The 144179-nt window shown below is 41.0% G+C and overlaps 3 protein-coding genes across 15 annotated transcripts in view; 2 read left to right on the forward strand and 1 right to left on the reverse strand.

Annotated features, from left to right (window-relative positions):
- The first annotated feature begins 9965 nt into the window (after positions 1-9965).
- Positions 9966-67874, forward strand: BVES (blood vessel epicardial substance). Of its 4 annotated transcripts, none has more exons than XM_061460178.1 (8): positions 9966-10060; positions 42137-42370; positions 44545-44669; positions 54373-54560; positions 55492-55600; positions 57511-57678; positions 59952-60093; positions 67562-67874. In XM_061460178.1, exons 2-8 carry the CDS (start codon positions 42148-42150, stop codon positions 67684-67686), a joined length of 1080 nt encoding a protein of 359 aa, XP_061316162.1. In that variant the 5' UTR covers positions 9966-10060; positions 42137-42147; the 3' UTR covers positions 67687-67874. The 4 variants fall into 4 exon arrangements, with proteins under 4 accessions (XP_061316162.1, XP_061316164.1, XP_061316165.1 ...); XM_061460180.1 differs by lacking the exon at positions 67562-67874 and adding an exon at positions 65209-65279; XM_061460181.1 differs by lacking the exon at positions 67562-67874 and adding an exon at positions 63471-63657.
- On the forward strand, positions 10010-24528 carry POPDC3 (popeye domain containing 3). The gene is made up of 5 exons (XM_061460182.1): positions 10010-10060; positions 19340-20084; positions 21993-22101; positions 23020-23814; positions 24402-24528. Exons 2-4 carry the CDS (start codon positions 19594-19596, stop codon positions 23338-23340), a joined length of 921 nt encoding a protein of 306 aa, XP_061316166.1. The 5' UTR covers positions 10010-10060; positions 19340-19593; the 3' UTR covers positions 23341-23814; positions 24402-24528.
- Positions 67875-88699: 20825 nt separating the features above from the next.
- LIN28B (lin-28 homolog B) overlaps positions 88700-144179 on the reverse strand; it is a 100180-nt gene continuing 44700 nt past the window's right edge. For 9 of the 10 annotated variants that reach the window (XM_061460189.1, XM_061460187.1, XM_061460188.1 and 6 more), the window contains 2 exons: positions 131624-131808; positions 88700-93789 (listed from right to left, as the gene is read on the reverse strand). In XM_061460189.1, coding sequence (XP_061316173.1) covers positions 93420-93789; positions 131624-131808 — 555 coding nt within the window. In that variant the 3' untranslated portion in view covers positions 88700-93419. The remainder of the gene's footprint in view (positions 93790-131623; positions 131809-144179) is intronic. The other variant, XM_061460185.1, reaches the window with a different exon arrangement.

Raw genomic sequence — 144179 nt, forward strand, 5'->3', positions numbered from 1 at the left:
CATTGGGAAGTATTTTGGAGCTCTGCAGACATAACACTCTTTTTTTCTTCTTCTTCTTTTTTTTTTTTCTCCTGTTTTCTTTTTTATACTTTGTATTTTTTTTTCTTTGTTGTTCCTTTACTCCACAGACCCTAAGGTAAAAGGTATCATGGTATACAGTGTTTGCAATGTTTTTCTCCATTTACTACTTTGTCTCCAGTGCAAATAATAGCCAAAAAGAAAACATTAACCCCCTGGGTCTCACTTTGCTTCTCAAAAACCTTTGGTCATGATTTCTTGTGCATCTATGTGCCTCCACAACTGAGCTAGCACAGCCAGATCTGAGTTAGCTTCGCACAAACTAGATACATCCACTTTACAGCTGCTGCATAGAAATATCCTAGCACGGTAAATTAGCTCACTCAGAGGGCTGCAATTTGAAATTTAGCTTGGGTAGCTGTCTGATATATATCTGTCTACACATGTTTACTTCAGAATGTATCTACTCCTTGGCACAGAAGCAGAAAAAAACTAGCACAAAGTATTTTTTAGTTTACTTTCTTTTGATTTGCATATGCAGCCAATCACTGGAGTATCTGAGCATGTCATCCATGTTCAGATACTCTATAATTTTCTGTGCATGTAATAAATGCAAAAGCAGTGCCAATTTTAGTAGCATTTATTCATTATCTGTGTGCAGTGATACTCAGTCTATTGGCATTATGGCAGGCAATCTACACGGATAAGCAGAATGACCTTCCCAAATTTCCAGTCTTTAAGAACACAATTCAACTGTCATCTTCATAAATACATCTGAACAGCTTTATTTTTCAGAGCAATCCCATTGAGGCTACATTTTACCCTATGTGACTGCAATTAGCTCTGTGTTAGTCTTTTAGCTGAATGTGTTTAGCCAAAACATACACTGCAAATTGTTAAGATAATGCCAGTAAAGACTAAAGAAACAAATATTGTCAGTTGCTATAAATAAGTGCAAGCAAACATGCCTGACGAGAGATTCTGAAAAGAGTAATTGAGATACTCTTTTAAAATCATTAAGTAACTATGAGAGTTAACTCAATTGAAAGATAATACCCTTATTAAGAGAAAACAAGAAAAAGGAGTAGTTGAAGTGAATGACACTTTCCATAAAGAATAACCTAGGTCTGAAGTCCCTAAATTGAATTTCAATTGCTATCAGTTTTCTTATCTGAGCTTGCATGTGTGTGCCCAGTATGAGTACAGGTATTCTGAACTCCATCCTCCTTAATTTATTGATTTTCCCTCCCACAAGGCTGGCTTGGCAATATATTTGTACTGCTAATATACAGCAAAAGTGCTTCACGTACATGCAGTTCAGTGAGAACAGCATCATGTTCCTCTTTGGGGAAAGGAAGCCCCCAGGCCCTGTCATACCTGTACTTACTAATCTTTCATATTCTATTGCATTTCCACTTTCTGGCTGATTTCCATGGCACAGAAATACACTTTCATAGTCACAACAGAGCTCATTAAGCCAGTAACGCCTCTTTGCTGGCTGTTTCCCTCCATCAGTCTGGTCCTGCATATACGCACAGCCTGTAAAAGCATCTGGTGGTGAGGAGGAGGGAGTGACCTGCGGGGCTGGTTCAAAAGCCATGGTCCCATGGAAACCCCAGATGAGGGTTTTGGAGGAAAAGACAGCTGTCCTGATGCCACACCACACAGACAATGCACTAGCTCTTCATTGCTTCTATCTTTTTTTCATCTGTACCTGAATGAACAAGAAAATCATGTGTCAGAAAGCTGGTCATGACTGCTAGGTCAGGGTAATGAGCCTGGCTAACCAGAGCCTTCTTGGCAGTAGCAGGGGGAAATGGATTTCGCCAGAAGTGGCCAAATAGTTCTCGCAAGGACTGCTCTGCCCAAGCAGACCAGGTTGCTAGTGCTAAGTCAAGGCCAGGCAGGGAGGAGATGGCCACGTCCCTGCAGCCAGCACCTCTGCCCTCCCTTGCATCGGCTCAGGGAGAGCAGCCATACCCAACTATGCACAAACAGGCTGAGTTCAGCAGCTTGCGACAAGAATGAGGGTCACAGTCTCTCCAGCAGCCTTTACTTGGGTTTTCCTTCCCTCCTTGCCACGCAGCCCATGGGACCTTCACACTGCAGGAATTGGAGGCACTCATCGTCCTGGCCTGCATCTGCCTGCCACCCATGGCAAGTGTCTGCCTGCATTGTTCCAGCCACCCGGGTTATGGGAACTCACAGCTGGATGTGATAAAATCAGTGCAACAGCCAGGGGATGGGGTTTACCCCATGGGAGGATTTTCAACAGTAGGACCTACCCCAAATATTTCCTTATCCAGAGCTACACCTAGAGTCTCCTAAACTCAAGAACAGCCTCCTTCTCCATAATGGATTTGGAGCGGGCACATCGAGAAGGCCAATGACTAAATTCAGAGACCTGCATGTCCAAGAACTAAAAGGCAGATTTAAACCAAGAAAGAGGCATATTAAGAGGTGAACGAAGTTGTGTCCTCTTTGATTTTTTTTTTCTTTTCAAATGTCATTTTTCCCGCATGCAAATGTTGCACTTTGAAGAAAAAGAACACTATCAAATGTAGTCAGCTCAAGTTCAGGCACTCTGCCTTTTCTTTGTCATCCAAAACATTTACAAAATATTCACATTTAAAAGGCCTTTGCTTTATTCTTCTGTAAGTTACTGATTTTGTTTTGCCCCAGCCTACTTACAAGATCACTCTGAGTACTTTATCAAACTTTCACTTTAATCAAATATTTTTAATACAGACAGTACATAAAAGATGAATCCTTAATACCCAGATTTCTTCAGAAAGGATTAATTGTATTTTGGTCTCTCATTTACTTTCACCAATTCTAGCTAAATTATACAGCCTTGAAGGCATTGCGTCTGACAATTGGTGTAGCACACTCCTACTTACTTCTACTTCTCATTTCTCGACACTGTAAATTGGTCATTTCACATTATGCATGATACACCACACTAAACTAATTCTCCAGTGCTTCTTTCTTTCCATGTAAATGCACAAGCTGACTTGCTAGATTAAAGTAATCTGTTTACTGACACCTAAGTAGTTGTGTATATGAACCAACATCATTAATGATCTTTGCTGACATGAAGTCCACCAACTGCAAGGACAGTTGGCAGTCAAGGTTTTCTGTGTGTCTTGCGCTAGGAAGCAAAAAACAAATACCTAAGCTGAGGATTTACTCATTTAAATTCAGTGCAAAAGTATTTTTCTCTGCCTGTGACCACTTTCATTAAATCAATCCTAATCTTTCAACAATGATGTGAATGCCATTATGCAAATAAGGAACTGCTTTTCAGACTTGTGGAAATGATAACACCTATACAAAGATTCTGACGCTCTTTAATAGTGGCAGTGGCTGAACTTCATAAATGCCGATTTGTAAGTATTGCATTTGGTGATGATGATTTTTGGCCACTTTTAAAGCTGTTTCTTGAGGCTGAGAACAAATGAAATGTTTCATATTCTGGAATAATACACCTCCGTGCTCAGAATGTTGTAAAAAGGCTCCCATCTGATGACGTCTGTAGCTGGCACTTATCACAGTGCTCCTGATAATATTAATGACTGTGCAGTGATAAGCTGAAACTGGATGAATAGATTCTCTTCCATCTCATTCTGCTTAAGGTGACATGAACTTTCATTTATGTCACAGCCACTTGCAGCTGTTCAGATACACTCTAAAGATGCTATCAATCGACAGCTGAATGAATGACCATAAGAATGAGTCTGTTGTCTTACTGTCTTTAGATTTCTTTAATAAAAGCATTTGTATTCCAGTAAGGAGGCAAGAATATATTTAATCATTGACACAACTGAGTAGGCACATTGTCTAAGTGATTCTTTAGGAAGCAATTTCTGGAATATTTATTTTGATGATATACATTTTATAATTCATTACCAACATAATAAAGTGAACACTCAAAAGAATCCATTTCCTATTTTTATACCTTTGAATTAAATATAACTGCATCCTTGCTATCTATGGCTCTTTGCAAAGCTTTGTGTCTGAAGCAAAATGCAAGAACTGCGATTATGACGGATATAGTTTAGTAATACCAGGAACCTGTATTTCCAGGGATTAAGTCCTTTTTGTATTGATGGCCACAATTCAAACCACAAATATGGTATGCATGGTGAAATTCAGCCCCCCAGTTCAGTATCACTGATAACAACCTAAGCAGGTAAGTCTAGAAATAAACAAGTGCAACCATGTACAAGAACAGGTATTTACAATGAAGTCTTCCATACTCCAGGTGCACTTCAGTGTGTGCAGAATACGGGCAGAAGGTGGGAAAAAGTAATGAAGAATTCCAGGTCGCCATGCCACTCTCCTGTACCTACATGGTGCTAGGGCTATACCGCAGCAGCCTGGTATGCTACAGGATTTTTCTCTCTTTGAATACTTAAAGGAAAAGGTTGGTGTGAAGAGGAGGCTTTTTTGACATATATTTGAGTAGATTTTCTTAAACTCCGTAAGCCTTCATGGAAAGTGTGCCAAGGGCTTAACTTGGTTCTGCTCACTGCTAGGACTCAATGACATACGTTACCCATAGTTTCCACCTGCAATTAATCTAACACTTTTCTTGCCGATGCATCTTCCTAACAGAGAGAAAAAGAGCTATAGTGGATGAAACAAGAGCTAGATACCTTTGCATGTGTGTCAACTGAAATTGGTGCAACTCTGAGCCAGGCCAAACTTGTTTTTAACAAGAAGATGGGCTCCCCCAGCCAAACAAACCTCTTGCTTTGGCCTGCACATCTGGTCATCTGGATCTTTCTAAGCAAAGATAATAATTTATTTAGAAGATCTTTATCTATTCTTAATGACAGTGCTTGTGAAAATAGCTTGATATGCAAGGACTGAGACAGAAGGCTTCTGGGAAGAGATGAAGGGGGAGCCAGAAGAAGGTAAAAAAAGCAAAATGAGCAGTAAGAGTATGGGGTTAAAAATAAGAAGTAAAAATCTAAGAGCTACTGGAAACATTATGCAATTTACTGAGATACTGGACATGAAAGATTAGTCTGGGAATTACAGGTTTCCTTCCTTTTTCCAACAATATCTAGTAGGAGGTTGATGACAGCTCAGAATTTCAGCAAGAGAGAATATCAGATAGTATAACAGAAACCATGCCTGAAGAGTCTTTAAACAGTCGTGCTGGAAAGCATTTGCTTTGTTCACCTGACGGTAACATAACCTTTTCACAGTTGATATCTTCCACAGTTACATAATGCTTTGAAGAGATTTTAGATTTACAGTTTGCATTGTTAACTGTATTCTCACTCCCGAGCAGACACTTTACTCAAGGGATGGACTGAAGTACAGCTCTGTAGTGATGCAAAGGTCAGCCCAGTGAAGCACCTTGTCTCATCAGAGCCACATGGGCTGTGTGGGCAGTCAACCTTTTACCTAACAGTCTTGTGGTTAAAGCTCCCATGCAAGTAGCTAAAGGTCTAGAACAATTCAAGTCCACATCTCTTTTTTGACATTCTGTTTGCTTGTATGGCGATACAACATTTACCATGCTGGTTTTGCCAGCTTCTGAACACCTGGACATACTCCGCATTCCTGGGGTGTATCTGAGTGAGGCAGAGATGCTATGGGGCACTGGTTTTGGCACAAAGTCCAGCTTTAGTGCTAGTTTCCAGGTTTGTTTCTGTACTTGCCATTAAACTGTATTTAGCTGCAAAGTGAAAACAGTCTCGAGAAAGTGCAGGTCTTTCCCACACTGAGCGTCCTGCGCACTAGGCTTTCAACACACATGGTCCTTGCACCTGTCTTTTTGGCCCATAGGAATTTTGGACCTTTCTCTGGCTCCTCCATCTGACAGCAGCTAAACTTTGTGCAGGACTCAAACCTTTGAGAATGAGAGAAGCAGGCACTTAGCATGCCCTTGGCTCTGTCATGGTCTAGCACAGCAACTGAGCTGTGGCAAGTGCAACCCTGGCTCATGCAGAAACTACAGAGGGGGGGCCCTCTACAAACCTAAAGCACTTACTGTGTGAATTTAAGCATCTCTAGAAGCAGCAGCCACAGACTGGGGCTTATATATTTTTCTTACAGCTAAATCCTATGTTGGCTATTTCTTCCATCTCTTCTAGATGCTGGCATCTGAAGTGAGCTCAGGTCAGGAAGAGCCAATTTCCAGAATAATCCTCCTCCGTGATCAGCTGCGACAGGGTGTGAAGTCATTTGGTCAGAGAATTATACCCCCCACACCCTTGCTTATGGAAACCTGGGTGGAGAAGCAGCTAGGGCTTAACTTAACCTTAACTGCAGCTGAGGATGCTTAATTCCAAGTCTATTATCTGAAAGCCTTTAAAAGTGAAAAGATAAAAACTTAAATGTACTATTTAGCATTTTATTATACTGATTAAAAAGAAAAAAAAAAGCCTTTTGCTTAAATTAAAACTATTTTATCTGTACCTGACAGGGAATGCTGTTAATTGAATGACATTTTAAGAAAGGTTTCCAATTTGAATTTTGCTCAGTTCTGCAGGCTGGGTATGATCTGAATTACAGGATTATATTGTGTTATGACATGACTTGATTGATATCTCAATTTTAAAAACTACCTTACTACACAAATGCAATCGTGATTCTTCTTACTTCAATTATACCCACAAATAAAGGGAGGAGGGTTTTCTGTAGCAGAACTCAGCTATGCCAAAGTCTGCTAAAACCTTTTCAAAGTACATAAAGAGTTTACTTCTCATTCCAAAATGACTAAGAACTCTTAAGAGTCACAAGACACTCTTACAACTACCTGGGAAGTACAATATTACATCCACAGAGGAAAAGCACATCACTTCTTAGAGAGGTAATTCATCATGTCACCTGCTACCATATCCCCCTGCTTCATAACTTATTTTTATTGACCAAGGACAATGCAGGGAAAGGAAAAATGCAGTGGGAATTTACTGAAGTCTCCCCCTTAAACATACTCATTTATAACTTCTCCTAAAGTACATCATGATACAAGAAACACCATTGCTTCACTTCAGAGAAAATGGAGAAGGCAACCATCTGCTGTAAGTCCCTTCCCATGCAGTTACTGAGGAAATAGATGGAGCTGTTTTTTAGACAGTGAAATCATACACTGAGGTTTTTTCTTCCTCTGTCTGGGGAAAATCACCTGCAAACCCAAGTGAAGGTCTGCTGCCAGCACCCTGGGGTTACTTTCAGGCGCCTGATTGGGTAACCCTGCTTTGACTGCAGCAACACTACAAGCAGTGTCTGGAGTCAGGGCTGTCAAGAAGCCAACAGCAAGGCAATCTGAGAGTTTTATGGAGCTATCAGACTTCTCGTAGGATGGATCTTGCCCAGAGATAGGTGCATCTAAGGTACTCCAATAAATATAACGGCAGGTATGAGAAGAGAGCTGTTTACAACCAGCCAGAAACTCACACTGTCCAGTTTCACGTCTCAGCAGTGGCACTGCCCCAAAGACACTGGCTCAGGCGTTCAGGTTCCTGCCCAGCCCAACTGGAACTAATTTTGCACTTTCTGCTGTCTCTCCCAAGCTGGCTCCATGCAGAGCACTTGCCACAGATGAGCCTCTTCCTCAACCCAGGGCCACAAAGCCTCCTACAGCTTTTCAGTCTGATACTGGATTTATGAGTCTCGCCACAGGCTCTCTGGCAAGCCTACCTTTAAGCATGACCTTTCTATCTCGCCATGCTGCTGCAAAGAATAATATTGGTTTTAATTTTGGTTTACATTTATTATTTATTTGACCTTTTAAAAATAGATATTTTAAAAATAGACATTTTACCACAAGCAGTTTTAAATACATGAGGGAGTAGCCTGACTGCTCAAGTGGGTGGGTCAAAGCACGCTGGGCAGTGCTACCCCCTCCACAGGGTGTGGTGGCTTTGTCATTTCTTTATTGCCTCCTCTGGATCTCTTATCCAAGCCTGTTTTTCAAGGCTAGATTGAGAAGGTCATTTGTAGCCTTAGTCCTAGCATGCTAGAGGATATTTGATGTAGAATTGATTGAATTGTAATAAAAATTATTATGGTAAAACTGTTCCCTGGTGATCTATGTGTCTGTGGAGAATTATGATGACCATTGGTTCCAACTAAGCACAACTCAAAAAGTGTCTTACAGATGTGCCATCAAAAGTTTATTGCTTCTTTTACAATGATTAAGAGGAACATGTTTTAATTTCTGTAATAATGGCTTATTAGAATACTGTAATCTCAGTAGATAAGTAGGTCAAATAAAAAATGTTAGGATCCTTGTTTATTATGCATTTTCCCATCCCATCACTATCATCCCAATGAAGAGTAAATATAGTGGGTAAATTTATGCCTAATGCAACTGGGCATAAATCTGAGTAAGTGCTTTCAACTCCACCCAAGTACAAAGAATAAAAATGAGAAAAAAAAAAGTAAATCAGCACTGCCTCAGGTTTGCCAGTATAGAAATCCCTCAAGCCATACTGCTAAAATTAAAGAAGTCATGAAATATCATGCGCAAAGCATGTCTGAAAGGTAAATATTTGGCGCCACACAGAAAAACCCTTTAAATGTTTAATTAACTACAAGAACCTTAACACATACTTGATCAGATTTATAAAAAGACTTTTTTTTTTCTCTCAATAATAATGATAATAATAAAGTACTGCAATCAGATAATGATATTTTGGATAGATGTAACCCCGGGTAGCGCCGGGTTAAACTTCTCTGGCTCTTTGTTTTCTCAAGTTTTAGGAGAATTGGTTGCTTCAAAAAATTTATGCATCTTCTTCCCTGGTAAATATGGAGTTTAAAATCTTTGAGAATTGAAAAACTTCTTGAGGAAGCAAGTTCATAACGGTGTTAAGGAAAGCCTTGATCCTTCTGTCCAGAGCACGACAGGTTGCTCTGTCCTGTTGTTTCCGGAGAAATGCACATCAGCCTGTCGCCCTGCATTGCCTTGCTGTGCGATGAGCCTGTCCTTCAGCCTACCATGGGACCTCAGAGTCGGCCACCAGCAAGCACACCAGGTCCTCCCCACTTGCTATTTAAACGAGATTACTGTTCATGCTCCAGTTATTGCGAAACAGCTTCTGTCGTAACAGGAGCTGCGCATTTAATATGCCGTGATTTTTTGTGTATTAGCAACTTGTAAGTCTGTCTCCCTCAGTCAATAACTTTGCTCGGAGACACAAGGCAATCATCAAAACAAATGCGCGGCTCATACGCTGAAAGCCTTATGTGCTGACACAGTACCAGCACTTCTACCTGTATTCTTGGCGAGGCATATGCTTGTACCCAAACGAAATAACTGAATTCCGTGTATCAATAGATGCATCAGTCGTGTAATGAGGGCAACCCTGCAGGCACGTATCTCTCTGCTGAAGAACGTGCTGATGAGGCGTGGGGTGAAAGACCAGAAAACTGTACGTTTATTTATTCCAAACCACTGGTTCCACCCACCGTAACCCGAGGCAGCGGTACCAAACGAGACGCCACTCCCGGCGTGTCCCAAGAGCGGCGGGGTTTGCGCGCGAGTCCCAGCCAAACACCCGGGCTGCACCCACAGACGGGTCTTCGGTGCCCAAGTTCAGCGGCGGCACCGGCGCGGACTCGGCCCTCCCGGAGGGGTCGCAGTAGCCACCGGCGCCGCCTCCTTCTTCCCCCGCCTGCCCCCAACTTCCCCCGTCCCCGACGCGTTCGGCGCTCACCGGCAGCGCGGCGTGGCGGGGAAGCGGGGAGCGCGGCCGCGGCAGGAGGAGGGGCGCGAGGGACTGACGGCAGCCCCCGCCGTCTCAGCTGCCCCAGCCTGGGCACGGCTCTGTTCACCTCGGCGGGGGTTGCCCCGCAGCCCCCGGGGGCCGGCGGGAGGCGCCTGCGCGCTGCGGCCGCTCGGTACCGGCCCCGGAGCTGGCGCCGCCCGCAGCCTCCCGCCGGGTTCTGCCTATTTTAGTCACAGCGGCGGGTCGGTGGCCGCGGCGGGACGCGGTGCCGGGAGCGGCGAGGAGAGGAGTGGCTGTCCCAGCCCGTCCCGTCCGGGCGGCCGCGAAACTTTTCCGAGGGCGCGGGGCAGGTAAGGGGCGCGGGCAGGACTGGGGCCGTGCCGAGCCGAGCCGGGCCAGGGCGGGCTGAAGCCCCGGCGCTGCCCCCGCCTCTTTCCCCCTCGCGGGCGCTGTCCAGTCAGGCAGCGCTCGGAGCACTCTCCAGCTCCTCTCTGCCCGGGCGTAAGGGGGAGCCGGGGCCGCCTCCCACCCCGCTGCGCCTCGGGGACACCCGCTTCGGGCTTGGGCGGCGGCGGGGACAGACCTTCTGGGGGGATGTGGCTCCGGGGGTTGTGTGGGTGGGGGCAACGCCGGGCGAGCCGGAGCGCAGTCCACAGCGGAGGAGCGCGCCGCTCTTCGCTGCGCCCCGCCGGTGCGGTCCGGTCTGGCGGGGGTGACCGGAGAGCATGAGTCCAGCCTTGGCTGGAAATTGGAGAGCGTCACCGTGTCCCCGTTATGAAGAAACGGGGCTCGCTGCCCTCCTCTTCCCCTCCCGAGGGGTCTGTGTGAAGTGAGACTGCATTACGTGTCTCGGGTTTAGGGTCCGTTCCTTAGGGGAGCGCTGCTTCTGCTGCCTCCTCGGGGGTAGCCGCTGCGGCTTTAGGGAGTACCGCTGCTTGCACCAAACCAACTCGGGATCTGGGGATTACTCGCACTCACTAGGGGTTTGTTTCATGGGCTGCCGTTACTTGATTCTTCTCTCACCTCATCAGCAACTGGTAAGAGCAGATGAACCCTGAAATTGAGATCTGTTTTTCTATTTGTAGTTGTTTTTTTCTAAAGGCAGAACAAATGATATTTGACAGAACAAAACACATATTTTCCCCAAATGATATTTTTTCCCCAACATTTTTTTCCAAAATATTCTATTTTACTGTATTTTTTTCAACTGTGCTGTAAAGCTTTGTGTGCGTTCAGACTGTCAGTCGCTTTATGGTCAAACATTTTATATACCTAATCTCTTGTAATACTGAATCATGGACCACCCAGTAGTGTTATAAAGATGTCATTGATGAAATCTGGCTTCCAGAACTAGAGCGTCATGCCACTCTGTTTATTAACGGGAATATGATTGTATACATGCAAGTGAAAATGTCTTCACTGACCACAGCAAACCAAGAAATGGTTTCCACATCTGTGGAACTGTTGCTGTTCAGGCTTTCCACAAAGTTCTCTCTGGTGCCAAATAATAAAGTAGCTTAAAATGTCAAGTTTTAAAGAAGCGCCTTGCCTGCAAAATAACAAGTACACTGCAAGTCCTGTAGTGAGAATAGGTATTGAAACAGAAGGAAACGTGATACAGGTAATTATGAAGGCAAAGTTTGTGGCAGGAGAAGCTTTTATGATGGAAGTTGAGAACAAAAAGTTTATTAAGGATTCAGAAAAGGGTTGTTAGCTAAAGATACGTTTAATCTTTTTATTCAGTTGGCAGGCTCTTCAAAGATGAGATTTTATTTTATCATATTGGTGTATTCCACTACCTTGAGCAAAAGAGCTCTGGTCAGTGTCTCCAGGGGATGGTGCAGTACACGTAACTGGCCATGCCCCTGTTGCCCAAATAAAAGTCAGATATGACTTTTCAGTGAACAAGCCTTGGTTTGTGATTATACTAGGTGACAAAACTAAGAGTGTTCTGGTTCTCATAGAAAACTAATGAAAGTGATGCTAAACCAGCACCACATGCATGCTTCTGCCTGGTTCTGCTTTGTATGTAAAGCCGTATGACACTCATTCCAGTAAAGCAGAGAATATAAATGTACTTCTAACCCCAAGCCTTCACTAAAGATAAACAATTTCAGAAGCTCAATTAGGGCATCCTCACTACCTTTTAGTGTGTTTCATTCTGGTTTAGGGCTTATGGGGTACATAAGTGTGGCACTGCTTGGCTCACCCTGCTGTTCATCTGTTCGAACACGCGGCTCACGACGCTGCTTCTCTGTAATCCAGTTGTATGAGCGGGAGTAGTACAATGAACCAAGCCTTTGTGTTTATTTCGTTTTTGGGAAATGAAGTTCACGTCAGGTGGTTGACTTTGTTTCCCATCCAAAGGTACTGCTCCACTGTACAAAATAATTTAAGCTGAGTTCTACAGAGTTCAGCTGTAGTTCATTAACACAGTTTTAAAGCACTTGTGTAATGTGTTGTAGCTGCTTTCTCTATTAGCAAATTAAAAGCTGAACTGTAGAAAAGCTTGAACTTGTGCTTCACTTTGCAGTTTCTATTATAAAATACAACGAAACAGACCCCCTGAATTATTATTTGGCCAGTGCTGTTCAGTATATGAGCCTTGCTCAATTTTACCCAAGTGCTAGCAATCCAGAGTTCATTTTAAAAATGTCTGTCATTCCATATTCATGTTTCCTAGGACCAAAAGACCTTTAAAAAAAAAAAAAAAAAAGTAGGGAGAGGCTTATTCTTACTTTGGCAGGAATACCACATGTACTTATGGGTCATCAGTTCTAATTCAAATAGGAAGAAAATCTGTATTTTTTTTTTCACATTGGATGCTGTCTAGATGGTAAAATAGATAGCATCTTCAATATTGGCTTTGCAACCACGGCGGATTGCACTGTATATTTTTCAGTGATAAATGAGGAATCGTTCAAGTACTGTAAGCTGTGTAGAGTAAGCTGGTCTTTAAATATTTAAAGACTAAATAATAGCAGCTTCACCATATGCGGTGCTTCTAATGAACTTTAAACTGTTCTGTATTGCTGTGGGTTTTCTTTCCCTTTTGATGGCATCCCCCTCCCTCCTCCCCAACTTTTTTTCAATTGAAAAAGATTAGTAGGAATTTGAGCAAATTGCAAGTAGAATCAGGCCTCCCCAGCTGCAGCCATGCAAACTCAATGACTTGAAACTCCCATGAAAAGGCACACATTAAAGCTTTTTGCTCTGCAGAAAGTGGTTCTGGCCCAGCCTGGTAAGGAGGATAGCCAGTCTCTAGCCCCTGCTGTTGGTGGGTCATTTGCATGGACCATTGACCTCAATGTAGAGACGGTGTTGGGGTGTCTCCAGGGTTAGGCAGCAGCTGACTGAAGGGGGTTCTTGGTTGAACAACTTGAGTGTGTGAGCCTAAATTTTGCCTGGCCAGAGCAGAGTTTTGCCCCTGAAAAGTCCTGCTTGGCTGGTGGTTGTTTCTCAGGGATGCCCGGAAGGTGGTGAAGCACCACTGTTGGTTGAATGTGCTCTGGCTGCTTATTTTATAGCACTGAGCATTCCCAGAAGGGTCGCTCTCTGAGAAGGCATCACTTCACATGGATGCTAGGGGGGCAGGGGATCTGATTTGGCAGTTGCAGTCTGTGCAGCCCAGGGGGTACTGGAAGGACTGGGAAGGCTGCGGTTTGACTGCTTTTCCTAAGGCCTGAGATGCTTTGCCTTTCAACTGACAATCTGTACTCAGAGCAGTGATCCAGGCGGTGACATAGCAATGAGACATCAGTGAGACACACCGTGCTTTCCTCTGCCCAAGGGAGTCCAAATCCATCTTCCTTCCTCCCATGAGGGTGTCCAGAGTGATTCTTTTTGACTTCTGTGGGTGGGTCACTTGCTGCCCTTTTAGTTGAAACTGTGATGTTGCGCAGAAACAAGACAGAGAGGGAGAACTGCGCCATGGTTGCTCTGCGCTCTGTGATGGGGACAGTCATCCAGGGAGTGGGATTCTGAGGCTTGGCTGCTGGAGTGACATACACGTTTCATGTTAAAGCAATCATTGATAAAACATCCCTTTCTTTGAAAAGCATTGGCAGAAATGGATGCTGGCTCCACACAGATGAAGGTTCCTTCTGGAAGGGCTATATGAGGAATAATTTCAGAGATATACCTGTCTTCAGTGTTTTCTGTTGTCTGAAGTAGCTGATTAGTTGGTATCTGAGGTAGGCTTCTAGATATCATTGGGAAGACCAGCTATGTAACTTTCTAGGTATGTACACACTTTTCAGATTAAGGAAATTAATACAGAAGTCCAGAAGACATCATTGTGGTCATCTAATCTGACTTTCTGTAGAACAAAAACAGAACTGTAGTAAATCAATCAATATTTTTAATAATAGCATACCTAGATTTGATTTAGGTACCAGACTTCTTTAATTCCCAGGAAAGGGACTCTTTAAAGCCATCCCATTAATAAACTATCTTTGCTATATAAGTTTGTGTGTCCTTGTAATCTAAATATATCTAGTTTTATAGTAACTGATTATTTTGATACCTTTGTCTTTTGGATTGGATAGTCCTCTTCCTCATCTTCCTTAAATCTTCTTTAATAGATATTATGGACTGTGATGAAGCTACTGTAGCCTTCTCCATATTGTGCAGGCTGCATTTTCTCAGGAAAACAGTGTATTTTCCAGTATTATAATTAGTGCTTTCTCTAGAATATAGTCTCAAGAAGTTCAAGGTAAGCTAGCTTTTGTTGTCAGTTACTGTCCTAATTGCTGCATGCAGGTTTTAAGCCTGGAGTGGGCCCAAGGACTGTTTATCAGTGAAAATATATTGTTTATCTGTCCATACTTGCCTATATGCACATAGACATGACTCTCTGTAGGTGCATAGCTCTTCTGTGCATTGAGTTGGACGCTTCATTGCAACTAAGAGTTTGGTTATCTCTGTCCCTTTGTGTATCTAGCCCCAGGTGAACAATGCAGAAGGAAAGTAGCTTCAGGAAAGCGTGCTACATAAACAATCGCTGAGAGCAATAGTTGTCAGCAGAGGGCCAGAGGGAGGATTTCAGAGAGGTAGGGCAACCAAAGGGTGTATGTTAATCACTGTATGCATTTACATTGCATGTTAGACGAGGTACTTGCTAAAATTAAGGAGCAGCTTCTTTTTATACATTGAAATGATGGCCAGAGCAGATGTAACTTGCCAGCCTTGGTAGGGTGTTCAGAGCTTGTTCCTCTGGAAGCGGGGAGTGTCGATGCTGGGAGGGCCCCCCTTGGCTGGAGGGACCAGCTGGTTCCAAGCAGAGTTGCTGAAGCAGCTTTACTGACCGCTAAGCCAGTCTGTGGGCACAAGCTCATGTATAGACATCTACACATCTACAGTGGCTAAAACCAATGAGACAAATCCTGCTAAGTCCAGCAGAATCTCATTTTGTATATGAAATGTACACATATGCTGTAAAGGAAAATCCTTTTTTGCTTCCAAACCTGTAGCAAAACCTTCATCTGGGCTGGTTACAGGATCAGCTATATTTACAGCTCTATGGCCTCTCAACATGTACAGTGTGAAGGTGCTGAGGGCTTTCAGCTGAATAGCTGGGATAAGACTGAAGAATGGAGTATTTGAACTCTGAATAGCTTAACTTTTGACTTAAATTAAACATAACAAAGAAGAACTGCTGGTGGCCTCAGGGCTTTTAGCGTTTATTTTTTTTGCAGAAATTTACTGTGATCCAGACACAGTAACCTAACACTCAAAGATTCTCTGAGTTGAATTTGAGTAATCCATGACAAAATTGGGCTGAAGTACCCAGTTCTCAAGCAAATTAAAAATGTACGTAAGTGGTAATTATTTACGGGAATACTGCAGCGTATGGAGAAAATGCCCATTTGGGAGCAGGAGGTTGTGCTATGCATTTAAATGACAATATAAATTCATTGTTTTGACTGTTTTAGTATACTCCTTATATGAAGTTTTAAGTTGATGGCAGGTATTTATTTTGGAGAGTATAAGTTAAATAATCCATTTACTGTTTTGAAACCCCAGCTTGCCTTAAAGAAATCCATTTCTTTAAAACAAACAGCAGCATTGCTGAAAGGACCAAGCTGTCATCAGAAAGGGTTAAAATCAACAAGTTTGCTGGAGCTTCAAAGCCGTAAATGGAGTAATATTGCTTACATCTTACAGCTGGGCTGACTTTTTCCAGCACTTGATCTGCTTCTGCTGGAGAGGGTAGGGTATGTGGTGGGGAAAACACTCAGAAGCATCTCAGTAATTCAGCCTGTGTTGGCAGGGCAGGTCTCCTTCCTGAGCTGGGAGATCTCTGGAAGCCTACAAATGTCAATGTGTTATTCTTAATACGTCACAGAGCAGAGGCTGTGCTTCTGCATGCTCCTCCTGCTTCTCCATAGGCAGGGAGCAGAGTAAAACTTACTCAGCATTTGCGTGGGGAAGATAGCTTTTCAGCTTATAATCGAAGATAACTGCTTTAAATCTGGTTTTCTGCTGAAGCTTGCCTCGTCACCACCATCAGACGAACCTGTAGCAGTAACTGTTCACCACAGCCAGGACAACTGAAGCAGGACATCAAACAAGGCCACATTAGTTGGCACATTCCCTGTTCTGGTAGCTAAGGACACTGAAGCATCTCAGTGAGAGAATGGTGCCCTTTTGGGTGCTTACAGACTTGGTAATTCCATGCTACTGTAGGCATTTTGTAGGCTGGTCCTCAGTGTAGGACAGCTCACAGCTGGAACCACACCTATTTGTTTTTTTGGTTTGGGGATTCTTCTCCCTTTACCTCTGCTTTCAGTAGATGAATGGTTTAATTAGAGTTGGCTGAGACTGTTCTGAATCCCTTAAGAGTTTAAATTTTGGACTTGTAGGAACTGTAAGGAAAAACATGAAAGACCTTATGTAGCACTAAATGCCAACAGAATTGGAAATGTTACTATACTTAGGCCTATACATACTATGGTCTTTGCTCTAATACTTCATTAAAAAAAACCAAACTATTAACAGTTTCTAGCTCCCAAATCATAGAATAATTTACTGATTTAAAAGAGGTGAATTATCTCTTTCTGCCTGTAATTCACTGGCAGCAAGCATGCCCGCTCTTCCCTGTAGCCCTGAGAAACCAGCTCCATTTAGGAGCAGGCTTCATCATTATTTCCAGAGGGTTGTTTTTTTTCTGCCTGCACACCTTATGTAGCTCAGGAGAGTGTCTTGTTGGAGAGGCTGTATTCTGTGCTGGCACCAGCCTCCCTCCTTTGCCCTTCCATTTGCTCGGATGGAGGGAGGCCATCTCCAGCCTGGGTGATGCTGTAGCACAAGTAGAAGTTCTCCATGTGCAGATATAAGGAATTTTGCATACAATGGCTTTGGAAGGCAGGTTCCATTCCAAAATAAACAGTTACAAATACAGGACAGTTTTTCCAAGCCTTTGGTTTTATGTACTATGGCTCTCTATCTGTGTCCTAGTCATATGCTGTTCTTTTCAAATTATTTTGACCCATTTTGTCATGAATAGATGTTTTACTGCAGTGCTGTGAGCTGTAGTGTGGGCAGACTGCGAATGCTACGAGCAAATTGGAAATTGAACATATATTCCGTGAAATTATTGTAGCATTGTATCACGTTATTGCAGTGTGTCACTTTGCATGACAGAAAGACATTGGTAATGGAAAGCAGGTTACAGTACAGAGTCATAGTTTTGTTTGTGGCATGCATACAGCTTGCCATGTAACTTCTCAGTTGTGGTTCCATTCAAAACATTGAATTTTTTGTAGGAATTAAGGTCTTCATGAGAACTGTTCAGAGAAAAACCTTGGCAATAGAGTAGAAGTATTAACAGTAGTACAAACTTAGTCTTACCAATGATTCTATTTAAAATAACAATCCAGCAAAAGACCTATGCCACTGATGTTTGACTGTGCAGTGGAAACACTGACTGGATTCAGAGCACGGGGTCTGGGAACTGTGTGTTTGTTTTATTGTTTTCTAGTTCAGAAATCTTAGCCCTTGACCACGAAAGTACCACCTAAAATTCCTCACGCTTTTACCATTCCAAGGTTACTTCTTTGTAGCTGGTTCAGTTCTCATCTCCTGTTCTCCTAGGGCTAAATCCTGCATCTGGGGGGAAATCCTGTACCAGAGAAGAGTATTTGGGTAAAGAAACAAACAAAAAAGCTTATAATTACAAAATACTTCATCCTTGTAATGCCTGCTCTTCCGGTGCAGTAAGATGTCAAGTCTCATTTTGAAGAGGTTCTGTGCTCTTCAGATGTGATGTTTTTGTGGGTTGGTGACTTCCTTGTCACCACTCCCAGAGAGGAAGAGCTCTCTTCCTAACTTTACTTCTGAACTTTGCTACTCATTTGTTTAGGATTTTATGTCTCTATTTAGCATTAGTGGGTTTGAATCATGGAGTTAATGTTGGGGCTTGAGTAAACTTAAAAGAAGTAAAGCTGTAGCATCTAGGAAATGTGATGTGACTTTGCACTATTAATTTCTTAGACCTGCCTCTGTAAAAAAGCCACCACTGAAAGCCTTGCTGAATGTGCACCAGGATTTTAAAGTATTGACTGCTGTGGCTTTTGTTGAAAAAAAAAAAAAAAAAAAAATCAGCCTTTGATACTCTGGACAATCTAATAATTTAGATGGCAAGATATTTCTTAGCTTCTCTGATATTTTACCAGGAAAAGGGACGGGCAGTTAAAGACTTTGATGGGTTTCAACAGTGATTACACCACTGACAAATTCTGGCTTTGCAATTTCGACCATGTCTAATCTCACATTGAAGCATGCATTTTTACTTTAAAAGACTGAGAAAGCGGGTTTTGATTTTTTTTTTTTTTTATGTATTTGTTTTGGGTTTTTTTTTCATGTTTTTTGGTTGTGAATTTTACTTTTTATTTAATTCTTAGAAGCATGTTACATGGAAACAAATAGGATGTTTAACTTTACAGTATTGGAACAATAAAATTATGTGGTCCATGGCATGAAGTTATGTGAGGTAGAATATTACAAAATGGCTTTGTAAATATCCTTTGAGGAGTATTTTGCAGGACTACTTACTTCATGTTCTAACAAAATAGACATACATGGCAGCTTTTTGCCTGCCATCCTTGGAATAGAAAAGACCATCCCCAATGATACTTGGGTTTCCCTTAATGTGGTGTTTGGTGATGCAGTTTTCTGTCTTCAGGGACAGAGAACAGCCTTGCTCAACTCATTAATGAGAGTGGTTTGACCAAAATCCAGAGTGAGATGGAGGAGGTGGACAAGGAACAGGAGAGTTCACTGTCACTTCATGTTCAAGAGCTTAAATGATACTCCCAGGCAGCAGGTTCAGGACAAACAAATGCAACTACCTTTTCAGCAGTTAGGCAGTGGAAAGGTTTGTCACAGGATGTTGTGGATATGATGTACAGCTTTTCAGTGGTGGTGCTACTATTGCTACAGGGTTCATGGATGCAGAAACATGATCTTCAATTGAAAGAACATTAAGGTTTGATCCTAGAATCACAGGGCCACAAAGGGGAATTGGAAGATTGTAACACAGTCTGTAGTTTTAAGCAATAAAAGCTTTGATAGAGTTTAATTGATGAAAATCATTTTATAAGTAATTCCTCTTTTCTTCACTTATCCAGATCAGATGACACTACGGGTGACATGGCTAAAGTCAAAACAGTGCATGAACTGATGAGAAACAACATTGCCTTCTGAGGACATTAGCTTCCTTGTTGCCAGAAATCCTAAGCGCAACTTTACTACCAAAAGAGCCCCTGATGTTTTGTGATCATTGAGCAGAGTTTGCAAGAATGGAAAAGCAAAGGACCCCACTAGCTGCGTCTCATAAATAAAAATTTCCAGGATTCAACTGAATTGAAAAAATATTTCAGCCATGGGAGAAAATGCAACTTTTTGGGAAAGTTTGATATATGCACATCCTACATGTACCACCTGGAAGCGAGAGGCAGAGGGATCTATCTACCACCTAGCCAGTATTCTCTTTGTTGTGGGCTTCATGGGTGGAAGTGGATTCTTTGGGCTTCTCTATGTCTTCAGCTTACTTGGATTAGGCTTTCTCTGCTCTTCTATTTGGGCTTGGCTGGATGTCTGTGCTGCTGATATATTCTCCTGGAATTTTATACTGTTTGCTATATGCTTCGTCCAGTTCATTTTTGTTACCTACCAAGTTCGGAGTGTTTCCTTTGACAGAGAATTCCAGGAACTCTATAGCTCTCTCTTCCAGCCTCTGGGAATTTCCTTGACTGTCTACAGGAAGATCGTCTTGTGCTGTGAGGCAGAAGTGATTACCCTGGAGAAGGAACACTGTTACGCCATGCAGGGCAAAACACCTATTGATAAACTGTCCTTGCTTGTGTCAGGCAGGTTTGTATTGGTTTGTTTGGACTTCCTGCAAACATCTTTATTTTTCCCTAATTCTTAAAAATGAAAGAAAAAAAAAATGAGCCTGGTTTCTGTATTGTTTGTTCTTTTTCCAGTACAATAGAATAAATATTAATGTAAGTAATATAAATATTAATATGCTAAATACACTCATCTATTACAGTTCTAGAGTAAAACCACTAAGCGCAAAATCTGTAATAGCATAAAGTAAAGGATTTAAAGTCTTTTTTTTTTCCAGACCACTGTATCACAGTAATTTTAACAGGTTAGGCAGATAAAGGGAACAAATAGGTGCTTCAGTCTCTGGGCTATGGTTTGCTATCTGTCTACTGCGTAGCTAGTGAACACAGCATCTTTCTGAAACTGGAGTAAAAGGTAGTTATGAAACCAATATACTGAGGTAAACTCTATTTGATAGAGATCTTGACTTCGATAAAGATTGTATTTGATTGCTTTATGGGTAGTGGGAGGAGTAAGGGAGAGCAGAAAGTCTAAAAGCACCTTTCCATTACAAAGGAACATAGTTGAGCCCTATCAAGATTTGTAGAACTGAGTCTACAGTTACTGTATACTGTGACCCTTAGACCTTGAGGCAATAAATACACCTGCTTTTGCTCCCTGCATACTGGAGACCCTTCTGGCAACCTTGCTGATGCTTTCCCTTCCCTTGCTTATGCTTTCCTGAAGGGCAGTGCTAGCTTTCATACTGTATACAAAATGGTATACCAAGTGTTTACAGTACTGGACCACTACAAGGGCAGGTGGGATACCTGGAGATGATGGCCATGGTTTGTCTTTGATGGGTGTCCTGAGTTTAGCAGTAGCTGCTAAACCCAGGACAATGGGACATTTTGTGCATGCATTTTAACAGCCTGCTGCATGGACAGATGGATTTTGTAGGCAGATTAAAACTCATCTGATTTAGGACTACATGCAATGAACAATGTGGACTTTAGGTAGCTGTCCTTGGTGATAACCTGTTCCAGAGCATTCTTGGGAGCTGGCTGGAAAGTACCATGTGGACATTGCTTTTAGTCATAGTCATACTGAAGGAGAGGTGTCCATCCTTCTGCAAGCCCAACCAGTTAGTAATCATGCAGGGAGTTTCTGCTACCCTCCTTTGTGCAGTATAGGGCTGCTGCTTCTGATATTGTAACAAGCATTAACTTCTGTGATGACCAGATGTGAAACCAGTATGCCTAGAGCTTGCTTTTTTGTCTTTTAGCTTATGAGGTTTAACATATTTTTCCTGCTTGTGTGCCTTCAAACTTAAGTATGATTTTAAAAGTAGAAAGTAAATTCTGCTTTGGCATCTGCAGAAGACCACAGCATTCTCACAGAGATCCTGTACATCCATGCTGTTCTCCTGACTCCAGAGACAGTCCTGCAGTCATGTAATTCCTGTAAAACATTGAGAGCACCATACTTAACACTATAGGGAACTCGTGCTTCCCACTCTCTGCTTTTGCCACTTTGTTCCCTCTAAAACACATATTTACCAAACCTAGAAGCATATCCCATGGCTTGCACGTAAAGGAGGTGCATGGTGTTGTGTACATTGGTCTTTCACCTCTCCAGTGCACGCTGGCCTTTTCCTGACAAAGCTTTCACATCACTGCACAGACCTGCCCTAGAGGGAATAATGATATGACTTGAATAAGGCCTGGAAAGATTTCCATCTCAGTTGCACGATTGTCTTATATTCTCTTTCAACTGGCCTGATCAAGTTGGATTCAGAAATATAATTAGGATACTGTTGTCCAGTGATTGCTTTTTCATGCACTCAAAGCTATATTTAAACTCCTCACATAGTAGAAATAACACACTCTTGTTGCAGTCATTGCTGCTGTACAGGTAGTACTAACAAATTAACACATCTTATCTTGGTAGGATCAGAGTGACAGTTGATGGGGAGTTTCTGCATTATATTTTTCCTCTTCAATTTCTGGATTCTCCTGAATGGGATTCCCTGAGGCCCACAGAAGAGGGAATTTTCCAGGTAAAAGTGGAGGGTTTGTTGGGTTTCTTTAATACTACAGAAAACTGTTCAAGTACTAATTGGTTTAGAAATAAGTTCACTTAGCTGGGGGCTTCATTTGTGAAATTATACAAACAAGTGGCATTACATTAATTTGGGGAGGGAGATCCTCGCTTTACCTGCTGGAGTGGTTGCGCTGCTTGCTTCTTCTTTCTGTTTGCATCTTTTGTTACAAAAAATTGTCTTTTCCTTAAAGCTAATATGGGAGGTAGACGCTGTTTGAATTCTTTGGCTGTGCTAAAATCCAGCCCTGGGAAAACAGGTTTGCAGGAGGTGGGTGCAAGTTAGTGCTGAAAAGGCTTCCCTGTGAAAGGTGAACCCAAGAGTGCGGGCTGGGAGAGACATGGCTGTGATACAGCTTGGCATGGGGTACAGCCTGGGACTCAGTGTCCATCCAGGCTGCCTCTCTGATCCATGAGCCTTCCCAGTGCTGCCACTTGACTGACACATGAGCTCCTGCCTGTGTGGGATCTGATGTCTCATGTCATGAAGGCAAATGGCATTTATTGAGAGCTTTCTTTAGACCTGCCTTTGCAGCTGGGGCTGTCAAGAGCAAAGCAGGGAATGCTGGGCCAAGGTTGGGGTATCCTGGCTGGGGCTGCCATTCAGTGTGGGCATAGGCATACTGTCACTGAGACTGACAAGGCACAATCGTTTTATACATTCCCAATGACCCTTCTCACTTGTCCTTTGCATACAGTAGACCTTACAGAGCTCTCTGGCTGGATTAAATGGCTTTAATTACAGTAGGCACAAAAACACGAAGTGTATGCAGTGTACAGACACAGCCTGCTGAGAGAAGGGTGCTGTCTGAGCAGGGGCAGCAGTGGCAATGTCACTGCCTTCCCTCTTAGCTAATTTTAATTTCCTTTCCTATAGGTAACTCTTACAGCAGAGACAGATTGTCGGTACGTGGCCTGGAGGAGAAAGAAGCTGTATCTGCTGTTTGCTAAACACCGTTTCATCTCCCGCCTGTTCTCAATTTTAATTGGGAGAGACATTGCTGAAAAACTCTATGCCTTGAATGACAGAGTGCACATGGGGAAAGGCTTTAGGTACGACATTCGGTTACCGAACTTCTACCACGTTGCACTGCCAGAGACCCCTACTCTGCACCCCTCCTACCACCTACAGAGAAGGTCCCCCCAGCGCAAGCCCGTGGGGGTTACAAACTGCAGCCCCTTCAGCCCACAGTCCTAGGAAGGAAAACTCTGCGGCAGCCGTTCTCCAGAGCAAAGAAGGGAAATGTGAAGTGTGAAGCGGAAGGGCGGAAAGAAGAAGCAGAATAAGACCCAGTCATGCCAAATTTGACTGACAAGTGCCATTTACTTTCATTGGAGTAGCTTGAATTCTTCCTCTCTCTAGAGCCAGTGGGTTGGCTTCTGTGTTTTGACCGTTTGTGCAATGTGTTTAGTTTCTGTTGACTCTTTTGTTGATGTTCATCTCCCTACTTTTAGAGGAAAACAAATCATAACAGGCTTAAGTTTTACTGTAACTGCGGTGGCCTCTGTGTTGTGGTTTGTTTTTTTTCTTAAAAAAAAAACCAAACCCATGGAATGTGTTATTACACTTTCGCAAAATCATTTGCCATAATGAAGTGTAGCCAGTCAATGAAAACAAGTAAGTTGTCTTCAAACTATAGCGACTTGCTTGTAGCATTCATATATATGCCATGTGAACATTTTGTGGTTTAAACCCAGTCAGGCAACTTGTTCACTCATTCTCAGTGAGTGGTGCCGGGCTGACAACAATCGAGGGGCCCCCCCCCCCACCGGGGCTCTCCCCTTCCCCACTCCGGGAGGGAGGAGGATCGAAAGAGTGCAACTCCTACGGGTTGAGACAAGAACAGTCCAGCAACCAATGTACAACACAAATCACCACCGCTACCACCAGTGACAACAATGATAAGAGAAAATAAGAAGGGAAGAGAATACAATACCACCGGCCAAGAAACAAGTCCCACCCAGAAGCCCGTGTCCTTCCGGGTAACTCCCAGTTACCCCCCACCCCGAGCATGACGTGCTGTGGTATGGAATACCTCCCTGGCTAGCCTGGGTCAGGCGCCCCGTCCCTGCTTCCTCCCAGCTTCCCCTCCTCCCTTGCAGAGCATGAGCCTCACAAAGTCCTTGGTCAGGGTAAACATCACTTAGCAACAACCGAAAACATCGGCTTCACCAACACCGTTCCCAGGCTGGAAGTCAAAACGCAGCACTGCACCAGCTACCACGAAGGAGAAACATGACTGCTACTGCTGAACCCAGGACAACATTGTCTCAATTAACATGAAGAATATTGCCAAAAAAGATCTAAGAAACCCATTGTGTTTGTTTCCTTTCTTTAAAGAAAGAAAAGATTTTGAAATGCACAGCACGATTCTTAAAACAACAATCCAGTAGAAAAAAAGAGCAAAAAGCCCCCCAACAAATTTTGTCTCATGAACAATTGGTTTCTCCCTAGCTGTCCTAAAGATGTAATGTGTGAAAACAAAGATGTAATTGCTGGCATTACAAAAGTAAAGCAGTTGTGTCTGCTGCAAATATAGTTTACTGAAATGATTGTGTAATGTTTCTGATAGAATGTGATGCTATAGGACCCAGGCTTCCATAGTGTCAATGCCATTCGTGACATATACAATAAATACTGCTAATCAATGAACTGCCAAACCATTGGAGTTTGTTTTACAATATTCTTTATAGCTAGGTTTGTCAGAAACAGCTACAGCAATAAATACAATTTTTAACCGAAACGTTCTCACTTAGCTTCCAGAATCACTTTTCTGTGCCTGTAAAATTCCTGATTTAACAATTTTTTATTCTCCCCCTAATTCTGTGGTGGTTTAATGGCATAAGTGAGCACCAGCTCATGCTTTTGACCCTTGAGGTCACTGTGCCTTTGGGGAGAGTGTCTGAATGTCTTTGCTAACTTACCTTCCTCCTGCTGTGCCTGGTGCCTGCCAGTAATCAAAAAATAAGAAGCATTATTATTTTATGAGCCTGTATTGCTGCTTGATACATCTGGAGGTAGATGACATTTTTAATATTTTAAAACTGCTGGACTGTGATAGGGCAACCATTGTGTGTGTATGTGTGGGTATATGGATGAGTTTAGATCTTGGAGATTGTTGATGGAGGACTTAAAATAATGATGCAACCTCGTGCTTGAAAGATAATCATGCAGTATGTATAAGAAAGCTATTAGATGTGATATGAAACACCACCTGTTTGAAGGACCTTCAGTGTGGAGCAGATAACATTGTACAATTTTTGCTTTAATTTTATGTCCCTTTCTCAGAGAGGAAAATCTGTCAAACATAAATACTATAGCATGCAATGTGATAATCCCCAAATCCTTCTAACAGCCCTTCCACGTGATGTTTTCCGTATGTATTACTTAATGTTTGAAGCCCCTCACTCGCAAAGTTACTTGGTCAAAAAGGAATTGAAAAACTGCAGAGTTCATTGACTGCTATTAAAGACTGACCCAGAAAATACTATGGTACACTGCAAGAGGCTGGCAGTGCGTAGTAAACATGTGCTTCCTTCCTACACTTTTGACAGTTAAGGGGCAAGACAGCAGAGTACCCGACCCCTTGGTATGCCTCAAACAGGTATTCTCATGTAACTTCAGTGCTGTGGTTAGTATCATGTCTTACATGTCAGCAGTACTCAGTGCTGAGGTGGGTATGAAGTGTGTCATCTCTAGTGGATGCTGGCCCTTACGTTGCATCTTGGATCCCCACTCTGCTTCACCTGGTTGAGCTGTTCTGAAAACCATATGCCTGGTTTTTAATAGGTGATTTAAAAAACAGGCCCCATCTCTCATTCTGATAACAAGAATTTAAAAATCTCTCATCCTATAACTTGCTGGACCTATATGAAGAGTATACTTAATGTTTTATGTGTTAGCAATCTCCAAACATAAGAAGATTATAGCCTAGAAACATAAAAGAGATGTTATTCTAGATTTAGGTGAAATATAAATCATTGATTAATGTTCTCCTTGGGTTTCTTGAATTTATGGGCTTGACCCATGTATTAAAAAACCCTGCCTAACTTAAATAGGGTCAGCACTTAATAAACTAGTACGATCATCTTCACCTTCAAAATAAGACCAAGGAGTCTTGCCTACCCAATTTTTGTATCAAGCTTATTTATTCTATTTCAACTATAGCATACTGCTTAGAAAGATACCTGCTCTGGAGTGATGGGTGCTTCATTACATACTTTGGTAATCTTTTCCTTGTTTGTGACTGGTGTGTGGCTTGGTTTCCTCCTGGTTTCCAGACCTAGTTCCCTGGGATGGTTTTCTCTGATGAAGTCAGTTACCATCAGAAATCTCTACTAGGACGTGTCTGAGTCAGTATCTGCGCATACTCTTGTTTAGCTTTTGCTACTGTGGCTTTTGGGCTTTTAGTCACTTTTAAAAACTTGTCTCCAGCTTTCCAGCCTCTGTTTGAGTCATGACTGGCAGAACATTTCAGCTGTAGAATTCAGGGCATAGATATCTACAGTTGTATAAGTACATACAATAGGACTGGAAGCAAGATGGCAAGCCCTTTCCACCTCTGCTTTTTCTAATCTTCACAGCACTTCTGAAACGTACTGTAAAATGCGCTCTGGTATGTGACACATACACCAGTGTTTTGGGAGAGCTGTATAATATATACCTAAGTAAAGGTACAGTCAGACTGATGTCAGTGAACTAATACAAGCTTTTGTGATATATGCACCCAGTCATTAGAGAGTTGAGGTTGTTCAGTTTGGAAAGGAGAAGGCTCTGGGAAGACCTTATTGTGGCCTTTCAGTACTTAAAGGGCGCTTATAAGAAAGATGGGGACAAACTTTTTAGCAGGGTCTGTTGTGATAGGACGAGGGGTAATGGTTTTAAAATAAGGGAGATTCAGGCTAGATACAAGGAAGAAATTTTTTGCTATGAGGGTGGTGAAACACTGGAACAGGCTGCCCAGGGAGGTGGTAGATGCCCTATCCCTGGAGACATTAAAAGCAACCAGGTCTAGTTGAAGATATGCCTGCTTGTTACAGGGGGGTTGGACTGAATGACCCTTAAAGGTCCCTTCCAACCCAGACCATTTTATGATTCTGTGATTATTTATAGGTTAGTAAACGTTTGGAGCTAGATGAAGCCCTGATTTGAGCATCATGCAATTTATGGCTATGTTTTTACTTAGGAATAACTATCAGTGAGGTGGTCGGGCTCCTTCATAATCAGTTTAAGTGAATGGATACTTGAGTCCATGCTGGTTTGTGAATTGAGAACACTATTAATGAATCATTTTCTTGATCTGCAGTAATTGCCCTTTAGTCACATGTTACATTTCTGGAAGTTTCATAATCTCCTTTGAGGTTATGTCTACATTTGTATTCCATTATAAGATAATAGTGGCAGAATCTGGTTCATGTGATGATTTGCCCATTCGTCAGCATCAGTCGATCTTCCAGAGTTTTTGTAATTGTGAACATCATGCTGGAATTGCCCTTACAGCCTGCAAAGGTGTTCAAATTTACCATACAAGCTAAAAAAAAATCATGGCCTAGGACAGTCCAAAGAGAAAAAAGAAAAGAAAAAGGAGAACACTCAACTTCTTTCAGGTTTTATCGAGGAGAGGTTTGTTTTAAATTGGGCTTGTGGTAAATTAATTCATTGGGTGCAGCAATGTATTGTGAGAGCTTCAAAGCAGGTCTTGCCTAATTAGGGGCATGGCACTGACCCGTAATTCTTTCATTAGGTAGTATTTTCTTAGCTAGTAATAGAAACATAGAATAGTTAGGATTGGAAAGAACCTTAAGATCATCTAGTTCCAACCAGCCTGCCATGGGCAGGGACACCTCACACTAAACCATGCCACCCAAGGCTCTGTCCAGCCTGGCCTTGAACACAGCCAGGGATGGAGCATTCACAACTTCCTCGGGCAACCCATTCCAGTGCCTCCACCACCCTTACAGTAAAGAACTTCTTCCTTATATCCAATCATAGTGTAAGTACAGGTAACATATTCTAAGCAATGTTTTTGATGTCATACAAATCCACTCAAAGCTACAGAATAACCCAGAGAGAATGTATCCCAATGTACAGTAGAGATGCAAGGCAAATTTTAAGTGCTTAATGAAAAACATTATTTTATTCAGTTGCCTATAATAACAGAGGCTGGACTTGGTGATTTTGCCATCCTGGTCCTAAATTTTCAAGAAACCAGCAAATGTGACAGTGATCAAAGGAAACTTGGTACTGGAAAGAATGATAGCAAACTATACATAAAGATATATGACCTCTACTAGAATAAAGCTGGGAAAGCCGAATACATGCTTGGATGAAATTTTGTAGTTTTGCCACACCACAACAAAGGCATATGCTTGCAGTAATTAAAAACATGTTGATGCTACATTTCCAGAAAAAAAAGGTGCTCTGTAGTTTTCAATTATTATAAATGATAAATATAAGATATATTTGGGCTCCATGTACATGAAAAATTAAAATACAATATTGTACAGCTCTTATAAACAGGTCTTGCACAGCATGTGTCAAAAATAAAAACAAATCCGTAGCTATTCAGCTAGAAGAAAACTAGTTATATAGAAAAGGGGAAAAAATCTGCTGAGTTCAGATATTAACATATTAAATATTTTTTTTTCTATTAGTGTAATTATTGAATGCATACTCTTCTGCCTCAAAGTGTTACTGTATAACTGATATTTTTTTATGGTACAAAAAATAAATACCTTATTAAGGTGATTTGTTAATCCCTCTTGAAAATGCTTACTTTGATTACATTAATATGCATAAAAACGTATTAAGTTCAGGGCTCCCAAGGGAAAGCACACTTTTTTTTCCTGTCTAATCCATGTAAATTTTCATTTCTTGTAGATTTTTGTGTCCTTTCAGTTTCTGCTTGCTCTAATTTTACTTCTGTGTAAGTCAAAAGAGTTAGTTCAGTTTACCATGTGAATCAAGGCACCTCATCCTGATGAATCAAACCGTGTAGGTGGAGCTTCATCAGTAGGACCGTATAGCAGAAAGGCAGCACAAGCATGTCATCTGCAAGCCCTAGCATCTGGGGTTGCATCAGATCAAACCATGGCTGGCAAAGCCCTTCTTAGAGGGTAGCTATGCAGCTGGTTCTGCCAACAGAGGGTTTGGACCCAAATATTCTGCCAGCCAAAAATGTTGTTAAACATTGTCATGAACCAGGAAAAAGATGGGACATTTCCAAAAGCCTGTGGGAGCAGAAGAATTTTATAGCAGTTTTTCTTTTCCTGTGGATTCCGAGGCAATTTTATTCAGTTGTCAGTTCCACCACAGCTTCTCATTTAAGGGATGTGTGGTGTATTGTGTGGACAGGACTATTTCCCTACCCCAGTGAGGCTTTGAAGATAAACGGTAATAAGCAATTAAGGACTCAGACACTAAAGTCATAGAAATAAACAACTGCAATAAAATAATGGTGGTAAATAACTAAGAATAGCAGTAAATCCTAGAGTTTTCATTGTATGCAGTAGTAAATCTCCTCCCAAACTTGTCTAAACCCTGGAGGATATAATAATTTTCTGGGAGTAAGATACATTAGGCTGAGAAAAACACTGAAGACATAAATCCTATTTCATGGATAAATGCTGTAACTATGTCATTATCTAGAAGTGGGCAGCACCATCACATTCTATAACAGCTGCATGTCATTGTCATAAGCAAACATTAAAGCATCTCAGATCTGTGAAAGGAGGCAAGCAGGTCCCTGTCCCCAGGCAGGGATTCTGGCTGGATGACCCCAAGCAGCTAGCAGCCTGCTGGAGCTGGAGCTCAGTGGGGGTGAGGCACACATCTCTGTTCAGTGTTTCTCATGTGTAGGTTTTACAGACTCCTAGACACGGGACAGTCTAAATACCCAGTGTTGGGTATCTAGATTGGATTTCCAGGGGCCAGGTGAAGCTCATGGTTACAAGGGTGGGATACCGACAGGTAAACTGAAACACATTAGATATGACCCTTTATCTTCCCATGTGCATTCTCTTACACTGGTGTAAACAAAAAGCAACATATTCTGTAACAAAAGTGAGGCAAGCCAGTTCATGTCTGCCAGATTACACAAGGATGCGTATCAGCAGCTCCTATAAACCAGCCATTGTGCTGTGCTTTGTTCATCTAATTCCTCTGCATTAACAATCTTTAAAACTACTGAATCCAATTGTAACTGCTATTCTATTTTATTAAGCTTTAGCTTAGATAAAATATTTTGAATACTTATTTTGAATATGAAGCAAAAATATCATCTTTTCATTTACAGAAAGTTCAAGTCCTCTCAGATGATATTTTAAAGCAGATCTCCCTAGAAAGGTGAATGGGAGTACTTAAAAACCAGTCATACAGCCAGCACTATGCTCTGTTTTTTCCTAAGTCTACATTTGCTTATTCAGTTGTGCCTTTTCAAAAACAGTGACCTTTCAGTACGTATGTTCATTATTTAAAGAATTAATGAGTAAGTATTAGTAGGAAAAAACACAGTAAGTACTAATATTATGAAATCGGATGTGGAGCATAAACATTTTTATATTGGTTTTAATTTTACATATTATTAGTTCTTTTTTCTTTTTCTTTACCAAAGTCATTGTCATTTTAGTTCTGAAACTGCTTTATATAGTGGCATATGTACTTACATGCAAAAGCAATAATGACACATATCTGTATGTTTACTGTGGTATGTATCTGTGTTTTTAATGCTATATAATAGAGTTTCATTTCTTGCTTTTTTCTTTACAGAACAAAGAAGTACAATAAACATTACTCAGAAGACTGGTCTTTTTTATTCATGGAAATTAGAAGAAAATACATGGGGTTCAATTCTGTGCTTGCCTTTACTCTCAAAGATCAGGGTAGCGAGAAGCCATAGTGGTCTACTATAACCTGGCACACATTTTGATAGTAATTTACAATACACAGAGCTGAAGCCCAGTATCTGGATGTACAAGTCAGCATAGATGAGGTGCACAGTAAATGCAGACCAGATGCTCCTTAGTGATTGTTTGATGCTGACTCTTCCAAAACGGAAGAGGAAGCAGCTAATTCAGAAACTGGGTATTTATTATCTCCTTGAGTTTTATGCTCAAAACAAGGGAGTATTTCCAAGCCTCTTATTTAGGACTGCTAATCTGATCAAGTGCATAAAATGTTGTGCTTGCTACTTGGGCTACGTCAACCTATTTCTGTGTATTTGAACCAAACTTATACAATCCTGATTTGCTTTTTGCTCTTGAGCTTTTGTTCCTAGCATTTACTTTGGCTTACGTTATTCTCCAGTAGGCTCCTTCGTGGGTTTATGCATTTTTTTCCCTGCTCTTGCTGTCTGCTGCCTGTATCTTTTTGTAGAGAAAAAAAAAACAACTTTAAAAAAGCTATGTCATGCCCATTCACAGTTCTTCTGAGCTCATCAATTTATCTTTTCTTCCCACTCAGTGTGGAATGTTTTCACTCTCAAATCCTATGTGCTTTCCCTGTCACTTGTTTTAAATAACCTCTTAGACTTATCTTCTGCCTCCCTCACTTCTTCTTTGCCTTCCTTCCTCAAGTCTTTAAGTTAGATTTCTTCCTTTCCTTTCCTTTCCTTTCCTTTCCTTTCCTTTCCTTTCCTTTCCTTTCCTTTCCTTTCCTTTCCTTTCCTTTCCTTTCCTTTCCTTTTCTTTCCTTTCCTTTCCTTTCCTTTCCTTTCCTTTCCTTTCCTTTCCTTTCCTTTCCTTTCCTTCCCTTTCCCTTTCCCTTTCCCTTTCCTGTCTGTTCTTCTGGGTATGTTAAACAGTTGTTATTTAATTCCCTTTTTAATCTTTAAATAAAATTCTAAAGCCTTATCAATTATTAGAAAAAAATCCTATAAAATTGTAGATTTTAATGATGCTAATGAGGAATTTAAGCCTAGCTTTTGCTTCTCAAAGCCAGCCACTGGTGAATATTAAAATGCACAGCTAAAAAGGACTAATATTGCAACAAAACAGTAATTGCCATTGTACCAACACCCAAAGGTACTCATACATTTGTACTCTGAAAATGTTTGCAATTCCTTTGGATAACACAGTCACACAGGCTCACGTAAATTCATAAAGATCCCTGTAGAGAGAATGCTGTGAGCTGCAGCTGAGATGGATTTATTTTGGGATTAGCACAGACATCTTTGCATGATAATTTTGAACTTTCTTAGTTCATGGAAGGTGTCCAAAAAGGAAAGAGAAAAATCACAGCCAGTTCAACCAGCGCTGCCAAATCCTGTGTAGTGGGGCCCCCCAAGAAATGGGCTGTCACCCAACAAGGGGACAAATGCAATGCAAAAGCACTGCTATATTACTTGTTTTCCAGTTATGTGTGAAGTAGGAGCTGCCTTATGTTAACCAAGAGCAATGTCTGGACAGCAGCTTGAGTGCTGGACAAGCGATGTGGTCAAAACCCCTATCCGGCATTCCTGATTTTCCAGAAAGAAGCAGACTCATTGGGATCAGCCTCCCTGTTATTCCCTGCTGCTGTTAGCAAGCTGCCCCGAAGGGCAGTGATGGGTACACCATCACCTCACTTTCAGAAATCCAGCCGGTTTTGTAGCAGCCCTCCTTTCTTTGGGGGGAGAACCATGTGATTTAGGTAGAGCTTCAGCAAGTCTCAGAAATATCACTTGCGAGCAGCTCATAGCCTCGCACATACTCATAGAAATTGCTCACCGAGCAATTTCAAGTAATGAACATACAAATCAAATTGTCAGCAGGAGACTGCTCACGCATAATTTTGGAACAGGAATAATTGCTAAGTGTGATTGAATAAATTGTTTACTGTGCACAGTTTAGATAACTTTAATACGAAACCGTTTTACTCTGACCTTATACCTCAGGATCATGTACCCTTTGGATAAACATCTATGACAAACAGTGCATCTGTTAAAACTTGGGTACTTTGACAAATCATTTTAGAAGAAAGTCATCTCCTGGCTCTAAGTTTGCAGCCATCAGTTACTATGTTATCAGTCAGACACTTGGAAGACCTGTGATACGATGTTCCGTATCTCGATTCAAAAAGATAGCCCTCCTTATATAAACATCATTGCAGATGTGATGGGAAGAATTGCCTGCCTAAATATCAGAAAGTGTCTATTGGAGGGTCTGGGGTAAAAATGCACCAGAATGCGCACACTCCTCTTAAGTAAGCCTCCAGCACATTAAATAGTTGAGAGAGTACTTATCATTCACAATCTCTTCCATGCAAACACCCTTCTAATAAAACTATACTCTTGAGGATGCTCTAAGGCATATAAAAATCAGGCAAATAAAATATTTTTTCTATGGAAAAGATGGGTAATTTTTCAGTTATATGGCACATAATTCCAGCACCCGGGATGGGATTTGTTTTACTGAAATGTGGTACTTCTGAACTATGCGAACATATTTCATCCCGCTCCAGACAGTTGTCAAACACACAGAGGATTAATTACTTTCTAAAAGAGCCCCTTCGCATTGTCTATAGAGGGAGGTTAAAAGGTTAGTTTAGGGTAGACATCTTTTAGACTGTAGATGCTGAGTATGCTTCCTAAAACTATAAATGGAAACATGCCATAGATCTCACCATTGTCTGAAAATAGCCCTGTCAGCCTGGTGCATCTGGGATCCCAAATACAAAACATTTGTTCTCTTTAGTGAAAACTTTGCCTAAAAAAGGCTGCAGAATAGGGCGTTCGTTTGGAAGAGGCAGAGTGCTTGCAATTTTATGGAAAGTTACTCTATTGTCTGCTTAATAAAGTCTTTTGATGCCCGGCTGGCCTGAACTGAGAAGCAGGAGAGGAAGCCTCCGGGCTCAGTTGTACTTCTGAACTCCTGCCCGAACTCTGCTGAGTGACATCTCCCCGCATCCTCAACAGGCCTTTTTTCCCCTGCAGTATAGAATAGGCAGGCACTGGGAGGTTAGGGTATACGGTCAATGATCACAAAGCAGGTTGCTGGAAATAAGGAACAAGACTAAGTGATTTGCAACATCCATGTGACATTTTCTACTGTGGACCACTTCTGTGGAAAATAGCTAAATAACTGGAGAAAGTACTTAAGCTATCAAGACTTTAATAGCAGAACAGAGAAACATGACAGAGAGAAAGTATGCATCAATGAACAGCTGTAACACCATTAGACCTGTCTCTGCTAACAAAATGCATCAATTCAACACAAATCTCTAAAAATTGATCTATTTGAATCCAACTCCTCATGAATGTATACCCAAACAGTTTTTATTTCTTGCCTCTGTCAAATTAATTTATATTAGCTGATTTGAATGAACTTGTACTTTATTGACACAGACAGGAGGTTAAACCAACTATTTAAGTCTTTACAGTGGCTTAACAGTAGGACATTAAACTGATTGAATTACACCAGCCCACTCTCCTGAAGTACATGAGACCTTGGTTTAAGAGAATAAACACTACTTAATATGTTCTACTTAGAGAAGGTTTAAGTTATCTATGTATCTATAGATAATGTTATCTATGTAATGCAATATTATCTATATAACTAAAGGCTATGTAAAATTACGGCAACTGATATCTGCATAGGACTGTGCTATTATCTGTATAAAATTGAGGATAGTCATTATATTAGAGAAAGGAAGGTTTTCCTTCTACACGTGGGTGCACCCCACAGCACAAGTCTAGAGCCCATTAGAGCCATGTCTACACTCTTCATCTGACTGTGGTCCTCCTAGGGGCAAGGAGATAAAGCAGCTCTCAAATCCTCCCTCATTTATTTCTTTCTGCTGACAGCTGTCCTAGGTACCACCATCTATGTTACCCACGTGTCCTTGGATCTTACCACTCTGCCATGCAGGAGAAATGAGATGTAGTCACAAATACATTGAAATCTAAAGATCCCAAGAGACTAGCTTCTATTAGGATGAAGTTCTACACCTTCACATGGTTTCACATATTATTAGTTCTTTGCCAAGCTTTCCTAAGGGTTTTCTGCATTAGGCTAAGCAGTCACTGTGTTACCACCAATGCTCCCCACAAAAAAACAGAGAGGACCTGGAGGAAAATGAAAGAAATACAAAGACTACAAAAGACAGAACTAATCCAGCAAACTGTGCTTCTCTAATGCACAACATTCAGTAACGTGCTAGAAAATGCTTACATGTCAGTCTAGATTTGGATAAGAGCTCTCTGACAGGCTGCTCTGTGCTGCTTTTGGAAGCTACTTGGCTTTGCTCCGTCAAGCATAGCTGAATATTATCAACCTCAAACATGTGCTAGATGCTATCTCTCATGACTGTTCCTGTGGCCATGCTATACTGACTAGCTTTTCCTACCCCCTTTTCAGCTCACTTACTCTATATCTCGGGAAAGTGACTACATCAATAAGAATGACTGGCCATTCAGAGGAAACACAATCCGAAACCATGACCTCCATAATAAATTCATATTATATGTTAGACAATCAGGGAGAGGAATTCATAAAATCCCTGTTCACACAGCACATATCACTGGAAAGGTACAGATCTCTTCTCCAAGATGTAAAGCTAAGAACAACCGTAACAAAACCGGAGCCTCATAGGACACATGTTGGTGTGTACAAGCATAAAGAGTTACTTCAAAAATTGGTCAGGATTCTGTATTCTTATTCAAGTATAATGCTGACCATGTGCACGTTACTGCTGAAAAAAAAACCCGGCATTTTGCAGCTAGTTCATCAGAATGTACAGAAAGACTTTCTGCCTTTGCAGTGCTTATTTATCACTGGCAGCCAGGTTTTGGGATGGGCTGGGATGCCTATGGGCTGTGTCTGGAAATCCTTTCATTGCTGGGGGCTACACATCAACATCCTGGAGACGATGATGGGCTTGGTGGCTACTTGGGCATGTCACCGCCTGTACCGCGAGGCTGGCAGTAGGAAGCAGGCTAGGCAGGACAGTGGCCGAGCAGTGTGCCAGCATGCAGGGACACAAATGGCCTGCTTTGGAAGCGCATCATTTCTGGGAGCTGCCAAACTGCCATACGAACAAACTTGGTGACATTTCCTAAACATCATGCTTGTGACAAAGCAACTATAGCAGGTGCCAAGTAGAGAAGAACAGTTTTCTAAAGGCCATTGTTGCTCCTTGACTCACCATATAGGGGAAATACTGCTTGCTGCTTGTGTAGGGGAGAATTTAGCCCTTCTAATTTTAACCCCCTAAAGGCAAACTGCCAGAGCTCTGGGTGCACTCTGCGGTGAGTGTCTGCAGCTCCGGGGGTGATTCACCCCACGGGGTTTAGATGCTGGGCACTACTCAGCACCCACATCCTTCAAACCGGGAGGCGCCGTTCGGAGCCTCTGCTTCCAGTCCAGCCGGGCCTGCCCCAGAACCCCCGGCACCGCGCGCCCCCTGGCGGCCGCCCCCTGGCCCTGCGCCCGCAGTCCCCCGGGGCCGGCTGGAGGCGCCTGCGCGCTGCGGCCGCTCGGTGCCAGCCCCGGAGCTGGCGCCGCCCGCAGCCTCCCGCCGGGTTCTGCCTATTTTAGTCACAGCGGCGGGTCGGTGGCCGCGGCGGGACGCGGTGCCGGGAGCGGCGAGGAGAGGAGAGGAGTGGCTGTCCCAGCCCGTCCCGTCCGGGCGGCCGCGAAACTTTTCCGAGGGCGCGGGGCAGGTAAGGGGCGCTCCTGCCGTCGGCACCGGTGGGGCACCGCGCTGGAGAGCGGCTTACGGGGGGATGAGTGGCCGCGTTGTCGGGTCCGCTCACGGCGGCCGAGGGTAGCGTGCGCCAGCCCGGGTTTCTGCCTTCCGCTTTCGGGGCTCGGAAGGTCTCTCTGCCGAGGGGGCTCGTGCCCCCCGCCCGCCCCGGTCATAGCCTCGACAGGGGGCCCGGGAACGGGAGCTGCGCTGGTGCCCTTCCTGCGGGAAGGTGGCCCTTTGCGGGCTAAAGGGAAAGCTCGCTTGGTAATAATAACAACAATAATTATTATTAGCTATAATAATGTTCTAACAATATAATTATTAATTATGATAGTAATATTATTGTATAAACGGTGGGTTTGGTGGTTGCAAGTTGTGGGCTAAAATGACGCCTCAGAGGTGTGGGGAGAAAATGGGTCTGGGGGTGCCAGCCGTGGCTGCGCCGCTCCCCAAACTTCCGTGAACCCTGTAATCAAAAGGGAGTGTGAACTGAAGTGCAGGGAGCAAACTTCCCCACAGTATGGCTACGCAGCTGCTGTGGGGAGTGTACATATGAGTATTTCTCATGGTATGGTTGTTTCTGTTGACTGTTCATAATGAAAATGTTGTTAAATTTTCTCTAGAATAAAGTAGATCAAGACTAACAAATTTCTGCAGAGCGTGACTCATTTAATGGACATTATTTTGCTCTAAAGAGCGTATTGGAAAACATTTTTTCCTGCGCCGCTTTCCCGTTCACTCCTATTTCATTGTAGAAAGGAAATTGGTAACTTAAACTGTAATTAACTTTATTATGCTGGCAGTAATAGTTTGTCTTCGGCTCACAAAAGCAAAGAAATTACTGATTGTCCAAATTCTCTATGCAGCTTTTGTGCTACCAGACCATAGAAGAATAGTTCAAGCCCTGCAGGTATGATCTAAAGCAAGCAATTGTCGAGCTTGATTTCTACTTTTTTTTTTTTTTTTTCTCTTAGGACTCACAGAATCCATCTACATAAATAATGGTCGGTAGAGTTGCAATGACTAAAGTTATACAAACATTCTCAAGCAAAGCTTTAAGAGGCTCACTTGAGTGATGTTGAACAGTAAAGCTACCGCTGGGATACAAATAATCTCACTAAAATGGATGGCGACGTGAGCAGCACACTGGGCCCCTATGTTGGCTTGGTTGACCTGTTCTCTTAGAACCATCTGCTCTAAACTTCTCTGCAGTGTGTCTTCTGTGAATGCTGTGTGGGTATCCATGAACCCCCGTTAATTTTAAAGGTGTCTTAATGTCTGAAGATTTAGGGACTAAATCTTTTGGAAATGGCTTTCAGAAGTTTGGCCTCTTCTATAAAGATGTCCTGGGCATATTAAAAAACTTAAGTTTGCTTTATTTACATTCCAAGAATTTGTGTTTTCAGACCTAAACCCACAATATATTATCTTAACTCTCTATCAGGTTCATGCACCAAAAAAAAGGAAATTAATAGGCTTTGTTCTTAACTGTACCTATTTCCCAGAAATTTACTATTAAAGTAGCAGTGAGTGGGGTGTTTGATGGTTGTTGGGGTTTTTTTTGTTTGGTTTTGTTTTGTTTTCCTGTTTGACCAACAAAGTGGCTTGATTTTTCAGTCAGCTGAGTTTTCAAACTCCTACTTTGGTACATCTAAATCCATATGATAAAAAAAAGTATATTAAAATATATTTTCTTTAATTATTTGTCTTATGCTTCACAAAACTTTCATTTCAGTTGACACTGTTTTCCCAATTTTTCCAAAATTATTTGACTGTTGGATGTATTTTTAACTCCCGATATTAATACGTGTCTTAATTTATTGAAGACTTAAGCATAAGACCGCAAAGTCCTGCGCTGTATTATTCCTTAGTAGATATAATCGTAAATTAAAGTTTTAAAGGCTTGTACTTAAAAACTTTGGCTCTGTGAGGTAGCGGGGGTAGGAAATGACAATTGCTTTTTCATTTGTGGAACAGCAGAAATTTTTTTCTAATTCTTCAGTATTATTTGACAGCAGTAGGTGTTGGAAGTAAAGTAATAATCTGAAAATTACAGAGCTGTTACTTTGAGTCTTTGAGTATTTGTCTTTCTGGTGTTACCTGTGGGCAAACACTTCAGGTTACAGCTTGTAACCCTGCATGCCTGCCTTTTTTTGTTGATTCTCAAGCAGCCTCCCTAGTTGAAATTCAGAGCCAGGGTCTCAGGTGTCCTTGTGTCATTTTGCAGATAGTGTCAATCTGTTTCTGCCAGCTTTAAAATACCATCATAACAGAGAATTTCTGCAGCTTTCTGTTGTTTTCCAGTACATTAGTGCTGCTGTAATGTTTGTGTGTGAGTAGTAAGTTAAACTCAAATGTATTAATAAAAGGACTTCAAGGTATTAAAAGACAAAGTTTGTAAAAATGGAGGTGGGTAGATTTAGGTCGATTTAGGTTCCTGGATTCTAATTTAGGCAACACAATGGGCGGTCCAGGCTTTCAGAAGCATTGAACATCCTGTTGGTACAGCGGTGGATGCTTTAAATGACTTGGTCAGCACTTGTTGGAGAAACATCTTCCCATTATGCCAGTTTATAGCTGGTGGTTTGAGGCATCTATATCCGTGGCTAATGAGGGGAGTGGTGTTTTGGTGGGGTGTGAGAAGAATGCGACTGTCATGTGCTGTGCTGTTAATTTGGCTTGTTGGATTCCAGTCTTAAATTTGTGATGATTTACAAGTTGTAAAGCATAAGGTAGCCTCTAACCTCCCAGCAATGCAGTGCAAAATTTTGTTATTAAAAAATCAAGCATCTGAAAGCTTTGTCAATTTGCATTCAGATGCAGCTGAATTTACTTCTTGGAGCCCATCTTGATCTCAAGATGAGCTGATGGACTTACAGCTGGTTCTGTAGCTGTATGTGAGTTTGGTTGTCTTTACTCATTCTGTTGACAGGTTAAGTGGTGCTTTTATTGGCAGTGAAAGACTGAATGTAGGTAGAAACTCTGCTGATAACTTTTTGTAAAAGGTCTGGAGATCCTGCTGTTCCAGTGTAGGGAGTATGTATTGTTTGAAAACCACAGGAGCACAATGGTGAGATGTGTGTAAGGTGAGTGCAAACACAGTTCCCCAGTTATCAATTACCTTCTGTTTATGAGCACATTAAAATGCCAGTCCTGCAGCCTCATACAGGCTCCCACTTTGGCTATGGGTGCAAGCAGCCTTGTCAGGTCAGTGAAACTGCTCTCATGCCTCGACTTCTAAATTCAAGCCAAAGAGCTGAAAGAAAATAGGAACATGTTTGGATGGTGCCTGTGTGGTACCTGGACTGTGAATTTGTTTGGTCACCATAATTATTGGTAACAATTTCATGTATAATTTGCTTATGCCAAAACCCCCACATTTTAATTAACCTTTGTGAATAACTAATGTAGGAATGAAAAGAGGAAAGTGAATTTTTTGTTTTTTTTTAAAAAAAAACCAAAGGATTATGTATTTTGGTAAGAATTAGGTGGTGGTTTGGTTTTGGTGTTTTTTTTTTTTAGTTTGAAAAAAAAATTTATCCAGATATGGATAGCACTGTTTCCATGTTGGTGTTTGATCCTGCAAGATGCCTCTACATGTTCTGTAGCATGCCTTAGCTATTACAGGTTCTGGGCATCAAAGAGGAACTAATAGAGGGCTGAGGTTTTCTTTCTGATTTCTTTCTTCTCAGTACTTTAAACAGGGGTTTGAAAGACTAATGAATTTTAGAATTTCAGTCCAGCTTACTTATGTCTTGCACAGAAATGAGGGGAGAGGGAAAGTGATAAAAAGAATGGATGAAGCAATCAAAATTACAGCCCAAGAAGCACTCGAGTAGTAGAGAGTATTCCAATCTGCAGGAGATACTGAGTGTATTAACCATGACTCAAAATCATCTGTTGAGCAGATGAATTACATGACAGCAAGCACACACAGCAGGGACATGCACTGTCCCTACAGAATTTACTTGAACACAAATCCCACTATGTTGCATGTTGCAGAGCCTGTTTGCTCAGTGACACATGCATGTATTTAATTAATGACACTCAAGCCAAACTCCATGTAATTTCTGTTGCTGTGGCAGTGGGAGACCATACATGCCTTGCTGGAGGTGGGGTTCTCCTCTGTATCTGACAAACAGTCTAAACATTCATGTTCCTCTGGCTGGGAACTGCTCTGGGTTGAGAACACCTTCTAGAGTGCTTGTAACACTGGCTGCAGTTCCCTAAACAGACTAGCTCTTAAGATTTTAAAGTTAGTGCCTTGAAATCTTCCAGTTTCTCTTTGTAGTGTCTTTTTAATAGGAATTTTGTACTTTGTATTAGGAAAATATTTGCCCACAGATATCTTTTTTCCTTTCAATTGGTGTGAAATGAAAATATGCTGCTTTCATTATTACAAGAACAAAAAAAAAAAAACAAACCTGTGATTTTTAGATTAGAAGTCAACTTTTTTAACTGGTCTTGTTTTCTCCGGGAGTTCCACAGGTCTTGCAAACTCACTCATACTAGGTAGACCAGTGATTTTCCTGAAAGAGTAGCAACCCTGTCATAACTTAGCATCCTGGGCACCTCCTTTTCTGATTTAGTAGCATCTGATCAACTAGGAGGAGAAATGATAATTTTTATTTACTGTTCTTATAAGTGGCTTGGGAATTATTGTTTTTTGCCCACTCTGTTAATGTGCGCAAGATGATATGTGGCTTAGGAGATCTCCAAATGATCCTGCAAGAAAGGCAAAAGGTGAGACTTTGTTTTTCATTTCTGTATGGTTTGTTGCCTTTTTTCAGTCAACCAAACAGCACGTGTTTCTCCTTTAAGACCTTCCTTTCCTTATTTAGAAGAATGACTTTGTATGCCATAAAGGAGACTTGCACTACATAAACTTTTTTCTTTTTTTATGTCAATTCTCATCTAGATTGTTAAGTTCTGTTAAACATTTACTTTGCCTGGGATGGTGGACCTATTCAGTAAATGGTAGATCAGAATATGATTTTTTATTTGCGTAGGGCTAGGAAGAATACATAGTATGTTTTGCTGAGCAGTGACAGTCGTAGGAGGTAGTGTTCAGACAGCACTGTTTGTGTGCATACAGTCCAAATTTTGAAGTGTACCATTCTTCAAGCATAGCACTTAAGTGAAAGAGATAGTAAAGCATTACTGAACTATGGATCTAACTTACCCTTTTAAAGCACTTGTAAAATTTCTTCCATGAATGATAATGCAAAATATACCCTGGGAAGAAAGAAAATAGCCCTAAAATCCAGGTGTATGTCTGGTATATTTCAGTTTAATGGACAGTGATTTTATTTTCTGTTTTGTCTCATTGCAGGAGTCTCAAAGATGAATACTACAGTAATGAGCCCACTCACTATTACTCCGCTAGGCTTTATTCCAGACTTAAAAAACGCCACCCTTGTGCCTTTTAATGAGACTGCATGTGAAAATTGGAAGGAGATTCATCATCTTGTTTTCCACGTGGCAAATACCTGTTTTGCAGTTGGACTGATTATTCCAACTACTCTGAATTTTCACATGATTTTTCTGCGAGGCCTGCTGACCATAGGTAGGAGAATTATTCTGGAGAGATTTGTGACCTTACTGTGACAGAAATAGCAATTCATGACCAGCTGGTCCCTTCAGGTTATGGTGAAATTTCAGCCTGTCTTTGTGTTCATTGTACTCTGCTGATGGTGGTTTTGGTGTAAGTGGGGGCCTTTTCTGACCCTGGCATACCTTTTCTAGAATGGCTGTGTGTGCCCAGGTTCTTAAAATTTCCCAGAAATGTAACTTGCAGTTTCAAACCTATGAAGATGCCAGCTTGAAACAAGTGGGCCCTGTTCACGTCAGAGGTGACTGGCTGATTAAAATTCATTAAATTCCACATATTAGTTAAGTTTATGTATCCTTAAGACCTTAGTTTTAGGTTTCAAGTAAGTACTGGGAGTGTGTATTTGCTGGTGTACTGGCTTACTATGACTGCAGTAGGCGAGGCTTTCCTTAGAAAGCTTGATATCAGCCCATCTGTTCTTTGAATGCGGGTTCAAATATGTGGCCCTTGTGGGTCACCAGGGTTATTTTCATTGTCAGTTTAGAAGTGCAGATATTTGATACAGAATGCAATGTATGTTACTCTGAAGTCAGTCATATTTATTCCACCACTGTAGGCATCTTGTGACACCAAAATTTTACTTCAGAAGAACAACTAAATTTGGCATGCTTGAGACTGAGCAAGAGTGGTTTCATTTGTAACACTCTTGCAGTCCCACAGCTATTTCAAAGCTCCCGTACTTTGGGACAAGGCCTTTATGATCAAAGGAAGAGTAGTAAATCAGTACAGTGTTTTAAGAAAGATAAACCCGAATGTATCACAACACAGGGCATGCCTAAGTATTTTTAAGCGAGAATGCTCATTTGTTTAATAGGCTGTACTGATGACCAAAGGTCTGAGCATTTTCTATCTTTGTAGTTCTTGTTTTAAAAGCAAAAGGAGCTGTGCGCTCACTGGCCTGCCACTTTGATCTGTGGGTCTTGTATTTTGAGCAGATACGGAGTCAGAGTTTTGCAAGCTGAGGTGGCAGCTAGAAGCAAATTTACTCTGGGCAGCATAAGTAATGAAGCCCGGTTGTTAGCAATCTGTTCCCTTTGCTTTGGCCTTGCCGCACCTCTGTGCTGCTCCACAATATTGTTCTTCTTCAATACTTCTTGACCTCATATCCTCCCATCCCTTGTAGTCTAATTAACCAGTTGATCAAGAGTCACCATATTTGATTTTTCTGATCCATAGGTAAGTGCTGCCTGGCCAGGTAGCAACTGAGACAGAATAGATAATATCGAGTCCATGAATTCAGTGTCATCTTCAGGGAAGAAGGGGGAAGGGACACTGATTTGGCACCTTTTCCTTATTGTCTTTGCATGAAACTTAAGAGTAAATATATCTGTGACCTCTACAGCCATCTCTATTGGGTAGTAAGCTCACATTTATCTGTGAGAGACTCGCTGATGCATAATCTATCATTTGATTAAGTATTGTCTTTGTAGGCTAAAAAGAGAATCCTTAATCATCCAGTATGCCTTACCTTCTAAAGCAATTGTCATTATTCAAAGTAAAGCAACCAAAAATAGAGTAAGCATTTGAAATTTTCTCTTTGATGTCTTACAAGAGAGCTCAGTTTCCTGCTGTGACCTTGTCAAAATACAGTAATGATACTTCCTTTAAATTTTAAAGGATATCTCTAGGTGGTTTTTGTGCAACTGCTGCTCAATAGTTCGATATGAATATTGCTGATGGGAACAGCAAGCGTTCATTTCTAGGCTCTTGTTTGTCTAATTAATGCAATACTGGTAATAAAGTTTTATGATCTGCTTAATTATTATTTTTTGTACTTGAGACACAATTTTTCCCCATCCCATTTCTGCTTCATTTTAGTAACAGACCACTGTGGGTTGTGTCTTTATGCTTTCCCCAGTCCTGATCTGAATTATTGTTGCTTCAGTGTTGCAGTCCCATGCAATAGGACTGCAGTCTGCTGTCAACCTGCTCGCAGTGCCTGTTTGTACCATTGCAGTGATTAGCTCTGCTACCATTGCACGCTTTGATCCACAGATCCTAGCTGTGGTAAAGCTTATAGAATATATTGCTTTTCAGCATAATTACACACAGTGGACACATTCTTGATGGCTTTGTACAAATGTGTTTATTGTTCAGTGAAATTTAACTTTTTTTTTTACTTTTTACAGGATGTGCATTGTTCATCATTTGGGCAACACTCTATCGTTGTGCCTTGGACATAATGATCTGGAATTCTGTGTTTTTGATCGTCAACCTTTTACATTTCATATACCTAGTGTATAAAAGAAGACCGGTATGTATAACAGCTAAATTGCACAAGCAGTCTAGTAAGATGCAAGGAAAAGAAAGTTTTGTCCATGTTTGCTGTGCAAACCTATGAACTACACAGCAGTTCTTGAATTAGACAGGAGTTCTTTTGGACAAAGTTATCTACTTCAGAAAGGATCCAGACTATAAGTACGATCTGAGGCAGTACATCATTATTTTTCTGAAATCCATATTTTTGAAAAATAATTTGACTTTAGAAGTTACTGTTGGCTGTTTTTGGCCGTTGTGTTGGTGGTAAGGAAGGTGTTATACTCTTACGTTGCAGAAAGAGCAGACATAGCAGGTTTGGGGTTGGTATGTGGGTTTTTTTTTTTGTCATTTTCCTCACCCTCCCAACCACAAGAGTACATGCATACAGGTCTGCTGAAATAAAATCCTACTAAGATATTTAAAATTGATCATTCCAGAACAGTAGGTTTCTTAAATCAGGAGTTTGGGATGGATCAAATTTTCCTGCCTCACTTTTAAGTCTTAGAAATCCTTTGTGGTGGGAAGGGAGACCAGCAAATGACAAGTGTCCTAATAGACAGTTATTTCAACAGAGAAACAAATGCTGATGTCCATTTATAAATGACCTTCACACTCTTTGCTTTCCTTTGACAAGTGGTTTAGCCCATATATTTTGTACTGGCACATTCCTTTCAAATGCAGATGAAGGGTAAGCAAGATACAACTACCCTTTTTGAACACCTGTGAGGCACAGAAATAAGCAACAAAATAGAGCAAGTTGTGGGAAGAGCAGTATTAACTAAGATGATACTACTTTTTATTCCATTTAGTGCATTTGTTGTGTTTTAAGGGTCAGATGGTCATGTCTGAGGATTCTGCAACTCCTGTTGCTGCTTTCAGAAGGATGCATTGGGATAACTTTGTCAAATGCGCTGTAAGAATATGTGTGAAATGTATACCAAAGCCACAGGATTCTTTGCCCTTTGACTAAATGTATATGCGATAGAAAATAAATTGGTTAGTTTTATTATTTATTTTATTATTTTATTATTTATTTTATTTATATGCCAGAAGTATATTGTGATTCTGCAGAATGATTAGCAACCTAGCCTTCTGTTGGTATATGCACATAAGAATTAGATAATCTTAATGTAGTAGTTGCTATTGTGTGCCAATCAAATATTAATGAAACACTAAGTGTTTGAAAGGTTAATACTACATTTTGTAGCTTCCAAAATCTAAGGCAGATGGATTTATAATGTGAAGATTACAGGAATATATATGGGGTTACATTATCAGCAGAATAATTACATTATCTTTGCCTCTGCCCAAAATCAAGCACATTCTGCGAGTGCGTAAGAGCTGGTACAAGAAAACAACAAAAACCTCCAAAACCTAGCTGTAAATAAGCTCTTCACCAAGATAACACAGCCTGTGTAAGAGGACGGCTAGGCAATTAGCAACCTTCTCATTTCCTGGCAAGGCAGCATAAAGCTTGACTTCTGTCTTGGCTAGGAAATAGCTTAAAACTAGCTAGACTGATCTACTACCACACATTTATAGATGTATAGTAAATATTTCTAGTAATTGCTCTCGACGAGTAATCTTCCCAGTTAAAGGGTACATTCCTCTTCAGTTTGTATTGCAAATGCTCTTATTAAAGCTTATTAAATCTATTTATGTCATCATGAAGACACAGCAGCATGGTGAAATTGTGCTGTATTTCTACTAGTTAGCAGTGTCCGTGCTGTCCAGTGCACCACACAAAATAACAGTTGTGATAATGTAAAGCCAGTGAAGCCAGACTCTACTCATGTTTGTGTCTACAGGTAGATATCCTATGCAGGTACTATGATTTCTAACATGGGATGAGCTCATGCTGTGTTCTTTTCCCTCACTGAAGCATCCAAGTTAGCGTGTTCTGCCTTCCCTCAATCTGCCCGCCAATTTAGCTTTTTAATATTATCTTGAGGCTTGTCAGATGGGACAGGAACTGGCTAACAAAGTAAAACCTTACTGCAAAAGGCAGGAGCAACAGCTGATATAAACTCATTTTCCTAGAAAACCAAGCCTTAAGACTTAATTGTATTTTTAAAAATTAGTTGTGGAATGTGTCCTTCGAATATGGGTAATGGTCCTTGGGTTCATATCCATCCAACTCTTTCCAAAAATCTGAACAGAAGGTTATTAGAGAATGAAGGAGTATCTTGGGAAGAGGACACAATGTTTGCAGTTGTATATTAAAAACTATGTTAGCATTATGATGTAGACTTTATTCTGTTAAAGTGCCAGCTATTTTCAGTAAATCCTGTATTAAATTTGTTAGCAGAATTATTTATAGGAGTTAGGATAAGTGGTAGAAGTGGGTGAAGTACTCTATAGGTGGGAGGTTAAAAAGGAGGAATTGTATGAGGTCATGAAACTTCACTGATAAATCGTCAGTTGCCAAAGTTCGTAGAAAATTACCTGTAGAGAGGGAGGATAGGATGATCTGCCTTTAACTTTGCTCTCCATTTCCATTTCTGTAGCCCTTTCCCACTGGCTGTGTAACCATAGCAGAATTGTGGTGTGCAGCACTGTGCACTGTACACATGTAGTGTGAAACAACAGATTGGTTTATTATACAGAATAAATTGGAATTATAGATGGAGAATGGTAGAGTAGGGAAGTAGACTTTGGTGGACATAGAATCATAGAATTGGTTTGGGTTGGAAGGGACTGTAAAGATCATCCAGTTCCAACCCCCTGCCATGAGCAGGGACATCTTCCACTAGACCAGGCTGCTCCAATCGCCCTCCAGCCTGGCCTTGAACATGGCCAGGGATGGGGCAGGCACAGCTTCTCTGGGCAATCTTTTTCAGTGTCTCACCACCCTCACAGTGAAGGATTTTTTCCTAATGTCTAACCTAAATCTATGCTCTTTTTAAAAATGGAGGTTCTATTGCGCCTTTTCAGTCAGTGGGAACTTCACTGGACTGCCGTGACTTCTCGGATATGATGGATAATGGCTTGGCAACTTCATCCACATGATCATTTTTTTCAAATGCTATGTAAGTTAAGGATTTCAAGTTAAGCAGAGCCAGAGCAAGTTGTCAAAGGAAGAAGAATGTGAAGGAAATGAAAAAAGATGATAGAAAGGCTGAAGTCTTTACCAGTATGGCCAAAAACAACTGCAGAACGAACCCCAGGAGGCAAGAGCAGCGTATAAAAAGAGGCTAAAGGTTAAATTGCATCTGTCTGCAACAATTTGATAAATTGAGTACATCTACTTGAGTACATGTGTTAACAAAGGAAGGGTTCTACCTACAGTGGTGTTCCTCCAGTATGGAGCGCAGATTCACTCAAAGGTTACCATCTGCGGGGCTACATGACCTATACAACTTAAGGCTTAGCCAAGAATTAGTTCTAATAGACTAGCCACCTAGTGGTGTTTCTCTGTATATTAAGACCTATAATAATTTCAGTAACTTTATTTCCATTAAGTTTAAGAAATTACAGTATTTATGAACATTACATGAAAAATACTATACTATTTTAATTGGTGTAATATGTAATATTTGATGCAATTACCATTAAAGTGGGTTATCTTTTTGGTTCTTTTTAATACCCCCAAAGCAAACCTTAACACTAGTGCCTCTTAGGTTTAGTTCTCAGCTCACTGTCCAACAATGAGATGATAAAAAAAGATTTTTATTATTTTTTTTTTTCCACAAAGACCTGAAAAGAAACGTAGTGTATGATAAATGGTGGGGATTTTATGTTTTTTTTCCTTTATAACTTTTATTTAAGGCACATAATTTGGGCAGAACTATATTTAAAAGAGTTTCCTGTATGTATACGTTGACTCTGCACATCCCACTATGATCAAAATACGGTATTCCACCAATTTCATTAACAGCAAAATTGGCATGGTTGAATTTTAAGTTTCCTCTTTCCTGTTTGGCCGGGAAAAACCTCTCTGGCACATAGGTCATAGCCATTTAAACCTGACCTTTATAGATGAGCACACTGCTCTTACGAAATACCTTTCTGTGGTGGTAAAGCTTTCAGCATCGACACAGTGGAGATCAATGACCCCAGCTTCGTAGTCCAGTTCTTGAATGGAATGAGTGAGTTTGCAGAAACAGTCTTCCATGTGAAAACTTCCCAGGTGCTCCTTCTGGTGAGACTGGAGTTTCTACTAGAAGGAACCAACCTTAAACCAAATGTCAGTTCTGTTGACTGTAAAAATTAAATGACTAAGCCTTGACAATCTCAATAGTTTTGGATAGAGAACAAAGTAAAATCATTAAACCACCACCACAGTTACCTGTACTGAATCTCTTTTTCTTCATCTTCTGCAATGTTGAGCTGCTTCCTAAAGACAGAAATGTGCAGGAAATAGAAACAGTAAAATGTAGGAGGATTATCAAATAGCTTTAACTGGGAAGTTCTCTACAAAGGCATTGGTTGTTTTCTGAGGTAGTCTCGGTCATATTCCGATACTTGTCCTGAAACACTACATTGTTAAGAACAAGAGTGCTCCCAGAAATGAAAGGCCTCTAAGAAGAAGCATATAATACTCAAGTATAACAATTAAGAGTACTTTCAAAGAGTACAAATAACTATTTGTGGTCTCTGGTTCTGTGACAGTAGCTTTACATCACGAAATAGGAATTGGAATCATCTTGTTTCGCTTCATCCATCTCCATCCAGAGTGATTCAACCCACCCACTCAATATCTGTTTAAGATGTGACAGTGCCATCCTTCTTCAGTGGCTAGAAAACAAGCCTACACAAACACTGTAAATTATTAACCCAGTGCTGCAGTCATAGGTGAGATGCACTTCATTGCTGCTGTCTAGCAGTATCAGGAAAAAAAAATCAAATTGGTTCATACCAATTTAAACTGGAAAACAATGGAGAACTGGAGTCTGGCTATCAAAAGTTTTGTATTCCTACCGTTGCAGGTGTGGTCTGGGAACTGTGGGTACTCAGCTTCTCTGAAAGCTGAGTTCTATATAGCTAGTAAATTATGTGGATTTAAATAGTAGCTGAAATTATACAGAAACAGGATAATATCCAAAACAATATACGAATTTCTTTGTTTCAGACTATGATGAACAAGCTTACTTCAAGTGATGCCATGTCTTTTTGATGCCTAGTAGTAATGCATTTCAGCTGTCTTACATATTCTGTTTATTATGAACTTGAAGGCTGTTTTTAAGTGCTTTTCCTATAGAAAGCCAGAGAAGGGGGAAAAAGATCTCAAGAACTCATTTTGAATGAGATTTTCTGTCTGCAACTATTGTATTGCCTATCTCAAAATGAGCTTTATTTAGCCATCCTCACAAATTACACTTTTAAGGAAAGAAAGCAATGAAGAATAATCACAGGTTAGTCATATTTCAGAATGAATAATTGATATGTTCATGTTTTAATTATTTATTTTATTAAATGGAGCATGCAGAATAGCAGTGAGTTTCTTTCCCAGCCAGAAGATAATTTCTGTGGTCTTGACTCCTTAGAGCAGATTTGGCTTTTTTAGTCTGAGTGGAAGCTGCGAGAGCCTAATCAGTGTCTCTACAGAGCTCTGACTCGAAACTCTGGCAGCATCACAGAATATTTCAACCACTGGTGAACAAAATATTACACCTACCTATATGGCTCATTTGGTATATGACCCACAGGCATGACTGGAGGAGCAGTCACCTGCACTTGCAAGGAGTGAATAGCCTGTTATGAGGGAGACCCACTAAAGTGTATCTGTGGTGTCCAACCTGATCACACTTTATGAAAGTGGTTATGCCTGCTTTCTCTTTTAACTATTACACATTAGAGGAGGATCATGAAACCTGAATTACTCACTAAAGGGATTGCATTAATGCTCCAGCGCCAAATCCTGCCCTCATGTCTCTATGCATTGTTTTGGATTCAGGAGTCTTGAGAACTATTTAAATACTCATCTGAGAAAGGAATTCATCTTTCTTTGAGTTACAGTGGTCATTTATAGAAAGAGGTGCAAATTAAATTGGTATGGCTGTGAAAAATGAGGAAGAAGAACCTGCTGGCAAAAGATGTCTTTGAGTTCACAGGTATATGAATTGTGTTTTGAAATCAAACACTTTAGGGCAATCCCCAACACAATACAATTTCTCTCATCAGTTTAAATTTAGTCCTTGTTCTGTCCATGTAGATGTCCTCCGAGGTGTTAAAAGAAGGTGGCAAAAGGAACATATAGTGTAAGATTGAATTGGTAATTAATTCAGTGGAAAACCAGTGTAACTTCAGGTCAGGTGACACACTGGGCATATCTAAATCCATGCGCCCTGAAGGCAGGTACCTGCAAATCCTGATGTCACTGTGAGGCCATTCCTGACAATCCTTGAACAATGGAAGTGACCAGGAGTGGAGGAAAGCCAGTGCTACTTCCTCCTTAAAGGAGGGCAAGAAGGAAGACCCAGGGACTTGCCAAGCCACCTCAATCCATCAGAAGGTAATGAAATCACTAATCCTGGAAACCATTTCATTGCACATGAAGGACAAGAAGGTGATCAGGAGCAGTCAGTATGGATTCACCAATGAGAAGTCACGTTTAACCAACTTGTTGACATTCTACAATTAAATGACTTTCAGGACAGATGACAGGAGAATGGTGAATATTGTCTACCTGAATTTCAATAAAGCCTTCAACACTATCTCCCATAAAGTCCTCTCAGAGAAGCTGTGGAAGTATGGGCTGGATGTGGACACAGAAACCTGATTGAATGGCTGGGCTGAGCATGGTAACCAGTGGTATGAAGTCTAGTTGTAGGTGTGTACTGTGAATCCTGGTATGTGGTGCGTACGCTAGGAGTGTAGCTTAGGGGTCAAGGCCAGGTCTGGTCCTGTTTGACATCTTCACTAATGATCTGCCAGATGCGTACCCTAATGACACAAAACTGGGAGGAGTGGCTGATAGACTAGAAGGTTGGGAAGCCATACAAAGGGACCTTAGCAGACTGGAGAAATGGGCCAGCAAGAACCTCATGAAGTTCAACAAGAAGTGCACAATCCTGCACTAATGGAGGAACAACCCCATGCACCAGTACATGCCAGGGACTGACCAGCTGGAAAACAGATTTGCAGAAAAGGACCTGCCAGTCCTGGTGAGCAAGTTGAACCTGAGCTAGCACTGTGTCTTTGCAACAAAGGAGGCAATAGTATCTTGGGCTGCATTAGGAAGACCATTGCCAGCAAGTCAAGGGAGGTGATCCTACCCCTTTGCTTAGCACTGGTGAGATATCTGGACTGCTGTGTCCAGGTCTGGGCTTTTCCAGTAGAAAAGAGACCTGGACATAGCTAGAGATAGTCCAGCAAAGGGCCATGAAGATAATTAAAGGATTGAAGCATCTTTCTTGTGAGGAGAGCAGGACTGTTCAGCCTGGAGAAGAGATGGCTTGGGGCATCTTATAATGTGTATAAATACCTGAAGGGGGGGTCTAAAGAGGACAGAGCCAGGCTCTTGTCAGTGGTGCCCAGTGACAGGACCAGGGGCAAGGGACACGAACTGAGACACAGGAGGGTCTGTCTGGACATGAGGAAACACTTTTTGCACTTTTTGTTTTGCTGTGGGGATGACTGAGCACTGGCACAGGTTGCCCAGAGATGTTGTGGAGTCTCCATCCTTGAGAATATTCAGAAGCCATCTTGACATGGACCTGGGCAACATTGCTCTAGGTGACCTTGCCTGAAGAGGGGTATGGATAAGTTACCTCCAGAGGTCCCTTTCAACCTCAGTCATGCTGGGATTCTGTAGCTTTATTGTTAACCTTGTCTGAATGTTTATATTCTAGCCCTCTTCAGTCCTGATACCATTTCTGGGGCAGAGGTGAATTTATAGGAGTATGGAGACATGTTACAAAATGATGGTAGAGTAATTAAATAGAGTCATTTAAATGATTTGAGCAGGCAGCAATTCATATCTTATTGATGCTTGTTGAAACATAAAAAAAATCAACACTTTAATACAGTTGTGGGCGGTAAAGGTACACAGATACTGTACACAAAGTTAACAGTAAGTTTGGATATGTGTATAGAAAAGAAAGTTTTCAGGAGCTCTCTCACAAGAATTTTACATGTTAAGCCCTTGAAAACAGGTATGTGTGTGTGTTCCACATAGGGGTTGCATAAAAATCACAGTGGTTCATAAACTTGCTTCCAGCTTTCATAACTTGAGGCTGTCTGGGTAAAAAGTGAAGTCTGCAGGTTTGGCATATCCTTTTGTTCAGCTTTTGTGGAAATTTAAAGGCTGAGAAGTCACAAAATAACAGCAAGGTCACAGAAGCAGCCTCCTCTCTCATGTTTAGAAATTTAATAATGAACTGTATACCATTTCTGTGGGATTAGCCCACCATCTCTGCCCACAGGATTGTCACTTCCAGAGTGATTCCCATGGTGGTCAGTGGCCCACATGTGGGATGGACCACATCCAGTGATTGAGACTGTCTATGAATTACTCCAGATGTGATTCCACACATCCAGAAAGTTTCTGCCTCAGCTCAGTTCTGTATCTAAATAAACTTGAAATGTAAGAAGGAAACCTCAAAAAACTTTCCACTGTGCTTGTTGTACTGTTTTGCACACACATGTAATTCTACTGAGCACAGCTAGGGCAGGATTTTTGATGTGGAATACATGTATACCTTAGGGGTGAAAGACAAGTATTTTCACCCTATAATGCTCTCCTAAGGAGGGAGAAGTAGGTACCTGACAGATTGAAGCTTACATGGGCCTCAGACAGCCTGTGGCTTCCCATGATCATTCAAGATTTGCCACCTCCTCCAGACACAAGGTAAGTGGAAGTGACAGCTGGGTTCCTGTGCTGCCTCCTTCTCTGCTCCCCTGGTTTTAATATTAAAATACAAAACAATTGAGGAAATGGTATAAAATTGGAATAGTCTCATTTGTTGAAGTGGTGACTCTTTTTTCTTTCCTGCCTTTTTTCTTGGTTGCTTTTCCTTCTGTTCTGTGTATATTTTATCTTTTCATTGTCCGATGCTTATTGTTCCCATTTGTTTTCCTCCCAGCAAATATGCAGACTTTGTTCAGGCTGCCTCTGCTTTCAGGGAGGCTAGGACACTGTCTCATTCCCTGCTGCTTTCATTCAGGAAAGACTTACAGGCTTGGGATTTCAGCCAACATCCTTTCCCTCATTGCCTCTGCCTGAGTTTGGGTGGGCTCCTAGATGTGGGATGTTCAGCTGGCAATGTTTTTTTGTCTCACTCACCACATGTGGTTTCAGTATGATGGGTTTGGTTTTTAGGACTTGCTTTTCTACTGCAAGTAAGCCAAGAAGCTCAGGGATGAAAGGGACTCCAGGAGAGCCTGAGAAAAATAGCGAGAATGAGGTGTGCATGTGATGTGAAAAATGCAGGTAACCTGCTTATATTTTCCCCATGTAATTCTGAGCAAAGTCCTATTTGCTGTTAACATCAACAGAAGTCTCAGAAGACCTCTTATGTCACTTGGATGGAACAGGATTTTAAAGCACCAGTGTGCCAGCTTGGCTAGCTTTAGATAAGGTTTTGGTCACTCTGTCATAGGCAGTGTTTGTGGATAGATGTCACACGTTTACCACTTCCCTTGTCTGAACACAACAAAGATGTTCCTCACACATAGCAACTAAAGCATGCATCCAGTCTTACCCTTTTTAACTAATGCATCTGTGTTTTTTGATGTCTTTTAATTTTACATTCTAGATCAAGATAGAGAAGGAGCTTAGCAGCCTTTACAAGAGAATGTTTGAACCTCTCCATGTGCCTCCAGAGCTCTTCCAAAGACTAACTGGACAATTCTGCAACATTCAGACTTTAAAGACAGGTCAAGCCTATGCTGCAGAAGATAAAACATCAGTTGATGATAGGCTAAGCATCCTGCTGAAGGGGAAGTAGGTTCTATAAAGCTTGGGTACAGTCTTATGCTTTGTGTTGAATAGATTAGAAAGTTATTGGGGGATTTGTTAGCTTTTTTAGTGTTACTGGTTTTAGTGCATGATGGTCTGTAGCCAAATAGTCTATAGGTATAGACTATTTTGTGACACTGTTTTCAAATTACAATGCTGTCTCTTACTGGCAGCTTATTATGTCTCAATTTGTATATGCAGCTGCATGGATTTTTAGTAGGAATTATATTTGTATAATACCAAAGGCAGTGTATTCCAGGACAAGCAAGAGATCTGTTTGAGTCTTAGATATCTAATTCATCTTCTCAGTGAATTTGAGGAAAGGAAAAAAATATCCTTCCAGTAGACTTTAAAACAACAGGCCTATTGGGATTGATTCATTGCACATGTATATACAAGCAGAGAGCGGCAGGTGCGCTGCCTAGAGGCTAACAGGACCCAGGTGAGAAAGAATAAAATAAATGCCCATGGCCAGGCAGTGATCTTGGAGTTCTTGCTAAGTTCTGGCCAATATTTTAATCAGTTTCTGTTGACAGCAGCTTCATATGTCAGGCTTCATAGTTTTTCTTTTGAAGTGATCTGCTGCTCATTACTGTAAAGCTAGTTATCTAAAGGAAGCCTGATTCTGGTCTGGCTTGATAGCAAAACCCTGCAGGTGTCTTTCATTTTGAATATCAGTGTTTTGAGGATACACACCACGTTCAGCAACTTGAACTGGCTGGCAGTTGGTTATGCTTGGAATTAGTGGAGATTTAGGTAGAAAACAGGGTAGCTCTGGGGCTGATATTCCAGAAGATGAACATATTTTTGCTTGTTACCTACTGTTTTACCATCGTCAATAATCATATCCAAATTTAGATTAAGTGAATCAATCTCCATGACTTTAAAATGTCACTTCATACATTTTTATTTCCAGAATGAAGGTGTCTTATCGAGGGCATTTTCTGCATAATATTTACCCCTGTGCCTTTATAGATTCTCCTGAATTTCGATCAACGCAGATGAACCGGGGTGAGAAATTCCAGGTACACTTCGGTTTAAACATCATTGATTACGAGCTGATGAGATCATTAAAAACAGAGTATAAACTTGATCAACTATCTGACTAGCATAATTCTGATAGCTTTCTAGCACTGGTATTTTATGATAGATCATCTCAAGGATAACTTTTAAAATTAAATGCTGCAAAACAGTATTATGATGGTGTTTGCTGAGTAGTCTGGCTTTTGATGTTCTGTTCTCTTTTAGTGTTTTCAAGTTTATATTGCATTAAGAGATTATTCAGGACAAATAAGAGATAGTTTTACTGGAAAAAGAGCTGATGTAAGCAGTCTCATCAGTGGTTCAAAAACTGAAAAGGAAAAACAATTATCGTAATTGTTACTAAAATGAAAGACTAAAAATTCAGGCACTAGGAGTTTGAAAGTGGTATTTACCTAAATATATTAATGATTCTGTCCTTTTGAAGGTTGTTAAAGCAACATAGCTGAAAGAGATCGCACTATTTTGAAAAAAAAAATATTCGTATGGGGAACATTAAGGGTATATGTTTCTAACAGTGTAATTAGGATATATTGTACTGTAGGTTGTGGGGAAAAAAATACTATTAAAGAAGTTGGTTTTTTTTTTCCGTACTGAAATGGCTGGTTTGCTACCTCTTATGATTATGTTCTTGAACTGGGTACATGTAATAATGACCAGACTGTGGTTGACTGGGTCAATCCACCCTGGTACCCTGTCAGAAGGGGAGGGAGAGCAATGCAGAGTCTAAAATCAGTGATTGTTGCCTTATTTTCCAGTCAAATAATAGGCTTAATGCCAAGGAGAGAGAATTGTCCAGACATGCTCATTTCGCAGCAGTGAGGTGTCCTCTTGGCACAACCTGCTTCTCTTGTAAGCAGTGGGATACAAAATGATCCCTGTGAAGGAAAAACGCTCATGCCTGAACTTCTGCCTGCCTGAAACATTGTTGTAATCTGGTGCTGTGTACATCTTTCACTCTGAGTTCTACTCATATAAACACTTTCAGTGTTGCTCTTGCAAGAGGACATGGATTCAATCTTAAGCACCCCATCTGCTGGCAATGCTGGCATATTCTTTTTCAGCCTCTGTGCTTATATTACAGACCGTGAAGTTAAAATCTATGCATACATTCTCATTATTTCTTAGCCTTTATATATTTTTTTGAAAGTAAAGTTTGTTTGTCATAGCAGAGAGCGCCTGAATTCTTCGTAGATGACTGTCATCCTGTTCCAAAACATGCTGTTTGGGATCACTGAGTGGTGCAGGTTACCATGTCCTTCGCCAGCACAGGGGGATGAACCTGGGTCCAGCCTCCCTGCAGAGGGTGGAAGCTCCTCTGTAACTATCAATAGCTGAATTATCAGTAACTGAGCTAACGGAGCCTTAGCTCAACTGCTAGAAGGGGGCACCTGTGGGATTAGCAGGGCTGACAATGAAGAGAGAAAGATGAAAAGATGTTTTTAACTCACTAAAAACTCTTTGATGGAGACCTTTGGATTATAGTGGTTACTCCTGTTCGGTGAGAGCAATATAAAACAAAACCAAGCAACATACAGGCCTTTTGGGATGAAAGTAGCATCATCACTGTAGGACTGACTTTATATGTAAATCTTCTCTGAAATAAATGCTTTTACATTTATCAGAGATTTTCCCCTGTTATGTCCCCCCAGGTTTTCTGAAAAACAAACTGGCCAAGATTATCAGTTAAAAACATGATGATAATAAATATCTGAGCTGTTTTATATTTGTAAAAGTAATATCGTGTTCTAAGGAATACCAAAATGTTTATGCTTCAAGAGTTATTGTAACTGCAGGCACAAATAAAATGGTATAACTTATTTTAAAGCATATTTAAATATGCTAATTTTAAAACATTTTTAAATGTGCTAATTCTGAGCATGTATTTTCTCAGGTCACCATTATTGCAGATGATAACTGCAAGTTCCTGTGCTGGTCCAGGGAAAGGCTGACTTATTTTCTGGAATCTGAGCCATTTCTTTATGAGATCTTTAAGTATCTTATTGGCAAAGATATTACAAATAAACTCTATTCGTTGAATGACCCAACCTTAAATGACAAGGTAAGCAACTGAGGTTTCGTTTGGGAATTTTCCTCCTACACACAAATTTATTGTTATTTCAATTTTAGATCCTCTGAAAGCACCTTCTTTTAACCTGCTGCTATCAGCTACTGATTTCACACTTGCTGCCTTTTAGTGCCAAAGTATGAGTGCAATATTTCTGTTAGCAGCAATGTTGGTTAAAGTTAGCACAATAATGTGCAAGAAAGATTAATAACTGAGATTCAGAACTGATTGGCTAGTGCAAATATTTCTAGCCAACTAGGAGACATGATGGCGTAGGTGCTTCATCCTGGATATCTTTTCTCATTAATAAATGGGTGCCTTTGGACAAAGAAGCTTTGGGGTTTTTTTCTTCAAGAATTTGCTTGCATATCAACAATAAGTTGATATGATGTAGTTAGTGGAAGGAGGCATGAGATACATATATAAAAGATATAAATACATATGAAGACATATATAATAAATACCTATAAGGTGATAGTAAATATACTCTAATAAATGATAAATATAAATGCAGATAATATAATATAAAATATAAAAATAAAAAATATAATATAAAATATAATTGCATATAAAATATTCAGTGGTCTCAATATAACTCATTCTTCTTTGCATGTAGAGGGAGTGTGTGTTTTAGGTGTCACAGTAAGTGGCCCGGGTGTAGTCATGGATAGATCAATTATCTTGTTTTATTTTCATTTTATCTTTTTACTTAGTTACATGGCTTTTCAAGATTTGAATGGTAACTCAGCTGATGGTGGTTTTGCTTGGGCTTTTTGTTATTATTATTTATATAGTGGCTGTAGGGTTCTTATACAAAAATTATTTGAAAAACTTTCACTGTCATTTAGGAAAAGTTTTATAATTTTGTAATACAGTATTTTCATATTCTGTCTGTATTGATTTAACTCACACTACCTCAAAACAAAAATCCATCTCATCAGACTGCCCATAATTATATATATATGTTAAATAGTTATTTCTGGGAAGTTGTGAATTTACTAGGCTTTATTTTTAATGACAGTAGTCACATGAATTTCAGATTATTGTAACTTTCATCACAATAACTTTTGAAAACGAGTTATAAAAATGAAGAGTGAGTATTTGGGAAATTTGTAGTACCTTTGTATTCTTCCTCAAATGAAAATCCTGTTGCACAAGCTCTTCCTACAAAACACAGGACAAATTCTCCTTCATTTCCCCATTGCCAGCACTCTATGCACATGTCACTTCTCACAGGCTTCATTGTCAAATGTACATATTACTGATGTCTTTAATGCTTTCTAACTCCTGACAATCTCAAAAGAAAATTTTGTGGTTGACTCCTGTACACAGGGCACATGCAAGAGAACAAATAAAATTCAGTATAGGTTGTTCATAATCAAGATGATAGTAAAAAGATAAGAATATAAATTCATTGTTTTGGAAATCCAAAAAGCATCCATTTATTTGTAAGGAACCCTATGATTTTATCCTACCTAAGGAGATTTTCACTGCTGTTGAGAAAATAGTCATTCCTCTCCACATGAAATAGGATGGCAATTCCTGACTTTTAAAATTCAGTAAAGTGGTGTTATCCACAATGCTCTTGTCACTCATTACTGCCTTCACATACCTAAAATAGCATTCTGACTTGCAGTAATACTTAGCAGGGTACAATGTATGGTTCCTTACAAATATTATAGTAAAAGACTTCTCAGAAAGACCACTCAAAGCAAATGGAAGCTCCTGAGACCATTTTCCCAGCAGAGGATAATGTTCATGTGATGCATTTAATCTGTCTTCAGTGAAATCGAGAGCCAAGTGATCGTCTGCTAGGAAGGAATGACATGATGAAATGAAAAGCCAGAAAAGTGAACGAATTTCAGTTAAGACATAATTGCTAAACTCTATATATAGCATGCTGGTTTGTTTCTCAAGGAGGTCCAGGCTTATCATATCTTTTAATTGCAGAGCATCATATCTAAATAATGAATTACCAAAATAATAAAAATCAACCTTTCTGTAGGAAAATACATGAAAGTCCAGTGCAAAACAGAATTAATATTGAATAATTAACCTAAGGTTTCATGCTTGCCAATGTATTACCAGCATCTTCTATTTTCATTTAAATCAATATACTCTGCATAGAATCTTCTGCTCTAACCAGTTTCTTGATCCACAAATAGTCATAGCTGAGGCCAGAGCATCTACTACAGAGGAAATATTTATAATTTCAGTTTTAAGTTGCTTGATACCTTTTTTAAAATTATAATTGTTTACATTTTTAGGCTTCAAAAAAGATTGATCGACAGCCTAGTCTTTGCTCACAGCTCTCTGTGATGCAGATGAGAAACAGTATGGCCAGTACCAGTGACAGTGAGGATGGTTTGCAGATGTTTCTTCGCGGGACTTCCTCTGCATCCTCTCTTCGTGAGTGCTCAGGATAGTTTGTGCCAGTTTTGAACACAGCTTGGTTATCGTTAGAGATGATTGCAGAACTCCTGTTGCCTTCAGTGGGAGCAGACTGTTGCTTTTTGAATGCTGCTGCACACCAGCTAAGTGGAAGAACCTAACTAGGGAATTCATATGATGCATAAGGCTTCATATGCTAACTGAAGCTACCTCATGTAGATACTGGCAAAAACCCCAACATGTATTGTAATAATTTTTGGCATAATTTTAATGTGTAGGTATAATACGGAATGTTTATATCAGTGGTGCAGAACTGTGAATGTACAGTGCTTGTCACAGTAGTATCTTCTTTGGTCTGTGACTGGTGCTTGTAGAAATTAAAAACCCAGAACATTTACCCTCAACAATCTGGCGCTTTGTGTTTCCTCCTGAGGTAGTTGGCAGTCTGGAGAAATGTGGTATACAACCATTACTTTGATGCCACATGGAAAATCTCCAATTAACCTGTCAGGCTCTTCTCTCCTGTTTTTTGTATGGCAGGAGTAGTAGGGAACAGCTAAAGTGAGGGGAGAAACTATGTATGACCATTTTGCTTCTACTCTCAGAATTTATTCCTTTATAGAACCTTCTGAATTATTTTTTTTTCTGGGTTATTGCTGTTGTTTATTTTTAATTCCCCTGAATCTAAACTTCAACAGTTACCTAAACTCTGAAAGGAGCTTTTGAACAAAAAAAAACCCAGAAGATGCTCAATTTTCTCATTTGCCACAAGCAGTTAGTTTAACTGATTTGAAAGAATCATACAGAATTGTTCATTTTGATTTGGGAAATATTATTCTTTAGTAATTAGAATTCAAAGGAAAAAAATCACTGCCAGTTATTGATAATGGTTAAACTCTCTGCTGAGAAGATAAAGTGTTTTAAAGTATTTAGACCTTTCAATTTAATTATCTCTTTTCCATTGTGTTCCTCACAGTTCTTATCTAGGAAGTCCTTCAGACTTGGAGGGCCTATCTGTTTTCACTCCTTAATAATGGTATAGGCTGCATGCCCAGATAGGTGGAATCAAAAGCCCTGCTAGTGTTTTCCCTGCTAGAATATTGAGGGTGACATCTAGGATACAGTTTGATGAAAATTTCAGTGGTGTTTTCTGTATTTCTCCTCTCTTCCCTGAAAGGACATTTAGAATCACAGAACAGTTGAGGTTGGAAGGAACCTCTGGAGATCATGTAGCCCAACCCCATGTTCAAAGCAGGGTCAGCTGGAGCAGGTTGCTCAGGGCCATGTCCAGTCAAGCTTTGAATATTTCTAAGGTGGACGACTTCACAGGCTTTCTGGGCAACCTGTTCCAGGGCCTTACCACCCTCATGGTGAAAAAGATTTCCCTTATTATAACTCATGACTGTTGTCCTCTGTTCTTTAGTGCATGCCCCTGAGAAGAGTCTGGCTCTGTCTTCTGTATACCCTTCTATTAGATAGCCGAAGACAACAGTAAGGTCCCCTGAGAGCCTTCGGTTTATAAGGCTGAACCCACTCAGTTCTTGCAGCCTCTCCGTACATGTCACATGCTCCAGGTTTTGACCATCTTGTTTGCTCTCCACTGCACTTGCTCCAGTGTGTTCATGCCTTTCTTGTATGGGGAAGCCCACTGGACACAGCACTCCAGATCCTGTCTCACAAGTGCAAAATAGAGTGGATTAATCTCTTAAATTGAGCTGGTGGCTAGCTCTTGCTAATATGCCCCAATATATGGATGGCCTTCTTCACTGCAGGGGCACTCTGCTGGCTCATGTTCCACCAGGACCCCCAGGTCTGTTTCTGCAAAGCTGCTCTCCATCCAGTTGATGCCCAGGCTGTACCGCTTTTTAGGTCTGCCATGTCCCACGTGCAGCAGTTTGCCTTTGTTGAACTTTGTGTGGTTTCTGTCACTTCTTTTCTCTGGTGTCTGAAGGCATATTCCTACCAGCCACCCTGCCCTCTGGCCTGTCAGCAGTTTCTCTCACTATTTGGCTGTTGTGTGTGAACTTGGCAGAAGCGCATTCCATCCCATCATCCAGGTCCAATATATTGAACATTATAGGCCTTGGTATTGGCCCTCAAGGGACACTGCTGGTAACCAACTGCCAGCTGGGTTTTGTACTGCTGTTCACCACCCTCTGAACTCAGCAGTCCAGCGAATATTTCACCCAAGCTGCAATCCATGTATCCAGTCAATTTCTCACCCATGTGGTTAAAGGGTTTTATGTTAGGCTGTGGAGGGTCACGTTACAGTCCAGGTAAACGACATCCACTGTACTCCATTCATTCACAGAGCTTGTCATCTCACCACAGAAGGTGGTCAGACTGGTCAGGCTCAGTCTGCCCGTGGTACATCCATGCTGGCTGTTCCCAGTCACTTTTCCATCCTTCATGTGCTTGGACATGGCTTTCAGAAAGACAGGCTCCATGATCTTTCTGGCAACTGAGATTAAGCCAATAGGCCTGGGTATACTTCCCTGGGTGCTTCTCCTTGCTTTTCTTGAAAATGACCATGACATTGTTTTTTTTTTTTCTGACTGCCATGACCTTTCCAGGATGATAGAGAGGGGTCTTGCAATTGCATCAGCCAACTCTCAGCACCTTGGATGCTGCCCATGTGATTCCACAATCTTGTATATGCCCTGTTGACTTAAGTGCTTCTTAACTCGGTCCAGCTTTTCAGTAAGTCAAGCATCACTCTCCCAGTCTCTACCCCTAGACACAGAGACCTAGGAGGCTTCAAAACAAACCTGTAAAGTAAAAACTGAAGCAAAAAAGAAACTGAATATCTCAGCCTTTTCCATGTCACTAGGTCTTGTGCCCCACTGAGCCATGGTCTCAGTTTCCATGGTCCTCCCTTTTGTTGCCAATGTATTTGTAGAAGCCCTTCTTGTTGCCCTTTACTAGATCCAGGTCCTGCTGAGCCTTGGCTTTCCTAATTCCATCCTTGCATGCTTGGACCATATTTCTGTACTCCCCCAAGCAGCTTATCCCTGCATGCACCTTGTGTGTGTGTGTGTGTGTGTGTGCGTGTGTGTGTGTTAAGAGTTCTGTCAGGACTTTCTTGTTCATCTATGCCAGCCTTTTACCACGCTTGCTCAACTTTCTGTACACTGGAATGGACTCTCTTTGTGTTTTGAAGAAGGTGTCCTTGAAGATCAACAATCTGTCTTCAGGTCCCTTTGCCCTTGTAGACCATGTCCCACAGGTTCCTGCCAAGTAGAACCCGGAGCAAGCCACAGTCCCCTGTCCTCAGGTCAAGGGTTGTAACTTTACTATTTGTCTTGCACACTTCTCAGTATCTTAAACTCCACCAGCTCCTGGACACTGCAGCCATCAACCTTCAGCTCCCTGATGAGTTCTTCCTTGTTCATCAGTGACAGATCCACCAGAGCAACTTCCCTCGTTGGCTCACCAATCACTTGTGTGAAGAAATTGTCTGCTGCGCTATCCAGAAATCTCCTGGACTGCTTGATCCCAGCTCTGATGCCTTTCCTCCAGATACTGGGGTGGCTAAAGTTCCCCATGAGTACCAAGACCTGCGATCATGAGGCTTCATCCAAATATCTAGAAGGCTTCCATCTATTTGTTCTACTTGATCAGGCAGCCTGTAGCAGATACCCGCTATGAAGTCTCCTGTGTTGGTCTGTTCTTTGATCTTTACCCCTAGGCTCTCAACTGGCTTCTCACCTGTTCCATGGCAAAGCTTCATGAAATTGAAGCCACTCTTTTGTATAGAGAGCCCTTGGACAAATGTGCACACTCAGAAGCCGGAAAAAAATTGTAAAACTGTGTTTGTGCAATTAGTTAAAATTAAAATTCTCTTTCAGGCTTAGCAGCAAAATGCTTACACCAGTATTTCAGCTTTGGGGAAAGTAATCTAAATGCATGACATGTTCAGCAGTAATTCCATTAATTCGTAAGATGCATCCATGCTTAGCACATTCTTGATAAATACATTTTTCTCTGTTTACTTTTCCTTGGTTTGTGTACCATATTTTCTGGTGTATTTTTTCTGGGATGTTTTTTCCCCAAAAGAGGGGTTTAAATGTCTTTTATGTTCTGAAATTGCTTGGTCCAACAGCAGTTGGCATAGTTGATACTGCCATTGCCACCACCCCACTGGCAACAATAGGTGTGCCAGCCTCCCAAGTCCAGTGGTTCCCTTACTTCTGGGGAGGCAAACAAGCTATTCATACAAGCAGTGTATCTTACATCCCGGGAAATAATTGTCATTTGTTTCTTCTTTGCATTTTGACTGATGCAAGATTTCTGACTTCTGTAAAACATTGATAAGAATTCTTGATGAAAGGTTATTTATCTCACTAAACTGTAATGCTTCAATCTCTTTTTGCCAAGCTAGCTTGGTTTTTGTCCTGGGTACTGTCATTGCCAATGATGGGTTTGCTACCAAGGTGAGCTCTGCTTAAAGATTTGTATTCAATGTGTATTGTGGCCATGTATTCGCATTTTCTCAGATCACAGGGAAAACTGAACAAAAAAGCTGCCATTTACCTTAGCACTGTTGTGTTTTCAACTTTGGTCTGTTTTTTAAGATTCAGTATGACGTATACACTGAGGCTTAATGTCTCTGTATCTTCCTTCTGCAGTCAGGCATTTCTTTATTTAAAAACAAACAAGCAAAATCCAAAACCCCCAGAAGTTTTAGTGAGGAACATATGGAAATTACAACTTTTTTCTTTCATTTTTTAATTAGAAGAATAAATTAATAAGAGAAACCTATCGGTGCAGGAATACTGTCTTGGCCTTGCTAGGGGATTAATTGTGTGGACAAAAGCTTCCCATTACAAATATGATATTTGACTACTAAACTACAAATATGTTTTATTCTCCTAATTTCCATATTCTTAAAAAATTGAGCATTTATATTTTTGCATAATCCCAACTTTTTAAATGATGCTTTTATCTGTGCTACAGACAATAAGCTTTGACTCATTGAAATCAAGAAACTGATACAAATCTTTTTTCAAAGTGTTTTGTACCAAAAGAGTGAAAAACACGGATTACTAGGTCCCAAACTACAATTACTAACAAAGCTGTGTTTTGCATTTAATTAACTAAGAAACCCAACTAACTGTTTGCTTTTATATTAAGGAAATAACCAACAAGAGTTCTATAATGCTTATGGAGTGAGTCGTTTGCAGCATGATGTTTTCTGTTGATAACATCACATTAACTCAGCGATCATCCTCAAAAAGGTATTAAACTGAGGTTTCTTTATCATGTGATACTTGCTCTTGATATCCATGATCCATCTGTTTGTAATTTATTAGTAAATGAAATTGATGTATCTCTTTTCCAAAATTTGAATTAAGCAGAAATAGTTCAACCTGATCAAAAGGGTAGCTTCACCTGACTTTCAGTTCTTTAAGAAACATTTCAGTATTAGTTTCTATTCAATAGTTCAATAGTAATTCATATACTTAGTAGTGATACAGTCTTTTTCTATGCTGTTTGGTTCAGATCACTCAAACCTGCTGGTCAGTAAATCTGTATTTGCAAACTTCTAAGCTAAACAGGGATGTAGAAACGTTTTGGTTTAGTAACATTTTTATTGGTATTATCCCATTATGTGTGTTCCCTGTGTTATACCCAGCTTGTGGTTAAAAGCAGAATTAAATTTCATGGGGAATGCCATTTTGATAGGTATTTGGACATAAATACTCTAGAGAGATGTATGGAAGGCCTGGGTTCAAGGTCTAACTCAATCTCTTGAACACCAGTCCAATGCTGGATAGAGGCATCAGCAGACAAGTTTTTTGTATTTGGAGAAAATGAGGGCATAACTTGCCAGTACTAGTCCTTACATTGGATCCTGTCGAACAGGCTTATGGCTTCTTACTTCTGGAGAGAACTAAACACTTTTAAACCGAAGAAAACAATTCTAAAATGGCAATAAACTTATAAAAGATCTAAAAAAAACCAACCCAAAACAACAACAGCAACTAACTCAGTATTTTCAGACATCCTTTCACCCTTGAGTGCAATTTGTTGGTGTCTCTCAGCAAAGTCAATCTTGTATCCAAGCACACCCACAGACCTTGGATTTAGACAATTAAATGATCTAGTCATCACTTGTTTAGGCCATAAAAACCCATCTGTGTGAAAAGAAGTGCTTAACAATTCCAGTATTTAAAAATGTGTTTGAGTAATCTCTTATCATGGCAGTTAAATTAGTTTTTGAATGTCAAAAGGAAAATCTAATACTTTTTCAACATAAAAGCTCTAAAAAGCTAATTCCAAACAGTGTTTGTGTGAATGTGACTTAAAAATACAATAATACAATAACCCACTAGTCTTGCCTATAACCTCTGTTTTGTTCTCCTTATGCAACACAAAGAAGTCCTTCATAAATAGGCTTCCTTAGCAGAGTACTTTACTGTATATCTGATGAGCTTTTTCTAAAGTCATAAGAATAGCCCTGCAAGAAGAGTATGTTATGGCTAGCAGTACTTTTTTCAAGAAAATCTGAATTTTAGCGTGTATATAAATAATCGGGCGGGTCCACTACCTCTTGCTCTTTTCCTCTCAAATGGTATTTCAAAGATGTACCTAATCTTTCTGGTCATCATACACTAGCTGTTTACAACCTTGTGGCACTGTGGTGGTCTGACTCTGGAAGGAGGTACTGGGAGAAAAAGATGTCCAAGTGCATATGCAATTTCAGAGTGAACAATAGAAAATAAACCTGCTTGGCTGATGTCAAGGGAGTTCCCTAGTTTAGCCCTCATGCTGAAAACTTGACAACAATAGAGGTAGCTTGCAGCTACCTCTGGAGCACAAAAACTCCTTTTAATGTTTTACCAGCAATAGCTGTGGTGTGCATCCCGCTCTGGCCAGCTCTATGAATTGCTGCTTTGGAGAAATTAAATCACTGTCAGTCAAAAGTGACCTTCACCTGTTAATCTTGTTTTCATTGTGGTTCTTTATGGGGGTATCATATTTTCTCTGAGTTTTACATTGTCATGCTTTTAAGGCAGTTAGGGCTGTGATCGTGTACCCACCTGAGGTTTGCCCAGTACACTGAGGAATTCTTTCACAGCCAAGGCAAGCGTGCAGGTGTACTTCCCCTTTGTACTTCAGGCAGCTGTTCATGGTGTTGTTTGTGATGAAGAATTAGTGGGTGAGTAACAGTAAGAAAACAATTGCCAGGGGCATGGCATTGGGCAACCTCAAGAAGTCAGGATTTGCCCTGAATCTGGGGAGAATACTGTGCCTGTGCCTGGCCACAGGATTTCAACCTTGGAGATATTGCTGGTTCACTGCAGCATGGCTGTCCCACATCCAGGATTTCCTGATACCTGTGGTCAGATAACAAAGAAGCCTTCACTTATAAAATCCTCTCACGAGGGAACTAGGACAGGATTACCAGACTGTGTACTAAATAGGTGTATGTAGTAGGTGTATGGCATAAAATTAATTCATAATTTCTCTGTAACTGTGACAGGCCCAGGCCGGACATCTCCCTACCTGAGAACTTCCACAAAAATGAAGCCAATAGAAGAAAGTGTTGAAGATGACGTCTTTGAAGCACCATCTGCTGATAAGCTTGAACTCCAGCGGCTGCCTTAAACAGATGTGTCCTCCAGTGTATCTGGGCTTGCCCAAAGCTCCAGTGCAAGAGGAAGAAGCTGAATTTGAGAGGAATCTGAAAGCTAAAACCACATCTCCGTGTTTGATTTTGCCACATCATATGTCAGTGGCTTCTAGATGAAATGTCACATTTTATTTTATTTCTAAATAAAATAGATAAAAACTTGTGTGGGTTTTATTTTTGGTTTTGGGACATGGGTGGCTGCTTTATTTCTACTTTTGCCACCATAAATTTAGTATTAAGTGGCTGACTAACCTGAAATTTCTAGAGATTTATTCCATAGAGAATACCCCAAATTTCATTTTGGTAAGTTTCTTAGAAGCCCCAATCTTAGTGTTTTTCAATGGGAGATTTTGAAGCTGTGTTTACAAAGCCATGTTGCTGTTACCATCATTGGTGTGAGTCTTCGATGAAATAGGACACACACTCTTCTGCACCTTTTGGTAGGTACTTGACTCTAATTCCGGTGTTTCCAAACCTGACTGCTTGACTCTACAATTATAATAATTACTTCAATTTTAATTTTTCTTGGCCAAATACTTAAATATAATGTTGCCTTTTGAACCTTAACTTTTTCTTCTTTAGATAACTGTATTACACTGAAATCTGTGCTGTTCTTGGTCTTATCTGTGGAATGATTGAGCTGTTATGGATTGACCTTTTCACACAGCAATATGTGAGGTACACATGACACCTGATGTAGGAAAATCAGTTCATACCTCAAAATTGGGTAGCTGCAAGTACAGTAAAACATAGTCTCATGTTGGGAAGCATTGGGAAGCCTTTATAACCGTCACTTGTATTAGTCCTGTCTGTGATTTGTGGAGACACATAGATGGTACCTGTATTTCTGTGCTTTGGCAATTCTTGAAATTTGTTATGTACAAACAGTATATTTTAACTAAATATAACAAAAAATGGATTCTGTTCCATTTATTGAATTGCACAACACTCCGCTACATACAATAATAGAGGTTTGGCTTAAATTTTCAAGCTGTCAGAGGTGTCAGAACCTGGGTTTTGCTGGTTTGTTTCACTTCATTTTATTTCTAAATATATCCTGACAAAGCATCCTTGAGTCAGCCAAGCAGTTCTCTCCTCAAGCACATGCACTCTCAAAACTTGCAGTTAAACAATTGCAAGTTTGAGCTGTGTTGTCAGCATTCCTGCTTCTGTGAATTTAAATCCAGTGTTTAATATTAGATCAATATGTCTTGTGGTTCGGTCATTTTTGCATTATTAAAAACATCACTCTGAGGTGAGACATACTAATTTATATGAATAAGTGTAAAATACCTTTAGGCCACTCATCTGCAAAAGACAGCACACTGGCTTCTGTTAGAGCTGATGTGGTTTATCATCTAAATCTGATTTAATGTTAGTCATCACAGGTAGAAATTAGGAAGTCCTCTTGCAGCTGCTGTAGTTTAAGCACAAGTGCTAGTTGGAACAGCTTTCAAAACCACTGGTTTGATAAACCAAAATGATACGTAGGATCAGCTGCGAGCTGAGGTAAAAGTGGGATTCAGCAGCTAAAATATAAATGCACATTTAGAATCTTACCACATTTTTAGTAGCTGACTGTCAAATACTGGCAACTGAACAGATTACACCATGAAAAAAAATACAGTAGACAGCAAGAAAGCTGAATATATGCTCATTGCAAGGGTCTTGGACTCGGGTTTGGATTCTGTGACCTTTGAAGGTTCCTTCCAACCCAAGCTATTCTATGATTCTGTCATTAGAAAATACAAAACAATCTCCATGCAGTAAAATGCATGCTAATGGAGAAATATGTATCCTCGTAACTCCAGTGACTGTGTGGTGCAAAATTGTGAACTTGTTTGAATTATTGGATGTCCTGTTTCTTTTAATAAAAAGAATACTCACAGAACATTTCAGTAGGGTAAATTATAAAAAATGCAGACTTACTTAGTTTGGGATCTCTGCAGGTGATCTGATCTAGCCTCCTCTAAAGCAGGGTCAAGTTCCAAATGAATGGAAGTGTTGCAACGATGGAGACAAAAATATTAACAGGCGCCGTTACAAGAAGATGCCTGCGTGTGAGGACCATATGTCTGAGATGTTTATCTTCCTTTTGGATTACAGGACAACAGACTTTGTAAATAAAACAATTCTGTATATTTTTGCAGGTTTTACAAAAGCTGCTCTAAGTAATTGGTTATTGTAAGGAAAGTGATGGTTGCAGACCTACAGATCAGTGGGTGATGGCTTTCTTCTTCCTGGCAGTGCTTTCATGCTCTGCTTAAGAAGTGTAAGAAGCATCCTGTAGTAATTGAGATTTAAGGGAGTATTTGTATCCATGGGTAGAGGGTGGCTGTAAACCCATTGTTAGTTCATTTCAAGATGTGATTAGTAGATCAAACATAAAACAATGTATATTTTTAAATCCTAACATCATGTTTTGTTGGTCATAACTGTAACCATGTAGCAGATGGGAATTATACCAGCAAATAGTTATTTCTACTAACCAAAATATCTGTAGGAGAAAAAATGAAGGTACTTCATCAAAATGTGTCTTATGTTTTGGGTTTGTTTTGTTTTTTCCAAGAATTCTATGATCTCAATGCATTTACATAAATACAGCAAAACACATATGGAGGTTTGTCAGGGAGACTGGACTAAGAGGTGTCCCTGTATAAAAAATTGTCTTATAAACTTCATTTCAGGCTCTGTCCTGCTCTTGTAGCAAAGCCCCATTTGTCTCAGTCCTAATCATGTGGAATGAGCTTCACGTGGAGCTGACCCAGCATCTCTTCAGCTGCACCTCATACACTCAGGAGCTTGCGTGCTCCTACTCCAGAAGGTAAATCCACTTTGAAGAACAGTAATTCTGGTCACTAGGAGAGGATTAAAAAACTCAGCTTAGCCCAGTGCGTGGGAAGTCAGGTACGTAAAAACTGCTGCAGTGCAGAGCTGGTAAACCTCCAGATCTTTATTAACATGAAGAAAGGTGCTAGTCACTACCCATGTCACGTTTGTACATGTGAAAGCCACCTCTCAGGTTCTACTCTATGATGGATATTCGCAGTAAATAGCAAGCTTAGAACAGGTCAATTCAATGATCAAAACTATTTCAGTAATATGAATGTAATTTAGATACCCCTGGTTTTTTTTTTTAATGGTCATTTTATAAAGAAGCCAAATGTATTTGAATTTGTTTGTTTGTTTTGGATGGGTATGCAAATACTAAATACTCATTTCTTTCTTCCTATACTATTTCCCTTGAAGAGGTAAGTGCAACTGAATTATAATCTCCTAATGGAAAATATGCTACTTTGTTTGATGTACGCATTAGAAAGCAAAACAAAGATGTAACAAAAGAGGCACTTCAGTAAAAAAAGTGGAACAGTAGCAGTGGTGATACAGTTAAAAGGCGAGAGCCCAGTTCTTCCCTAAATTTTGGTATCTAGGTGGAGCCTATTGCAAAAGCAGACACTCAGAAAGTATCTTCATATGTGGAAGGCAGCAATTTCTAGAGCAACATTGTGCACAGGTCATCACAGATACACTCACAACTCGTGGATGGAGTTTCGGGAAGTGAAATTGTAGCAACACGTTTTAACCTTATTACTGGAATTACAGCAACAGTTACTTTAATTGTTGTTTCAGAAACGCAGTCATAGGAAGTGCCTCGGAGTGAAATGTTTTTCTGTCTCTACTGCCATGTTGGCCACATCTGCTTCTGATTAAAGGGGAATGGGTTCTAAGTACTTAAGGGATTAATAAGAGAAAAGAAACCATCTTAATTAATTAACCCTGACATTTAAACTTCCTGAGAGCATGATGATGATCTGAGAGTCATCAGAGTGTGCAGAGAAGCAGTGTGAAAGCAGAAGTTGGAGGATTGCTCTGTATTGATTGCAGTTCAGTCTCTAGACTTTTTGCAATAAGGAGAGCGTAGCAGAGTGGCTTAGCAACATGACAAAAGTTGATGGGTTGGGCCACTTAACAGAGCTAACTGCTTTCCTTTTGATAAAGTTATGACTACAGGAGGAATGGAGCATTTTCAGTGACCTTAAATATTAGCTGAATTTTAGTGCACAAGAATATTTACTTGGCACTTAATGAACAGGAATAAGTTACAGATCAGTAACTGAGCCATGCCATGCCTGTGTGTTTGTCAAATACCTGTTTCTTTTCCAGAAACCTCTTTAAGACCCGTAAGTCAGAGCTCTAGTAGAATCTGGGGCTTTGCACAGGGATGGGTGTAAGTTGTGTTACAGTTTCCGGGACCTACTGTAGCTATCAGACACCTCAAATGAATCCTGTCCAGCCACTGCAATTTACTGTGCTTGACTTCCTCCTTAACTTTCTCCTAGGGGATTAATGTCTGTTACAGCCGCATCCTGGTTTCCTGTGCAAAGTGCTTTTGGGATAACAATTCCCCATCATCCTTTGTAGCAAAGAACAAATCAAAAGCAATGTCTCTTGACATGCATCCATTTGTACACTATTCTATCAATGCTATTGTGTCCACTGTTACTCAGTGCTCTATTATATTCCAGGAAAATGAGGAATTTAATAGTAGTACAGACATCGTCTGCCAAAATACTGTGAAGAAATAAGAAACTTCTAAGCATTTAAATGCTGAGGAAATTGTGCTTTCTCTCTCTCAGTTGTTTTAAAAGCAATGTCCCTGATCACACCATCCCCTGGAGTTTCACACTGTGCTTTTTTTTTATTGTCCAGTGTCCTTGAGCTTCTCTCCAAATGATGCAAAACACACAGCAGCAAGCAAAAAGGCTTATACTGAAGGCATGAAGCCAAGCTGATAGTGTATATAATGCTCTAACACAACAAAAACACACTTCTTACTCCGTTCATGTGAAGGTGAATTAAGATGACAGGTTTGTCTAGGTAGAACTAAAAGAAAACCCAGGCAGCTATCTGATTGTAGTTCCTTAGACTGGGAAGGTTCATGCACTGAACATCGTTATTGTTCTATCGGCATTTTCCCATCACACCTCCACCACCATTTCCCTTTCCTGAAGCACACAGCACTGGCCTCTGCCAAAGCACCCCTGGAACTGAGCTGTGAGCTGGGCAAGGGAAAGAGGGTTCTTATCTCCATATGGGGATTACACTAGGATCTGGGGCAAGGGGGAAGCCCAGGTGGAGATGGCTGATTCATTTGACTGGGTGTGAGGAGATGGGAGTGAGCTCAGCCAGCAGGAGTAAATCGGCACATGGGTAGAGGTGATCTCTCTCTTCTTGGTTCCTTGGAGTTGAGCTGGGTTGTCCTCTGTGCCTGGAAGACACACTGAGGATATGCTTGTGGAGTTTGCTTAAACTTCTGTTCCTCTGACATGCTTCTGTGATGGCTGCAGGCTGGGGAGAGGTAAGTGATACTGAGCACAGGGTGAGCAGCCTGTGTGGTTCCTGCAGTTTCTACATCCACAGGGGTTTGTCCTTCTTAGAAATTCAGCCAGATTTAGTCCTGTGTTCCAGCTGATATTTCATCTTTGTAAGTGTAAGGGGAAATTTCAATGATGTGATTTTGTCTAAAATTAAAAGATGCTTGGTTTTGAGGATGTGAAATTTGAGTTGCTCTTCTGGAAACCCAATAGAGAAATGAAGCACACAGAAGCATTGTGGGGCTTGTCTGTCTGCCTGCCTGTCTCTTTCCTGCTCCCTTTACTCTTTCCTCCTTTGAATCAAATCTGGCAGTAGGGGCAGTTGTCAAAGGAAATGTTATTATGCTTCTTTGTAGGCTTTTATATGCTCACCACTAAGCCCTATAATTAGCAACAGAAAAACCTTGCATTGACATGTTAGCATCGTATTTGGAGGAATAACTGTCCATTAGATTACTGCTGCTTTTGACTTACAGTATATTGAATTGAAAACTGGGTTTATGTGCGTAAGTAGAACTCTGTGTTGTAAAATACCTTACAGAACATGAATCTTTAAATCCTTAATTAAATGTCAAAGGGGAAATCGTATTACTTAAACAGGACAACAGTAGTGTCTCTTAGAAAGTGCAGGTTTCCCCTCTCCTGGTGTGTCTTGGATATCTTTTAATTGCATAAAACTAGTACTATGAGTTCTTTTTTTTTTGGGGGGGGGGGGGGGGGGGCAGAAGAAGAAAAAGACCAAGAAAATGCATTTTTAGTGTGTTATTCCTGGAGAGCTTGGGATTCTTTTCAGGGCTCTGCAGCAAACGTCTGCTCACTCTGCTGTCTTGCCCTAGAAATGGGGGTCTGAGCCTTTGCAGGTGAAAAGCCAACAGACAAAAATCCCTAAATAACCTTTCAAAGCAAATCTGTAACATAAGTGGGGTTTATTTTTATTTTGCTTTAGTGGGCTGAGAACCCTGGTTTTCTTCACAGAACAGACAATTGTTTGGGTCTATATTTAGAATGAAAATACAGACAATATTTGGTAGCATATTTAGTGTGTATCCTAAATGGCATGTGAATACATAGGTGGTATGTATCCAGGGGATATTACCACAGGATCCATGGAATTATATTAATTTAAATCAGTCAGTTTGTCTACAAGCTGTTTACATTGCATTTGGTTCAAACCAGTTTATTTTCACATTTGCTGTCTTAATGGGTGGAGACTCAACTAAATTTTAAATCTTATCTCCATTCGTCATAAGCGTATCAGAAGATCAATAGCTTTCTGAACATTACCTTGAAGCAACAAAGAGAAGTGAATTGGTAACTCTTCCCTGCTGCAGTACTTTGCCATGGTCAGGGAAGGTGGAGCTGGGAGGCAGCATTATGGCCAACCCTGTTCCTAAAATGCTTCTAGATCGCATTCTGCCAGCACAAATGTTTCTTCCAGTACAACCTAATGGCATGACCCCAGATGAACTCTGATTGACTGTCAGAGCTGTAATAGAAACAAGTTCTATGTGAGAGCACTCTGGAATTTGTGCTGTTTTGCTCAGCAGAAGAGAAATATAAAAATCCTCATATTGGGAGAAAAGAATGCAGCAAACAGCAGCCTCTGCTGGGGAGAAACCTCTCAAACTTTTCTAAATGCTGTCAATATCAGTGGGGAAGCAAATATTGGAAAGGGGGAATTGGAAAGACAGTGATTTAGCAAAGACTGTGCATGCAAGCTTCAGGCTTGATGATAGGCCAGATGAGCTTAGAATATGTCACGTGATGTCCGAAATAAGTGATGGAGGTAACATTTCTGTAGGGTGGGGCGAACAAGTGTAGTTATGATCGAAGACTTGGGGCAACTATTGAACAGAATTGTTTTGATAACTGGTAGATCAGCAGGCGGCCCCTGCACAACTTCACCAGAAAGCTATTCCTGTTAAAGGACACAGCAACAACAGTGTACCACAGGCAACAGTGTAACTTAAAGCTCAAATCTCTCTTCCTGCTTCCAGTTTTCTTTTTGGAGATGCTTTCTTCACCACTCTGAGTTAGATGCAGTAGAGCCTACCGACTAAAGACAAGGGAAAAATCAGTTGTGCAGTGAGTAACTTATTTGTGTCGTGGAAAGAATGATCACTACACTATTTGTGTCTGAAGCAGTTGATCAGAGTTGTGTTCTTGTCCAGTATCATATTTATCATGCTATACAGTGCATTTAGATGTACTAAAAAGTGCTGACTGCTGAAAGTAATGAAAAACCTCAATAAAGTCAACATGAAAAAAGAGACAATGTATGTAAACTGTATGCAAGACAGTTTAATGGCTTTTGGAGTGGGGAAAGTTTGATTTTATTTTTTTCCAAAGAGAGAATTGTTTCTGGAGAATTTCCACTGTCATCTGGCACTTTCCAGCACTAAACTTCAATTTGGAAAATCAAACCCTCTTAAGTGTTTTCCTATACTCTTTTTACTCTCCTTACCAGCTCTGTTGAATGAATGCTATGTGTATTAACCTTAGTGCACTAATACCCAAGCCCAGTTCTGGCTTGTAATATGAAGAGAAAAAGATAATATTTATTGAGCTGTTAAAGAAATTTTTGGCATCTGCAGTATGGCTCTCGCAGAGCGAGCATTGCTCTCATGGCCAGGTAAATGGGAGAGTTCTCATCAAAGCCTGCCTCGTTATGATTTTGGTACATTGTGTAGCATAGTGGGGAAGCAGCAGATCAGCTTTGGCAGCTAATGCTGTGGCAATCCAAACACATTCAAGATTCCAGCTAGCTACTCTGCCTTTTCCCTGATGGCCCGCCCCTACCCCTTCAGAATAGGGCAGGGAGAAGAAAGATGAACCTATTTCTCTTGAGCTTGTCAGGCCTGACCTGGGAATCTCCTTCCTTGTAAGATCAGGTATGTGGGCATTCAATGCTTGCCTACTGCTGACCTGTCTAAAACCACGGCAAAAAGAATTTGGCATTAAGTGTGGGTTTTTTCTCTTCTCCTTTGGACCTGGAAAACAACTGTTTGTTAGTCCCTTTGAGCCAGCCTCCCCTGTAAAAGGGGGCTGCTAAAAGAGAGACAACAACATCTGCGTCTCTCAGCCTGCCCTTATAGCTGACATTTTTGCATTTATTGCTAATATGAAATGTACATGTAAGCTCTCCCAGGCCTTAGGGGGAAAAGTACAATAGCCCTGTGACCATTAACAACAACAGCAGCAGCGAAATTATGCATTAAGTTAAAAATAGTTTGAGATATAGGGATATCAGATAAGTAGATATGAAGTTTCACAAGGCAAAAACCTTGCTATATAATCCAGAAGAATAAAGCAGTGCACAATAAAAGTATTTGGGATACACTAACTGTTCTCTTGAGACTGAACAAACCGAGTGACATCCAGAGTAGAAAGTGCAGGAGCAGTGATTTCCAGGCCTGGGGTCTCCTTGCCGTGCCACTGCCTGTGCAGTTCACTAAGCCTGCTTTTTGAGAAGGACTGGGTACTTTCTGGAAGCTGCACTTAGGACATTGCAATCCTTTTCAGGGAAGCAGAGGCTTGTCCTCCACACTGACCTGTGACCTGCTGCTGGGGCCTTGCTGAGAGCCAGTGAATAGCAGACAGGGATGAGATGGAGTAATTACAGCGGGTGAATGGGGAAAATAAAGATGGACCTCTTTCTTCCTTTCATCTCAAATAGAGGAACTAATTTAGGGAACCTTTCTGACAAAAGCTCACAATGACCCAAATCCTTCCCCCTTTGACTTGGTGAGAACAAAACCAGGCTCAGAAGCCCCTATGGAAAATGTTAGCTGGGTGCTTGAGAGGTGCTGGGTATTGAGTGCAGGTGGATCCTGGCACTGCTGGCACTGGCCTACGAAGCTCCAGTGGGGCTCCAAGTGACCTCAGGAGACCCACGGCCCTCAGGACCTACTGGGGGTACTCTGCAACCAGAGGAAACCAATTGAGAGGCTCTTGACATTCTTTATTTTCCCACCAGCCCTTTCTTCTTGTGTCCCCTCATTTCATGGTGGTAGTGTTCCAGGAAATGGATGATTTTGTTTTGATTTTGAGTGAGTATAGCGTGTCCCTGTGTGACTCGCAGGGGTGTTTTTTTTCTGGTAACTACTCGCAGCTCTTAGCTGCGAGCTAATAAATAACTTGTGTTACTTAGGAGCTCAAGATCTGCACTCATCAGTGTATTTTCTTCCATTGCCTTACGTGTTCCTCTTGTGTCTCTCTGTAGATCCTCGTGTCTGTGTACTCATGTAAAAAGAGGCAGGTAGGCTTTTTTCTCTGGAAAATTTCTCCTGGAAACCAGTTCTAATCTGTGCTCTGTGGAAAGCACCATCAATGCTGCTGATGTGAGGAAGTTACTGTGCCTGTAGAGGAAAAACGCCTTTTTAAGCCTCAGAGATACATCAAGCCTATTGTCACACCCAGCCTCCCAAAAATTTACCAGTGGCTGGAGTGCTCAGAAAATGTTTATCTTGCAGCCAAACTGGGAAGACCCCCAGGCCTGGCTTTACTACCCTGACAAGTTGAACTGCAGGAAATTGTGGGTACACAAGATAGGGGAGGTTTTATGTCATTACATGCAAAGATACTGCTGTCTAGTCTAACAGCTGGAGGCAGGAACTGGAATCTCAGCCCCTCCTTTGGGTTGCCCTCTGGGATCTGTGGGAGGATCTGCGGATCCGTGAAGGTTTCCAGGAACAGGTTTTTACCTTCCTGTTTGTGATGCATGGCTTTTATCCAGCTGGAATAGTGGTGAGCTTTGATGCAGAGTACAGTACCTAGAGGAAAGGTATTCTGCTGCGGTGGCTGTCACTCAGTAGTACTGGCTCAAGGAGAAATATTCTCAGCTTCTCTTGATTTTGGGCTTGGCCTTGGCCAGTGGTGGGTCCATCTTGGAGCTGGCTGGAATCGGCTGCAGTTGACACAGGGGAAGCTTCTAGCAGCTTCTCACAGAAACCACCCATATAGCCCCCCTGCTACAAAAACCTTGCCATGCAAACCCAATACAGGCAGAGATTGATTAGTGGTGGTAAAGCACATCGTACCAGCCAACACGATGCTGTGCTTGTCCACAACTTTTGGAACAAAACCAGATGGTACACAGAACCCACCTGCTGTTTTGGTGCTAAAAGCTCATAGGTTTTTAAGCTGCCCTTCAGCTGCCTCATAGGCCCAAACAGGAATCTGACAGCTGCTCTTAGCTAAGATGCTCTTGTCTTCAGTGCTCTTGCCGAAGCCAATACAAAATCAGGAAAAGATGCTGGTGGCTCCCCTGGGATGGGAGGGAGGCCTTCACAGGTTTGATGATTTTATGGCTGTAGCAGAGCTTTACAGAAGAGATAATGGAGTCTGTTCTTTGTGCCAAGGTGAGTTAGTCTGGTTGGAGTTCAGCTATAAGCACTCTTATGTCCTTGTAGGTAGTAGTTGCATAGCTTTGCAGAGGAAAATCTGGGCAATGATGTTGCCTGGGTTGGGAGCCACTCTAGCTAATGGTCTGCAAATACATCACAGACGGGACATACATAGCAGTGCATGTACTTGCAGTGCAGGTCCAACATGTATAGGCATTGAAGGTGTGAAATAAAACCTATCCACATGAAGTGCTCTGGGGAACAGCTACAGCTCCAAGGCAGGCATGATGGGAAAAGCAATATAGGGAAGTGGGGAAAGCAATTGCTTGTGTGAGAAGGCGTGGTACCTAAATGTCTGCTGATGCGAGTGGTCTTCCTCAGTCTGAGCTGATAAGAGAAATAGGACATGTTCTACGTCGTACATACTGCTGCCTGGCATGGGGTTGGCCTGAATCCACAGAACTGGCCCCAGCAGGGAAAAACATTTTCAGCCCTGAGTGTCTGCAGTTTGTCAGCACTCAGAACAGTGAGGTGATTTGTTCAGCAATAACAGCGAGATTCACCTGGTAGTGATGTATCTGATGTGTCTAATGTAGTTTTTAGCTTGCTTTAACACAAGCATGCAGTTTTCCTAACTACGTGACAAATGCTTCAAATTTTCTTCTTTTGGGGGGTTTGCTATTTCATCTGATAGCGCAATGCTAGCACAGAAAAATAAAAACAATAATAAAAAAAAGGGAAACGGCAAAGCTGGTGGAAAGGAGAATCTCGGCCTTCCCCTTCCCAAATTCATTGGTCAAAACATCTGTGGCACCTTGGAAGTTGTACCTGCCCACAGCAAAGTTGCAGAGTATAACTGTGCTGTCCAGGGTTTGAGGAGACCAGGGTGAAATGCCTCAGGGAGGTGACCTAAATGCTCCTCCTGACATGTGTGCACTCTTTAGCATGTGAGTGTGTATGTTAAGTCACTTCCAAATATGCTAATATGACTAATAGTGCTCTCTGGTGTTGGCTGAGAATGACAAAGAGCTCAACTAAAATGACTTCAGGGGAACAAGGCTGTAGCTTTTAATACAGGGGTCAGTTCAGGGCTGTCACTTCTTCATGAGTCACTGGGAGAAGTAACCACAATCCCTGCACTGGGAATGGAGCATTACCAGTGGTGGAAGGAGAGCTGAGCCTAGTGCTGCTCCTTGAAGCCCCCTAATAGGCTGTCCCTAAACTCCAAGAGCTGCCAGTAATCCTATTTGTTTTCAGGTTCCTTGGTCAGTGGGATTGACAGCCTTATACCCTTTTATTTAATCTCTTGTTGCTGGAACTATATGTGTGTTCCTGCAGTTCTGCTTTAATCCAAGTGCAAGGTTCTGCACCTAGGTCAGAGCAATCCCAGGCACAGCTACAGGTTGGGCAGAGAAAGGATTCAGAGCAGCCCTGTGGAGAAGGACTTAGGGGTGCTGGTCGATGAGAAAATGAACATGAGCAGGCAGTGTTCACTTGCAGCCCAGAAAGCCAACCGTATCCTGGGCTGCATCAAAAGGATCGTGACCAGCAGGTCGAAGGAGCTGATCCTGCCCCTCTACTCTGCTCTCGTGAGACCTCACCTGGAGTATTGTGTGCAGTTCTGGTGTCCTCAACATAAAAAGGACATGGAACTGTTGGAACAAGTCCAGAGAAGGGCCACGAGGATGATCAGGGGACTGGAGCACCTCCTGTATGAAGATAGGCTGAGAAAGTTGGGGCTGTTCAGCCTGGAGAAGAGAAGGCTGCGTGGAGACCTCATAGCAGCCTTCCAGTATCTGAAGGGGGCCTATAGGGATGCTGGGGATGGACTCTTCATTAGGGACGGTAGTGACAGGACAAGGAGTAATGGGTTAAAACTCAAACAGGGGAAGTTTAGATTGGATATAAGGAGGAAGTTCTTTACTGTGAGGGTGGTGAGGCACTGGAATGGGTTGCCCAGAGAAGTTGTGAATGCTCCATCCCTGGCAGTGTTCAAGGCCAGGTTGGGCAGAGCCTTGGATGGCATGGTTTAGTGTGTGGTGCCCCTGCCCATGGAAGGGGGTTGGAACTAGATGATCTTAAGGTCCTTTCCAACCCTAATTCTTCTATGATTCTATAATTCCCATTTTGCTTTAATTCCCCTTGGCTTTCGCTAACATTGAAATGGATCCTAGGACTCAGGGAACGCTGCAGTGGTGCTTGTGTCTGCCCCCTTTGCTCTCCCATGCTGCAGCTGCCAAGCAGAGGGTCTCTGTGATGGAAGCCTCTGCTCCTCTCTGTGCAGCTTTGTGTGGGTCAACTTATTTTCAGCAGCTCCCAGACTTGATGATCCACAGAAGTTATGGTTCAGCAGGCTTCACCATGACTTTTTGTCACAGCTGTCAGTGTAGGTCAAGGACAGATGAAATAAATGGGGGCTGAATGGAAAGAAACTTGCTGCACTTTGAGCCCCCACCCTTGTTGTGCTGCCTTGGGGGAGAAGGAGCATTTCTGGTTTCTTTCATACGCACCTTCCAAAATGCCTCAAAATTTAACTCATTTTAAGTTACTCCAGTAACCTCCAGCCAGTATTTCCCAGACTGTCCAGTTAGCCTGATTGCCTCAAGTATTCTGGGTGCTCCAACTAAAGGTGCTTTTGCTTTGTTTTGGTGAGTGTGAGGGTTAGCTAACTGCATTGAAGAACCTAGGGCATCATAATTCAGCACAGCTTTAAAAGCACAGAAAGACGAAAGAACTAATCTCCTAAAATAAGGAAGACCAAGAGTGTGGCAGTGCAACCACCTGCCATATAAATCTGTGTACTTAGCCAGAATGACTGAAAAACATGACTTTTGTGCGGTACTGCTGGTAACAGATCCACTCAGCAGTGGCCAAGATGAGTCATAGAACCATAGAATGGTTTGGATTGGAAGGGACCTTACAGATCATCCAGTTCCAGCACCCTGCCACAGGAACGAACACCTGTCACTAGACCAGGTTGCTCAAAGCTCCGTCCAGCCTGGCCTTGAACACTGCCAGGGATGGAGCAGCCACAGCTTCTCTGGGCAACCTGTGCCAGTGCCTCACCACCCTCACAGGGAAGAATTTTTTCCTAATATCTAACCTAAATCCATCACTGAGTCCATCACTTCTTTTCCAGCTACAAACCACCCCTAGCCATTTGCGTCAAAGGACCTGCCCCATGTGTCAGGAGGGATTGTTCTGCTGGTTAATTATCCCACTACTGGAAACATCCAGGTACTTTTGGCCCAGGCTTTTTGCCTTTTCTCCTGCAGGGAGCAAGGCAGTGTTCAGCTCCCAGCAGTAGCCCAGTAAATGCCACATTTCCATGACTGGTAGGATTATGTTGTTTGGCTACTATCTGTTTTGGGTAACATAGCCTTTGAACAATGGTCTGACTAGAGGCAGAAGGCTGGTTTTAAAGCCAGAGCTGGATATGCTATTCCAGCATCAAAGCTGAAGGTCTGTGGGGGATGAGAGTAGCAAGTTCCTCAAAGTGATGCTAAAGGAGGAGACAACTCCTCATTAAAACCTCCCATCCCACCCCACCCCCCAAAAACCCAAGCAAACCCCAAAGATACTGGGGCTTGTCTATCTTTTCATTTTTATTTTTTTTCAAAAGGTTTTGCATTTTCTCACTGGTGCATAAAGGGACTTTTTACTCTCATGGACAAAGAGCTGGAATTTGAGGCTAGAGGATCTGGAAATGAGGCCCTGCTTGTTAGCAGCAGGTTATTAAAACAAGCTGTCACGGAGCAGAGCATCTCTTTTTTTTTCCCTCAGGAATGTTCAGGCCTGATCTGAAGCCCAGCTGGAAAATACGCTTAAAGCAGCCAAGCAAACAAGGCTCCAGTTAAAGCTCAGTGCTAAAATTCAATACAATAGCTAATGCCCTGAATTTAATAGCCTGTGTCATGCAGCAGGACAAACTAGGGAAAGGACATACTTTCTAGCCTTGAATTTTGGATTATTTAAAACAAATGGATGGACACCCAAGCTCAATGCTCGTTACTTTTTGCCTAGTCCACCTTCTCCTGGCTGGTAAAATGGGAGTAATGATGCCAGTTCATCTTCATTGGTTTATGAACTGCTTGCTGCTGCAGCCCTGAATATCTAAGTGCTGCACAGCAAGTATTGAATGGCCCGGAAACAAAAACCAACCAGCTGCATGCTAACTGAGCATCAGCAGCCTGAAAATGGGCCTGGGGCTTTGTCCTGGGTTCAGCAGTAGCAGTCATTCTTCCCCTTCTTGGTAGCTGGTGCAGTGCTGTGTTTTGATTTTCAGCCTGGGAACAGAGCTGATAACAATGATGTTTTGGTTTGGCCAAGGACTTTGTGAGCCTCATGCTCTGCCAGGGAGGAGGGAAAGCCAGGAGGAAGCAGAGACAGGACACCTGACCCGAACTGACCAAAGAGGTATTCCATACCACAGCACGTCATGCCCAGGATGTAACTGGGAGTTAGCCGGAAGGGCTGGGAGTCTGCAGGGTTGGAGGAGGTATCGGTTGGAGCTTGGTCGGGCTGAGGGGGGCGAGTTATCGGTCAGCTGGTGCTGAGGTGTTGTATTCTCTTCCCTTGTTATTTCCTTTATCATTATTATCACTGGTGGTAGCAGTAGTGATTTGTGTTATACCTTAGTTACTAAACTGTTCTTATCTCAACCCGTGGGAGTTGCATTCTTTTCGATTCTCCTCTCCGTCCCTCCGGGAGCAGGGGGAGGGCAAGAAAGGGGGGGAAGTGAGCGAACGAATTACCTGACTGGGTTTAAGCCATGACAGTTCTTTTTGGCGCCCAACGTGGGGCACGAAGGGTTGAGATAACTACAGGTTTGACTGGATTAATAGTCACTCATCACAATGCTGATTTATTGGCTCTCAGAGTTGTTCTTGTTGATCTCACAGCTTCAGACCGTTGTAACTTACTTAGAGCCGGTATTTGCTGTGTTAGTGTTTATCAAGTGTGGGGCCTGGGCTAAGGTTCTTGTCTCACTGTGCTTTATGGCAATGACTTGTAATACGGGCGGGCTCCAGCAGCAGGGCGGGACGGACGTGACCGTGGACTTGTACCTGGCCGTCCGGCTGCTCTTCACCGTCCTGGCCCTCACCCTACTCTCCATCTTCGTGAGGCTGCGGGGAGCCGAGGGGGAGCGGCCCCGGGAGCCGGCGGCAGCCGAACCGGCCCGGGAGAGCGGCCCCGGGGACCGAGCGGCGGCGGGAGCGGGGCCGGAGGCCGCGAGGGGACGGCTGCCGGTGGAGGAGGTCGGGGCGGTCGAGGAGAGGAAGGAGGCGGCTGCCGAGCAGCGGGAGAAGGCGGCGGAGGAGCCGAGCCCCGCGGCCGAGCCGAGCCCTGCGGAGGTGCCCGGCCCCGCGACGGCCGAGAGCATCCCCCGGAAGCCGCCCGCCGAGCCCCAGGAGGATGCAGGAGACCACGCAGCATTTCCCAGCAAGGCAGAGGAGGAAGAGCTGGACTCAGGAAAAGAGAAGCTGGCGGTGGGAGAGCCGGCAAGCACAGCAGCTACACCAGCCCCAGTGACAAGTACAGCAGCATCGTGTGAGAGTTCTGAAGGTTTTGAATGGCCTTTAGGTACCCTTGGGACCTGCCTGCTGATTGTGATGGGGATCAGCATGTTGGCACACACACAGACTGTGTTCTACCCACAGCCATTTTGTCTGATCTCAAAAGTTAAGCAGAGTCAGGTTTGGGTCTTGTCTGGGGTTAGACGACAATATAGGGGGACCAAGAGGTTTTCCCCAAGGCTGGACAGTCATGAGTGGCAGGGTGTGTGGGACAGTATGGGCAAGTATCTAGTCCACTGGGCCCCTCCAGTGCTTTGGAAGCGTCGGAGATGGAAGGCAGCTGTATGGAGTCCCCAGCAACAAGCTGCAGAAACTGCTGAAGGGGACAGTGAATTATTTTGAGCCTGGTGGGCCCATGGCACTTCAGGTCATCAGAGCAGAGATGCAACACAGAGATGGACTCATGATCGAGGGGTGGACTTAGCAATGGACACTATTGCCCAGGTTATTCACAAGTGTGAACACTGCACACAGTCTCTCCTGCTCTGGAAGACTGTTACAAGAGGTGGAGCCTGGCATCATGGACCAGATGGACTCAGCAGCTTTATAGGGACTGGTCCGTGCACTAAGATAAGAGTGCACCGAGATAAGAGTGATGGTATATTGAAAATGTGGGATCTGAGCATGACGTGAATGGTATGGAATAAGGGGTGGATAATGTCCTGGGTTCAGCAGTAGCAGTCATTTTTCCCCTTCTTGGTAGCTGGTGCAGTGCAGTGTTTTGATTTTCGGCCTGGGAACAGAGCTGATAACAATGATGTTTTGGTTTGGCCAAGGACTTTGTGAGCCTCATGCTCTGCCAGGGAGGAGGGGAAGCCAGGAGGAAGCAGAGACGGGACACCTGATCCAAACTGACCAAAGAGGTATTCCATACCACAGCACATCATGCCCAGGATGTAACTGGGAGTTAGCCGGAAGGGCTGGGAGACTGCAGGGTTGGAGGAGGTATCGGTCGGAGCTTGGTCGGGCTTGGGGGGCGAGTGATCGGTCAGTGGGTGGTGAGGTGTTGTATTCTCTTCCCTTGTTATTTCCTTTATCATTATTATCATTGGTGATAGCAGTAGTGATCTGTGTTATACCTTAGTTACTAAACTGTTCTTATCTCAACCCGTGGGAGTTGCATTCTTTTCGATTCTCCTCTCCGTCCCTCTTGGAGTAGGGGGAGGGAAAGAAGGGGGGGAGTGAGTGAACGAGTTACCTGACTGGGTTTAAACCACAACAGGCTTGATAACAACTGCTCTGTAACCATGCAGTGGGCAACACTTGCAATAAAATAAGAGGCAGTGCAACCTTCTCCTGAGAGAGCTGGTCATCCTGGAGGGCAACAGCATTTGCAGGCAACTGATGCACTGGGCAGAGCACAGCATTTTGCTGAAAAGGTCTTTAAATTAACCAGGCCATCACCTAAATAATACTAACGAGCAGGAGGAAGACATCCAGAGAATGAACTCCCTTCTCTGCACTGCAGAGATTCTTCCTGCGCAAGTATATAGTAAAAGACTGTTAAGTATATAAGCCACTTGGAATTACATGAAATTATTTGCATCTGGAATATTGTATTATCAGGGAAAAGATGACTGGTGTGGAGAGAAGGAGATAAGTATAGAGCCTTTAATGAACTAAGAGTATTTTTTAAATGAGTGGCTTGTGTAAACAGCTCCTGGTCCTGAAGATTGTGGGGAAAAATACAGCTTGTTTAAAAAAGGCTGACTTTGTTTTGCCACTAAGGGTTACAGAAAGGCTGGAATCTTGGAGCAGATTCTCCTGGAAGGCATGCTAAGGCACATGAAAAACAATGAGGTGCTTGGTGACAGCCAGTATGGCTTCACTAAGGGGAAATCCTGCCTGACCAATTTGGTGGCCTTCTGTGACGGGGCTACAGAACTGATGGACAGGGGTAGAGCAGTTGATGTCATCTACCTGGACTTGTGCAAAGCACTTGACACTGTCCCTCATGACATCCTTGTCTCTAAATTGAAGAGACATCAATTTGACAGGTGAACCACTCGGTGGATAAAGAACTGGCTGGATGGCCGCACACAAATAGTTGTGGTCAATGGCTCAGTGTCCAGCTGGAAACCAGTAATGAGTGGTGTCCCTCAGGGATCGGTGTTGGGGCCGGTCTTGTTCAACACCTTTGTTGCTGACATGGACAGTGGGATTGAGTGCGCCCTCAGCAAGTTTGCCGATGACACCAAGCTGTGTGGTTTGGTTGATACGCTGGAGGGAAGGAATGCCATCCAGAGAGACCTTGACACGCTTGTGAGGTGGGCTGATGCCAACCTCATGCAGTTTAACCATGACAAGTGCAAGGTCCTACACCTGGGTTGGAGCAATCCCAGGCACAGCTACAGGTTGGGCAGAGCAGAGATTCAGAGCAGCCCTGTGGAGAAGGACTTGGGGGTGCTGGTCGATGAGAAAATGAACATGAGCAGACAGTGTGCGCTTGCAGCCCAGAAAGCCAACCGTATCCTGGGCTGCATCAAAAGGAGTGTGACCAGCAGGTCGAAGGAGCTGATCCTGCCCCCCTACTCTGCTTTCCTGAGACCTCACTTGGAGTATCATGTGCAGTTCTGGTGTCCTCAACATAAAAAGGACATGGAACTGTTAGAACAAGTCCAGAGAAGGGCCACGAGGATGATCAGGGGACTGGAGCACCTCCCGTATGAAGACAGGCTGAGAAACTTGGGGCTGTTCAGCCTGGAGAAGAGAAGGCTGCGTGGAGACTTCATAGCAGCCTTCCAGTATCTGAAGGGGGCCTTTAGGGATGCTGGGGAGACAGTAGTGACAGGACAAGGGGTAATGGGTTAAAACTTAAGCAGGGGAACTTTAGACTGGATATAAGGAGGAAGTTCTTTACTGTGAGGGTGGTGAGGCACTGGAATGGGTTGCCCAGGGAGGTTGTGAATGCTCCATCCCTGGCAGTGTTCAAGGCCAGGTTGGACAAAGCCTTGGGTGAGATGGTTTAGTGTGAGGTGTCCCTACCCATGGCAGGGGGTTGGAACTAGATGATCTTAAGGTCCTTTCCAATCCTAACTATTCTATGATTTATGATTCTGTGCTTGGAAATATGTGTCCTAAGACCTGCAGCACAGGGAAGGACATGACAATGGTGCTTTTAAAATTATTTTAAAGGGCTGGTGTGATTATTATTTTTTCTATTGACCAATTCAGAAGCTTCAACCCAAGAATTTCTTCTCATTGGCATGAATCAGCATTGTTTGTGTCATGTAGCAGTTACCTCAACTCTGCAAGGTTAGGATGGGATTCTTGGCTTGCAGAAGTGGATTTAAGTATTCCTGACAATGTCTTTGCCTAGTGAACAAAACACGACTTCTGCCTTTAAAGTGAAGATAAGCGTTCTTAACTGTCTGAGGGAGCTGCTGAAAGAATAAAGACCACTGACTTCTAGATGCTCTGGGAAGGAGGCATGCATGTCTCAGAGGCTAGATAGGAAGAATTAGGTGCTGCTGCTCTTCCAGGCACTCTGGTTTCAGCCACAATTAGGCACTGTTAGAGGGATGGTTTCTCTGTTTCACTTGTTCCAAGGGCTTCTTACATCTGTGCGTGTCCAGAGCTGCTCACAGCTCCCTGAGGTGGTTTGCTCCTTCCAGTGTCATCTTGCGGGTGGTGGAATAGATAGTAGCGTGCCCAAGATGTCCATTCTATTCCCTGAAACACACGGGTCAGGCAGGCCAATAGTATGTGTAATAACCCCATGTGAACTGCACTCTTCAAAGTGCATACTAATAAGATATTTTAAAGAAAGCCTTGCTCCTTGTGACTGACCCAAGAAGTGGGAATTGTGTGAGATCTTAGCCAAGAGGATTGAGTCACCTCTTCCCCTTTCCAGGAAAGTGTTGAAACCGGCTACAGGTTGGGAGTGGTGTGTTATGGGATATGCGTTTATGACACGTTTATATCACTCTTTTTTTTGAGGCCATGAACTGGGGGGAGATATGGGGAAATAAATGAAATTTTCCATGACTAGAAGAGTAGATTAGGGAGAGGAGATGATGGTAACCCTTCATGCAAATGTTTGTACCATTAGAAAAATATCTCTGTCTTATATTTAGTTGAGATTGTTAAATGTTGCTATTAATTGCATATACGTAGAGCCCTGTATCAAAACAGGCACTAGAGCTAGGATATACAAGCTCTCAAGTATTTTAATACAGTATGATGAGGCAGTGCTATCTGATTTACTGGTACACTTAATGTAATTTAGAGATGGAATTTCCAGGTAATGGTAGATAACAGCACTTTAATTTCTAAAAAAGGAAACAATCTTCAAATCATTTTAAAATAGTATATGTAATAGATAGGTACAAGCTTACAGATTATGGAAGAAGTAATAAAGATGGGACGAGACTTAAATACCAAAAGCTTTTCATCCCAGAGAATAACCCTGCTGTCTGATAACTTTAATGACCACTGTATTCTCACAGAGAGCAAATACCAGAAGCTAGAATCTTGCAGTGCAATTTTGATAGCTGAATATGGTTTGGGGTACAACTTCTACAGCATTGCTAATATGGATCCAGGTATGCATTAATCATTTATAGCTCCCTCCACCCAACAACAGCTTGTATAACTAAAATTATTCTCCCTGAAGATAATCTTCTAAAAGTAAGTGAACATAGGTGCATATGCAAAGTCCAAGTAAAAAAAGAAAATCTCAAAGGTTCGCTGTAAATGCCAACGTTATATGTTTTATTTTTAATCAAGTAATTCTTTTAAACCTCACAATATCCATGACTGACAGGAAAAAAAGACATTAGGCATGAAATGAGAATATAAAATACATGATATGTAGAAAGGCAATCAGTGCTTTAGTCCCTCAAGACAGTAAACAGGTGAAATGACCTTCAAAACTTCAACTCACTGTCTTTTTCTTAAAACATAAAATTCAAGTGATTTTTCTTTTATTTCACCTTGTAAACAACATACAGGTCAAAATGGACAATGAGGTAATCTATACTACAGAAGATAATTTAAAAACACTAGATAAGACACAGTATTGAAGACATATAGAAATCAGTGTTCACTTTGGTCTCTAGTATGGTTATTGTTATTATTACCACAAGCAACACATACTAGTTTAAGCCAGTCTGGTGATGTTTGTCAGCCAGTTGTTGCTTAACTTAGCAATCCAAGAGGTAGTCAAAACCATTATCCTTTGTAAAGATGATTGCTCTTACATTTGGTTCCATGACAATGGTAGCAAATACCTTGGTACTTCTCAACATTCTCATAAAAGCACTGCTGAAGCTGCTAATATACAGCTCCAGTTTATATAAAAAACAGAAACATGTTCATAGATCAACCTCTTTTTATCAGTCAACAGTTGTAACAGGGGTAACACAACCAACGGATCTTAAAGAAGAGGCTGTTGATACACTAAGCAAAATAAGATTGATGCATTTAACAAGGCTCTGCTTGTTTCTAAAACAATACTCAAATCTCATTAAGACTTCTAAAAAATTAAAATCAGTGCATCTGCACATGTACATATCTTCCCAATTACTTTTATATCTAGCACAGGGGAATACATATATATTTTTTATGATAAACATTTCTTACAGATAAATTAATTAAATTAAATTTGAGATTTCCCATGTTCTTTTATAATTCTTCTTACAAAGAATGTTACAAGATTTATAAACACTTTTTATGGGGCTCTATTCACAAAACTAAGTATGACTAAGCAGGAACTCCAGGATAACACTGGTGCAGAACAGAACTGGGCTGAAAAAGGTGGCCTGCAAAGGGAAGAGGTAGGATCCAAACGTGGTGTTTGGCACTCCCTGAAAGCTGGCTAAAAGCAAAATATTGCAAATGGTATTGCAATGCCAGATTTACCATCAACTGCAGTGAAAAGCTATTTGGCTCCTCCTCCTCCAAATACAAGTCTTCCCCTCATGGCCTAACTTTTGTAGCATGTAAATAAATACAATGACCTCTCCTTGGGGAGAGTAAAAAATACCTCACCATGTCCCTTATGATTAAATCAGATTGAATATTTTGGGATGGAGGAATGGGAAGGAGATTTTTGTTCCAGACTATCTCCACTGTTATCAGGAGAAAAATACATCCCTCTGAGCAGACATTTGAACTATTTCTACTCAAATGAGTTTTATTGTGAAGCATTCTGGCAAGGACAGGCTGGTGAATAGGCTGGGCCAATGATGTAAAATATTCATTTTGTCCTGAGACATAAAGGAAGAATCTGAAGCTGAGTCTGTGCTTCCTGCTTTAAAGGCTTCTTTTCTTATCTGGAGCTGAAGGAGTATAATTAGATAGTTGTTGGGTATTTTTTCCTACTGCAGCCCAGTGCCCAGTAGTTACCTGCTGCTATATGTCTGACTTAGGCATATACATTTTTGTCTTTTCTGTAGATGTATTTATTTTCATGAACAGTGCCCATAATCCTTTAGACAGAAAAATAAAAGTTTTCAAAGAAATGTTTGGAAACGTCTCATAATTTCAAATGGATGCTTCATCTTAAACAAGTATTTGCCATAATGTATGCAGTGGTGAACTATCAGTTACATATTTAGTACAGATAAAAAGTATGTACCATAGATCAACAGCCACCTTTAAGGCTAGAGCAGCACAAAGGTGTGTTTATGTAGTAAATATGAGGTAGCCTTTTGCTGTAAACAGAATAATAATTTTATTGTCACCTATGTAAACAAAGTGGGCTTGATGCTTTTGTGTTTTTATTCCTCCCCCTCCACCCCCAGTCCCTCATCCCTCCCCTCCTAGAAAAGCTGAGCACCAGTAACTCTGACTGGAAGTCAGCGGGATCTGTGGTTGCCCAGCGTCTCTGAAAACTCAGACCCTGTGAATGTAAAGACACAAATGTTCACATAAGTAACCAGTACAGAATACCACTTTATCATTTCACAGGAACTTATAATACAAAATGCTGAGATCTGATTATCAGAAATGTAGATCTATGTCAACTCAGAGGTAGATACTAATATCAGTACATAATACTTATATAGAGATAAAAAGGTCTAAGACTATTTGGTTTGTTCTGAGTAAGCAGGTCTGCAGACTATTCTGTAAAGAAAAAACAAAACATTCCATGGTATATTCCCTGAGCAAAGTTCTTTGTCCTGAGTATGTTATGTAATAGTGATCACATTCTAATATATAAAAATAAAACCTTAAGCTTCCAACAATAAGATAGGGTTTGGTATGTGCTCTTAGCAGTTCAGTCTGACTTTGGTGCAGAGTGATTTCTAACAGCACCAATAAAAATCTGCATGTTGAAACTACTTCCTTTTCTCAGCTCTGAACTTCTCATGTATAAACAGGGAATGACCAGTTTTCAAATCCACAATTGCCCATTTCTATAAGGAACTTTGGTTTAAATTTTCAAAGTGACCTAAGTTTTGCATCTTTGCTGTTTAACCTGGTTTTTACACCGGCTAGAAGGTTAAGCAATGCCACTTTGATTTGTCTACATAATTTAAATAAGTTTACTATCCTTACGTAAGGCAAGGAAGTTCTTCTCTATAGATATATCACATTCAATATCGTCAAAGGTAAGCTTTGCATTAGCATACTGAGAACTTCAGTATAAACCATCAAGATTCTCGCAAACACTGGCATGGGAATTCACACAAAATAATTCTCTTCAAATTGTGCCCTTCACTGAGGCATTTGATTACTACCTGTTTACTGAAGCAGCAGCAGCAACAGTAAAAGTCTCATCTGGCAGGACAAGTGGGAAGGGGAAGGCCATGTAATGAGCCAGTCACATACCTGTTGTAACTAGTGGCTGCAAAAGAGTTACCACGGGTAGGACTTTGGCTCGCTGTAGCCTTTCATGCAGGCTGTTTCTTTAGTTTGATTATCCAAGCTTAAACCTACCCGGCACTTCCAAGCTTTAACAGCCTGTGTTTATTGCCAATGTTAAGGATTATACAGGTTTCTCTAATTAACTTACATCCACAATGGGATTTGTCAAAGTACGTTATCTTACGTATGACTTGGTAATTCAGAAGTTACAAATGGAAAGCGACTTGAAGTTTTGATAGGCTCCAACTCTATTAACCCCGAGCAAGGGCTGCAGCCCAGGGAGTCTCACTCTGAGGCCACCAGCCTTTTTCCTTTTTAATGCAGAAGTGTGTGGTCCCAGCGTACTCTGGACCAAGGCTGGTCAGCAACAGCCCCCAGTTCACAAGAAGCAGGTGATGCCCAGGGCTTCTGGCAAATTTGGAGGTCTCTTCACTTAGGCTTGTCTGCAGCAGATACCTGTTCCTCTTGACTATACTCGTGCTGTATCATCAGCAAGTGAGGCTGGCTGAGCAACCCCAAGCACCCACCTACCTTTATTCTTAAGAAACTATTTATCCCAAGATCGCATTAGCTTTGCATTTCATTTTCTTTAAAACCAGAACATATAACAACAAAAATCCCTAGGAAGTTCTTTCCATGGCATTTCAACAAAAAACAAGGGGAAGTAACTTCAAACTGGGGGGCACTACTTGGAACCAAGAGAAGTTGCTGCTGCTGCTGCTACTACTGCCACCAAGGTCCCCTAAATGTTCACAAAATACAAAGGGTTAAACAGGATGGTATCCTGATATTACTCAATAGGGTCAGTTTGGTAACAAGTTGTACATTCTCCCTTACACAACAGTCATCTAAATTACAGTTACAACCATATTAATTTAACAAAAATTTTTGAGAAACCAGCACAGAAACTACACATTCATTGTCTTTTCTGGAGCTTTGAACTCCTCATCCACAAAGGATGGTGGCAATGAGAGCCATGTTGAGTCATGACACTGCCCTGCATGGGAACAGGGGAGGGAGGGGTTCTGATGCTTTCTGGAGCTTAGAAAAAAAACAACCTAAATTGATGGTATGGGGGATGTCTTAGTATCTGTAGTACCATATGGCAGCTTTAAAATATGAAAGTAACCTTTAGATCACAAGAGAAGTAACAGTCTTGATCTCAGTTCTGTGTGTGGCTTATCAGGTTTGGGTTTCTTCTGACTGAGATTTCTTGCGTATTCTTGTTTGGTTTTGAACACATTTGGAAACAGGTTATAGGAATGAGTTCAGGAATGTTTGTGGATACTGTGCCTATTGCTTCACAGTGATGTCTGTGGGAGCTGGAGAGGTCTGATGGAAAAAAAATGTATAGATATGTACACATACACACACGCACGTGCACACTCACACACACACATACAGAAGGTAAAACGTAATGCACCCTGCTCAAATGTATTTTGCTTGGAGTGATTTGTCTATTAAAGAAAAAAAAATTCACAGTTCCTCAACAGTAGTTAAAATTCTAGGTCAGCTACTGGTAATGAAATTATTTCCCCTGTACTTGCATGAGGTAGACATCCCAAGAGGATAAAGAAAATGGAAAGTTATGACAAATGCGTTAAGTTTTTTTCCTTTTCTGAACAGAAGGCCCCTTTCTGCTCGGTTCTTCGGGTGACGCAGACAACTTACTCGATGAAGCTTCCTGTGGTGACCTGCCCGAGCGCTCTGAGTTTTCCGACCTGCCCTCCTGAGAGTACAATGGAGACGAGTAGCCGTGCATTCCTCCCCCTTCTCTCAGGAAAGCAGAAGTGGAAGGCTGTGGTTCAGCTTCATGTCTTCCCTGAGAACTGGTGGGCTGCTGCGAGACAGTTTTATGGGGGCAGTTAGCCACCATGTGCATGATGCTCTGACAGTAATGGCACTTCTTTGGCTGCGGAGGTAGACTACATTCTTTAGCGTGGTGGTCCAGGCCACCACAGTTGTAGCATCTAAAAACAGAGAGACAACCAGTTATAAAATGCAGTGTTAAACGGTAAGAGGTGTCATATTGAGTAAGCTCAGGGCGAGCGTGCGCAAGGTCTGCTGGTGAAGCAGCGTGAGTTTTGTTTTTTAAGGAAGTCGCTTGGAAGGTGCCCCTTCGTCGCACCGGCGCCGGAACCCGCCTTGCACTCGGGAGCGAGCCGTTTGCCGGTTCCCGGCCTGACTCTTTGGCCCGCCCCACTAGAGGGCACCAGATACCCAGGCACACGGCCGCGCCGCCGGCACCTCTCTCCACCCGGGCACTAAACGCCCGCGAGTGCTTCAGCGCCTGGCAGGACAGCCATCGCAATGCGGGGCGCGGAGGCGAGGCGAGGCGGTCACCAGCGACGGCCTCCCCACCCTGAGGCGCTTCACCCTGGGTGCACCCGTCGCCAGTCGGGGCCATAAGGGAACGTGCAGAGAGGAGATACTCAGCAACAGAAGCTGCTTTTAGGCAGGGAAACCCAAACGTGGACGATGGACTCGGTGCCCCTGTCACTAACGGGGCTCTCGCCCAGCGCCCGGCCTCTTCCCTTCTCTGGCTCAGCCAAGGTACGGCGAGGCAAGGCTCGGCCAAGCTTTTACAGGGCTTGTGTTGCACAGGGTTCCTAATGGCACTTACGGTTTCAATTCAAAAGAAAATAAATAGGGCCCCGTTAAGAGTCACAAAAAAGGGTTTGTTTGTTTTCTCTGGAAATTCCGAAGCCGCGTGCAAGTGGCTGTGACCCAGGGTGCCATCTGCAACAGGACACGGAGCTGATGGGCGCAGAGAGCCTCCTCTCCAGCTCTCAAAAATGGCCAAAAGCCACAAATGCTCTCCTGTTAACTTTGTTAGCCAGGGGAACCCTAATGAAATCCCCAGCAGTTCCTTACTCAATCCTCTTACTTTGCAACACACTACAGTATGTAATCCTTGGATTACATTACTGTAACGCATGATACAAAAAATTCATTACATGCCTGTGGCATGGTGACCCTGTGCCAGACATATTTACCACTGAGTTTTCTGTTTTGGCTATTTTTCTATGGTTTCTTGTTTCTTTGTTTTATAAAGCTTGCACTGATTGCATAGACATTTGATTTATTATAATCCAACATGCTACTGGAGAGCACTAAACCAATAACTTTTTTTTTGCTTTGCCTTAACCATCAGCTAATTTAAAAAATGACTGCACAAATACTTAGACCTGGTGGAGTCAGCTGAATGATTAAAAAAGACTGTAACTATAACTCACTGTACAGACAAAATAGTGCAACATGTTCTGGCTCAAGCCCACATCAAAGTATTTTAAATTTTCAGATTCCTGGAAAGTAACAGGGCACTTTTTCAGCTAGTATTTAGTGGTCACTAGTAGTCTGTACAAAGCCAAGAAGTTTTGTCCATGCAAAGCTGTATGTACAGCTGGAGTCACACCTATGGAATTTACTTTTCCTTCCAAAGAAATGCTATTGATAAAACCTGCATAATTTTAAGAAAGATTGCAAAATGGCTGTTAACATTTGCAAATCATGCCAAGAAACCATCTCTCAGTACCTCCCTCTTCATTTCTCTTCACTATTAGCAAGACACTAACCATATCTTTATTTTCACAGACAAATGAAAAAACAGTTGCCTATGACATGTCATGTCCCACAAGACTGACCTATAATTTAGAAAGTTAAATGATGAACAGAACTTCATTATACTGTCAGAAAACATTGTAATTAAATTGTCATATCTTCCATAAAAATTATTAAGAATCAAGAAACCAAAGCCCTTATATTGAACTCTGAACTTCTGTAACAACTGCAATAACATATTTTAGGTGAACCGGTTCCATTTTTATGGAACTGGTTCCACTGCACTGAAGGTTTATGTGCTTTGTCAATGGAATCTGAAGACTATGCATATTCTACAAAATAACCCATGAAGAGACACAGAATATAAAGCTTCACTTCAACTGAGAATAACATGTACAAGACCTATTATCATTTAGTATTGATTTCCCTATCATAGGAAGGGAAAGTACTTATGGACTATTTTGTAAACCACAAACATCTGATCTAAGACCAAACATCAAGCTTTCCCCCCCTATAATTAAAAAGGCAAGTTATTAAACAATATCCATCTGACTACTATCCCCCAAATCACTGAAGTTATCTTCAAATTAGTGACCCCCACTCAACAGTAGCATTCAGCTTTCTTAACTGGCATTCACCCAAGTACGTTTCCCTCACAAGCTTTCTGAACACTTTGCGGACAAAATAATATGGAAGCAAAACTTGCAATTACAGAAACAAAGTAACAGCAACAACAAAACTCCTGAACTGTTTTATCCCATAATAAATACATCTAAGAATTCACAACTGCAGTATTTGTTATCATTTAGGTTATATTAAATAATTATGTTTATTCTTATTTTCTTCACCAGTTTCCAGCAGTGTCCTCTTCCTGGGCTAAGTATAGTATAATACAGTATAACACAGGAGTGTGCAGACATTCTGGGAACTGGAGATTTTATCTTAATTCAGACTACAGAATTTTACAGCTGTGCATGCATTTGCACTTGCTTCTTTCCCTTAATACTGCATGTATTTAGAATAGTTAAAGAAGTTTGAAAATAGGTTAAAGAGCCTCAGGAGCAGGGTAGGCGGCTGCCACAGACAAATCAATTTAATCAGTCACTATGGTATGCACTGTGTTATCCAATTCAGTGAACCATTTCACCTCACCAATTGACCAAGAACCTGCTGTCAGGGCCCCTGCTTCCACTCAAGGGGCCTCTGTCACCTTTTGCATATATATTTATCAATACATCCTATTTGCAAAATATTGTAATTCCCTGCCTTTATTCACATCACGCTAAAATGTCACCATAAAAGAAATCTCTATCAGAAGCAACTGTGATTAAGTTATGATTTGGCTTTTCAGGAATGTTTTTTGTTACCAACCAACTGGAGCATCTGGCTAAAGTATTGTATTAGAATATGTATGTGCCAACCAGGCTGTGCCTGGACTTAAACAGGAGGGTGGTATTTATTCAGTTCTTTTAACTATTTACCCTGTCAATAACTCTAACCAGAAGAACAGATCACACCCCACTCTGAAATGCCTTCCTTCTTAAGGGATTTACACCAAAATGGAAATGGTCAGCAACCTCAGAGCTCACAAATGATACCACATGGCCCCATCCACATGCATTATGGTATATAGCATTAACTCTTTTGTCCAAAATCCTTCAACTCTTTGCTCCTCTCTGCTGTATTACTTAGGTTACAACACAATGAAACCTGATAGCACATGATATGCACACACAAGCTTAAACATCCACATCTCTATATACATAAATATACAGAACAATACACGAGCTGGCTGCTGCCAAAAAAAATAGCAAATTCTCACTTCAGTATGTTCTCACAAATTCTAAATTAGTACAACCGTAACAAGTATTTCTTCACTTCAAAAACACCATCAAAATAATATACGTTAGCTTCAACACAAGGTAAAAGTTTCTATGTAGATTACATAATGAGATGAACAAACCACAAAATGCCCTTGAAATTGCAATTACAGTAGAAGCAGCCTTAAAAAAAGCAACAGCAAGGAGATTTGTTAAAATAGGACTGTCTTTCTCACAGTAGGCTCCCATGATTTACTAGGTAGCTTCAGGCTCAAAAAATAATGCAACAGGGTAAATAAAGAGATGGCAATTATCCTAACAAGTAATCCTTTCTTTATTATGGCACTGACAGGAAGGTAACTCAGGGTGATTTTTTGATCTAAAAAAAGACAAACATTTTAATAAAGGCACACTTCAAGGAACTTGTGTAGCGCTGTATTTCAGTATTCTCAGGAAAACAGTAACATTCATACCTACAAAGAAAGAAAGAAGAGAGCATGTAGCAAGGTTAGAACACACTTCTAAATTCTCCTTCACTATGGATCTCATTACATGAAACTATAAATATTAAAGGAAACATGAGCAAGCAAAAAGCACAGATTCTAGATTCATTAGAAATACTCAATTTCACAACTAAATGCAAATGCAAAACAAAACACTCTTTAGTTTTCAGTTTTTTTTGCTTGTCCCAGCAGTCAACTCCTACTTAGGAAGCACATTCTAGCTCTATCTCTTTTTAAAATGACAATACCCCTGCCTTGCAAATACGCTCGGCACAATAACAAGCTGAGCTAAGCAGTAAGGAGGGTTAACACTACTTCTTGCTTCTTCATGCTGCTTTATAATATGATTTAGTTGATAATCCAATATATATGACAAGTAGAGAATAATTTATGTGGCTCTACACTATTATCTGTTGGGGAAAAAAAGCTTTAAAATTTCCCTGATGACTGACTTTTTCTTAGGAGGGGGAGAGAAGGGGTTAACATCTAACAGGGATAGTAAAGGAAAGAAAGTGGGTATAGTCAGAGGAAGACTAAAATAATCCACCAGGATATTCCCTACACCAACTCCTCGTTTTTCCGTTTTGAACGCTATCACACAACAAGAAGCTGCATCTTGGCTAAAATACTCCACCTAGCAATGTTAATGCTTTGAAAAACAGCATGGTATTCCAACAGCATGTGCAAAAGGGATGTTTTTACAATACACTGAATGCCTACTATGCAGTTAAAGCATAAAGGAAATCTTTAAAATTGTATCTAAATGTGCTGCCCTGTCTTTTTTTAGTAATTACTTTCACAACGTATCTAAAAAAATACCAGTTCTTGTAGACAGAACATACAGTAGGTTGCCTGAACTACCCTATTTTGTTGTAAGGGACGTTAAGCTATCCATGATATAAAAGAAATATGGATCTTAGACAAAACTAGGATGTTTTACAATTGAAGGGCTTGAGAATCAGGCCATGGGGCAGTACATGGGAACACCTTCTGCTTGTCAATGTGAACACCTAGAAAAGCTCAAGGAAGCGTGCGTTTGCACAGGCACCACCTGGGGCAAGTGAGAAGAACCTCCAACACCTCTGCAAAGCTGAAAGTCTTCTAGACTGTTGAGGATCTGCTGATCTCAAATTGTCTTTGAGATAAATACAAGTATATTTTACTAGATTACTGAAGTATTCCAGCAACCAAATCCTGGATATCAAATCTGTCACAGCAGCACTCCAAAGACTGGCAGGATCACAGGTGATTGCTGTTAAACAAGAACCTCTCATATGTTACTATACTGTAAAAGGATAGCTTATCACTTTTTTGCTTAATACAGGTATAATGCAAAAATCCTTCTTCCTGAGAAACCTACACTTAAAAACCAGTATGAAAAAGGGCATTATCCTTATGCCTTAAAATAAATAGCACATGCAGACATCATCCTTTTAAAGCAAGAAATGCTAATATCTGAGGACGCAATTAGTGCAACTTACAATCAGGCGGCAACTATCCCTGCAAAATAAAGTTTGATTGGCTGTCAGGTGAACAAGCTGGAGGAGCAGCAGCAGCACATAGCAGGGGAAGGGTGGAATGCTACGGGGAACCCTGCGCACCCCAAAGAGTGGCCATCTGGCAGCTCCACACTGAGCACCAGCTCCTCTGGCATCTCACTTCTTCCTCCACGGCTTTTACTGGGGATTCCCTTGCAGGAATTGGTTTGGGAGATTTCTCCCTTCCCCCAAACCTTTTAAGCAGTGTTAAATCCCAGGAGGAATCAAGCCAGCCTATGCTATTTTAAAAAACCATGGGGTGCAGGAGAGAGGCATGCATGGCTGCTCTCCCTTGCTGCTGAGCCGTGCCCCGCTTCCCGCACCCAGAGGGGAATTAACACACAGAAACGTGGCCCAGCTTTTTGTTTTTAGAGGTCGAAAATCGCTGGCAAGTCAATGAGACATACACAAGACTCACTGAATGTACCCATTCTACCCGCACCATCCGAGAGGGAAATTGCTGGAATGTTTCTGCTCACATGCACATTGCTGGGGTTTATGCCATTTTGTTTATCAACCTTTAATTCCTGAGCTGTAGCTGAATGCAGGAGTGAATACAGGTAGCTTTGACAACATGCTAATAAGGTATTAGTATTCAAAATACCAAATACTGAAATAATACAGAAAAAAATCCTTTAAGGTTAAGTGAAATTATCTTATTAAATAAACCAGAGAATGGAGCATTTAGCATCATCATCACAGCATTTACGGTGTGTCCAACAAGCAGGGTCACACTAAGGCATAAAACCACTCACATCCTCATTTATAAATCCATGAAAAAAAATCAGATAAATTTAAAAACTGTATTTATTTTTAACAAAGTATGTTGAAAAATGGCATACTATCAAGTCAGAAAGCAGCACACTGGGGCCACATTCAGATTTGCACTGATCCTGTGAGTATTTGCTACCCTGAACCCCTTGTTCTTGCAAAATACTGAGCAGAGGCAACATGCTGGGAAAGTTAATTACAGACTGTTGTTCTTCAGTGAAATTCAGTTTGAAAATTTCCTGTGCTTTACTTTTTTGAGATTAGCAGAAACAGCCTTTAAAAAAAAAAAGAAAAAAGGATAACCCCCATAAGAAATAAAGATGAAGTAAAAAAAAAATGCTCACCTATCTATTTGTCCTCCAAATCCTACAACACAGGATAAAATACCAGAGATTGGAGACTTTCAATTTCATGAGAAAAACAACGTCCCTCCATTTTTTTTAAGCTTGCCTTCTTTCATCTTACAGATAGCCCCAGCAGTATGCTGACACAAACCCACTGTCTTCAAGGCTTCCAATAACACAGGGTCTAATATTGATGTTTACTCTTGTTACAAATAAATACACAAAAATGCTCCGTTGTAAACGCATCAGATTGACTAGTTTTCTGTGGTTAGTTCTAAATCAATCTATTTCCCCCGGTGTATTGCAGAAGTAATAACAATAGGTTACGGTCTTTTGTTGCTTGGGTTTCCCCTCCCCCTCACCCCCCAACAAAGAAGCTGACAAACAACGTAAGGCATTTGCCTGATAAATCAGGCCTGTCGGGATACAATTGAGCTTAAGTTTGTCAGGAAATAAATTTGTTTAAAATCTGCTAATATTTTACTGGAAAGTGGATGCTGGGGTTTTTTTTTTGAGAATCAAGAACAATGAATCAGAAAGATGGCTCAAAATGCACAAGATGCAGTCTTTTTCTCCACAAAAAATGGAAAGGACTACACGAAAAGTAGCTCTTAAAAAACAACCTCGACAATGTTGCTTCCATTCTTTTTTCCTTTCCATGAAACCTTATCTCTGCTATCCACTCAGCCCTCTTTAAAGGCATGGAGGGAAACTATTTTTCACATAATCACATAAAAATCCTTATGAAATGCATCCTCACAGAGGAATGCTTTGGATATACTTTCATGTGTTGTAACAAAAGGGTTTTCTATATACTGAGAGTTAAGAACTCCTAAAATAACAATTTACAAAGTGAGGTCTTTTTTATTAAATAACATGAAAGATGGGTTTGCTCCAATAGTATCAATATGGTGTGGAAAGAATGTGTATATTTTAACATCTTTAATCCATTCAGATAAAGCAGATACAAGATCAGTGACAGTTTAAGTAAGTTATGTTTTAAACAGTCGTATATCATGCATTTCAAACATGAAATGTTATACCATGATTTCAAGTAAGTCTACTACTGTTAATCTTTTTGCATTATGTAGCCACACACACAAATATTCTCAACCACAAATTTCTCATGTAAGCATTAATTAAAAGAGTTCTGCATGCAGTAATTTTAAAACCAGTGTTTTCCATAGCTGATATTGGTGGAGAGGCTGCCACAGACAGGTTTGCTCTGGGTATCACTGCAATGTGTACCCACATTTGCAGCCTATAGCCAAAGTTAGCTGGGGTACAGCACTGAGCTGTCATGGGGGTAGCCAGAACTAAGTAGACCTTCGCTGGCTGTGCTTGAAATCACGGCTCAGTGCCTCTGCAGTTGCCTGCATATGCCCAGCAGCATAGTTCAGTAACACCAGAAGTCTTCACAGAGATGGCTTGAGCCTCCTGGCCATGTGGATAAGGATGCACAATGCATAAGACCAGCTCAACTCTTTCTGGGTCAGTGAGGTGCTGTTCATAAGTTAAGAGGCACGCCTGACCTTATCTGCCTCTCAGCAGAGCCAGTTCCAGGGTTTTTACACCCACTGATCAGCTAATCCACAGATGAGATAAAAGGGTAGTAGGTAACTGGGAATTAGTTGTTAAAAACTTCCATTTCCCTTTTGTTCCTTATTTTATCACTAAAAATAGCAGCAAATACAAGTAACACCAGCTTCTCACAACAGCAGGAAACAGCAAATGGCATCCTGGCAGTAGGTTGGAGCACTGAAGCAAGTAGTGGCAGAGGAAAAGAAGGAAGAAGGCTGCTGTGGAAGTTCATAACCTATTCTTCTTCTCCAAATATCAGTTTAGAGTCATATGACTTTAGGTATCCTTTATTAATTGGTATAATGCACAAAGTTTCAGAAACACCTGTATGAAGCATTGGAACAGGCTGCCCAGGGAAAACGTGGACTCAACATCCCTGAAGAGACTTAAAGGATGTGTAGATACTTAGGGACACGGTTTAGTGGTAGACTTGGCAGTGTGAGGTTAACAGCTGCACTCAATGATCCTAAGATCTTTTCCAACCTAAATGAGTCTATAATTTTGTATCTGTTGAGGAGATTATGGACTTAGATGATAGTTTTGAAATGGAATCTCCTACTATAATCACTAATTAGATAAATACAGACTTCAGAAGTGTTAAGGACTGCAGGATTTGACCAGCAACTCCCAGCTTCTTTGCATTCATCAGAAATAAAGGGACAGTTACTGTTGACACACTCACTATGAAGAGGCCAAGAGAACATGCCAGCTATCTCTATAGGAGTTGCTTCCAGAGCTCATGGAATTGATAAGTTATGTCACATGAAATACACGCAGGCTTCTTTTCCCAACTGTGCAACAAAAGAACATCAAACATGGTGGCTGATTTTCCTTGAAATGGCACCTATAAGTTCACATGTTCGATACCTGCCAGAGCAATTACACCATTCAGATGCTCTACAGCCACATTTTACTGGTAAGGGAAATCTGTATCACTCTGAGGCACTGACTGAGAAAGAAAGCAGTCAGTTCCTAACTCGTTTTTCCAAACTTGCATCTTAAGATGTCTAAACTGGACTAGTTCTATATATTGACATTATTACTAAATGACTGTGTTCAGCATTTTATACAACACATTTTTAAAAGGCTTTCAACATCTTAAAAAGATATTTTGAAATTTTCCACATAAAAATGCAGAAGCAACAGTAAAGCATGAAAAGAGGATTTCAGCTGCAACAGGATTTAGCCTCATATGTTAAAGCTTTTAATTCCCACCTGAGGCAGGCATTTCTTGTCGTCCCAGACTGCTCAATCCCTGAGAATTAAAAGAGAACTAATGCCATTTTCTACTATTCTGCCCTATCTCATCAAGAAATATATCTTCCTTGTTAATTGTCTCTATAATTATGTACCTAAAAATAAAAACCACATTTGTGCATATAAAAACATTTTAAATTAATTTTCTTAGTTTGGCGTTAAGAAAGAATGAATAAATTTCACACACAGGTTTGAGTTTAAAACCTTTTCTGAATTCTGTTAATTCTTTGTACAGTTAAAAATTATAAAATGCAACAGAAATCATTTCACTATATGTGGTAAACTAGATCACTAGATCCCTCTTGAGATCTAGTAATTGTGATGTCTCTCCAGTAAAATGATAACAATGAGGTTTATAAAACTTTTAAAAATACTTCATCTTTCCAGAAACAGAGAATCTTAATGGCCTTAATTCTGCTCTCAGTCACACAGGTGTAAATCCAGAGCAATTCTGATGACTTCCCCAAACTTACTCTCCATTAACTTTAATAGTGTAACAGAGAAAAGTATTTCCCACTGTGCATGAATACTGAAAAGTCACAGTTGCCAAGTAGGTGCAAGGCTGGTTGCAGAGGTCAGGCTGGCACAAGGTGTGAGGCAATGCAGCAATGCAGGCTGAAGCCCCTCAGTTCTACCTGTACATCTGTGTTTGCTGGTCGACAGAATGCTTGAAAGCATAATGCCGCATAAATCACAAAGGTGAAAAATGAAAACCAAAGAATTATAGCCAAGGTAGAGGAGTAATGTGTTTTGAGTCTTCTGCCTGTTTACACTCAGCTTTTCAGGTTAAGAAAGAATGAATAAATTATTTCAATAAGGATGTTGATAGGCCAAAGATCAATTTTCTTGGCATAACTGATGAGCTTTGCATTAGTAGATTTAGATAAAACAGGAACCCTAGACTTAAATAAAATAAAATGCTTGAAAGCAAAGACCAACTCAAGATAATGGCACCCGAGTCATGATCAGTGCAAGGGAACAGAAGATTACAAACTGCACTGGGATATAAAGCACAAGGGATATGCTCACCAAGCACAGCACAAACATACCTGTAGTTTGATCAGAAATTCACACTCAAGCCAAAGCTTCCATTACGGAAGCCCTGAATTTACAATTTTGAAAACAGTCACAAACTGGAAGAGTGATGAATGCCAGCACCATGCCTGTGCCTTAACAGCTCACCTGTACTCCAAACCAAGCAACCTTTCAGTTATCCAGTAGCATTCACTGTGCAAAGCAGCCTTCTTTTCCAACCAGATTTGGATATCCCACATGCCCTTGGTCATCATGCTTGTAGTAAGCGTGGTTAAAGCCCTTCCCAATTCTTTGCTTGTGAAGCCAAGCCATCAATCACTAGTCCTTCAGAAGGCTGAACAACAACCATCTGGAGATCACAGCAACCTCCTGACAGAGGGAAGACTTGTTTTTCACACTGAGCACAGTATGTGGTGAACCCTAAGGGACCCTTTTGTGTACGTGAAAGCTTGCTCACTGGCTTGGGCCATAGAGGTGAAGGGGAAGGCTCAGGAGCCAACCTGGTAATTCTGCGGAGCTCAGGTGTAAACTACAGCACTGAGTTGCTGGCTGTCCAGTAGAAACCCTAACTGATTGAAGACAGAGACAGCAAGTAAATTCAAGTTTTGAAGCTCTTGGCAGCACCCAATTATTAAATCCAGAAACCCAATGCCTTCTGTGTGGTCGAAAATAGTAATACCTGAACAGTTCTAGCCATAGCAGACAAAGGCCAGACCTTTACAGGTCTGACGCTTCCTACATGATTACTGCCTACTTCCAGGAACAAACTAATCGTTTATTAAACCAGTGTCACTCTTGAAAACCTGGAAGGCCAGAAAGCTATACTCCTAAATCGAGATCCCTGTGGCCCTTCTCCTTACTAACCTTCTAATTCTAAATATCCAAAATACCCCAAAATACCCAATTCTAAATGACTACAGAATGGAGGAAGACTGTGTCCCCACCCAGGTCTCTGGACCTCAAGCACAGCCCACAAATTTAACTCATGAAAAGTCTCATCCTTCCCAGGCTCAGAAGCTGGTGATGGAGAGCATGGCATTTACCTTCTTTCTGTGTCACAAGGAGCCTGTGTGACCCTCTTGTGTATATATTTACAGGTATTAAAATGCCTATGTCCTACTGACTTTAGAGGCAAGCAAGATCCTTGTAGCTTTGAGGATCTGAGTCTGTGCCCCTCAGGATTGTATCTGGTAAAGCAAGAAAAAAAAAGAGATATGGTTCAATAGTACAAGCATACAGCATCAAGTCACAAATTAGTTGGCATTCACTGAACTAGTGGCAGGAATCAAGCACATCCTGGACAATGCATAAAATACTTGATTTTGAAATTGTCATCTTTGTTATGGCTAGTTCACTGCTGTCCAACTATTGGGATTAAAAGTCATAGACAAGTTGTGTAAAATCATTTCACTCTTGTCTACAATCCAAACATTACACAGAAAATAAGGGCTATTAAGACCTTGAATGGACTTTTCACAAACATGGAAACACTCTCCATAGGTCTTTTTCATTCCCTGGTAGCAGGGAGCACAAAAGATGAGAATCAGATGCAGAAAACACTTTCTACATGGTGCAAAAATCTGAACCAGAATGTCTTCAACAAACTACTGCGCTTAGCTTTCATCCCAGTTTCCTGCAAAGCTTTGCACAGTGAGCGTGACTGCTGCTTGCTGTCTTGGCAGCATCAGCGACAGCTCCTGGGGTGCCCTTCTGTTTTCACACTCCGTGCTGTGAAACAAGCTAGCAACAGTATGCTGCGCCAGGCAGAAAGCAGAGAACTGCCAGGGATCCTGCTCGAATGCTCCAACCCATCCGGAACTGTGAGCAGTGACCAGGACTCCAGCTCAACTACTTCACATTTCATTCACAGCTTTTCTTTGGTAATGTGAAAATAAGAGGAAGATAATAATGTTGTAAACAGACCCCTTCTAAACAAGAATACTTCTGAAGACATATGATCAGCTTTCAAAAACTCCTGAGGATGATCCATGCAGTAACTGAAACTGCTAGCCAACTCTGAACAGCAAAAGGTTTCAGTTAATTCATCTGCATTTTTCAGTTTGCAGTATTTGTTTAGCTTGGTTCAGCTCACACCTCCAGCTTTGAAGCAAAACCATAAACCACTGCAATGGCACAACTGAGGGTGTAACAGACACTGGCAGGAGGTGGGAGGGAGTAGATTAAGCAGTGAGATTCCTGTCATCCTCAAATGCTCTTACAAGAGAAAAAGCTATGTGGAACCACACCCCGTGTCTGGGACTTACACCTGGCCACAGAACGCACACACAGCCTTTACGCAACTCCATACTGAATTTCTACCTGGATTCACGAATATAACCATCATAATATTTAATTTATCTGATCTGCAGCAGTAGGAGTGTGTATGTGAAGGCTGGATAAAAGAATCACATACTGGAAATCCAGGCACAAGATGCAGATGTTGAACTTAGTTTTGTATACAGCTGTAAATCCCTTTCAGTTAGTGAGCTGGAAAAGAACTTAACTGACAAAAAAAGTAGTTAAATTGGCTGTAAAGTGTGCTTTGAGTTAAATATACACTAAATGCTGCACACAGAGATGCATCTTTTCCCTCCTCTAACTAAATATGTTTTTACACCATTCTTTTAGGTATTCCCCATTCCTCTACTTAAGGTTAACTCATCTTTTTTTTTTTTTGTGAATCTCTCTCTATTCATGCATAGCATAGCTGGGGCATTTGCTACCTGATGCTCATGCAAGTGCTACCTGCAGGTGGACAATTTCCCTCCTACCTTCTTCACAGATTCTGCCTTGGTGCATTATTCTTTCTTCCTTTTCTTTCCACTGCAATGCTTGGTGTGGAAGCACTGCACCTGTCAGGACTCAGCAAGAACAGCTCTCTATTTTCTGTCTGAGCCTGTCATGAAGATAAGGCTTAAATCAAAAGCTGCTGCTCACAGACAGGAGTCTGGTAGCTAAAAAGGGAAAAGAGAAGGGAATGTCAATGGTGTGTGATCAATTAGTCATGAGACGACTTCTCAGCTCCATTTGCTTTGCCTGTAGTTACCTCAAATGCAGTGGGCAGGAAACTTTTGAGGAGACTGGCAACTCTGACGTGCCTGTCAAATGGCATCTTACAATAATCATGGCTATGATTACAGGACTGCTGCATACAGCCAGAAACTGAAATGTAATGTGTAAAGATATTCCTCTCTCTGTGACAGATATGAAAGGGCAGCACAGAAGGACCATGAGGGTGGGTCAGAGCAGAACAGAGGAAGGAGAGGGCTAAACAAGCATTGGGCCACCCACACCAACCCCTCCATTACTGGCATGTAAGGGAGGCCATCAGCAGTGACACTGGCTCACCTGCTGGCAAAGTCTGGAAGGTGTTAAGCTGCTGCAGGGCTGTTCAATGCTGGCGAGGCTGAAGCCAAGCTCTAAAAGCAGCATGTCCCATCACAGCGGTACTGCGCAGCTTCACCAAGAAGGAAGTTTGGGGTGGCAGGATGCTTGCTCAGGATGAGACTACCAGCATCACTCGGATAACTGTTAGTCAACAACTTCTGATCATTTTATGGCATGCAATTTTAATTGTTCAGGAGGAGTATGAAGTTCTGCTCCACTAATGAACTCATGATTCTGTGGTAGCAGGCAACCAAGATGCCTGGGTTTCTTGTAGTATTTGTCATGCAGTACAACACTAGCCCTGCTCTGTGGAATGCCTTGAACACCTCTCCAGCAACAACAGCTGTATTCCTCCCTGGATATCATCTTAGATCTTTATCATATAGCTAACTGTGCAACTGCTTGTCTTATAGATTGTGAAACAGCTCCACAATCGAATTCCCAACTTTGATACTCATTCAGTAACAACTGAATTTGTACTCAAGAATGGGACAGCCTATAGATCAGTTGGGTTCCCTTGAAGCATTTCAAAGCCAAGACAAAAAGCATGATTTTTGAAAAATGCTGTGATAATTCCAGTGCTTGATGACACTCAATGGCACAGAAATTAACAGGCCTGTTGATACAGCACTTGCTCTCTACAGCTAGAATTTTTTAGAGGTCATTATTTGCCATGGTTAACTATGCTATTAACTAAATATTTTGGTAGCTCTGAAAGCATAGTGCTTTGTAACAGAATATGTTTCCATGTATCAATACCTCTTGTAGCTTAAAAGTGGACTGCAGTATTCAGAAATAGTGGTGGTAACATTTCTCAGGTCTGTAATAATTTCTGCTGTTAGCTGAATCCAACCACTAATATTATAATGTCCTTAAAGTATTTTGAGTAAACAATGTTTGACTGTAATTCTAATTTGTTGAAATGTTTTTGTTTGCAATGATTTAGCCAAAAAATCTGCACTTTCCAAACAGTACTTAGAAATTATCTAAATGCTACTACTCTGTAACTTTCAAAGAGCATAATACTAAATGTGCTTACCACACGTTAGGAGACACTTGCCATGTGTGTTTAGAGTGGTGCTCCCTCTGGTCCGGCTCCAAAGTTAAAGCATGTGAAGTGTAAATTGTGTGTGACACAGCCAAGGAAACCCACTTTACTTAAACCTTGTTAATGGCGAGCCAGATGGAACCGCTGAGGCCACCCATTGTTCAGGTTTGCATTTTTGTGTAATGCCATGGTGTAGGTCCATAGAGCCTCATGAATTCCTCTCCTCTGAATATATACTGTGCTGTTAAAGGCACTGAAAGGATCAAGCTCTGCTGTGAGAGCAGCTGGCTTTGTAGTTTCTTAATGGTTGTTAGCAGCAGCAGCAGGTCCATTCTACTCCCCCATTCTCCCCCTTCCCTTCTTGAAATCTTGATCTGTCAGTTCTTGAGTGAAGCCAAACCCTAACGCTGTCCTATGTAGCACATCATACATTACCTCAGGTTCATTACCCCAAATATTCATCAAAGTCTCAGATTCTCCCTCCTCTGCAGCCTCAGACCCTGCCCCAGCAGTTCTTAACCACACAAATAATCATCATAGACTTCATCAACAGTGATGCTGATAATTTCTTTCCTACAAAACCCAAATCATGTGTCCCTGCATAATTTTTGATCCTTCCAGAAGGCTGATCATCACATTCTGAAAATTTGGTCAAATTTTCCTGTCTTGACCTCTTTTGTGCCTTTAAGATCAAAATGGAAACAAAAGTAGTTTTGAATAAAGATAGCCCACAGCAGACTCCTCAGTCTGAGAAATGAGGGGAAGCTTGTGAAGTGTAACACACCAAGACCCATCTGTATAGTGCTTGTGATGTAGAAGGTAACATCCTGCAATGGCCTTGCCATGATGCAGCAACATCAGACATTCGCCAATAAAAAGCTGCAGTGCACAATGTAACAGAGATAGTGAAAAACCCACAAGACTACAGCTGGCTGCCTAGCAGGTTACCAGCTGTGGTGTGAGATACTGTAAGGCTGGGAGAGGGAAATACTCTTCTCCCTGTTTCCTCCACCTGTGGTGCATGCTGCTCTGAACGAGTTGAGAGAAGCATGAAGCCAACCCTCCATCCCTTCCTCTCCAGTGGGCCTTCCCCCAGAAAAGCAAACTGCACCTCATGAAAATGAGGCTGCAGCCAGAAATGATCGAATTGCACCACCAAACACCAAATAATGTGTCTGCTTCTTTGCAAAAGGACTTTGACATACTGGCTCCTAAAGACAATGCAGTTAGCATAACTTGTGAATAGTATTGAGGAATTAGCTGGTGTTACAGAAACTATACAAAGTTTTTTGCAACACTGGGGGCAATCAGATTATTGAAGAGGCTGAGGAACCATAATCAGTACTTCAGAGCCAATTCCCTTACCTGTTCAAAGTGACTTGCTTTTGCACTACACTGGCAGAGTAAGAAAAAAAATCCCACCACCAGAACCCCAGCTGAGTGCCTCACCTGGTGCAGGAGACACACTGTTCATTGACATGTATTATACTCCTGCCGTTCCCAGCTGGCCTATATGCCTTTAGGAAGAGGAGCCAGGAGGCACCTGAAGCTCAGCAGTGCTGAGCTTGCTTTACAGTGAACTGGAGCAGGGAATCGAAGACCTGATCATTTCTCTTCTTTCCCCAAGCTGTTCTAGATGTGTCAGGAAGATCAGCTTCCCCACTCCTACATGCTCCCCAGAGCAAAAGCAGAAATAATGCCAGAAACTCCTTCCTGGGGTTCCTATGACCTGACATAAAAGGTTTGGGACAACCATGACTAGCTGGCAAAGGGGGAGACCAACAAACTGGGGAGCAACCGGGAAGACACACTGGCAGGAAAGGCAGGACATGATAACATCTACTTTCTCCATACACCAAGAAGATCAGATTAAATTACAGCACTCACCACCTCTATCTTTTAATATAAATAGTAGGGTGCAACTTAGGAAACTTATTTTAACTTGAATATTTCTTTAATACAGTTGTCCCTGAAGTCTGCCTAGATACTATGAGGGGGCTCAGTGGCATACACTACACAAGGCATAGCAGTTTCATACTCACTATGTTGCTAAAAACATTCAGAATTCCAAATCATAAATCACAGGGGAGTGTGGAAGGTTCAACCCAAGTCAAGCTCTTGGGTTCAGTAAACTATTTTTTATCCATTTCAGAGTTCATGTGGTAAACCTTATTTTAACTGATAATTTTTTCTTGCACACTGTAACAGATCCTTTTTGAAGGCTACATTACCTTTGGTACATTTCCATTGTATAAGAATATAATCACATTAACAAAACACAAATGCTAGGTAAGGTACAATAATAAAGGTAAAGCACAATTTGCAACTGATAAACTAACACTGTACTTTACCCCCTTTTTCTGAATTTCCAGGTCTTCTCTATAAGTAGGACGCAAGGCTGTCATACATATTTTGAGATCAGACTAGCTTGACTGCCCTTGCCTGGAGTTTTTATATCCTTTCATGAGCCCTCTTTAGCCCTCAGTCCATATTCCAAAGCAAAAGATGTTAATAACCCTGGACTGATGTGACGCTTGGTACTTTAGCACCCGAGGATGGAGATTATATGCCCCCCTTGATTTCAGCATGTTAAGCTTCCTTGAAGCTTTGTTTCTTTCAGAGGCAGCTGCCTGCATTTCCATACCTTACCCTGCCTCCTGCCACCAGTGTTAAAATCACATATGTATCAGTTAGAAAAAATAGCTGCAAAATTATTTCCTGTATGAAGTCTTCTCAAATGAATTAGTTCAGCTAGTAACTTTCCTCTGATGATGAGGACAACAAGAAAACCTTAAGCTGTCATACAGAAAGAGAAGTCATCAATATATCAGGACTTTAATTGCCCATATCACACACTTTGCACAAAAGGAACTCTGAATAACATTAATATCACTATAGAGTTTTACCATAAATGATTTTTTAAAATGAACTGGTGGGGTTTTTTTGGTTACTTTTCTGTTTGGTTGTTGGTTTGTTTTTTTAAGGTACTTGTTTAATTTTCCTGGTAACTGAGGGTGATTGAAAGACTTAAAATTAGTTTGCTATCTCAACATTTCAAATTAGCATTCTATAAAATACTTTTATACTTGATCAGTGTTTATGAATGCTTTGAAAACTCACTGATTCCTAGCAAAGACTAGGAAAATATGCATGCCTGGAAATATCAGGGAATATATGTTTTCCTTTTTTGGAATCCTGGAAAACGCAACACTGGATTATATACTGAGTTTCACAAGGTTACTGACACTTTTCAGTATTACAGTACTACTAGCTTTAAGTGCTGATTTTATATAATCCTTTTGTTCCATTCAGTGAAAAAATTTCCTTTGAGGAACTGTTGTTAAAAAACCTGCTACTGTGCGTAAAATTTATTATTTTTTTCCTTGTCACAATGAAGGCAGGTTGTAATTTTAGGACATTTAAGTTCCAAAGTAAAACTCTGAAACTGTAACATATTTAAGATTATATGATTGATGTGAAATAGCACAACACTATATAGGAAATGCTAGCTTTAGTACATATTAGTACATTGTCTTCACATCGTTCAAAGCAGTTCAAAGTAATGCAACAGAAGCAGAAAAAAATTAAACAGATTGCTCAGAGGAAGCTGGTGGGGAAGGAAGAGCTGTGATTACACCACACACTGCATTCCTCCAAGCCTACTGCTCACATTTTGCAAGTTTTGAGGAGCAGCTGCTGAAGGGCAAGGGGAACTGAGAAATGACCACTGCACATGTGCTGCTCTGCCATACTATAACACCAAACTAGAAGATAACCATGAATTAAACCTAACCACTGCAGCTTTTAAAGGCTGCTCTTCATCCCTGCAGGGATGTCAGGCACACAGCTGAGGAATGCTGCTTACCTTCCCAGTCAGTTACCAACTTCCGGGTACCACAGAGTTTAATAGACAAGCTACTGGGGTGGTGGCACCAAACATTTAAAATAGGTAGGATATGCTTTTCTCATCCTGTTTTCTTTCCCTGGCCAGAGAAACGACAAGCTTCAGCGTGGCTAAAAGAGGTCAAGTGGAGATGACAACAAGATTCGTGCCGAGCTGCCCCTAGGGTTCTGTACTCCAGATAAACCCACCAAATGCAGAGGTTACCAAGAGGCATCCCCCACTCCACCCTGTTTGCTACTCAGTACCTTTTTTCTTAATTCAGGATTGGTTTCCTTCAATTACACTCCCTGAACTGGCTCTGTAGAATTAGATCAGCACCAGCAACCCTGCGGGGAGAAAACCACAATGCTGGCTGGGGATGCAGCAGGCCACAGCAGCCGACCATCTCTCGGTAATGTGAAACTGCATTCTGGCAGAGACTTGGCTTACAGAGCCAGGGGCAGCATCCATTTCTTTTAAAGTCACAGCTCCCCTATAGGAAAAAATAACTAATGGGGGGGTGTTCAATCTGTTAATGCTGTCCAGTACTTGGGAGATTCCCATTTCTTCAGCTGCTATAGCAAAGTGCAGAAAAATCCACAGCTAAAAACCCTCATATAAACTACTGTAGTATTGCTTTCTGAAATTTACAGTATTTTCAACTTAATAGTGACTCTCTAACAAGGAAAAACACCCTAAAAGGCATCATTTGTCAACCACAAACAAGCAAACCAGAAACCGATCAGTTGTATTATGAAGCACAGCACAAGTTTTGGGGAGGTTGTTGGGGAGAGTTTTGCCAAGCCTGAACCAGATGCAGTTGAACACTAGCTGTGTGTCCCCAGGGGAATGAGGAAGAGTCCCAAGACCCGCCTACGCTTTAATGAAAACAGGCATGAGATACAGAACGAGCTGATGGAAGTTTATGCTCTTGCTGTTCAGCATACATGATTTACAAGCACGTATAAAGGAAAAAAAAAAAAGGCACAACTCAGGATGTTCAATGCCTACACTGACAATAACCTAAATGTACACATTTACTGCACTTTTAACAACACCACTATTAAGGAATTTGAAGTTAATCCCAAATCTGAAGGAATCTGTCTTGAGTCCTCCCTGAGACAGGGTATGGCCTAGGGCTGGGCTATCTCTGTACCTTCCCTATCTTCTCTTTCTTTCAGAAAGACTCCTTTCCTGTGTAGAAAGAGACTGCAGCATACACAGAGTTAAGTTACCCAGCACACGCTGCCAGACAGGTCTCTAGGCCTGTGTGTATTAAAGCATCCTCAGGAGAACTCTCCTGGCCATGCTGCTTGACCGTCTCAGCCCATGGGAGTGCTTGGCAGTGTCGAGACTGCTGCCTGCCTGAAATACCAAGAGGGGAATTTTAGAAGTGCCTGTCATTTTACAGTGAGCATTGTGCAAGCAATCCTCTCCCAGGAGGGGCCACCCCAGGACACCTGAGCCTGCTCATCCACATCCCACACAGCAGCAGCACCAGAACCCCTACCTTCAGGCTACACTCTTGGCCTCCTACCTCAAATAGTCCGTGCACAGGCAGGAAAACCAGCCGTCCTGCTCCCCAAGGCTACACACCAGCCACAGCATACCTAGAGGGAGCCCGGCACACCAAGGCACTCCCGCACCAGACTTCAGCACAGCCACAGCAGTGGCACAGATCTTCATTTGCACTGGCTTTCACAGGTAACACACACCCCATGCACATGCACACAGAGTGCCTGAGTGGCTACAATGGGGTGAGCACCCAGCCTGCCGCAGCAGAGAGCTGCATCCCAGGCAGGCAGAGCCCTGGCCAGCCATGCACTCTCGATCACAGAATGCAAAGCACACAGCTACAGCCTGTCTCTTAGCCAGCTTGCACCTGACCCATGTTTGGCACTCCACTTCTTCTGAAGTATGTGAAATATGCATGTCAAAGAAGCTTCTTCAACTATTCCTCAACTTTTATGGGGCAAAAATTGTGGCAAAAGGAAGGAGAGCACTACAGCCTACCTGATTTGGGGCACAAGTATGCTGAAGACCTGTCTAAAGGCACTTGGAAGTATTTGGTCCACAGAAAGCACCAGGTCAGAAGCAGCCCTGCTTCCACCTGCCATTGAGAGATGAGTATTGCCCACTCACCACATCTCTTTAATACAGTCATCAGCAGTCCCACAAACTTCCTGGTTCATATCCAGTGATCCCTTTTACCACATTTCATCCCCATCTCTAGTTCTTCACACCCCCACCTTCAGTTCCATCCCAGTTCTAATCCTAATGGTCACATTAGGGACATACTGGTATGCATGACCCATTTCAGAGGTCACAGCTGGCTACTTCAAAGAAATAAGGATTTTTAAACTGACAAACTTGAACTATTGTTTAATAAAGCACTGCTTTTTTTATTAAAACCACCCAGACAATAAGAACAACAAAACAACACCCAGACTGCCCTCCCCTCCACCGCCAACCAACAGATTGGTTTCATGTCTTTATACATTGTCCCTCTCCCTGTGGAATCTTTAATTTTTTCTTTAACTAAAAGAGAATCTGTTTTAAGAAAACAATTCCAAGTTAAATCAAGTGGATTTATATGCCACACACAAACTACAGTCCTCTACAGTGTAACAAAATATGCAAGCTTAAGCAAATTTACCACCTGCTACCACAGAAAGGGAACATGGTGGTATCCCATTCCCAACACAGCATCTCATTATGGCAGCCATATGTTTCCACGACAGTGATTAGTGTGCATACAGTGTCACGATTAATTTCCAGTACTAATACCACCTTACAACTCATGTACTTTCCCACTTAAAAGTCTCAACCATAATCTGTAATTCAAGAATTTTTTCAGGTTTGTGAAAACTCTCAACTGACCTTCTTACACTTGCAAGACCATAGATACAAAAATGGCATGTTGCGACACCATTACTTCTGTTGTTACCTGGCCTAATAAGAGCAAGCTAACAGTTATATCAATATAGCTTCATTTTGCCTAATACCTCATACTGCAAAAGGAGAATAAGGTAAAACAACACACTCCAGGATGCACCAGCAGAGAGAACCGGGAGAAAGGAGCACATGCTGCGGCCATGCTGACTACACATGCATAGACTGGGGACTGTCAGCTGGTTATAGGAAAATGACCTGCTAATACAGCACATGCAGCATATTTTAGAAGAAGCCTTAGCTACCAGTCTGCAATAAACTAAACCGTGCCACAAAGCCAGGATTCACCATTTTCCACAGCTTCACTTTGTTATGTGACCACCTGTACTGAGCTCACCTGGTGAAAGTTTGGAACAGAATGGGAACCACTGTCAACATAAGGAAGAAGCACTGATCACTTCCTGTCAGTTTTACCTTGCAACTAGAAAAACTATGTTTTTTTTTTGTTTGTTTGGGTTTGTTCATTTGTTTGAATGGATGAAGTCATAGTCATGTACATCTCATTCTGAACCAATTTACTAAGTCATCTTCATTTTGACATCCACTTTCTTCAATGCTGCTGAGGCAACCTTTCATTGATCTATTGTGTGCACATTTATGTGTATACTATATATGTATACAACACATGTATGCAACAGATTAAATTTTTTTTTTTCTCTAAGAAATTAAACTCAATCTCCTGTAAAATTTATCTTAACATTACACTAGGGTAAAGACTATTATTATTCTGCCAAATTCAAAAGCTTTCAAATTTGACTCATTCATATTTTAGGCAAGAATTAAGCCAGAAATGTGGGTCATTAAGAAAAATAAGATATAATGGATTAGATATATTATGGTATATTTCCAAAGATTTTATGGATAGCTAATCACCTGAAGTATCTCATAGACATTCACAGTCACCTGGCAGTTGGGAACAACTATAACCTCTACTTACAAAGAAAACCAACATGCTTCTTTGTTGGTTTCTCATTCAAATTAGCGGCTAGAAACAGATGAGGATCACAAAAAACAATAGTCCCTTCAACAAAAAAGGCCACCAATAATCCAGATTCCCGAAACCTTCTGAACTCAACTGCATTACTACAAAAGGTATTTTCTGATGAGCTGTTATTTTGAAAAGGAGGGGGTCAGTGCACGCTAAAGCCTAGAAAGCAAAGCAGAAGAAATAATGTCTTTATGGCAGTTGATGGTAACGAAGTGACTCAGCTGAGGCAAATTACAAAGCCCATTTGGAGGCACTGATTCCAAGAGCACTGGGAGCTGCAGTCAGAAACCTGGTGCAGCTGCACTGCCAGAAATGTCAATCTTCACAAGCACATAAGCCTTAAAATACTATTTGCAGTAATGCTAACCAGTTTCGTCTAGCACTGAAGGAATTTTTTGTTGTGAAAATAACACGTGAGGGCACTACAGATATATTCTCTACCTATTCCTCACACAGATCAAGCAAAACCAAAGCAGGGTTTCATCATAAAAAGTCAAACATAATTTCTAAGTAATTAAAAAAATTTATTATAACTTCTTTTGAGTTTTAAATTAACCCCTCCTGCAAACTCAAGCAATCTACTCTGCCCTGCACGCTACTGCACACAAAACTTGAAGGCAATTCTTAGTACATTTAGAACTAACGTAACAGTAACTAAGAGATGAAAAACCTCCAGCATCCTACTCTCTACTAGAGCAGTTTTCAATCTGTAGATCTTAGGTATCTACAGACTACTTTATAAAGGATGGGCTAAAGATAGTTAGGAAAAGCAGGCTTGTGGACAGGATGTTTGAATCATTATCACACACCATGAAACAAGAGGATACACATATCCAACACAAATCCTGGGAAGCAGGTCTTCCAGATAAGAAAATGTGTGTATCATTGCTCTCTAATAAGTAAAATATCCAAGAATCACAATTACTGTTGTAATTAAAAACGGCAGTGATTTTAAGTATTTTATGAGTAAGAAGAAAACCAGTTCTGCTTTGAAGAGTTTACTATCTGAACAGACAGAAGAAGGTACAGAAAGGGCTTAGGCAAACAATAAAGTTATTTTAAATCATGTCAGGCACACTATTTTTGTGGGTGCTTAACTTTTTTCCTTTATTAATTAACAAGTCCTCTGTTTCTTCACAGTGATTCACATGTTCTTGCAAGTGGATGGCCAAAGCTGTTCTATAAAACAGAATTAGCTCCCCATCCACTGATCCTACTGATTTATTTAACCACAGAGAGTCCCTGACAAGCAAGAATCACAAAATGGCTGATCAGAAGCCACCCTACTTTATCCGAGGAATACAAATGGGGAACAGATCTCCCAGATACAACAGCCTTCAGGATTGGTGTGCCCCTTCAAATACCCTGTTTCCCCTACGCCTATGGTAATCCCAGGGATGTGGGACACAGCTGGCTGTGGCAGTACCACCAGGGATGGAGGGCACACACAGTCATGGGCAGCACCACCATGGCCGTGGGGCACATGTGGCTGTAGCAGCCCTTGCAGCTGGTACAGAGCTTCTTCAGCCACCCCAGTGAAATGGCAGGAAGGAAACAAAGAGGTGGCTGCATCCGTGCGAATGGTCCATGGGCTGCTGCAGTCCACAACAGCTGTTCCCGCTTTCCCTTCTTTCCTTCCACGAAGGAGGAAGAAATGATGGTGATCATTTTGCCCAATTTCCCATCAGGTGCAAGTCAGGGGTAAAAGCTGAAGAAAGGTTTTAGCCTTTAGAGGAATAGTTTGGAAAGTGGTAAGCTTGCAAAAGGGTTTAAATCTCATATCCTTCACTATCAAAGGAGCAACAATAATGTGTGGAGGTTAGACTGAGGCTTACAGAGGGCTGATTGCTTGAGTTTACCTGTATTTTATTTACAGTATTTTAATTTAATTAGTAGCCATATAGGAGAAGAACCCTAATCTATACACTGGTAGTCAGGGCCTGAGCTGTGAGATATCCGCAATATTCTTTCCTGGTAGGTGGGTTTCCATGCTGAAACACTAGTCTGGCTCTTGCATCTGATACCGAAACCACTTTATTTGCACTTTAAACAATCAAGACAAATTGTGATTGCTTATACAAATCCTTGAACTTGCTTAATTATCAGATGTGGAAAGGTGTCTTTTTCTAATACTATCATCGCTGAAATTGATTGTACAGATAAAAGATTAAGTCCTCATTCTTCTAAAAACACATACTAATGAATTTCAAACAATGACAGACAAGAACAAACAGACAGTGCTGTGCTGTTTTTGCAAATCAATTTATAATCTATGAAACAACATTCCTTAGTGACAAGTTTGCACTGAAAGGAATTCACATTTGAAAAGCTGTAACAAAAAGAGATGCTCACAAATGTTTTTAAGCATCAGTCGGGAAATTTTAATACGGGAATAACTTTTCCAATGTACTGACAGCATCTGTATTCTGCAGCGCTCTTCAGCAGACCACAAGCAAGATTCAGGTTCCACAACACTTACTATTGCTGTTTGTAAGAAAAAGAGCTCATTGAGTACATACAGACTGCATGATCAGATCCTGAATTATTATCTGAAATGATGTTGCACAAAAGCATTTAGTATACAAAATATATTGTGCATTTATACTGAACAGGCATTACGTTTCTCCAATAAAATAATTCTTTAGTGTTAATGTCCTCAAATAATATAAATTGCTTGCATCAACAAACACAGTACAATTAGCTTGTTACCCTTAAACTGAGTTTAAAATAAGCAAATTGTTTGATGACTTTGATGTTTTCTACCCAAAATGTGCTGGCTAATTTTTCCATTCCAGTTCCCATTCCAATCTTTTAACTGCCTTAATCTCCTGCCCTCAGATGTTGACCTCGTAAGAACAGAGGTCATAGGTTAGCACAGACAGACCTCAAAAGATCTGGACTATCAATTCATGCCTGAAAGATTTCTCTTCCACAAAAGAACCACTAAAAAAGCAAATTCCAAAATCCAGCTCCACAGGCTGCACAAAATACAAACTTGTTGATATGTTACATTCATAAATATTCTAAAAAGATTGGATCTAAAAAGTATGAATTAATTTCTGGAGGATACAAAAATAAATAGAACCAATAGCATTGACATGGAATAATGACTGAACTTCAAAGATAAAAAAGCTCTAGTCAGGAGAGAATTAAGAATCAGCATCTTTAACCACAGATACATGTTTTAAATGTTTCTTTCTAATCTCTACATTTGAAAGTAGCCTTTTTCCACACCAGGCATTTTTAAACATTTCTTTTCTTGTCAGGTTAAAAGTATGAGGAGTAACTCAGAAAGTGAAACAGCATCAGTTTAAACAAATTTTACTGATTAGTACTGAGACTACTACCTCATTTTCTTGCCATAATCAGCCATACAACAGATTCCTTGCTGCTTTTTGGTCAATGAGCATACAGCTCATTAAAAAAATGCCAGATGTTTCTTTTCTATGCATAAATGAAATGTATAGATTGTAAAGGAGAAAGGTAACTTCATGAGGCTCCAGTGAGTTAGAAATATAGGGATTACACGAACAAACCATTTGATAAAATTATCTCTGAGTTCTAAGTAAAATTTGTACCTTATACAATGTGTGTGAGGACAAAGTTCTAAAAGTGAAGTGAGTAATGATACTCCCACATTTAATAACATAAAATCCTATTGAACACTATTTAACAAAAAGTAAATTAAAACACTCTGTGGATTCTTCTTTGACTTAGAAAACTGAAATACTCAGCACATTTTAAGTAGTAATTAAAAGGAGATGTATGCACATATTCCTAACAATTATTATGTGAGCAGCTAACTATGGTTTTACAAAATTATATCAAAAACATGGAAAATTGAGCCTGATCAATAGGAAATTCAAGATTTTTCATGTACTTACAAGAAAGAAGTGATTTACAACAACTAACTTGAGAAAAGGAACGTAAGTAAAATTAAACCTTTAAAAAGGTAAACAGGCTCACATCTGAGCTATATACAATATTAATCCTATTGCCAACTACTGATGATTCTCTCCCATTGGCAGAAAAAGTAACACTGCATAATTTTATAGAACAACTCGTTTCATTAAGCAGACACAGACCAACATACCCCTCCAATTGTTTTGTTTTACATTATTAGTTCAGCACAACAAAAACACAGAGGTACTAATTTTAAACACTAGCACATTTGAAGCTGAACTGGAAACACTGAACTATTTCAGCTTTTTGTACTGGCCAAAAGATATCCATTTATCGCTGAGGAAATCAAAGCATTCTGGTTAAACTTTGATGCAAAGGCTGCTGCAACATTAATTGCAGACAATGAAATAAGAGCAGTCTGTAAGTTTGCTATTGTTTTCAGAGCTGTCTGAAGTAAATTAAATGCTTAGCATTTAAACTGTCCAACAGCTCACAGAGTAAAACTCCAAGTGACTTCTAGGCGAAAGAAAGCCATTCAGCACAAGACCAGCACAATTTATATCAATTTTTGTACTTTCAACTATTCATTGTAAAATCTCTAGTGCCAGGACACTCAGCACCAATAAGATTATAAATGAATGGAGATCAAAGAAAATAAATTGTTTAACTCACTCCCATATTTCACAGTGACCCTTCACAACTCCTTCCTCCTTAACCATTCCATGGGTCTGTTACTGAGCAAACCCAGCTCCCTCTACTCCATCAATAATGATATCCTGAGCTAGCTAGTCCTCCAGTTCGGCGACAGCCAACTTTGTTCTCTCTTGCATATGTATGTGCAATTTTTTCCTTGAAACCAGTGTCTTCATCCTTGTCCTACAGTGTCAAATATGTTTTCAAAGAAAAAACAGTCCAAATCCCCAAGCCTAGCTGCTGAGGAGCGTTCAGGCCAATTTCTACCCATTACCTACAAATTCAGAATTCAAAAGAGAAGGAAACCATTTACACTGTAGTAACGGCCTGTGAAGAACACACAAGTTCTACGTGGCCTTTTCTCATCTGCTGCATGAAATACAAGATAGTTATTGTGTACTACTTCTTTAGCCCACTCAATTCAATGCTTGGACTCGCCACTAAAACCAGCCAAATCTTGAACACAATACAGAAGTACTGACTTTGGGGCTCTAAGATCTCTTAAGGCATCACAAATATTAATTATTTTGCAATGGCTCTACGGAATTGTGTGGTTTAACTGGTCTCAGTGAAATGCACAGGAATTCTTAAGCACAAGAAAAAGCCCAAATCATTTTCCAGAGGAGTCTTATTCTAGGTGCCCAATTCGATATATTAGAGCCTGCAGAGCACTTACTATTTTACATCATCTGACATGTTTAGGGCAAAGCTCAAACCGAGCAGCTCTTACAGCTGGGAGCATTTGGTGGTTCTACAACACAAATTCCATGTGTCATGTTTGTCACCCACTAAACGAGGAACACACTATAGGCACACTACTGCAAAAAGTCCCATTTCAGATCAATCCTCCCAGCTGGAATTACCTCAGTCTTTTCAGGGCTGCAAAACAAGAGCTTACAACCCACCTATACTTACATGCACTAGCTCTTGACTTGCAGATCTTTCAAAATGGAGGAAAATTTGATTCAATCCCTGTTTGTACCTCAGGGGATTCAGGCTGCTTTGCACGACCTGAAAAGTGCCCCGAGTACCAGCTTTGAGGTGGTGATCATTTGGAGACCAGGAAAACTCTATTTCTCATATTGACACCATTTTCAATGGTCTGTCCTCCGCTCCCCAAGCCCTCCTCTTCCCTCTCTTTCCTCTTTGTGTTTGTGTTTTCATGTTCCTGTTCCTTTCTTATGTTCTGCCTGATCAACTGTCCTTGAAATACCTTCCTGTCACCCTGCCTGAGGGATCATGGACATCACAGGAGCATTTCTATTTCACCTCCACTGTCTCTTCTCTGAACAACTTCCCACAACCAGCAGAAGCAACTGCAAAGTCCCACTCAGTCCTGCTACTTCTGGATGGAGGATGCCACATCACTGTACAGGGGTGGCTTAAAAAAAGGGTATTTTTTTCCAGATTAGATTTACCTTTCTTGACGTAAAAATGTCCTTAAACTCATTGTTTCTTTCAGGACATAGCCTGTGTTGTACTACCTGCTTGAGAAGTGCTCTAGCACACTGTAGGTGCACTTCGGGACATGGTGGGTGTGCACAGCGGGAATAGCAGCAGCGTGCCTGCACCACCACTACAGAGATGACTACCTCAGTGACACATTCCTCTTATATAATGAACTCCTGAGCTTTTTGACAAAGTAAGATATTGAAGTAAATTAACGTTTTTAAATGATTCATATTTAAGTAGGTTTGATCTTTAAGTGTCAAGGACAGAAACATGAAGCCACAGCTAATAAAAGAAGCAGCTGAGCGATTTAGAATTATATTACTGCACAATCTTTGCTAATTTGAAGTTAAAGGGCTCCAGAATATTTATTCCTTCTGAAGAGCTTCAGATTCATCAACAGTGGTAAATCAAAGGCAACTTTTTGGGAATATCTGATTTGGCAGCTATGCTATAATTCCATTTTCTCCAACTTTAAAGTTCTTAGTACCTTTTTCAAAAGGCTAAAATATATGGCAAGTTCTTCCATCATCTAGAATCACTATCATAATCTTTCCTTAGTATTACATATTTATTATGTGCTTTGAGTATGTTTGCTAGATGAGTTGAGTGCAACGCATCAATAAAAGCAAGAAAATGCAACTGTTTTCCTAAATTAAAAAGTATTTAGGGTTTAATTATTGACCCTGAATATTTCTGTCGTAAAATATAGCACAGGTTGTGTGCATCTTTTAAAGGCAGTTCATCCTGTGAGCAGTTCTGTTCTCTGTCCATTGACAGTTATAATATGCCCCGTGAGCAAAAACCAGCACTGTCTGTAGTCAACAGACAGGGTCAACATCAACTTAAAAAGAAATTTCCACAATCAAAGAAATCCAAATAATGACCTCTTCCCTACACTTTCAAAGCACAGGGCTTAAGTATTTACTGAGTTGGGCCCTGAAAATGTATTCACTGTTTTGTTTATGCTTGTCTACTAAAGTAGTATATTAGCATAGTAGTAACAGTGAGAGAGAATTTGAATCAAGGAAGATGCCGCCAGTTATATTAGGAAGATTTTTAGAAACAGAAATGTTTTGTAAATTATACACTGAAATACTTTAACGTACACTCTACTGAAGTTCATGCATGACCTCCGTTAAATTGAGCAAAGTTCTCAGTTCCGTCTTGCTTCTAAATTCCTTCAGATAAGGGGAATCATTACTACAGGTACGACTCCAGTGTGATCATTAGGATCAGTACACCATCACAAAGGCCTGAATATATGCCAGTACTTTATGGTATATGAGCGAGAGCTCATCCCTTGATGAAAGAGGGTGAAGTGCTCAGAAAACACACATGAAAAGACATCTGATTACTGAAAAATATTCTGCATTCCAAAAACTGTGTATGTACTTAAGAAATCCATCTGCTGCACAGAGACAGCTTTACACTACACGAGATTGCAGAAAACCAATACATTCCTACTCACTTCATCTGTTTCTTGTACATTTTCAGAATGGTATCTACTTCAGCATCAGATTTGGATTTCATATGATGAACACTATGAAAAATTTGGGGTGTATCTCTTCTTAACTGTACATGTATACAAACGGATACCAAAATCAACTTTATTCAGGCTCTATGCTGCTCTTAATACAAGCTTGCTGTGAAGAAAATTAGGCTTCAATACTTAGTGGTATCATTGTCACCAGGTTCCCAGCTCTTGCTTTCACACAGAAACTTGATTTCACTTGAAGCACGCATATAGCTCTATCAGAAGGCACATCTGATGCAAATGAAGCACATTTTTGTGTGTTTTGTTGATTTGTATGCCTGAGTACAAAGCTCAGTTCCCGCCCGCACCTGAAAGAGCAGGTTGAAACACTGCATGGTCATCCAAGTTCACCAGCAAAATGGCATCTGAGAAGAGCCCTTGCTTTCATGTTGCCTTGTGATGAATTTGATAGTTAAGTTGTATGAAACCAACACATGGCATTTCACATGAACAAGGAATTGCTTGTGTAACTACCCAGCACACTACAGTGTGCTGGAGTACCCCAAGATAACTCTTAACTCAACTTGATCAGACAAGCAGCACAGCTAGAAAGCGATCAAATTAAGCTTTGTAGCCTGCATTGCCTATGGGCAATTGGCCTTGCAAATTACACACTGCATGTATTGTTATGCACAACTGTAACCATTTCTACACCTAGCTCCAACATTCAAATACTGATCTTTCAGCTCTGCATCCTGGCTCTCCACTGACTGAACTAGGGAAATAGGAAGAGAAATCCGTTATCTTTTGTGGAAGGCAACTCCCGATGCTCTCTGCTGGATGTGGGGGAAGAAGCTAGGCTAGCCACAGCTTGCTGTCTTCTAAGATGCGAGGCTTTTCTGCCATGTGCACTCACTCTGGAGCATTTATGCCATCACAGCTCTACATCTAGTACTTCCAAAAGACTGAAGTTTAGCTACACCCTAGGCTGGAGACGGAAACATGCCAAATAGCATACTGTCCATAGATATTGGGCACTATACAGACCACTTAAGCTTCTTTCATCTGTTGGTGAAGAAAATAGTCTTGGAGATCTGATTCTATTCTCATAAGGCTGGATGGACTGAGTCCTGGAAGCACACCATGTGTTTGGTATGCAAGACAGCTGTGGTTGCTGAACTCCCTTAAACAGACTTGGACAATGTAGATTTTAATAAGGGTTGTCTAACGAGTACATGCAGTAACATTTTTCAGAGGCTTCTAACTTAGACTTAAATGAGTCTGCACAAAGATAAGGAAAGATTAAGCCCCTGCCCTAGAGATCCATCTCCAAGCCAGCTTTCAAGCCCCCAATCCACAGCATGAAGCGGCAGCTATTTTTAACAGTTACCTATTTTTTTAACCCTATTATAAAGCCCTCTGTTTTTATCCCAGCCTTGGAAAACCCTGAACTGTTGCTAAACAGTTCCAAAAAGTTGTCATCCTGAAAAAAAGCACAAGTATGGAAAACTTTGTCCCTAATGACTGCAGCCCAGCAAGATACAACCTTCTTAAAGTACTGGAGTAGTGCAAAGCTCTCAGGCTTTTTGGATTTTGCCTGTTTTCTGTTATTCTGTTTGCTTGGTTGGGGTGTTTTTTTGTTTCTTTGAGCAGTTCATACTAGTTTAGTGGCTTATTTATGGCACAGTCAGTAAATACCAATAGTAAGATCATGTAAGAGAGCACATCTCACACCAGTATTTATCTCTCTTTCTAACCTATTTTTGAGTATACAAATTATTAACTATTTAAAACGCTGCACAAACTCAAATTTTGCTTGAGGATCCAAGAAGAGGTTGCCTCCAGCAACTTGGATATTTAACACATCATCAAACTATCTTTTGCAGATTAAGTATTGATATGAAAAAATGCCTAAACCACTAATTGCCAGAGTGGAGACCTATAGCTCCCTATTTCTTCCAGTGCCTCCTTCAGTAAATGTTCTGGCTGCAAAGAGGATAGTAGACCCATAGAATCCTAGAATGGCTAGAACTGGATGGGGCTTTAAAAATAACCTAATTTCAATCCCCCTGCCACAGATAGGGACACCTTCCACTAGACCAGGTTGCTCAAAGCCCCGTCCAGCCTGGCCTTGAACATTGCCAGGGATGGCGCATAGTAGCCCAGAGGGGCCTTATTTCATATAGCAGTTTTCACGTAAGAGAACAAAACTATGGTGGTCTTTGCAGTCTGTAGGCCTAAGAGTGGTCACAAACATGACTAGAAAGAGCAAATAAAAACCCAACAGAATCACAGGTTAAAAAAAACCAACAACAAATCCCAAGAATATATCCTACACTTGTAAAATGGGAAAAGCAAGAATGAAAAGTGGAAAGAAAGAAATTCTTAACATGTAAAACCAAGTGAAAGAGAGTCAGGGATGAGGAAGAGGCGCTAACGTTTTAATTTTTAAATGCCACCCTTGAGAAAGGTCCTTTCGCAAGGCTGTATTTTTAAGAAATCTGTGCACAAACCACGCAACCTCTGCATTATGTCTCTGCCAGGTTCCTCTTTACAAACCGGCGAAACTGTGAATGCAATCTACCTTGGAAAAGACCAGGGAAATTCAGCCCTTTTGACAGTGACATGCTGACTCCATTTTATGCCAAAGGCTACAAATCCCTGGATTTTTCATCCATTTCTCTAGTCGGCTGAGCACTCTTGCTTTGCTTGCTCCCCGTATCACCAAGGTGCTGTACAGGATCTGCCCAAAGTGGGTCCCTGGGGCTGTCTGAGGGCAGGAATGGATGTGCCCCTTGCACTGTAGCTGTGTGCTGTGACTGTCAATGTCAGCCTTGGATCCCAGCTCTTGGGCAAAGGAACCCTGATGGGTTTTCCCCATCCACCTCAGCCCCATCCATCTGTTAAGCATAGTTTTTATGAGCTTCTCCCAAGTCAGTCAGTAGAGATGGAACTGATACAGTCTCAAGTTTGAAGTGATTTTATATCACATAATTTTGCTGTCCTAAACTAAGTCTCCTAGTCATGTTAACTTCCCTTCAAGTGACCTCCACAGCACCCCACCAAGCTGTCATCTCTGCCTGCATCACAACAGGTTAGTGGCTGTTTGTGCAGATCACGAGCTTTTGAAGACTTTTAAGAATTTCTTATTATAGCCTGACTTCAGATAATCCACAGAATGTCTTCGAATATTAAATCAATTTTCTGTCTGACTCAGACACAAACTAATTTTAAGTGACAGTTCATCAGGGAAGTATTATATTATTTAATTGCAGTCTCCCTTCCCTATGTGGCTGTAATTCCACCCAATCAGTGGTTTAGAAATGTAATTTTCTTCATGTGAAAATTATACTTCTAGTCATGTCCAAGACTTACTGGCAAACGCCATTTACTGCACCTTAACAACGTGCACCATGTAGTATACCTTACAAAGCCACTTTTCTGTTCGTCACTCCATTACAGATGTCTACATTGGCAAAAGGTTTTTTGAAGTGTCACATTGATGCTTCAGTGCTCATGAGTTCTTAGCCAACTGAGCTAGAAATACACAGCTATTTCACTAGCCATATTCCCAGAACATAATTCAGCATTACCGTCTATCCAGTGACAACACTTTGTTAAACTCTGTCATTTCCAGCAGCTCCCAACTCCATCCCTCACAGTTTATTTGCAGGGCTGTGCTATAAACCAAGTCAGTGAAATGTTTTCATGTCAAACCCAAAATTTCACAACATACTGCTACTTTATTACATGCTGAAATCCACACCAATTATTGATACAGGTCACCCATGCTAGAAAGCTGCCCTGCCACAAGTGTGATGTTAGTGGATGGTAGCATAGGACTGAAATGTCATAAATTAGAAATGGGAGATGGAGCTAGACCCTTAATTCTTGTGTCCTCCTTCTTGCCTTATTTTACCGCTCCCATTTTGGTGTAAATACTTCAAAACAAAAAAAAAGAATGTTTTCATTATCCCCATCCTGCCTGAAATGTTCCACATGAAGGAGGTGCCACGCTAAACAGATACAACACTACAGACACTCTGCTGAAAAAGTATCCAACTTTGAGTTCCTACTCAGAATATTTAAAGATACTGGATAACATCCCTAGGTCCCAAAGATAACTCTTAACTTCTAGTCCTGTATCATGCATCTTCTTTGTTAATATTGTGCCAAAGACCTTTATTTAAATTTATTTAAATATACACGGCATTAAAGAATATTTTTCCCAGCTATATAAATTTATTAATATTAAATAAAAAATTACACTTGATATAATGGCCTTTGGCACAGTTTCATTTTAGATCACATACAAACATTGGAGAGCATTTTGAACAACCAAGCGAACAAACAAGCAAAAAAACCTCAAAAGGCGCAAAAATTATTTTCCTTTGTCTCTTTTTCTGCCTCCGAAATTTACTCTGAGATGGTGGGGTAGGTTCTGATTCTAAATCATGATTTTACAGGCCTGTCTACAAGTTACTGGGCAGTTGATTAAAGTGTGAATTTGGGGTACTTTTCTGCATCAGCTCCCTGTGTTCATTCCTAGAAAGCAGCACAATGTGCTTTTGCGTCAGCTCACCACTAAACTTGAGCAAAACACACTGTGTTGGGCATGTGTTAAGAGCTGCTATGAAGGCAGCTGCAACGTGCCCCAGTGTAACGCATTGGAAATTCATCCCCTTGCTTATTTAGGTAGAACCAGCCTCTCCACTGTACATCTCTGACAAGAAACACCATTTCTGAACTCAGCACTTGTCAGATGCAAATCCCAGCTGAATCTTGGTTAGAATCCTCACCTCTAGCCCACATCACTCTAGACACTTCGAAAAAGTACACTTAAGATAGATGGATATTACAATAGCTTAAACTAAGACATGGGAACCTAAAGCCTGCAGGCTACTTATAGCCACAGCTTCATTTCACATGGACTGCAAACATCTTCTCCTTCTGTGGACTGGCATGTGCTAGCACACTGGCTGAGAAAGATGCCAAACTGGCCAGTATCACCAACAGCAATCACAAAGCCTTCCCACCTATGTTATCAAATTAATGCAGCCCACAGTTAACGCTGAAGGGGAATATCACAGCAAGGTGCCCACAGCAACAACACTCTGCAAATTACAGCAACTATGGAGTCCATTGTGGAAGCTCCGCAAAATCTATGAACAAGCAACAATACTGGTAACCTCAGCGTCATGACTTTTTTCCTCCCCCTCAGCACATATTGCTGCTTTTCCTTCTCTTTTTCCCATATTTGCTATCTGCAAGCCTTTCTCTCAATCTTCTCATCTGTCCTAATACACCATTATTGAAGTCATGGTATCTATACAGAAAGATATACCGAGTCTGGGCCCTTGCACTATTACACTGGTAACATAGAAAAGAGATGAACACAAGAAGCTGGAATTAGCTTTCATAAATGGAGGCAGTTCTCACAGGGTAACAGCATCTTCAAAAAATTTTCCACTATGCATGTTGGAGACGAAGTTTTTATTGGCTAGGCATTCAATCCAAACTAATTTTCCTTTAAGCAATGACACTGTTCCTCAATGAGTAATAATGTCAGGCTACTTCAAGCATTTCAAATTTCAGACTTCTGTGTGTTTTATAACCTAAGCATAAGAATTTTGAGACAGAAGTGGGTAGATGGTTTTGCCCACATTTTCATATTCAAATCAAGTCAAATTAATTTTTAACTTTTCTTCTTTTAAAGCCAAGAGTACAGCATCTCACAGATTACCCCTCTGCACTGTTTTTCAGAGTATATCTGTTCAATTTTTTATATGCTTTAGCTATGAAAAAACATCACTGAAATTAGGATTCATCTCATCTAACTTTAGAGAATTGTAAGGGAAGTATCTACAGCATTGGAGCTAGGCTCTCTTTGTAGCCCCTGAAAAGAAACAGCCACAAGGCAAGATTCATCCCCAATATTTTAGATGCTTCCCTAGCGTGAGATGAATCGCACTCTGATAGTACTGCTTCCTCTGCATTGACTACACGCTGTGCACTCTAAATATCTACATTTGTTCAAACCTGTCTCCTTCAATATGTACTTTTTCTTGTCTACTTAAAACCTGTCGGTTTAAATTGGAAGGGTTTTGATGCAAGGACTGTCTTTCTTCATATACATGTACAACAAACAGGACAATACTATCACAGCTGTATGACTGTGGCCTTTTTTTGCTGCCATAGTATAAAACATCAATAACAATGGTAATGCTAATACCCTAAACAGATTATTAATTACAGTGCATGGAAAACAAAATGGTTTAAATAAGAGGTATATTGGAAGCCTAGCACAAAAAAAAAACAAAAAAAAACCAAAAAAAACAAAAGAATAAAAAAATTCACAACCATTGCATGCAACACAACTCCGAAAAGCCAGATATGGTGAGCAATCAAAAAGAAAGCTTTGTCTGGCTTACAAAGTCTCTCGCTGTTGTGGTTATGGACTCTGATCTGTTACAGCAGCAATAAATTTTGTTCATGGCCTTTAGCTTTTACAAAGAAGGTGAAAGAGGGACAACTATCATGTTGTCTTCAGTCCTTAATTTAAAAAGAGGAAAAAGAGCAAAAAGGAGGGGAGAAGGAGAAGCAGCCTTTTAGCAGAGGTAGGGACAAGTGGAGCTCATCTGTAGTCAGCAAAGGTTTCTGATCCTCCGTTTCACGAAGCTGGGCTACACTGCTTTTCCAGGAGACTCCCCCTCTTTCCCAAGCTACCCTACTTCAGAACTTGCAACAGGGAAGAGCCACTTTTCAGTCGTTCCATACATGAAATACTGCAGGCAAAACCTGACTAGATGTTCTTGCTAGGATCCTTCACAACATCCCCTTGAACTCAGTCATTACAGCTACCGGCCTAAGCAATAAATATGAGGAGTTAAAAAAGGAGATTCACCTAAATACAAGAGCTTTGGGTAGGAAGGCTGCCCTTGGGAAACTATGTGCAGGTGGCTTTGTAGTAAAGAGGATTACAGGACTTCTTCAAGCCCTCAGAGACAGAAGTGAAGTGAAACAGAGCAAGTCGGACTGCTGCACTTGTATATAAAGAAGTGCACTTCTCAAGACTAACCTAAGATTTGTAAAACATTATTACAACAGTTCTACAGGCCACTAAGCACTAAAACCTTTGGAAATACCTGATACTCTGTTCTCTAGGTAAAAATGTAATTAATCAAATTATGCATATCTCAACCGTAACTGCACCACCTACACTTTCTTCTGTATAAAATTACTGATGGACAGTTTAAAACCCCACTGCACACAATAGTCTCCTTAGCATGCACAATTCTCACCTAAGCATGATGTTTAACCTGTATTCAGACTGACCTCTCTTCTCAGTCTAACAGTAATATTTTCAAAATAGTATTACGCTCCTTTGCAGCCTCCCTCTAATTCATTAAAAACCTTCTCAAGTGAAACCAATCAAGTGGGTGATTTATGATACAGCTTAATAAGTTTAATCAAATGACGAGGCTAGATGTAAAAGCCAAATTTACATAGAAGGCTTTCCTTTCACAAATGAATAAATGCTGAAAACATAGTTTCAAGAAAAAAATTGCAAAGAAATAAAAAAGGGGGAGGGGAATAGCAAAGTAAGGTAATTACCTATCTCCCTTTGGTTTTCTTTTTTGTACTGTCTTCCCTTTGGGTCGTCTTTCACTTCCTAAACAGGGGCTCCCACCAGGGCCTGTTACCCGTATTGATTCAAGGCCTTTGGAAGATTTCTTAAAAGTAAATTCCACTGGTTCTCCTTCTTTTAGGCTTCTAAATCCTTCCATGTAAAGCTTGCTCTGTAATAGGAAAAATACTCTTGGTTACCAATGCCTTAAAAACAATATTTACATTTATAATCAACAGGAAAAATTATCCTATTATAGAATACACACAGGTTGAATAAGTTTTCTCCGTGCGAGCTGTAGCAGATGAAACTGCAAATTAGAATCCTGGATGCACTGAACACACTATTTAAGGCTAAACAAGTAACAAAAACCTAATTTCAGTACCAGCAAAACTGAAATAACATTTTCCTTTTCCATGATGAATGTAAGAAGCAGAGAAAACGCTGTACTCTTAAACCCGCTGTCTAACTGGCATCAGGAACTGTAAAGGATTTTCAACAAAACAGGAAGAGAACAAATATTCACTTCAGGGCTAATTTGTTTATGATCAAAATCATCATAGTTCATATTTCTGGGACGTGACTCTGCTGCTTGGAAAATGGATCAAAAATACAGCAGGAGGAAGGCACTCTGAACAAAGTCTACTGAAATAGGCAATTCAAATATCCTTAATGAGCTGCTACATTTCTGTTCACTATCCCAAAAATCTTATCTAATTAGCATGACTTAGGTATAGATTTTTATTTTCATTCACAGAAAAGGAAATTATTATCATCAGTGCAAGTAAAATAAATACTGAAAAATCTTTTGATATTACACTATAGCAATCTTGGACAAGCTGAAGTCAACAGGAGCTCACCACTGATTTTGATGCAATGAAACTTTTCATCTCAATTCCTAATAAGTTACCTGGGTTTAAATAGTGGGTCTAGATCCCAGGACAATTACGATTAATCAAACTCTTAAATAAAATTAATCAAAGTAAGTGAGACAACTTGGGGGGAGCGTGCATAAAATGATAAGACACTGGTTGCACTAGATGTTTATTTTAGAAGTTACACACTACATGAATGAGATCAGTTGGACTCACAGAGAAGACTACAAAATCCATCAATTTCCAAACACTTGCAGTTTATTGAGGGAACTTATAAACATGTTTTCTTCCTTTGCTCATGAACTCTTCATAGCAAAGAGAAAAATGTTTCCTGACTGATTCTTATTCTGTTCTCCAGCATTCATCGGTTGAACCACGGAGTCAAGAAGGTGTCATCCCAGTCATTCACATGTCAAAAAGAGCTGAGTGACATTCGACTCTGTAAGTCACATCTACTATCCGACAAGTGCAACGAAATAATGTGTTCAAACCAGAGGGCAATCCCCAAGATGGGATCCCTGTAATCATGTTATGGGTATGGGAGGTCTGCAGCACCAAGCCACTATTTCAGCAGAGCTCAAGAACTGACATCTCAAGAGTTCATGGCTCAGACACAAAGGAGGGAGCTGGTCTCTTCTCAAGGATATATGTAGAACAGGACAGAAGGCAACAGGCCTGAACTGCTCCATCTAGACATGAGAAGTAGCTCACCATGAGAAAAATTAAACAAAGAAGTTCAGAAAAGTACAGTTCCCTTTTCTGGAAATAGCTAAGGCTCACCTTAAAGGCAGATAATCACCTAATCCAAGGCCCTGCTTTCAGCAAAAGGTTGGATCAGATGATCTCAAGAGGTAGGTCCCTTCCAACCTTGACTTTTCTGTTATTCAGCTAGCTTAATCTGGAGCTGCATCACACCTGGCAAGACTGGAAAACAGAATTCTAGTTCCTGGTTCTGCAACAGTTAGGGGACTTGTATCATTTAACTTCTCCTTGTCTTTCTAAAGAGAGATGCCACTGTGGAGTCCACTGCCCACAGAACTAATAGACTAAGTTAAAAAATATAAAATTATTAGGAATATTTATTTTAATGAAACCATGTGAAAGTATAAGCACCTTTGCTTCCAGAAAACCCAAGTACCAGACCAGTCGAGTCCTCACAGCCTACCCAGCAGCAACCATTCCTAATTCCAACAAGATACTATCAATGGCAGTCCGGCTGAGGGACTCAGTTGTTTGTGATTTTTCCAGCAGCCAAAAGTAAGCAAGAACACAGCTCCACTAGTTAGGATGAAGGCTGGTTTTGCTTATCCAGTTGTACAGCTCTAGTACATGTGGTTCTATCACAAAATGTTGTAACCGTGTGAAGCATGAGACAAATAGCTGACTTTCTAGATAAGAGGCTGAGTACTATTTAAAACGGAAAGAGGAAAAGGGGGGGCGACAATACAGTGCGAGGAGCAACACACATTAAAGTAGAAAAATGTAAGATCTGTCCCCTGAATCAGAAGCTTGGCTGTTTTTTTAAATGAAAATATAATGTATGGAAAGGAAACATGCAACTTTTCTCACAGATACAACTGGAGACAGCAATTCTACATAAACCAATGAAACCTAACCAGGAAGGCAGTATTATTTCAAGCAAGCCCTCCATGTCTGTATAGCAATAAGAGGATCTTTGTCACAACAAAGAAACATACAAGTTCAGAATATCCCTAAAAAAGACACCACCACTCATCAACTGAAACAACTGATTTTGATTGTGGCATGAATCCATCTCTAGCTCCATACACACTTCAGCAGCCACCAGGGAAAATCTTGTTAAAAGGAAAGAACCAAAGAACATGTGTTTTGTCCCAAACTAAAACATAGAGTTATATGTTCCAAAGCTAGACAATCATGACAACATTGACGGGTGGTGATCATAAGGTGAACCTCAAGTTGATAAACGTAAGTCCTTATTTCTTAGCAATACTGAACACGGCGTGGATGCTTTTGTCTTTTTAACTATAACTTAATGAAGATATAGTTAAATCTCAGCAAGACTTAGGTGTTTTTCTTTCCAAGTTTCACTGTTATAAAACAAATGCCGAAAGGTTGACATCTGATATGCACATAACATCTACTTTACTGAAAAAGAAATAAGTACTTATTTAAACACAACCTAAACCAGGGCATTATTAGTTTTTTTAAATGTTTTTATTTTTCTCACTTCACTTTTAGCCCCAGAACTTATTTCCAAACTAAGCACTGTATTTACAAGAGGAATTTAAAAAATATTTAAAAGCCAAAGTAATGGAACAATTACGCTTTCATAAATTGTTATGCAAGTACACATTTTTTTTGCTTATTTAGGTTTTTTTAAGCTCCTTTAACAACAGAAAACGTTGAAAAAAACATTCCAAATGACTTTGCACAGTACTCTCCTTGAGTACACCTCAACAGCCTTTTAATGTTATAGATGGATTCGGTGCCATCTGACTGTGTAAATGTATACCCCTGTGCTGTCAGCCAACTCAGTGAGATTCTCTGAGGGTGCAATAACAATTCAAAGCCATTGTGAAAAAATGGCATTTGGAAACCAGCAAAACGTATCTAAAACCTGAATTCCTCAACTTGTCTAAAGAGTTGGACAAAAAATGTCTCTAAAGTTGATAATTTAATGTTGAGAGACCTAGCTCAGTGCTTTCCTCGCATTACTTAAACAAATAAAACCCATACAGTTAAAAGCAGCCAGAGTTTCAAGTCAGTGAACCATTTCTAGAGCCCTGAATGGGGTGTATGGGCACACCGCCAACGAACAAAGGGAAAAACTTAAAAGCAACATGCTTTTCTTCCTTTCTCTCTCTTTCAGCTGTCAGAGACTTTGCTGTTATTTTTACCAGCAGTCAATACAGTGATTTCAGAGCTTTTTTCTTTTTCCCTTTTAACTTGACAGAAGCATTTCTAACTTTTTTTTTTTTTTTTAATAGGTATCCTATTATTTCTTGCTATTTTAGCCTATAGTCTCACACATCTCAGTCACGAGCAAAGGCCTGGTCCAAAATGCTGGCAATTTTGTAAGAGTATTAGCAACAACAACAAAAAAGAGTGAAAAAATCCAAGATGACAAGTTCTTGGAAAGCATTTCCTACTATGAAAAAAATATCAAAACATAACTGTAGCAAAACATAAACTGTATTAGCAAGATGGTAAATGTACTATTTCCTGGGCAGTGTCAGGGAGTGCTTACAATTCTCACCAGGCTCCAGGAAAGAAAGGAAGTTTGGAATTAAGGCTTATTACTGAGGCCCAATTGCCTCCAGTACATGTGCATTATTTTTATTAACAAGTGGGGAAGGAAAGGGGTAACAGGGTCCCTGTAAGTACCTCCTCATAACAACTTTGCCATTTCCAGTCAGGGCTGTGACCAACTGCTGTCACAGACTTTAAATTCTTCAGAGGGGGGAGAAAAGTAATTCATAGGCATTCTACTTAGATAATTTATTATCTGTATCTCTCGTTTCTGCCCCTTTTTATATCTAGTGATTGACTGATTGTTCAGTACAATGACCAGATGCCACCACTATGCCGGGTTTCCCAAAGTAAGAAAAGAGTTTTCCCTCCAGAATTATCTACAATTAAATCCAGACATGAAGGAAGGCATATCCTTGAAGGCCAACTGCACTGGAGTGTAAGAAATTCTCTCCAAAACAATCTTAATACAGTTCTGTCAAGAGCCAGCAACCTGGAAGTAAGGTACAGAGTAAGATACAGAGGTAGAACAATTTACACAGGGTCTATACTACTGCTCTTACCTGCATTATGTCAAACCAGAATTTAACTTTTGTACAGTGCAAATGGTAGAGGAAGAGTTACAAAATAATATCAGTTGCATGATACAAGGCCTGATGCAAGTACTTTCGCTGCCCGCCAAAAGTTCGTTTTAGGAGGTTTGGTAAGATTATATACTTTTGGTGGCAGACTGCTAAAACACACAAAAAGTCCACTACAGTGAACAGCCCCTCCAAAGCAATGCAGCTCTTCTGCATTAACAGAGAATTCGAAGACCAAGCACTCACAAGACAACTTGCCATTGACTCCTGCTGACCTCAAGGGCTTTTTCCTGCTCCTAGAGGCTTATCTTGCACCAAATCTGGCACTTCTTGGTCCTCCCCATAAGCCAATTTAACTCACTAATCTGACAGGAAACAAACTTGGTTTAAAAGCAAGGGGGAAGGGAGGGGGTAGAAGGGGGATAACAGGAAGAGGAAACAGGGATAGATTTTTGTTTTTCTAGTGAGCTAATTCTGTTCACTGAACGGTTCAAGGAGCTCCAGGGCACACACAGTGGAAATGGCAATTTTTGAGATGAGAATGTGTTTAATACTTTTCTAAAAAAAAAAAAAAAAAAAGTAGTCTATAGTATTTTTTTTTTTAAGTTCAACATAATACAAATAAACTTGACTTTAAAATAGAGCCATAAACCAAATTATTTCTCAAAGATTTGCACTTCAGCTCTTAGGCAATGAAAAGCCATGTATGCCACATGTACACAATGTTTATTAGATAGGGTGAGGTAGTAACTGACAGTACGGAAAGAACTGGTACATAGGCAGTAACTGCAATGCAGCTGGTACACCGCAATTTCACATCTTTATTTACTTGGAGTTTGTGGCTTGAATTTCCACCTCGACCATAGCCATGTTCAGAATCTTGTTTCCATTCACCATCCTGTTACTCTCTTCACACTGTTACTCTTCTCAGTGAGAAGTGTGCAAAAGTATTTATTCAGCTTTTGAACAACAGACACTAATTCAAGGATTTCTTCTTTCTCAATTTATTTATATGTCTGAAGAAATTTTGAAGTGCTTTAACTCTTAAGAACTTTAATTCTAACTCAGCTTAATACTTTCGGGCTTTGTTCCACCACAACTTCCAAGAAGTGACTTCCTTTGATAATCTACTTCTTCCTTTTGCATTACCTTTTCTCTACCAATATCCCTCACAGGACAAGGTTTTCTGCTTGAAGAATTGGGTAATTTCCCACAGTTTTCCTTTACCTGAGATTCAATTTTAACCTTTTTTGGGTTAAAACTTGAACAGGGGATGTTTGGATTGGATATAAGGAAGAAATTCTTCACTGTTAGGGTGGTGAGGCACTGGAATGGGTTGCCCAGGGAGGTTGTGAATGCTTCATCCCTGGCAGTGTTCAAGGCCAGGCTGGACAGAGCCTTGGATGACATGGTTTAGTGGGCGGGAACTAGATGATCTTAAGGTCCTTTCCAACCCTAAGTATTCTATGATTCTATATAGCCCACCTATAATGCTACTATTCCTACTAGTATTCCTCTCTTATAATATTGTTATTACAGTGTATGCATATAACTTACAGAATCATAAAATGGTTTGGGTTGGAAGTTGGAGCTGTATAATACGTCTTTCGTAATTCCTTCCCGAAGTGATTTTGACCAGATTCTACTGTGTCCAGGCTACTGTTCGTTTCTTTACATGGTGCCACTTCATTCACAACACCTTACTAACTTTCTGCAAAATTTTCAGTATTTTTGTTCAGGCCACGAATGCTATTTGACAATGTTTCCATTGTCTCCATATCTGATTACGCATTCAGCACCAGGTGTTCTGGTTTTGTATACTACCAGAAAGAGCCTGGATAATAAACATCTTTTACGCTTCTTCGCCATGACCTCACCCTCTTCTCTTGCTATAGTAAGTATATTTTTTGTTAGTGTATCACCTACACAACTGATCTTCTACTACTAGTTTTTACCCTTCCACTGCTCCTTTGCATAGCTTACTTGTATTACTGCATGTGCAATTCTCATTTACATAATTTTCCTCCTTCTGTGCTTTTAATACCTTAGGCATGAAAATCCAGCCAGCCTCTTCTCCCATTTCTTAGTTTAAGTATTTTCTCATCAGTCATGCTAGGCACAAGATAGAGTTTGAGGACTCAGTTCAGATAACTGAGAGGAAAGGTTCCTCTTCCCCCACCTCAGTCTCATACTGACTCAGAAAGAAAAACATCTGCCTCTTCTTGGTAATGTCAGGTTTTCAGCTATTGTTTCTGTTCCCTGAATCAGTTCTATGCAGAGTTAAAAAACCCAGCAGCACACCTCAAAAGAAGACATGGCAGGCAACGCTGTCCTGTGCAGCATCTTGACAACTTACCAATTACACTGCCTCAGTGATCTGAAACCACGCTGTTAATCCCAAGCAGTTTATAACACCCTCTGAAGTCCAGCCATTTGAGAAGCATCTCCTTCTCTTGACGGCGTTCCAATGGTTGAAAACCTCCAAGCTCCCTCCTCATAAGTGCTCCCTCACTACTGACCACAGTGCCTTTGGGAGTGACCACAGATGCCCCCTGGGATGGTGGCCTGGCCCTTCCCTTCCTTCACTCACCACTGAGCTATCTCACCCTCAGGCAAGTGCAGTCACTTCATGCAACTGAAAGCGACTTATTTTCTGTTCCCAATGCTCACCTGCTGTAAGGCACTGTTGCAGAGACCTGAAGACTCTACAAAATTTAGGAACAAACGAACATGTCCTTTTATGCATTTAAGGCAGATTATCCTTTTTCTATTTTTATTGGGAGGAGGCACTTTTTTTCCCCCCTGTTTATTCTTCTTTCATGTGACAAGGGCCTGAGAAAAAACATCCTGATGGGGGAGAAAACAAACATGACTATGGGAATGGTGTACCTATTCCCTTGATGATGTGCTGTACACTGGAAAATTCATAATATATACATATGGAAAATAATGTGAGCTGTGTACTTTCTTGGAGTCCATTAAGTATTTTTCAAGCCTCCCAAACCTCCATGGAAGAGGTCAAAACAAGCCATTCTTGCTTGCATTCTATCACCTGAAGAAAGGTGTCAGAGTCTTAGACCTCCCCCCTGCCCGCCCCCCCCAAAGTTAAAAGAAGAAAAAAAAATACAAAAGAAAAACAAAAAAAAGAAGGGGAAAGAGGGGAAAAGGGAGGGAGAAAAGAGAGCCAGCAGCAAATTCATGAATGTCACCAAGTCCGGTTGTCTCATTTCTTCCACAAGGGATACAAATACACTGAATCCCGTGTGATGGATGTGGCTGAGCTGTCTCCTGTCTGGCATCTCTCCTATGATTTTACAGTGAGAACAGAACAGAATATGGCTGCAATTCACTCATTTTAAAAAGCACATTGAATATACTGGAACACAGTTCTCACAGATCTAAAAATCAGCTGATTTCAATGCAGATTGTCCCATAAACACAGGTGGAAGTGCAGAAGCACAGGAAGGCATAATGTACAACCCACACAGGTTGCTGCATTTTTCAAGTACTGAAAATGTACTCGGGCAGAAAGCACAGACTCAGTGGTAAGAGTTATTTCACCTAAAACTAAACCACAATTTCTTCCAGATTTACTACACCTCGCTGGTGTTGTTAACCACATTTTCAGAAACAACTGCAGTGCTTCTATTTTCCATGCCTGCCTGACGATGTCCGTGAGCTTCATTTCTGTGCTCCTCTATACACCCCTATGCATGGGAACAACAATCCCCTATGCCAGGAGATGCCTTAGCTATATAAAGGTTTCCTCACCACCTCCTACCATCCCAAAGAGACTGCATACAATTAAAAAAAAACAAAACAGGCCTAGACTGTGCTCTGCTAATTCAGATGTAACAAGATCTCTCCCTCCATATGCACTTTTCCCTTCTCCTTTATAAAACTGGCCCAAAGGAGAATCACGTTTTCTTACTGCAGATCCTTAGCATTAATCTCTGGGAAGCTGTCCCTAACCTTTAAACTGGTTACCAGTATCGAAAAATTGTACCAGGAAAATCCTGAGAAAGTGATTCACCCACCTTTTTGCATCCCAGCTTTACATGAGAAAATTGACCAGTTCACGTCTCACCGGTAAACAAACAGAAGAGCAGCCAACACTGTGGGCAACTACAGAAGCCACAGGTTGACACTGAAAAATTCTATTTAATACAAATGATTCCTCAAGTCAGCAGTACAGAGGGAGTTCTGAACATGTTAAGACAGTTCAGCTCACCCTATTCTCATAGCAAAATAAAACCCAATGCAGCAACCTGCCTCTCTTCCAGAAGCGTGGTGTAACAGGTAGCTATCAACAACTCTGGAGACCAATGGGCAAACAGCAAGTTGGGGATCAGGTAGCTGGGCTGTGTTGGTAGGTACAGGCTAATGTATGCCCAGGACAGAAAGAATCTTACTTGTGAGCAATAAATTGAAGCAGGGCTACTGGGTAGAAAGGATGGCACTAAGAGAGACGGTGGTTAGAACATGCTGGAACACAGCAACTTGACCTTCTCAAGGGGCAGGGGACAGGGTGGTGGAAGGGTTTGGCCACACTGAAAGAGCAGGGGTGGCAGACTACAAGGAAAGGGCTGGGGGGGAACGGCCTGGGTGACAATTCAAGCTGAAACTCACCTGGGGAGAGGAAATGGCTGACAGTTACAGTGACTACAGGCTCTCAAAGCCACACAAGAGTCAACTCCCCTCTCTTCCCAGGCTGTGAAGGCATTGGAAGGGCTCAAGTCCTGGAAACAGAACGAGGGCTTACAGCCCAGTCCTGACTTGGACTGTCCTAGCAGTCTGCCCCTGCCACTACCTCCTTCTGTTTCTCCTTCTCTTCTGGTTGGTCCCAGCTACCTATAGGCTGGAGCCTGAAGAACTGTCCCCATACCACCAACACCACAACCTTTCCCAGGCCCTGGACTGAGAAGAGAGCCTGCCAGCCCAGCACAGTGCCACGACTGCAACCTCATGGGTCCTTGCCTCAGAAACCAGAAATCCCTGCTGTGGAGCCTGCTATCTAAAAACCACCATCAGCTGCATTACTGCAAAACCCTTCCATGCTTCAATGATCCCTTCTAACACTTGAGAGAGAAGAAAGCTGTCTGCTTGAAAGCTACTCTGAGTAAGTGAGCACGGATGATATTTTAGTCAAATGGGAGTAACTATGCCCTAAGCAATCCCAAAATAAAAATCCACTATCTTGTAAACAGGAACCTCTCTTAAACTATTCTCAAGCTTTTGATCAAATATTATTTTTACTTTTATGGTACAGGTGTCCTTGGACTCACACTGCACTGTGCAAGGTACTGCACAAATGATACAAGAAGGCATGGATGATCAAGAGGCAATACATCAATCCTGCTAAATCATTTAGAGGTCAGAACCTGCATTTACTACTTTTTTTTTAGTTCAGTTTATTTAAAATGCCAATATACAACTGAAACGCAAAAATAAAAATACTGGTTAGACTGTTTACTAAAATCAAAGTCACCATGAATGCAAAAATAAGTGAAGAATATACGACAAAATTGGTGGTGTTCAAATGTCATTGCTCATAAAGCAGAGCAGTGATAAATAGCTGAAATTTTTATTTGGGCTGGTTTATTTTTAAGTTGTAGTTATTTTCACAATATTATCTATACTGTAAAACCAGAACATGTTTTCCTTTACTATAAAAGACAAATTAAACAATAACATGTATTAACAGCTCCTGACTTACAATTCAAATTCTCTATCATTTCTGGTTTGTTTTTGTTTGTTTTTTTGTTGTTGTTTTGGGGTTTTGTTTGTTTGGTTTTTGTTTTTAAATTATGGTTAATCTCAGCTATTTTTAGGAGATTATACATTTACTAATTTTTTATTTTTTTTAATCTAGTATAGGATAATCCAGTATCCCATCAGTTCTACCAATTTACTATATCAGCTATATCTTCATTAGATACAACTACATCAGAATTACAAATATTGATTAGATAATCAGATATTTGAATAAAAGAACACTTTTGTCTTGGAGGAAGAATAAGCGCGAAGTTATTCTACACTTAAAACCTTTATCACATATTTTTGGAGGGAAGGGATTGTCAGATCATCTAAATACATGACAGTTGAGGTACTAGAGAGCAGTGAAACTAGTAATCAGTGTCTAACACGGTCGGGATGTAACAGGAAATGAGTGAGTGACTTCAAATTATTTTTTTAGAAATACAGGGTAGTAGAAGGAGATACCACTGATGATTCAAAAAGCAACCTGAACTTAGCAGCACATTTAAATTATTATTTGGGAGAGTACTTAATTTGTAACATTACTGTGAACTAGTTCTCGAACAGCTGCATTTTAAAAGCTGACAGAAATGGTTAGTTTGGAGTCACTTCTGTTATAAATGCGTAAGCTATAGTCTGTTACAAAGGAACAATGTTTCAATGAAACATGTCTGAATTTACAGCGATACAAATGAGAAAACAGCATGTAAGGCAAAACTTTTCAAAAGTAAATGTGATAAAAGTGATTTTTATGGAAGAGAACAAAGGATTTTAACCATCAAAGATTTCTTTCACTTTATTAGCATAGATATTTACTTTTAAAATAGTATCTTATTACTATAGTTATGATTATTTTTATTGAGAAAGTACTTGTGCAACTGGAATACCACACACAACTGCATTAATCAAATGACAGTAATGTTGGCTTCTGCTCAGACTACACAACGCGAGACTACTTAAATATTAAGACTCAAATACTGAACTGTCATTTTTATGCCCTAATTTTAGCATGCTCTGCCAAAGAATGTAAATGTTTTCCAAGGCCTCCTGAAAAAGGGTCAGATCAGCTGCAGCAGGAACACACAAAGGGGTTCCTTAAGGACAAGTCCTTCCTCTTACAGTCTGCTGACACAGCTCCCATCAACACTCAGTCGGGAGAGCAGACCCAGAAGCATCTGCCTATTAATGCTGAATTTGTCTGCTTTTGTGGGGTGGTTACACCTCACACACACCAGACACATTGCATTATGAAATGCAGACAGGTGATTAGTTCTGATGCAGTTATAAGGCAAACATTTCACAGGAAAAATCCTTTCACACACGTTTATGGTTTAGCTGCATCACCTAGTAATACCCTTTCAGTATCATGATTTGAGCTGTAGACTCTCCCCAGTCCTCCTTTCAACGCTAAAAGCATGGTGTTCCACAGGGCACGGGTAGCACATGTGGCACGCTCAGGCTTCCACTGCCTGTCAGGGGTACAGATCCTGGCTGACAAATTAGTAAGTATCTTCTGTTCCCAATATTCCCTTTCCAGAGACATCACAAGACCAAGGACACTGGCTTTGCAGTAGTTACATTTTCGTAACTTCCGAGATGTTTCCTTCTGTTGTACCCATCTGTAATAACATTAAAACAGTCGTCTATATAATGATTTCATTCCTCTCAGTTCTGGCCAAACACTTCCCCTCAACGCTACACTTCATGGAGGGGAACAAACCAACAAAACCAACAAACCAAACAAAACAGTACTGTACAAAAATTGAAGCCTTCACTGCAACATATTTGTTTCCACTCAGGCCTTTTGCTGCATTAATATCATAGTCTGGTCTCACAGTCTGCCTAATAGCAGTGAAAGCTGCCAACCCTCCCCACACCAACAGCTTAGTACACCCCAAAAAGTGAAACCCATAGTAAACAAAATACAGCCTGAAATCTGTACAATCGGTGTTACTCCTTCACAGGTCCAGTAAAAGCTGCCTGTTCCCTGAGCTGTTTGCTTTTAATGCCAGAAGTAAACAAATTCCAGGCTCCGCTTTTATTGAACTGTTTGGAAGAGAAAGCTCCAAAGACTAAAATCATAGGTACATGGCATAGTT

Source organism: Pezoporus flaviventris, unplaced genomic scaffold (genome assembly GCF_033815535.1).
Source record: "Pezoporus flaviventris isolate CSIRO_AGI_PZ_B2104156 unplaced genomic scaffold, CSIRO_AGI_Pfla_v1 ptg000031l, whole genome shotgun sequence".
NCBI lineage: Eukaryota > Metazoa > Chordata > Aves > Psittaciformes > Psittacidae > Pezoporus > Pezoporus flaviventris.

What these genes read in the sequence shown, in the direction of transcription:
- POPDC3 (XM_061460182.1), top strand. Translation starts at nt 19,594, where the DNA reads ATGGGAGAAAATGCAACTTTTTGGGAAAGTTTGATATATGCACATCCT. An exon ending in TCCTTGCTTGTGTCAGGCAG is followed by an intron (nt 20,085 to 21,992) that starts GTTTGTATTGGT and finishes TTATCTTGGTAG; the next exon opens with GATCAGAGTGACAGTTGATG. An exon ending in CAGAAGAGGGAATTTTCCAG is followed by an intron (nt 22,102 to 23,019) that starts GTAAAAGTGGAG and finishes CCTTTCCTATAG; the next exon opens with GTAACTCTTACAGCAGAGAC.
- BVES (XM_061460178.1), top strand. Translation starts at nt 42,148, where the DNA reads ATGAATACTACAGTAATGAGCCCACTCACTATTACTCCGCTAGGCTTT. An exon ending in TAGTGTATAAAAGAAGACCG is followed by an intron (nt 44,670 to 54,372) that starts GTATGTATAACA and finishes TTTACATTCTAG; the next exon opens with ATCAAGATAGAGAAGGAGCT. An exon ending in ACCCAACCTTAAATGACAAG is followed by an intron (nt 57,679 to 59,951) that starts GTAAGCAACTGA and finishes TTACATTTTTAG; the next exon opens with GCTTCAAAAAAGATTGATCG.